General features: G+C 41.8%; 1 protein-coding gene across 1 annotated transcript; it reads right to left on the reverse strand.

Annotated features, from left to right (window-relative positions):
- Window positions 1-13653: 13653 nt before the first annotated feature.
- ipmkb (inositol polyphosphate multikinase b) lies at window positions 13654-118936 on the reverse strand. Its single transcript, XM_087999067.1, has 6 exons — window positions 118711-118936; window positions 97639-97724; window positions 61122-61218; window positions 55372-55544; window positions 39179-39260; window positions 13654-19456 (listed from the first exon to the last, which is right to left on the reverse strand). Exons 1-6 carry the CDS (start codon window positions 118859-118861, stop codon window positions 18825-18827), a joined length of 1221 nt encoding a protein of 406 aa, XP_087855193.1. The 5' UTR covers window positions 118862-118936; the 3' UTR covers window positions 13654-18824.
- Between the last annotated feature and the right edge of the window lie 2960 nt (window positions 118937-121896).

Genomic DNA, 121896 nt, shown 5'->3' on the forward strand with positions numbered 1-121896 from the left:
AGGGCCAATCAAGCATAATAACGGGAAGTTGTGCATGGAGTCAGAGGATATAGAAGAAGTGCTAAATGAATAATTTTTGTCAGTATTCACACTAGAAAAAGACAATGTTGTCGTGGAGAGTATGGAGATACAGGCTACCAGACAAGACGGGATTGACATTCGCAAGGAGGAGATGTTAGCAATTCTGGAAAATGTAAAAACAGATAAGTCCCCTGGGCCAGATGGGATTTATCCAAGGATTCTCTTGGAAGCCAGGGAGGCAATTGCAGAGCCTTTGGCTTTTATCTTAATGTCATCATAGTCTACAGGAATAGTGCCAGAAGACTGGAGGATAGCAAATACTGTTCTATTGTTCAAGAAGGGGAGTAGAGACAACCCTGGAAATTATAGACCTGTGAGTCTTACTTCGGTTGTGGCTAAACTGTTGGAAAAGTTATAAGAGATAGAATTTATAATCATCTAGAGGAGGACAAGTTGATTACAGATAGTCAACATGGTTTTGTGAAGGGTAGGTCATGCCTCACAAACCTTATTGAGTTCTTCGAGAAGGTGACCAGGCAGGTGGATGAGGGTAAAGCGGTTGATGTGGTGTATATGGCATTTGATTGAGGGTGTTTTAGCAGTTTGGATCAGAAATTGGCGAGCTGAAAGAAGACAGAGAAGGTGGTGGTTGATGGGAAATATTCATCCTGGAGTTCAGTGACTACTGGTGTACCGCAAGGATCTGTTTTGAGTCCGCTGTTGCTTGTCATTTATATAAATGACCTGGTTGAGGGCATAGAAAGATGAGTTAGTAAATTTGCAGATGACACTAAGGTCGGTAGAGTTGTAGATAGTCACAAAGGTTACAGAGAGACATAGACAGCTGCAGAGCTGGGCTGAGAGGTCGCAAATGGAGTTTAATGCGGAAAGGTGTGAGGTGAATCACTTTGGAAGGAGTAACAGGAATGCAGAATACTGGGCTAATAGTAAAATTCTTGGTAGTGTAGATGAGCAGAGAGATCTCGATGTCCATGTGCATAGATCCCTGAAAGTTGCCACACAGGTTGATAGGGTTGTTAAGAAGGCACACGGTGTGTTAGCTTTTATTAGTAGAGGGATTGAGTTTCAGAACCATGAGGTTATGCTGCAGCTGTACAAAACTCTGATGCAGCCACACTTGGAGTATTGCATACAGTTCTGGTCAATGCATTATAAGAAGGATGTGGAAGCTTTGGAAAGGGTGCAGAGGAGATTTACTCAGACGTTGCCTGGTATGGAGGAAAGGTCTTATGAGGAAAGACTGAGGGACTTAAGGCTGTTTTTGTTAGAGAGAAGAAGGTTGAGAGGCGAATTAATTGAGACACATAAGATAATCAGAGGGTTAAATAGGGTGGACAGTGAGAGCCTTTTTCCCCAGATGATGATGACTATCATGAGGAGACATAGCTTTAAATTGAGGGGTGATAGTTAAAGGACACATATCAGAGGTAGCTTCTTTACTCAGAGAGTAGTAGGGTCATGGAACGTACTGCCTGCAACTTGTAGACTCACCAACTTTAAGGGCATTTAAATGGTCATTGGATAAACATATGGAGGAGAATGGAATAATATAGGTTAGATGGACTTCAGATTGGTTCCACAGGACAGCGCAACATCGAGGACTGAAGGGCCTGTACGCGCTGTAATGTTCTATGTTCTATTTATTCAAATGTCTTCTGAATGTTATAACTGTACGCGTACCCACCATCTCCTCTGGAAGGTCAATCCACACACGAATCATTCTCATTGTAAAAAAAAATCCTCTCATGACATTTAAAAATCCTTCTCTTCTCACCTTAAACGTATGCCCCCCAGTCTTGAAATCTTCCACTCAAGGGAAAAGACACCTACCATTGACCTTATCTACGCACCTCATTATTTTATAAACGTCTATAAGATCACCTCATGTCTGAGATGCTTTTCAGAAATCAGAGTTCTACACAGTTCAAACTGAAACTCAACTCCCACTCCTGATACTAAATTCTGCCTTCACAGGACAACAATCTTATGTGTAAGGTGTCTTTATTGAAGTGCTAATAAGATTGTTGTCTGTCGAGTGTGTGGACCTCATGCTACAAGTTACATAGGCGCGTAGGAGCATGAGTGGACCATTCACCTTCTCTGCTCTTCAATATGATCATGACTGATCATCAACTTCAAACTCTTTTGTCCAACGCTCTCCCCATTTCTTTTATGTCGGACTACAGAAGACCAAGAAAGATATTTATACACGATTGCATCTCGACCCAAATAAAAGCAAGCTTTGCTCATTTATCCCATTGCTATTGCCACTGCCTGAAACAATAATCAATTTTCAAAAGTATTTCAGTGGCTATTTGGCCATGAAATACATCATATCGACATATTTGCTTTGTTCATTCCTACTTGTATCAAACAAGTGAAAGGAGATTGGCCAAGTACAGGTTGGAAATTGTGTCCCAAAGACTCACAAAAGCATCATTGCAGTAAAACTAAGAAAAGAATCTTATGAAGCAATGGAAATGAATATATTCCATCTTTGAAATGAATTTAAATATAAGGAAAAATGGCACAGCCAGATGTGTGCACTGTTTCTCTGCTACACACTATTCAAAGACAATGGCATTGATTATATTATCCTCTAGGAGATTCCAAGTAAGTAGACCCTAGGTTATGTCTCAAGATTTGGATGCAAACAGAACTATGTTAACATATTAGAAGTCACTTTAATTTAGCTGAGGCACATTAATACAAATTGGTTGTCTGTCATTTCACCCTCCTGAAGTATGACGGTAATTTTAATAACTCAGCAATATCTCAGTTTGGTTAAAAACTGCACATAATAAAATAAATAAAATTAGATTTGCCTTGGGAAAAAAATGTTTTTTCAATTTGATAACAATATGCAGGTCTTTAAATTTGCAGTATTGATCTATCATTGGTACTGCATGTCCAACTACAATGATTGGGATATTTATCCGATATCTCAACATATTTAGTGTTTTGCAGGGTAAGGGAGGCTCTATGGTCCATTTGTGCAGCTGATTTTTGCACAGTTCCAGGGTTTTTACCTTCACTACACAATCTGGAAGTGCATTTTGTTTATTGGTCAGACCATGCGGAAAACAATTCCTAACATAATTCCTAATGGACACACAATTTTTCTTGAAATAATTTTCTCAATGAACCTTTTCATTCCCCTATCATTTATAAGTTCATCTCTCTTTGTCATTCCTTCAATATTTTATTGGAACAAGTGAATATTGTGACGATGCTGTCACTTTAAGAGGTTATTTTGTCCTTTTTTTTAAAGTGAGATTGTAAGGCAGAGGTGTATTGCTGCCTCTAAAGTTGGAACAATGGAAGCAGCCTGGGTGTGGTCACCTCTCACAGACTGGGCTTTCTAGGTTTTTTTTTCAGGTTTAGTTTCAAGCAGAAATCTTTTGGGGTCTCAAAAGAGTTGGAAGCTTCAGTGAATGTCTCTTAGCTGCTACTTTGTCTGAATTTTCTCTTCATGTTTCTTCCTCCTGGATGGGAGAACTGCATGTGTCTGAATTTGCCATTTTAACCAAAGGGTGTGGTTATGGGATGTTTCTACATTGGAATACCTAATTAATAACAGTTACTATATCTATTCATAGAATCTCAACATTGTGAAAACAGGTTATTTGGCCCAACTGGTCCACACTAACCCTTCAAAGGGCATCACACCCAGACCCAACCCCCTACCTTACATTTCCACCTAACCCACACATTCCTGAACACTACGAGCAATTTAGCATGGCCAATCCTCCCAACCTGTACATTTTTGGATTATGGGAGGAAACCGGAGCACCCGGTGAAAATAGGGAGAATGTATAAACTCCACACAGAAAGTTGCCCGAGGCTGGAATTGAACCAGAGTCCCTGGTCTCGTGAGACAGCAGTACTAACCTCTGAGCCACTGTGCCACTCTGTTATTTGGTTAAGTTTTCGACAGTTAAACTATTCTAAATTCCTCTTTCTTTCGCTTGTATTTTAACTATAGGGTTTAAGTAAATTCTGTTTTGCTTAACATAGAGTAGTTTGACCAGTCACATTGCACCTGGAATATGACAATTCACATCTACTTTTAAAATAAGAAAAGTTAGGGTTTAAGCTATCTTCGTAAAATAGTTTGCAGGGGGTCTGGTCTGGTCTGATCTGGTCCATAATAACAAATAGCCCCATGGTGCTACTTGAAAACAATGGAAAAGTTAACCCAGTAAACATACCTCTCTCATCCAACATTGACTAAAATATATTGGCTATTCATTGATTCATTAACTGGGCTCTTTTCAAATCCTTGCTTGCTGAAAGCAAGTTGGTTCCACATTTCACTGCAATCCTTAAGTGCAAATCTTTGGTGACAAGTAGTTATAAATTCTTTGCAATATTCATTCATTCTTACAGTAAAATGAAGGAACATGCCCTTTACCTAGCATCTTTCACAATCTCTGCACATTTCAAAATATTTTACAGCCAAATAAATACTTTTGTAGTTGAGGTAGTATTGTAATGTAGAAAATGGGGGAGCCAATTTGCATATGACTAGCAACTCCATCCCCCACCCCAACACCAAATATCAAAATGATAATGACCGGATAACCTGTTTCAATGGTATTGGTTGACAGATAAATATTGGATATGATATGCAGGAAAATGATCCTGCATTTCATGATTTTCTTTGATATCCATCCAAGAAAGGTTGGACAACAATCTTGTTTGAGAAGTATCTTTATTGAAGTATTTATAAGATGGTTTTGTTTTTATTCATTTATTGGATGTGGGTGTTGCTGGCTAGCCAGCATTTATTGCCCATCCCTAGTTGTCCCTTAAGAAGGTGCTGATGAGATACCTTCATGAACCTCCGCAGTCTGCTTGCCATGAAATGATCCCCAATACCATAAGGGAGGAAATACCAAGATTTTGACCCAGTGACAGTGAAGAAACAGCAATATATTTCCAAGTCAGGATGGTGAGGAGGGGAACTTGAAGGTAACAGTGCTCCCATAGATCTGCTGCCCTTGTCTTTCTAGATGGAAGTCATCGTGGGTTTGGCAGGTGCTGTCTGAGGATCTTTGGTGAATTTCCGCAGTGCATGATGTGGGTGGTACACACAGCAACTACTGAGCATCGGTGGTAGAGGGAATGAATGTTTCTGAATGCAGTGCCAACCAAGTGAGCTGCTTTAACCTGGATGGTATCAAGCTTCTTGAGTGTTGCTGGAGTTGCACTCATCCAGGTAAAGTGGGGAGTATTCCATCACATTCCTGATTTATGCCTTGTAAATGGTGGACAGGCTTTGGGGAGTCAGGTGATGTTACTTGCCACAGTATCCCTAGTCTGTGACCTGCTGTTATGGTCACTGCGTTTATATAGAACGCCCTTTGGCCCACAATGTTGTGCAGAGATTTAATCCTAATGTAAAATATAGTAACTTAACCTATGCACCCCTCAATTCACTGCTATCCATGTGCATGTCCAGCAGTCGCTTAAATGTCCCAAAGACTCTGCTTCCACTACCACAACTGGCAATGCATTCCATGTATTCACAACTCTCTGCGTAAAGAACCTACCTCTGACATCTCCTTTATACCTTCCTCCTAATATCTTCAAACTATGACTTCTCGTACCAGTCAATCCTGTCCTGGGGAAAAGTCTCTGGCTATTGACTCTATCTATTCCTCTCATTATTTTGTACACCTCAATCAGGTCTCCTCTCTTCCTCCTTCTCTCCAGAGAGAAAAGTCTAAGCTTATTCAACCTTTCTTCACAAGGCAAGCCCACCATTCCAGGCAGCATCCTGCTAAACCTTCTTTGCACCCTCTCCAAAGCCCCTGTATCTTTCCTATAGTAGGGCGACCAGAACTGGACACAATATTCCGAGTGTGGTCTCACCAGGGACTTGCAGAGTGGCAGCAAAACCTCGTGGCTCTTAAACTCGATGCCCTGTTAATGAAAGCCAAAACACCATATACTTTCTGAACAACGCTATCCACTTGGGTGGCAACTTTGAGGAATCTATGTACTTGTCCAGCCAGATCCCTCTGTTCCTCCACACTGCCAAGAATCCTGTCTTTAATCCTATATTCAGCATTCGAGTTCGACCTTCCAAAATGCATCACTTCGCATTTATCCAGGTTGAACTCCATCTGCCGTTTCTCAGCCCAGCTCTGCATTCTGTCTATGTCGTGCTGCAGCCTGCAGTAGCCCTCTATACTATCAACGGCACCTCCAACCTTTGTGTCATCTGCAAATTTACTAACCCACCCATCAACCTCCTCATCCAAGTCATTTATAAAAACTATAAAGAGCAGAGGCCCAAGAACAGAGCCCGGCAGGACACCACTCAACACTGACCTCCAGGCAGAATACTTTCCATCTACAACCACTCTCTGCCTTCTGTCAGCCAACCAATTCTGAATCCAGATAGCCAAATCTCCTTGTATCCCATACTTCCTGACTTTATGAATAAGCCTACCATGGGGAACCCTATCAAATGTGTTGCTGAAGTCCATATACACCACAACCACTGCTCGACTGTCGTCAACCTGTCTCGTCACCTCCTCAAAGAACTCAATAAGATTTGTGAGGCATGACCTGCCCCTCACAAAGCCATGCTGACTGCCTTTAATCACTCTATGCTTTGCCAAATAGTCATAAATCCTATCCCTCAGAATTCTTTCCAAAACTTTGCTGACCACAGACGTAAGACTGACTGGTCTGTAATTGCCAGGGATTTCCCTATTACCTTTTTTGAAAAGTGGAACAACATTTGCCTCCTTTCAACCCTCCGGTATGACTCCTGTGGAGAGTGAGGAGGTAAATATCCTCGCCAGCGGCTTAACAACTTCCTTTCTTGTTTCCCAGGGCAGCCTAGGATAAATCTGGTCTGATCCTGGGGACTTATCAATCTTAATGTTTTCCAAAATTTCTAGCACATCAACTTCATTAATCTTGACCTGGTCAAGAGTGTATCCCAGCTCCTCTAAGTTTTCATTTCCAAGAAGTTCCCTTTCGTTGGTGAAAACTGAAGCAAAAAACTCATTTAGGGCTTCCCCTATCTGCTCAGACTCCACGCACAAGTTCCCTACGCTATCCCTGATCGGCCCTATCTTCTCCCTGATCATTCTCTCATTTCTCACATATGAGTAAAATGCCTTTGGGTTCCCCCTAATCCTTCTTGCCAAGCCTTTTTCATGCCCCCTCCTGGTTCTCCTCAGTCCAATTCTGAGCTCCTTTCTAGCAAGCCTGTAATCCTCTAAAGCTGTGCTAGATCCTTGCTTCCTCCACCTTATGTAAGCTGCCTTCTTCCTTTTGACGAGAAGTTCCTCTGTTCTCATCATCCAAGGTTCCTCAATCTGACTCTTCTTACCTGTCTCAGAGGAACAAATTTATGCATCACTCGCAACAACTGCTCCTTGAATAGTCTCCACATGTCTGCTGTGCCCTTTCTGTGGAAGGGCATATAGTGAGTCCAGTTGAGTTTCTGGTCAATGATAACCCCCAGAATGTTGATGGTGGGGGAATTCATGATGATAACACTGTTGAATATCAAGGGATGGTGTTTAGATTGTCTCTTATTGGTGACAGTCATAGTCTGGCATTTGAGTGGGACTAATGTTACTTGCCATTTATCAGCACAAGCCTGGATATTGTCCAGGTCTTGCTGCATTTGTACATGGACTGCTTCAGTATCTGAGGATTCGTGACTTGGTGGCTGTAGAGTGTGTTGACCTCATGATACAAGATGGTATGGGTTTAAAGCTTCATTCAAAAGATGGTGGCTCTGAGGGTGCAGCACTCCCTCCGTCCCACACTGGAGTATCAGCCCAGATTTCACGCTTAACTTTCTGAGCCAGACTCTCCTGCTCAAACATCATTATCATTTAAATGTCAGCAAAAGAGAAATATATTGGGAAAATTTTGCTTAATTTGCTGGGTGGGATCAGATGGGATTTCTATTTTGTTAAATAAATCATCCTTCGGTGTTGCCTCATCAAAAAATTCAAACTAGTTAGATGCAATTTGCCGATCATAAATACATGTCTTTCTAAATTAACTTTTATTTTGCTCCCTGATTGTTTGTAGCTCTCTGTAGGTCAAAAAAACTCCTGGCATAATACAATTTTCATTCCCCCATCTGCTTTCTTCACTGTGAACTAGACAGCTTGGCTCTGCTTCTTGAACAAATAGCACTGCATCGAGTTCCAACTAAATTTAAATTTAAAGCATTTTACCTCTTGCAGCTTTTCAATTGCAGCGTTAAAATTCTAAGCATAAATACACCATTTACTAATAATGTTGCTTTGAAAAATTGTGAAACATTTAATCAATGAAGCACTCAAAAATTGCTAGTGCGTGACAGAACAATGAAGTATAATTGGACTGATCAGGGCAGCTTTTGGGCAATTTCTCCTCAGTCAGTTTCATTTACTATTATTAACTAAATAAATCAAACACTGCAAACAAACTGAAGCCAGCAAACAGACTGGGCAATCATTGATTTGTCTTCAGTATAAAACTGAACAGGCATGTTATGCCCATTTGCTACAATGAGTCTTGAATTTACTGGGTGCTCTTTCGTGAAGAAAGTTACCTAGATCTGGACAAATAACATTCTTTATCAGAAGACTGACCTTTACCTGTGTGAATGAAGCCACATTTGTACCTACATTTTTACATGGTTAATCCCAATGAACGTTTAAACCTTTTACGTGTTATATAATAGACATGTACACTTTGCAACTAGTGGCAAGTGGCATATTCTAGCTTTTCATTAACACCTTCCTGAACAACTTTGAATACCTTTATAGACTGAGGAACCATTCATCAGAAGCTAATTCTCAATCTGAAATGTTAACTCTCTTTCTCTCCACAGATGCTGTCTGGTCAACTGAGATTTTCCAACATGTTTGCTTTTTATTATTTCAGATTTCCAGCATCCAAAGTATTTTACTTTTATGTAGTTGGTGTAGCAGAGTTGATATCGTGTATATAGATTTTTTTGAAGGCATTCAACCAAGTGCCATTAACAAACCTGATTTAGAAGGAAGATCATGCAATTAAGGGGGAGCTAATGAATAAGGTTACAAAATTAATGCTTTTCCACTTGTGGGAGATAGTTTCCACTGGTGCCCCCAAAGATTGATTTTTTTGGTCTTAAACTCAATTCACGGACAAAGCCTGGCAGAATACTCTATTGTGATGAGGATAGCTATCAGCTTCAAGATGACATTGACCGGATGGTGAAATGGGCAGAACCACAGCAGAGAGATTTCACTGCAGAGAAGCTTGAAGTGGGGGACAGACTGTTTTCTGGAGATGGCACAAAGCTGAAACATGAAGATGGATAGAGTCCTCAATAACAAATGCCAGAGGACTAGAAAAATTGAGGCCCTGGTCAAGAAAAAGGAGGCATACGTCAGGTTTAGACAGCTAGGATCATAGAATCCCTACAGCGTGAAAGCAGGCCATTCAGTCCATCAAGTTGATACTGACCCTCCAAAGAGAATCCCACCCAGACGCACTCCCCTACCCTATTCCCTGCAACTCCGCAATTACCCTGACTAATCCACTTGGCCAGTACATCCATGAACATAATGGGCAATGTTAGCATGGCCAATCCACCTAACCTGCACAATTTAGCATGGCCAATCCACCCTACCCTGCACATCTTTCGACTGCAGGAGGAAACTGGAGCACCTGGAGGAAACCCATGCAGACACGGAGATGTGCAAACTCCACACAGACATTTGCCGGAGGGTGGAATTGAAGGGTGAGATACTAAACCAATAGTTTGCGTCAGTATTTACTGTAGAGGACAACGACATGGAAGCTAGGGAAGTTGAGAAAATAAATTATGACATCTTGAAAAGTGTTTGCACTACTGAACAGGAGGTGCTGGAGGTCTTAAAGGTAGATAAATCTCCAGGACACAACCAGGTGTATCCCAGAACTCTGTGGGAAGCTAGGGAAGAGATTGCTGGTTCCCTTGCAAGATATTTGCATCATTGAAAGCCACAGTGAGGTCCAGAAGACTGAAGGGTGAACTTAAGTGGGACTGGAGGGCGGAAAGAAGAGGCTGGATAACCTGGGACTGTTACCACTGGAGCATCAGAGGTTGAGGAGTGACCTTCTCAAGGTTTATAAAATTATGAGGGACATCGATACACTGAATAACAAAGGTCTTTTCCCCAGGGGGAGTGTGTTCAAATCCAGAGGACAGAATTTTCAGGTTAGAGGAAGATTTAAGAGGGACCTGGGGGACAACTTTTTCACAGAGGGTGGTTCATATGTGGAATGAACTGCCAGAGGAAGTGGTAGATGCAGGCACAGTTACAACATTTAAAAGACATTTAGATGGGTACATGAATAGGTTTAGAGGTATATAGAGTTTAGATCAGAGTGGTGCTGGTCAAAGCACAGCAGGTCAGGCAGCATCCGAGGAGCAGGAAAATCGACATTCCTGAAGGGCTTTAGCCCGAAACGTTGATTTTCCTGCTCCTCGGATGCTACCTGACCTGCTGTGCTTTTCCAGCACCACTCTAATCTAAACTCTGGTTTCCAGCATCTGCAGTCCTCACTTATGCCTTAGAGGGATATAGGCCTGATGGGATTAGTTTAATTTGGGATACTTGGTCTGCATGGATGAGTTGGGCTGAAGGGTCTGTTTCCCTACTCTATGATTGACAAAATATACTCCTGGGAAAAGGTACAGCACAGGCATTCTCCTTTGTTTGGGAAGTAGTATAGGTCTGTTGAATGGTCAAGGAAAGGAGAATGTGACTGCAAGGCAGGAGACCCCAGCTAGAGTGCTGCAGGTGTCTCAGCTTCTGTCCTTGTCTGGGATTCTTAGTGCCCATGTGGAAGGGAAGGCCTGCTGTTGATAAGCAAGCTGACCATAGCAGCAATGTATGGGAGGCCATTCATACAGAGGCTAGAGAAGAAAAGCTGTAGTGCTAGGAAACAGTATATTTGAGGGGATAGATACTGCAGCCATGACCCGGAGACTGAATGCTGGATTGCCAGCCTGGTCCCAGAGCTACAGACATCCCATTGTGGCCGGAAGGAACTTGGAAGTGGCAGGAGCAGCATCGTGTTGTCATGCTCTACCTAGAAACTAACAACATTGGCAGAATTTCTGAAAGATCATGAGCAGCTAGAGATCAAAATTTGTAAGCAGCAGCTCACACCTAATAATCTCTGGATTACTATCTGAGCCATATGCAAACTGGTACAGTGCCAAACAAGTTGCAGAGTTGAATGTGTAGCTCAAAAATGGAGGCAGGACCTTCTATTCAAAGGACACTGGCACCAATCCAGGTGTAAAAGGAACCGGTTTCTTTGAGACAAGCTCCAATAAACTGTATTGGCACCAGGATTATGTCAAGTCATTCAGATGGAGATTTAGATGGGGGATTATGACTAAAAGGGTTGGGGAAAGTTCAAGTGAAGGAAAATGTTTTAAGTGTAAAAAGAGGAAGATGGCAGCTTAGGGGTAATGTTACTGGACCCACAACCCTAAGGCCCACATTACTATCCAAACAAAGTAGCTGGTGGAATTCAAACTCAAGTATTAGTAATGGTGACCAAGACACCGTTGATTGTTGTTAAAAAACATTAATCAAGAGATTTAGGGACAAGACAGGAAAGGTCACAGATTAGCTTTAAATGGTGGAGCAAGCTCAAAGGGACTTCTGTTTCTGCTTTTAGTTCCTACATTCTTTCCAAGTGTTATTCTGAGACAAGTTGAGCTTTAACTAATTAGAACATTCCCACAGTCTTTCTTTGCTCAAAATAGGGAGACAGTGAATTGCCTTAGTCCCCACACCATCCCAATTCCGATTTCTGTGCATTGCTGATGTTCACCAGATAATCTCTGACAGCCATAACTAGCAAAAGGGGTGCAACCACTTCAAATTTCCCTCTCCTCTTTTGGGGTATCTTTAAAGAGCACTTTATTCAATGAGCTTTTGATTGCCTCATCCACGGATATTATGGGCAATTCAGTTTGGTCAATCCACCTAACCAGCACATCTATGGACTGTGGGAGGAAACCAGAGCATCTGGAGGAAACCCAGGCAGACACAAGGAGAATGTATAAACTCCACACAGACACTCAAGGGTGGAATTGAACCAGAGTTCCTGGTGCTGAGAGGTAGCAGTGCTGATCACGGGGCTACCGTGCTGCAGTGCACCTTCGGAGGCTTGATGTCAATTCTTGCTCATAGCAATCCTGAGCACACCTTGACAAACTTTACAACCAGGAGATAATGAGGACTGGTGAAAAGGATGTGCATCAATCATGGGTGACTTTAATCTTTACATAGTGTGGCCAAGTCAAATTGGCAGATGTAACCATGAGGAACAACTCAAAGCATATTCAGGCCAGCTTCCAAGAACAATATGTTGTGGGTCTAACCAGGGATCAGACCATTTTAGGCTGGGACATTTTTTGCTGGAGTGCAGTAGGTTGAGGGGTGACCTTACACAGGTTTATAAAATCATACCAGGTATAGATAAAGTGAATGGTCTTTTCCCAAGGGTGGTGGATTTCAAGACTAGGGGGCATACTAGGGAGAAGAGAGTGATTTAAAAAAGACACAGGGCAATTTTTTTTTGCACTGAGAATGGTATGGAATGAACTTCCAGAGGAAGTGATGGATGCAGATACAGTTACAATGTTTAAAAGACATTCAGTTAAGTACATGATTAAGAAACGCTTGGAGGGATATGGGCCAAGCGCAGGCAGATGGGACTAGCTTAGTTTATGATTATAGTCTGCATGGACTAGTTGGACTGAAGGGTCTGTTTCTGTGCTTGTATGACTCTAATAAAGGGGCAAGTGTTGCTGTTGAGAGCTGATGAGTTAAAATGTGTGTGTAATGTACAATTCCTCATGGATTTTCACCCTTCTTGGTAGTGCTGGTTCTGTTACAGAACTTCACACTTATTTTACCTTATGCTAAGCTTTCTTGGCACTCAGTCCACTGACAATGTGAAAGCATAACCTGCAATCCAAAGCATTTGAGTGATCTGAACAGAACCTTTTGATACCTTTGCAGACTTATTTTTAAATTCAGACTTAACAATGGGATCGATGAACTGCAGTTTTCACAACATTACAACGGTCTTTTAAGCCAGAATCTGATTGACACCCACTTTCTAATACGTTACAAAGTCACAAAATCCAAATGGCAGAACTGGTACTGTGACAGGAAAAGGTCAGTGGCAAATCAATATAAAGTTGGAAGTCTTGCCTCACTTGTTTGAGAAACAACTCGAGTCGGTTATGGTTGACTGATTGGGCAAAATAAATTAAAATGCAGTTAGGAACATCAATGCTGTTTGATCTCCTGGTACAGTTTCAAAAGATTCTGTCTTTGCTCAAGAAAATATTGAAGACTCACTTAGGAACTTGGGCAGTACATTAACCAACAGTTGTGCACATCAGGGGGTGAATAAAATCTCAGCCATTTGTCTTTTGATATCCAGACACATTGCCCAATGTAGCACAAAACCCAAAAAATTGAAATCAGGTCTGCACCAAGCATGACAATTCTCTTAAATTAACTCCCTCATTCTAGTTCCACTCAATAATTCTCTGGTGCAAGAGATGACAAACTCAAGTTGTTTAGCATTATTTACAGAAAATTTATTACGAATTCCATTTTTGCCAAATATACAGCCTTGTGATATATCTAAATATTTTTTCATATTAAATTACAAAAGTAAGCAATCTTCAGTTAGTACTTTTGATTCCTCTGTAAAACAAGTAGCACCCATTACATATCAGCAGTTACCCCTGCATTCCACCTACAGCAAAACAAATTATGCATATAATTCATCACAATCAAAATAAGGATAACAACTCATTATATTTTTTGAAGATAGTTAAGTCAGACTATAATGAGATACATTATGGATGATTGATTATAAATAATCATAGTATATGAATGTGCACTTACAGCTTTTCTGATATTTTCATACCAGTTCCAGCGTAATTTCCCATAATACTAAAGTGTCCGTGTGCTAGCTCAGCAACAAAAGGGGCATTAATTCTCACTTGTTTCCTTCAAGCTGCAACTAAAATTGTATTTTTATCTAAAATTAAGAGAACACGCTTTCAAAATGCTCTTGTTAAAAGCAAGTCATGATTCATCCAAGAATGCTGCTGGAATATGAACATTTTATAAATTAACTGTATATTAAGGTGACTGATGAACTTTGAATTAACTTGGACCAAACTGTGCAATGTTAGATTACGCAGGAACTGGTCCACCTACCAGGAATGACAAGTAGATTGTGTTCAAACTTAATGCCTAATCTAAATAGGCAAACCATTATAAAAGGATGCTGACTCACTAAATAAAAGGTAAATTATAAAATTTATTTCATATGACAATAAATTTCCCACTTTGTTGGAACTGTAGGAAGAACAACTGACAACTTAGCTCTCAATTCCACAGATCCCACCAAGGTTGCACACTGAATGCTGGACTCAACATTGATTTGAATCAAAGCAATTTAAATTAACAATCACATTTCACAGTTTGCTCTCAGGTACATGACAGCAAACTTCCATTTGGAAGAAGTCAAGCTGAAATTAGATTGAGGTCTGGTGCATGCACTGTTCTCTATTTGATGCCACGCTTCACTATAAACGACAAGTGTGTGCTGATGCAAGAAGAGGCAACCCATCTTCACCTCACTCCACTCTCATAGCATAATGAAAAGTGAGCAGTTTCAATCAGTGTAAAACCCACCACTGTTAAAATGTCAAGTTTGTACTCTGTATCGATTTGAAAAAACAAAAGACAAAACATACCACGCAGTTTACATGAAGCAGTGCAAACCTCATTGAGCAGTGACTAATCAAAATTAAGACTGAATGTAGGGCCCATTGATAATTTTTGGTTACTTTTAAGGTAAAACGGAAGAAATTTTAAGGTACTTTTAATATGAAATGCACGTATCGAGTAGATCAGTTATTTAAAATAAGCTCTTGAAGCTGTATTTTATTTATACACACTGCATTACGATAATTTCCACCTCTCTATACAGAATATTTTATAAGGGCAAATTTACAAAACAGCATATATTATCAATTTTACAAAAGTTTTTTTTTCATAATATTAATTTCTCAACAGCTGTACAGCCTGAATACCGAATAATCCCATTTTGTTCACTAGATTTTATTTCAAAAAGGGAAATGTAACTGCAAGATATTGGAGAGCAAAACTGCTGTTGTTCAATCAACTGAAGGTTCTTTATCTGAAAAAGTGTTGCTGGAAAAGCGCAGCAGGTCAGGCAGCATCCAGGAAACAGGATCCAAGGAAGGGCTTGTGCCCGAAACGTCGATTCTCCTGTTCCCTGGATGCTGCCTGACCTGCTGCGCTGTTCCAGCAACACATTTTCAGCTCTGATCTCCAGCATCTGCAGACCTCACTTTCTCCTTGAAGGTTCTTTATGTCAAATGCAGAATTTCCGGTTCAGTAGAAGCCACCGATCGGTAGGTTGCAACCACAATTGCTCAAATATAACTTATTCCTAATGCAGAAGGAAAATAAGCTGATAAATAGATGATTTACCCATGACAGAAAAGCTTTGCATCATGAGGATTCTACCGCATTGATCCAATGTTTTTATTATTTTAACAAAATGGCAGTTCAAAGGATGTTTAAACGCTACCAAGTTTTATTGAGTAAAAGAATACCTAAATGATTTTCGGTATGCTTACTAGCAAATATAGAACTGTAATGAAATCTTAACCATGAGTCACAAAATACTAATGGACTTAACAATCTTCACACAGGTTTTGAAACAATTTCAAATTTAATTTGAGTTACGCAACCTGTACTCATGTAAAATAAATGCACTTTCAGCAATGAAGCAAATTCCAGCAATTGTTTGAAGGAATGACTTGTGATGGATTATAATAAAATATAGACGTTCCACTGTAGAGATGGTCACAACAAAACTTACAGCACAAACTGCCACTGAAAACAAGCAAATCAAATCCAAATTAGTGACAGTTGTGACTACTTGCTGGCATTTGATTTCCTATATTAATGTAACTTACATTAAACAGTGTGAATCTGAACAGCACACCACAAATAAATACAGTGACATTACTCGCATAACAGACCTATTGTGAGATGATAAAAAACAAGATTTGAAATCTTCAGATGAACAGGAATATATTCCAAAAGGTGAACCAGTATAACAGAATGCCCAATTCTAACAGCTGACACAGGCAAAGTCAACCATCTATTCAACCAGTCATTTCAGGAATGTTACACAAAGAGCTGCACATTCATTGGGAAATGAATTTTGCATGATTGTGATTGGAAGTGTTAAATAAATGTTGTGCCCAGCACACTTAGCAAACTTAAAAATCTTGAGGCAACTAAAATTAGTAAATTTTATCTCTTTCTAGATTAAAAGAGAAAGATATTTTCATGTTTCCTTTAAATTGCCTATTATAGATGCCCAGAGAGTTCAATCAAAGAGATCACATATTCGTGACTCACCAAGCTCTGGTCAAACTCGTGATCAGCAAAAGATCTGATGCTCAACTCCATCACCATGGGCAAACTTGTTAGAACTTACAAGTAGAGCTCAGTCTTGGGGAAAGAAATTAATATAAGATTGGTAGAACAGATGAAATTAAACAAAAGGAATAGGTAACAAAAAAATAAACACACAAACTAAAGCCTGCTGAAACCCCAAATATCAATTGTTATTCAGCAGCATCTTTTTCCTTAGAATCTATTTGATTAGGCGAAAGGGAATCTTGCTCTGTTTAAAAATGAAGCCAGTTCCATTTGCCCCTCATAATGCACATGGATGCTCAGAGGACAGACAACTCTGATATGCCACCAAGTAGAAAACAACCAAGCCCAAATCATCCTCAACGTTTAAGGATTAAAATAGGTAAATTGTTTTTTTTTCTCCCCAAAGTCTTCACAAATATTCAGTAGTACTGAGGAACAGAAGATTGAGCAGGATCTATGAGGAATATACAGCTACATAATGTAAACTTCTCATTAACAAACATACAAAAAAGCATAGTTTACAATTAAAAAATATTTCAGAATTAACTTTTGTTTTTAGAAAAAGCATACATTATTTGGTCAATACATTTAAAATGACAAACAATCTTCACATGCAGTCTTCACTTGTACTACTAATTACTACTGTGCCACATTTCCCGTCACAACATTCGCCTGCTGAACCCTGACAAAATAAGTGATAGCAATGTGGAAATAATTTAAAACGCTATCAAAATATCAAAGTACACTGATTTGTGCAAATGTAAACTGTAATGAAAGGAACCCAATATTCTGAAGTCTAGTGCATTTTTAAGAACTGCAAAAAGTATTTTAGGTTTAGTGCTTGCATGGATTTTTTTTCTCAAATACACAACTTCACTGGTTTCAAGCATTTGGCCTTTTTTTTCCAAACAGGAACAGCAAAAAACTTGTCATCGAGTTCCAACAAAGTTAAGTCATGAAAATGAAATCAGTTACACAACTAATAAAAACAGGGGTCATCTCACAGGAGTCAAGTCAATTCTGGGTGACATTAGCATACTGTGCAACTGCAGTTGCTGGTTCACTCAGCATTCTAATAGTGAAGGCTACAATACCAGTGGTCATTGATCAGAGAAGTTAGTGTTCAAGTACTGAATATTCTTGGACTTATGGTTGTGTCCAACACAGCAACAATTCTTGGTGTGCTGTCTTATAAAGGCAAACCCAAACATCAGCCTACAGGAAAGTGAAAGAAAATCAAATCATAACTTGTGAAATTGGGTGTTCAAAAACTAATTTTGGTAATAACAACACAATAGGTCACTAGTAATGAATGACCAAATGAACAAGTCAAAGTGTGTGCATTTTAAAAGTAGCCTAATATTAGGAGAGATGACGAGAATCCCGTTGAATATTTCATTCAGAGATACAAGTTGAACTACAAAGGCAGGAAGATGGTTGTACTTTGCCAAAACATACTTTGTCGTCTCCTTTCTCAGCTCAACTTCTGCAGATGTCAGCATACTTAAAAATTGAAGGAAAGAAATTGCAAAAAGATAATATGCATATTTTACTCCATCCCGTGTAAAGTCTTAACCTGCAGAAGTCCAGGTGACTTGATGTTTGTGCATTAACTTACTGATAACGAAAGAAGCTATTGCGAGACTGAAATTCTCCAGGAATACTAGCCGAATGCATCAAAACAAAGAGACAATTGACAATTTCTATTTTACATAAGTGGGACCAAATTTTTCATATGAATTGCTGCAACACAACTGTTTAAAAAAGCTAATAAAAACACATCTCCAGAAAAGTGGCAGCAACATCCCCAAAACAATCTTAAGTCTGACTAACCTGGTCTTCATTGAAGATAGCATTAGTCCATAGGCACAAGTTCCATGCCTAGGATTGGCAGGCAGTTGGTTACATACCTTAAAAACCAATTACCATCATTGAAGTCGGTGGGTTTGTTGCAAACAGTGGGAGCTCATAAATTTCCTTGTCAGCAGTTGCTAAGGGTCAGCTGCCCTCTGTAGGTTTTTGGAACCGTTTCAGTGGCTGTCAATGATGAGTTGGTAAGTTTTCCTGAGCTATTATAAATATTAGATCAATCACCAGAAGTACCATACAATGAAAAGCACATACAATACACCTGGAATCACATTAGAAACACAAAATTATGCATCAGAGCTTGTGCAGAAATCAATAAAATTGCTCCTCATTTATTTCCTTGCTCCCAAATACCCCCATCAAAAAATAAAAAAATTAATCATCCAGCATATTTCGTAATACACTGATTAAATGTTTCAGCCCATAAATGTACTCCTCGTCTTTTGTGTTGCTAGGGAACACATGTGCAAAGTCTATCATTCTTACATCAACCTCTGGAAGCTCCTGAAGCATGCTGGAGGTATGCATCAAATCCTTCTCCAATTGTTTTATTTCATTGCCATTTGGCTGTCCAGGTGAAATGAGAGTTAAGCATTTGCATATGCTGCGGTCTTGCTCTGCATTCTTCAGATGTAGTGGGACCATGCTTTGATGCGCTTTGAAACACCCCTTCCTGTGAAGTGCGTACATGTTGGAAAGGCTCTGACCAACTGAAGCTTCCACCATTCTGCTCTCGCTAGAGTTCATGACATGGACGTTATTGTTGTGTTCCACTACTTCACCAGTTCGCTTTGTTCCCTTTGGTGCTGCTAGTTTGCGGGGTGCATCTCCAACCCCCATCGCTGTCAGCTGAGGCGATCCCTCATAAACAAACAGTAAAGAACTTGCATAGAAACAGAGCTTATTTTGATTCTCAAACCACTGCAGTATCCTTTCAACCTCACGAATACTTGCGGCAACAGCGTCCTTCCTCAAACAGCTTCCATCGTGGAAGAATCTCGATAAACCTGAAAAAGATTGGCAAAACAAAATTCAAATGAGAAGCTCACTTCAGTTCCTATTCCTACTATTAAAACTAAAGGGGGAAAACAATGTTTCTCTCCAGAACAGCCTTGATGGCACTGCTGCCGCCGGCAAGCAGAACTATAGATCAGTTACATATACAAGGGATAAATATTTGACAGAACATTAGGCAGAAAACTTCTATTCTTCTTCAAATAATGCCATGCAATCTTTCTGTCCAGTTGAGGGGGACAGGAGTGTCCTTGGTCTAATATCTCATCTGAAGAATGCTACCTCTAAAGGTGCAGCACTCCCTTACTATAGCATTGCAGTGTTGGCCTCCACTACTTCCTCAAGTCTCTGGCTGAGATTCAACCGCAACCTTCTCACTCACATGAGAATGACTGGACCACAGTTGACACTGCCTAGACTCCCAAGAATAGACAATTGGTAAGCATAACCAGGTAGTGTAATTACATAATGCATGCACATTGATTTGCTCCACTTTGAAAAGTGTCTGGACACAACAGATCTCTTTGAAAGCATAAGCGTAGAAAAAGTGAGATAAAATTTGCTGTTTAGAACTGCCCCATCAATCCTAAAATTACAACTCCAGGTTGCCACTGAATGTACAACACATTAATAAATCTTTGCTCACATTACAGATCATACTCAATATTTCATAATCTAAACAATTACCTCTTATGATAATCTACCATGATTTTAAGTTGGAAACAGCATTTGCTGATTACAGTTGCATGCAAAGATTTATCACCAGAAAAAGATATTAAATTCACTGTCTATATATGTAATTAATTGCTCCATTTCATCAGAGAAGCTAACTAATTCTTTTTGCATTTATAGATTGTGCGCTAAACACTTGAATTCTCGAATAATGTCTCAATTTCTGCAATTAGAAAGTTACCAAATGCAACTGAAAATTTCCTATAACAGTAAAATCACTTGAACTCACTACAAAAGCTAATATAAGCACAGGGTTGAACATCTTCCCCTCAGGAAATGTACACCACATTATACCAAGATAAAGGCACTTTTGCATATGCAGGATTTCACTTCAATTCAATAAAAGGGAAATGGTGTTTTTATGGTTTAGTTTCTCTGCATCAGTGTATGGCCATTAGCTTCCGTGAAGCTGTTGCGAGACTCATTGAGTGCCATTTTGTTTTTTAGACTGCAACATCACAAGACACCATTTGGTCCATCCTGCCTGTATCAGTTTTGTGGTCGTGCTTGCTTTTTGTCCATACCTGTGTGTTTTTTTTAAAATCAAGTATTTGTCAAATTCCTTTTATAAAGTTACTACTGAATTGGTTTCAATCACTCTTCAATCACTGCACATGTACATTTCATCTTGGTACTTTGGTCAAAAAACTTAATTTTGTGTCTGGTTACTGGCCTTACTTGAAATAAATTCAACAGGAAGAAACTGTCAAAATTGATCCCTTATATTGAACATTTCCATCAAATTCCTCTCTTAAACATGACAATCTGAAGAACTTTCCCTGTGCTGTAGATCTCCAAGAGTCTATGTGCTGTGGGCACAGCAAGTGCCATCAGATATAAAATTCTACAATTGTAATCCAACAATACTCGAAGAGTGATGATATTTTTCAAATTACGATGTTATGAATGTTGAAGGGGAGCTTGTCTTTGTCCTCTAGGAGTTAGAGTCAACACAATTAGAAGGTACTGTTAGAGAAGCTTGACACCTGACATTAATGTTTCTTGCCACTCATCAGCTCGAGCATGTGTGTTGTCCAAATCTTGCTACATGAAGGAAGTGACTGTTTAATAATCTAAGGAGCTGCGAATGGAACTGAACACTGCACAAATCATGAGCAAACATCCCTAATTCACACCTTATGGAGGCAAGGGATCACTAATGCAGCAGAAGATTGGCCTGGGACAGTACTGTGAGGAATCATGCAGTGCTTATCTCCACATTCCCACAAGGGGGAAAAGGGCACTAAAGTTACAGTGGCTGTATGGTTAAAGATATTGAGCTGAAATCACAATACAAATAAGACATTTTCAAAATAGAAATGTTCAGTGACAAATCTCTGAAGGAGTGAGAACAATCACTGTACAACTGAAATTATATTGGGACTGAAGCCATACAAGGAAACGTAACACTGGCATTCATTCATAAAACTGTAAAGTTATCCTCTACAACTACATGATATGTTTGATAGTACAACTGGATTTAATACCTTTGTCTGTTTTTCATTCTCAGGATGCAAGTGGGTGCAGCAAGGCTACACTTTATTGTTCATTCCTTGATGTGCTGTCAGGTTGCTGGAGGGATGTTTGGGTTAACCACAGTGTGGGATCAGTGTTACCCGAGGTTAGATGAGGCAGGGTGCAACGTTTCCTGCTTGATGTTACTGATTGCTGCATTTTTACTAATAGCCAGCAGTGTTCCAGGACTACATCATAAATGTCCAAATGTGGGCGTTCAGTTTCACAACTTAACATGGTAGGGTTTGGACTGGAGGCTGTTACACAAGTGACATGCACATGAGAAAACTATTCCTAAACCAAACCCGTTAAGGAAATATCCAGGGCACTATAATTAGTTACAGTGCTCCTTGGCTAAGAAGAAAACAGGAAACCAGCTATGGTCAGTAGCTCTGACTAAAAGTAGAACGATGTAACCAGGTAGGTCAGGGCAAGATTCCTCTAATTTCTTTAGATGATCAAATTTCTTGGACAGGCTAAAAAAATGCCTAGAAATTTGCATCCTAGGATGAAATGTATTAAGGGTCAAAAATTGATGGGGTGAAGAAAAACCTAAATTCGAAATCTCAAAATTATAAAAACTTTGACAGCATCAGAAAATAGTGACATTAATTAAAAAGCAATCAATTGAGATTTCTTTTCAGTACAAACTTTAAAAGCAATTCTAAGGGAGAGAAATAAATTAGTCCTTCAGAGAAACTGAAGTGCCAGTATGCAAGAATGGGACCACAGAACTATAAAATACCAAATCAATTCCATAGCTTCTTGAAGGCAAGGATGACTTCATTGTTTCATCTGAAAGTACAGCCGCTGCTGCCTCCACTGAAACACTTCCAGGATGTTCCATGCCTGTGATAATTTTTTTTTAAAAATTCATTCACGGGGTGAGGGCATCACTGGATTGGCCAGTATTTATTCCCAATTGCCCAAACAGCAGTTAAGAGTCAACTGCATTGCTATGGGTTTGGAGTCACAAGTAGGCCAGAACAGGTACTTCCCACATTAGTGAACTGTGTTTTTTTTATGACAATCAGTACAATGGTTTTGTGGTCATCATTAAACTCTTAATTCCAGGTTTACCTCCTTGAGAGTGGAGTCGCAGGTAGATAGGATAGTGAAGGCGGCATTTGGAATGCTTTCCTTTATTGGTCAGAGTATTGAGTACAAGGGTGGGGAAGTCATGATGCGGCTGCACAGGACATTGGTTAGGCCACTGCTGGAATATTGCGAGCAATTCTGGTCTCCTTCCTATCAGAAAGATGTTGTGAAACTTGAAAGGATTCAGAAAAGATTTACGAGGATGTTGCCAGGGTTGGAGGATTTGAGCTATAGGGAGAGGCTGAACAGGCTGGGGCTGTTTTCCCTGGAGCATCGGAGGCTGAGGGGTGACCTTATAGAGGTTTACAAAATTATGAATGGCATGGATAGGATAAATAGGCAAAGTCTTTTTCCTGGGGTCGAGGAGTCCAGAACTAGAGGACATAGGTTTAGGTGAGAGGGGAAAGATATAAAAGAGACATAAGGGGCAACTTTTTCACACAGAGAGTGGTACGTATATGGAATGAACTCCTAGAGGAAGTGGTCGTGGCTGGTACAATTGTAACATTTTAGAGGCATTTGGATGGGTATATAAATAGAAAGAGTTTGGAGGGATATGGGCCAGGTGCTGCCAAGTGGGACTAGATTGGATTGGGATATCTGGTCGGCATGGACGGGTTGGACCAAAAGGGTCAGTTTCCATGCTGTACATCTCTATGACTATGACTAATATCTCCAGTGTGGAAACAGGTCAGTCGGCCCAAAAAGTCCATACCGACCCTCTGAAGAGCATCCCATCCAGACTCATTCCCCTAACTAATGCACCTAACCTCCACTTCCCTGGACAGCATGGGCAATTTAGCAGGCCAATTCCCCCTAAGCTGCACATCTTTGGACTGTGGAAGGAAACCACAGCACCGAGAGGAAACCCTCACAGATACAGGGAGAATGTGCAAACTCCACACAGTCACCCGAGGCTGGAATTGAACTTGGGTCCCTGGTGCTGTGAGGCAGCAGTGTTAACCACTGAGCCACTTGAATTAAACTTAACTTCAACTTCCACCATCTGCCATAGCAGGATTTGAATTGATGTCCTGAGAACTTTACTTGGGTCCCCTGATTAATAGTCCAGCAATAATACCACGAGGCCATGGGTCATATGATGCAGGGAATGTCAGCCAAAGATGGTTGGACCCATGGCTATAACCTGAAGACCTCCTATAGTTGATGATCTGATACTAATATAATAGACTTCAAACAGTTACAACCATCTTCCTTTGTGCTAGATATCATTCCATCATACCCAGACACTTCTCCCTGATTCTCACTGACTTGAGTTTTGCTCTGTGGGATCACTTGGTCCTGTCTATTGCATGCTGCTTCTGGTGTATTGCATGCAAATACTCCCATGCTGCAGTTTCACCAAGTGGGCACCTCATTTTTGGGTATGCCTGATGTTGCTCCAGTACACCCACCTCAGGCTGGTCTCATGACATGATGACAATATTTCATCTGACCAAATAAGCCTGTTGGACTATAACCAGGTGTCATGTGGCTTTTGACTTTGATGATAACGTTACAGGGATATACAAGTTTACAGACTGCGCTCAAATACAGTTGTGCTGCTACTGATGGTTCATAGGACCTCATGCTTCCCCAGTTTTGAGTCGCTAGATCTGTTCAAAATCTGCCCCATTTAGCACAGTGGTGCTATCACAAGATCATACATGGTATCAAAGTGAAGGTGCAACGTTGCACAGTTAGCATGCACTGGATACTCCTAAACAATACTTTCATGGACAGGTAGTTTGATGAATACATAGTCAAGTAAGTTGACCTCTGCTCAATTCCCTTACCATCTGACACAGATCCAGTCCAGTACTCAAGCCCTTTAAGATTAAGATAGCCCCCTATCAAAAGTATGCTCTGTGCTCTTGTCACTCTCAGTGCTTCCTCAAGTGGTCCTCAACAAGGAGGAGTACTGATTCATTAACCATAGTGTCAGTAGGTTATAATCAGCAGAAGGTTTCCTTGCCCATGTATGATGCACTGAGACTCCATGGGGTCCAGAGTAAACGTTGAGAAGCCCTAGATTCCAACTGTACACCTCAGTACCCCGACCACTGGTGCAGCTGTCCTACCAACAGCAGTTTGATACAATTGAGTAGTCAGATAGTCTCCAATAATCAACCACATTACTGTGCATCTGGAGTCACATGTAGGCCAGACCAAGTAATGACAGTAGATTTCTTTTGCTATGTTCTATCCCTAGAAGGCTCTGCGGAAGGGAAATCTAATCAAAGATACTGCAATAGGAATTAAAATTGGAGGCTGCAATGCCTTGGTCAGTTAAAATAGGTGTGCAGCTCTGTGTAATAATGTTAACTGTGGTTGAAGGCAGGTATCCAACTCAGCAGAGTTGAAAACCCAATTGAAAATAGCCAACATAAGACATACAAGCACGGATCTTCTGATTTTGTCTCAAATGGCGTAGTAGTAACATTAAACAACAGCATCTGCTTACACACCTTGAACGTTTTTACATTGCACTTACAACACTAAAAAACCCAAAGTTGTATCTTGCAGGCTGCCCATGACAACAGATGTAGGGCAGTTTGGTGCATTGCACTAGTAGGCTCCATACTTAACCCCAATTTGTCCAAATTCTGAAGATTTTATTTAAATACAAAGCAGAATATCGGCCCTGTGCAAAGCCTAAAGCCCAACCCCTCTCTCCCGGTGAGTGTACCTTAAAATAACTCAAACATTTTGACAGCAGCGTTGTACAAAAGCACCAGGAGACTGAGCATTAATATGTTACATTATAAAACTACATGTCCTACTGAAAGCCTGGGATCCTAAATCTCCCAGCAACTCCATACAACACAGAGTCCTACTGAGTTGATGTCAGAACCCATAAGTCAAATATTGCCATAGGACATGGAATGCTTCCTTAATTAACTTGACGTGCCCAAACCTATTTCCATCTTAGAGAAGGTCAAAGGGAGACTTAACAGATGTGTACAAATTGAGGGGTTTTAATCAGAATAGATAGGAAGAAACTGTTTCCACTGACAGTAAGTCACCAGAGGACATAGATTGAAGATCATTAGGAAGTAAACCAAAGACATCGAATAAATGGTTTTGTTTTCCACAGATGACCTGGAATATGCCATCTGAAAGGAGATTTAAAAGTAACTTCCAAAAGATTGTTAAATAAATAAATGAAAATGTTTTTAAAAAACTGCTTGGGGGAAATAGCACAGGAATTAAATAATTGGATGTTTTTTGCAAAAGCCAGTACAAATATGATAGACCAAATGTAGTGTAATTCATTTGTGTGAGAGTATTGTCAACGGATGTTAATTAAAAAGTGCTTTGATTTCACCTGACTAAGGAGCACTGCTCCGAAGGCTATCATTTCAAATAAACCTGTTAGACTATAGCGTAGAGTCGTGTGACTTCTGACCTATATTGATAATGTAGTAAAATATTCAAAGTAATTTCACAGGAGCATTGTTACATAAAATGTCACCAATTCACAGGTATTAAGGCACATGACCAAAAGCTTGGTCAAACAGTTGAGTTTTAAGGTCTTTCTTAAAGTTAGAAAGTGAAATGAAGAGGTTATTATTTTGGGTGGGGGGGGGGGGGGGGGGGCATGGTAGGGGTGCTCCAAAATTTAGTGTCCAAATGTGCAGTTGCGAATATTGCATTTAAACTCAAGGTGCACAAGAGACCAGAATCAGATTGGTGCAAATATCTTGGAGTGGTGTGGGGCAGTGGCAGATTATAGAAATGGCAAGAGACATGGTCATGGAGGAATTCAAAACAAAAATTAGTACCAATACAGGTCAAAGTGTTGCAAGACAGGAGAACATGACTTGGTGTGAATTAAACTGGATGGCTTTAGGTTTACGGAGGGTAAAATGTTGGGTGTCAACCAGAAATGCATTGGTCCTATCACTCACAGGGTGGACAGTGGCACTTGTAACAGAAATGTTTCATCATTAGACAAGATCCGAGGATGCATGCCAACATGTCTACTTTTTCTACCTTTAAATGTTTTCAATCTGGCTTAAACCATAGTTACCATGATCAGTAAATCAGAGAAAAAAAAACTGTAGTGGCATAATTCTCAATCCAAATTATGGCAATTGGTCTCAATCCGTTTCTCTTTGATTCGCTTTATTCTACCAGCTAACCCACTTGATGCAGATTCTACTAGTTTTTTTTTAAAAAGTGTAAATCACTTAGCTGATATAATCTCCATGTGTCTCTCGATAGAAAAACTACATGCATAGGTTAGGTGTCCAAAAGAAGTAAAGTACTGGGTATTGAAATAATGCACATGAATGGAGACTGAACAACTGGATTCAAAACATCAGATAGTGGCTCTAATATACTAATTTACTTCTAAATTCATTCATGGCATGCAGCTGTCACTGGTTGGGCCAACATGTATTGCCAACTCCCTTATACCTTCTTTAACTGCTGCAAACCATCTGGTGTAGATACGTCTACGATTCTGTTAAGGATAGAGTTCCAGGATTTTGACCCAGCGACACTGAAGGAATGGCAATATGTTTCTTTGACAGGATGGTGAATTGTTTGGAGAACTTGCAGGTAATGCCGTTCCGATGTATTTGCTCCATTTGTCCTTGTTCTTCGAAATCGTGAAGGTATTGGCTTTGGAAGATGCTTGGTTAGCTCGCCGAGATGTTGGGATACCATGCAGATGTTACATTACCATACTGAGTAACATCATCAGTGCGAACTGATGATGTTGCCCAGTATGGTAATGAAACGCTTGCACAATAAGCCAACAGCTTGGCGAGCTAACCAACTTCCTCATCCACAACCCGAGCTACAGACCTTCGCGAGAATCTTAAATTTGGAAGCTGCAGCCTAAGGAGCCTCCGAGGATTTCCATATCGCATCATGCAGATAATATACATTACTGCTTGTGGTGGAGGGAGTGAATGCTTTTCAATGTTTCTCAATCAAATGATCTGTTTTGTCTTGCATGATGACAAACTTCTTGAGTGTTGTTGGAGCTGAACACCAGACAAGTGAGGTGTATTCCATCACTCTTGACTTGTGCATTCCAGATAGCAAACAGGCAAGTCAACCATTGTAGGATTCACTGCCTCTGACATGTTCTTGTTATACTGTAGTTATATGGCTGATCAACTTCAGTTTCCAGTGAATACCAATGCCCAAGGTGGGACATTCAGCAACTGCAATGCTATTAAATGTCAAGAGATGACAGCCAGATTCTCTCCTTGGAGAAAGTCATTGCCTGGCATTTGAATGATGGTGAATGTTACTTGCCACATCTAGCCCAAACCTGGATCCTCTCTGCGTTTTACCGTTATTTGCACAGTAACTGCTTCAGATATATGTGGAATCGTGAATGGTGCTGGTCACTATGCAAACATCAATGAATAACCCCACTTCTGACCTTCTGATGAAGGGAACGTTTTTGATGAAATGATTTCACATGGTTGGGACACTGGGACACTACTCAAAGGAATTCCTGGAGCGAAGATGACTGACTGCCAACCACTACGACAATCTTCTTTGGTGTCAAGTAATGACAACTGCAAAGGGGAAAACAGCTTAGGCAAAGAAAACCAACAACAAAACAAGGGGAGAGAAATTTGATGGTGGGTACTAAACTTCAATGGCCATAAAACTGGAGGACAAGTGGCCATGAATGGATTATGACAAAGATGGTGACATTCCATTTCCTTGTGACTAAGGCAGCTCAGGAGAAGTTAGGTGGCCATGACAGGACGGGTAGGTAATAGAGCAACTTCCACATTGTTTATAAAAACAAGTGCTCCTTTCTATTGTTTTGAGTACTAAATACTTTAAGGGACCTTTAATAGAAATAAGGAAACTCTTTATTTGAAAGGGCATCATACTGACTGGGCAGCCACCCGCCGAATTTGGAAAGGCAAGTTATTCATTGAAATCTCATCGGGAACGATCTCAGAGATAATTCTGAGATATACTTAAAACTGCAACTCTGCAGCTAACAGGAAGCGTGTGTGTGTGTGTGATTAAGACTTACTAATTGACTGTCATCAATCAATGCAAAGGGAAAAACAAATAGAAGCAAATGTCAGAACACATTTCTGTAGTTGAAGAAATGCAATTAATGTTCTCACACTGCATGGCAGCACCTTCCAAACCTGTGACTTCTACCAAAGAGAAGGACAAGGGGACCTGATGCATGGGAACACCACAAACTGCAAGTTCCCCTCCAAAACAAACACCATCCTGACCTGCAACCATTTTGGTTTTGTCAACCTGCTTGGTAGATATGATGGGGAGAAAGTGAGGTCTGCAGACGCTGGAGATCAAAGCTGAAACTTTATTGCTGGAACAGCACAGCAGGTCAGGCAGCATCTAGGGAACAGAAGATTCGACGTTTCGGGCACATCCTGAAGAAGGGCATGTGCCCGAAACGTCGAATCTTCTGTTCCCTAGATGCTGCCTGACCTGCTGTGCTGTTCCAGCAATAAAGTTTCAGCAGTGGTAGATATGATGGCAAAGATAAAGTTCAGTTTGCCAAGAAAGGAAGTGGTACTTCAAAGGGAGTTAATTAATTAGCCCCTCAGTTACATGGTTCAAATCTCAAGATGCTGTAGAGAAGCTTTATTAAACAATAGAGGCACTTGGGGATTCTTGTGTATGAATCACAAAACGTTAGCATCCAAATGTTTTTAAAAGTTTATTCACAGATGTGGGCATAGCTGGCTAGGCCAACATTTATTGCGTATCCCCAAATGTCCAGACACAAGTTAAGGGTCAACCACATTGTGGGTCTAGAATCACTTGTAGGCCAGACCAGGTAAGAATGGCAGTTTCCTTCCCTAAAGGGCATTAGTGACCCAGACAGGTTTTTCCCAACAATTGACAATGGATTCATGTACATCATTTGACTCCTGTGACCAGTGGAGTGCCACAAGGATCAGTGCTGGGTCCTCTACTTTTTGCCATTTACATAAATGATTTGGTTGCAAGCATGAGAGGTGCAGTTAGTAAGTTTGCAGATGACACCAAAATTGGAGGTGTAGTGGACAGCGAAGGAGGTTACCACAGATTACAACGCCTGCTCTTCTCTGCATACCTTCTGCTGTGGCAGGATTCAAACCCAGGTCCCCAGAACATTAACCGGTTACAATACAAACTATCTCTCAATTTAGTACAGGTAGAGATAACCTTTTTCCTTTTTTCCCAATTTTAGAGAATGCAACAAGATTGAAATAATAAATGCTACATACGCAGGCATTAGGATTGAACAGGGTGTCTACAGGTTTCTCAAACATATTGGTGGAATGAACAGGACAAAACAAAGGCAAAGAGAAACCCATCTTCATGTTTAAAAAACAAAAAGATTGTGCACCTGCAGAATTCACAGAGTGCGTATATCAATGTGTCCATCTCATACACATAGCTAAGAAACTCCAAACATCCACAGGAGTACAGGTGAAGTTACATCAACAAAAAGCACAGAGCTCATAGCAAACAGCATTGATAATGGTTCTGTTGTTTTTCCAACTGCGCCATAGTGTTGGAGCATTTGTTTACAGAATTATCAGGAACTGATCAAATGATAGGTTCCATTTGCGCTAGACAAACCAGTCAATCATTGACCACTTCTCATTCTATAACCAGGTCTGCTCTTACTGATTACAATGCTCTCTCTAAGTCTCTCAACTGGGTAGATTATTCTTTTTTTAAAAAAGAACTACTTCTACATGGTAGTGCCCACCCCTTGGTAATTTAGTTTAAACCCTCTCTAACACAATAGTCAACTGCCCGGTGTCGCCATCAGCCCTCCTCCTCCTGTTAAAGTGAAACCTGGGCCTTTTGAATAAGGGAGCCTCCTGCCCAGAACTGGTTTCAATGCCGTCCTTCTTCTTACACTGTCTCTAACTATTCAATGATCTTCTCTAGTAGCCTATTTCTGGTTGGCATTTGATATTGGCAAGTGTACCTTCTAGGTCTTATCTTTTAAATCTTGCTCCCTCGCTCCTAAAAATCTTACTTTAGGACTTCAATGTCGGTGCTCTCTCACTCCATCATTGGAACCAATATGCACCAGGATTTGTAGCTTATTTCCTGCCCCTTGTAGAGTATTCTGTATCCTCTTTGTGATATCCTTTATCATGGTCCCTTCTTGGAGGTGACGTTGACATTGCACTAGCAATCTAAAGGCTTCGAGGTCATGGGTTAGAATCCCACCATGCAGATAGCGAAATTTGAATCCAATTAATGAAATCAGGAATTAAGAGCTAGTCTAATGGCAACCATAAAATCAACATCATTTTGCAACAAAATCATCTGGTAATAAAGATAAAAGTAAAATCCCCATAGTCTTACCAGACCACAGGACTGCTGCCTCATTACAGAGAGACATGATTGGTGGTGGATTAACCCTAGAGCCAGCGCACCACAGATAAGGGGCAAAGTTGAGAATAAGAAACATCAGCTGGCAGGAACTGAACCCATGGCTATTGGTGGCATTCTACATCACAAACCAGCCATCTAGCCAACTTAACTAAACTGACCCCTCCTGGTTCTTTTAATTATTAACTCTAGACTATGTACGTGCTTCTATTCTCATTAAGTCATTCACTGCTGTCCTGACCCGAACACCTAGTTTGAAACAAAAGTAATGGCTCATGGAAAGGGGAGAAAATGTACTGCCTAATCAATCACTTACCTTCTTTCCTGTGAAGTCAGTTTTCTTTAGAATACAGTTGGTCAAGCCATCTCACTGTCTTGCCCAGTTTCCCTTCCTTCATCACTCTCTTTGGGCTCAATGTCTCTCCCAGACCTACACACTCCCTCCCCTCCTCACTCTCTCTGGGCTCTGTCTCTCCGAGACCCCCCTGCTTTATAGCTGTCTCTGGTCTCACTGTCCTTTTCCGTACCACCTCATTTATCTCTGTCTCTCTCTCTCTCTCTGGTCTCAGTGGTCCCTCCCAGTCCCTAGTCCTTTATAGCTGTCGCTGGTCTGTCTCTCTGATTTTTTTTTTTCATTACAGCTCTCTCTGGTCTCTCACACACTCCCCCGCCCCCTAACCCCATTCTTAGAGCTTTCTCTAGTCTCCAATACCTTACTCCACTCTCTCTGTAATGCAGAAAACTAGAATGCAACAGCTTGATTTTGCAAACTATCCTCATAGAAATGTTAAATATGAAAAAATAATGAGTCACTGCTCCATTTATTTCTCAGCTCCATCTTTTTCACCCTGCTTTGAAGCTTGTAGTATCCGTTAACTCAGGCAGCAAACTACCAAGACACAAATTTAAAAACTCAGAAGCAGTGCGAAAGCCAGCTAAGTAACATGGTCGAAGTCTCATCACTTATGTATAAAATAAACATTCGCTTCACACTGGGGAAAGGGGAGACTGGCAATCTAGTTGAACATCAACTAGAATTATGTCAACATGTAGTCAAGTCTCAAACTCTAGGCTACAGACAGCCCAAAATTAGTTACTGAGACAATCAAGTTTATCCCTTCCTGCGCAAACGTCAATCTTTTTTCTTAATTTGATCCTTTATCTTCAAGCTGTGGGCATAAACATTCATTTTGAGAAATCATATAAAAAAAATACAGCACAACTTGTGAGTAAATAAACTTTGAACCATTTGGCTGCCAATTTATAGACACTACTGGTTTTAAACAAAAGATATTGTCATAGGTCAACAGATTTATTTTTCACATTGTTTAGAAGTAGGTGACAAGAAACATATCAAATATTAAGCTTTGGAGCTTGCAAGAAATCTTTCAGTTTGCATATTTACAAAGCTAGGCCACAGCACCACCTGATGGCCAACGCAACCAAAGGCATCCCTGTAAAACAGGAACACTGCTGCAAACTTGTGAGATCACCACCACAAGGAACGCCTCAATTTAACTAACACCCTTGTATTAGCATCATAGATTACAGTTTATTTGTCTCAATCCTTCCAAGTCTGCAAACAAAGATTTTTGCATCCCCAGTTTTTTCAGGAACAGACTTCTAATGGTGTATTGGTATTAACATAATAAAATGGGAAGAAAATATCTGACTCAGATGCTAAAGTGAAATATTCTACTGCACAAGAACTCCCAGGAGGTCCTCAGTAAACATCCGCAGGGTTGCGATTAGCACCGCACTGAGAAAGCAAGAACGGATGTGTACTGTCTTTTCATCACTTTGGAAGCTTGTGTGTTCATCATGACACAAAGCAGGCAAATACTGAAAACTCAATATAAGTTAGCAGTCTTGGTTGGAGAGGCCAATGAGTGAGCCTAGTTGGAAAGATTCATGAAAGTTTGGAGAGTTCAGGCTCAGGTTGTGAGAAAATGAGCTGGTTTGCTTGGAAGATAAATTCGTTGCGTTGGGATGGGGTGTGAGACAAGTCTCTCAAAATACAAGGTGCATATTTAATTGAGTTTTGAACTCGCACATTGTTGTTGCTTTAGTTTGAGTATCACAAGTGGTGTGTTGTAGTGGTATCCACAGTCAGCTCCCCATAATCACATAATTAAATTTGGCTTCTTTAATAGTATCTGGCTGATTGACCCATCAACATCTGGATTTCCAGGTCTGCCACCAAGATAAAGACAACAGAAGCCAGATTTCACAGCATGTGACCACTGGGAGGCCCCGATTCAATTTGAACTCATGGCTTTGCATGATGATAAACAAGTTGCAGAATTTAAAACAAATCTTGTGGAAGACTTTGGGTTAGGAAGAATGCTCCCTATCATCACAGTCCCAAGCACGGAATGCATGGAAAGCGCACCCAGCGAAAACAACGTATAAAAAGGTCAGGTACTTCTTAGGGACCCAAGATCCACTTGCCGTGTGTTACTAGAATGTTTTGGGGGTGGGGGAGGGATTTAAGGAGGTGGAGAAGCTATTTCAATTAATTCCCAAGCTATGAGACAGGCAAGAACGGAACCAAATGAAGGTAGTTGTCAACCTGTCAAATGTTGCACACAGGTCAAAATGGAAGAGGGAAGTTTGCCTTTGTGATAATCACACAGCATGCCATTTTTGACGTCGATAGGAGCAGGTTCAATACTGTAGCAGTGATGCAAACTTGACTGGAAACAAACAGAAAATGCTAGAAAAGGAAAACAGACAGATCAAGAAAAATAAGGGAATTTGAAGAATGTGTACTCGCGCCAACTTTTAATTGTGCCGAGACTTGAGACTTTGGATGCAGGGATATGTGCATTGTTGACAAAATTAGCATTTGTTGCCTATTGCTAATTATCTCAAGAAGCTGGTAGAGAGCTGCCTTCTTGTACCACTGCAATCCTATCAGTAGATATCAGTAGTTTCACCCTTAGTGCTGTTCGGGGAAAGACTTAAAACAGATGTGTTAGATTGAGGCCAGGTATACCTCAACAAGTACTGGAGTGACGAGTGATTTCGAGCAAAAGACAGATAAGATCTTCCGATAAGATGGCAGCAGATTGCACTTCTGAGCCTGGAGTTTGGCTGTTCCATCTGCTTTTTTACCCCTCTAATTTTCCTTACTTTTTATTGAAGAGCACAATGGTGGTGAGCAAGCCGAACACAGACTCTCGTGAGCCCAGCAGCGTGGACGTGTGGCAGCAGCGAAGGCGGGTTTGAGTTCTTGGTGGCTTCTATATTGTCAAGACAATCCTAGCGCCAACTCATGGCTGCTGCAACAAAGGCAAGTTTGGGTTCCCAGCAGCACATAAACCCAGCACAGATTAATGGAGGCCGCAATGAGCTTGGGCCCAGACCAAGACCCAGCCGCATCAGCAGGTCAGCCCAAAGTGGACTCAAGGCGTCAAGAGTCGAGTTCGTGCTGCTGGCAGCATCTGCATTGGCGAGATCTATCGAGGACGTTGGTGGAGGCAAGATGGTGCTGATGGGTGACAACTTTCATTCCAGTCGCAAGAGGGACTCGTACCTGGCCACTAGGCCCATGGCCTATGACGGAACACTTAACAAGAAGGACTGTAAAGTTGACCACTATCTTTATTTCATTATTATTCTGCCTTTATATTCTGTGTTTTGGTTTATTTTTCTGTGTTTTAAGATGGTACCAGAGAGTGGTGTCAGTACATAAAACTTTTCACTGTATTTTGTAACAAGATACACATGGCAATAAATAAATAATCCAATAATGTCAGGGTGGACAAAAAATACAAATAAATAGAACTGCCATAGCAAACAATGTTGCAACAGGCTCGAAAGACTGAGTGGCCTATTCCCATTATTTAACAGAAGCACAAGTTTTGGCAGGGTAGGGATAATGATTAAAAATAAAACAGATGACAATAAAGTTAAATCACCCATTCATTCTTCAAAAAAAAAAAGGCCTTTTACCGATATTTTGTTTTTCTTCAATCAGATTCTATTCCAGGGTTTCTGTACCATTTTGTGTGCCCTGTTGATGCTGGAACAAAACCAGCATTTAGGAGGAGCAATTAAAATTAACCGTTCCTCTTTTTAAAAGTTATCAACTGAAAAGTAATTAATTTGTCCTTTCCATAGATACCACCAGGTCTGAGTATTTCAAGCCGTTTGTGTTTTGACTTCCACCATCCATAGCATTTTGCTTTGGTAAGTACATACACCATCAGTTAGTGTCATATTCACAAGTTGCACCAGAGTCGGAGGATTTAACTGGAAACATTTTAAACTGAACACTAATGAGTAGCCACTAGTTAATTCAGGCATGTATAATAGGTTATTTCCTTTCCAAGGCTTTGTGTAACTTAAAATTAATCTCAAAAAGACGTTATTTTTAATGAACCACTCTAGTAAACATTAGAGTTTATATAATTCAGTAAGAATTTAAGGCTAAGCAATCTCTTCCTCTTCTATAAATACAAGGACAGACTTCTGTAACTAATTTTACATTGTTCCCACGGGCAAAATTCTTACTCGACAACACCTAAAAGCAGCAGTAAAATTCCTTCTTCAGACTAGCATGTATACAATAATCAGATCAATTTAATACAAGGAGAAAGTGAGGACTGCAGATGCTGGAGACCAGAGTTGAAAAATGTGGTGCTGGAAAAACACAGCAGGCCAGGCAGCATCCGAGGAGCATTCCTGAAGAAGGGCCCGAAACATCCTGCTCCTTGGATGCTGTCTGGCTCAATTTAATACAAAACCATACAACACGTTCAACTAATTAAGATTAAACCAAAATAACCATTAAGCATTTTGTGACAACATTAGGCCTATTGTTGAGCTTTTGTTTGGAAGACATTCATCATTGAGGAACAATATCTAAAGGCATTTTGAGTTTATTAAGGGCATAAGAGAATAACTAGAGAAAGAATAAGGCCCATTAGGGACCAAAGTAACAATTTGTGTGGGAAGCTAGAAGATATAGCTGAAATTTTAAATAAGTACGCTGCATCTGTATTCACTATAGAGAAGGGTGAGAAGGTAGAGACATCAAGGAGGGCGAACATGATGTACTTGAATGAATTAAAATTAGAGTGAGGTAGCATTAGCCATAATAGCAGGCATGAAAGCAGATAAACGCTCACTTCTACTTCTGCACTTCAACATTATCGTGTACTTCACATCATCCACTCCTGATTAAATCAGGAATGTAAAATTCTGTGCTGCGACAACATGATACAAGCTTAGCTGGTAGTGGAACACAAAACGAACATTCAATTGTGCCTATTTCAAGAACACTACATTTTCAAATCATTAGAAATCTGCAGCTGAACTTTCACAATTTGTTTCATAATAATGTAAAGTTCACTATGTCTTGTTCTAAACAATTAGGCTATTCACCAGACACTTAATTCTCAATTTTTGGAAAGCTGTTTCTTAAGATTTATTATTTCATCTTCCAGTCAAGGTGATTCCAGTCATAGGCTAATAAAATTCTAATAACAGAACAACTTCTTTGTTGATGTTACAATGAATTGAGTGAGGATAATGAAGCACATAGACTTATTACAGATTACATACCTTTTCAGTGAATAAAAACATGAACTGCTGAAAATATTCAGCATGATTTTCAGAAATAATGAACATTCACAGTTTGAAAAGCTCACTTTTTCTCTCCACAGATGCTACTTAAGTGCTGCGTATTTCCAGCATTTTCCATCTTTATTGAAGATTTCCACATTTTGATTTTGTGTTAGCTGTTCAGCCAATAGTTTTTGTTTGCAAACCCTGCCTATGGACAGCAAAATGAAGGACGAATCCTCAGAATGAACTGACACTGGGAGCCCATCTAGCTCACAATCCACTTTGGAAAGCATGGTTTACGTAACAGGCTAGCATAAGACAGTACAAAACACCAAGGTTTTCTTTAAGGGAAGGAGTTTTAAGAAAAAAGATTCGATAGAACAAACAAAATAAGTGAAAAAGGCCTCTTGGAGAAACATATACAATTTCAAGCACCAGTCTGCTTCGCAGCAAGTTTTAGATTAGATTTAGATTTTGTTGTCACGTAACAGAAAAGAATCTTGAATGAAATAACACCCCCCAGCTCGTGTGTGTGTGTGTGTGTGTGTGTGTGTGTGCGCGTGCGCGCGCGTGTGTGTGTGGAGAGAGAGAGAGTCTGTGTCCATGCCTTGTGTTCCGTACCCATGAGGGTGATCTCAACCATGATCTTGGGTTCACGTCACACTACAGGTAACCCCATCACACTATATACTCCCATAACTGGCTCTCATTTATTTTCAACTACTCTCTCACCCCCACTTACGCGCACACGCATGCACTCTCTCTCACACACAACACATATTTTATATATATATATATATATACACATATACGCTGGGAGGAATTATTTCATTCAAGTTCTTTTCTGTCAAAAAATTGAAACTGGACCTCAGCTTAAAACATAGGTAGATTCGAAGCAGGACTCCATACCTAAAGTGTATTGTCTAACCTGAGATAACAACTCTGGTACATTGATAAATTCTTTAATTATCTTGGGAAAAAGACTTGAAAGGAATCTGGACTTTGCAATTTAATCAGCAGTCTACCTCCTAACTGATGAAAGGATTCAATGAGGGCAAGTAGTTTCAAAGATGTTAACTTTTTGCTTATAAGTAATGTGTCTTATACCTCACTAATATACCATACCTAAGGAAGGAGCAGAACTCTGAGAACTTGCGATTTCAAATAAACCTGTTGGACTATAACCTGGTGTAGTTTGATTTTTGATCTTGTCCACCCCAGTCCAAGTCCAGCGTCTCCATATCAGAAATAAAAAAAACAGCCAAAAGAAAAGGAAATGTCCAGATCGCTTCTCCCACCTCCACGACAAGTCCTCACCACCAGAAAAACAAAGCCATAACGGCCATCCCTCAGTCTGCAAATTCAGGTGCACCGGGTTGCCATAGACCGCCCCAGCCAGGCTCTGCCATGGTCTGGAACTGCGTCACCATCTTGCCTCCATAGACATCATCACTGCCAAGAGCCCTCTGAACTTGCCACGTCCCAAACTGGGCTCAAACCTGATGCTGGGCCCACCACACCAAAGCAGCCGGAACCTCGTTCTGGCTTACCTTGCTGCTGCCTCCTCCTGGGACCACCATTTCAACAAAGGAGCCTGCTGCTGCCAACATTCCAGGAAGGGCACCTTCAACACATCCATCAATTCAACTCTATACTGATGAAATATTTATAATGTAGAACAACACAATAATAGCACTCTAACAGGGAAAGAGGTGGTTAAATAAATTAGCCTAATTATTTGCAATGACTCTCCAAGAAATCCAATGTTGCTTGAAGGCAAAACTGGGCTCAACCATCCTAATCCCCCATGGATTAACCCATCTGGTTTCTGAATGGATTTACAGTTAAAAAGTGATCAACTGAATTTTTCCTATGGGTTACCATTGTGTGGGCATGAACTGCTGTTGATGAAGAGGAGGAAAGTGAACTGAGGGGATGGGTGGACAGTAAAAGCACTTGCAAATTCAAACTGCGGGCCACTACTAATCATAACACCCAGGCTTATTTTTCCTTGATGTCTATGACATTCCTTGACTTTAACAGTGAACTGAGTAACACCATTTTGTGGGGGTTCAATGACAATTGTATCTTGATAACTTGTACTGCTCTAAGTTAATCTGTTACACAAATCTTACATTCCAAATTGAATTGTAATGTGTTTGCAATGTAATTTCATGTTACAATACACCAACAGAAAAATCCAAAAGATCCCTTCTGCTTGACATTACAGAAGCAGACAGCCAATGTTTTACTTTTGCTTTTGTGTTACATGCCCATTGCTAGAGTATTGTTGACATTTGGAGCATGTTGAATAATGAATGTTATTGTATGCAGATGGGAGGCAAAAGCAACACAGTTAAACATAGTTTCAAGTAGAAGACAGAATCTCAGAATGACGCACAAACTTCCAAGAATTGAAGATTACGTCTTACCATCTTTCAAAGTTTCTTTTGTTAAACCTCTTCCATATCGCTGGTCATACGTCATGTAGCTGTCAGATGAGAACTGGTAGACCTGGAGAGAAAACATTTAATAAGCAACTATCACCATTCACTTCATTCAAAAGATCTTCTGGGTCCTAATGTTTATTGAAAAAAGTTCAATACAAACCATTAAAAGTTAAGTGAAATGAGCACAAAGTACCTTCAGAACCTTTTACAACATTCAAATGCCAATCAAAAAGATTGAAGGGGTGTGTACATGTGCACGTACGCTCTGGTGTGGAGGGTGGACAAGAATCTGTTTATGAATATTTTATTTTAAGAGTGAACATGGAAAGATATTAGTAAGATTGGAACTTTACTATAACTTTCTTGTATAGCCAAGCAACACAGTGTAGGCATAAACATCCACGACGCATTGTTATGGCCTCCTTCAACTAAACTGTTGTCAGAAGGCATTCTAATGTTATGCACTGGATATCCTTTAAACCAGAGTTCCCTTGCCTGAGAAACACACTTCACTGTAATGAGAATGGCCACTTTGCTCTAGACTGGAGATATCATAATTTGCAAACAATTCTGCAAAGTGGTCATAAAATATGTTAAAAAGCTATCAAAGGGAGGAAACACGAGCGCTGAAGGCATGGAGCAAACAGACATTTGGGGACATAACATCACCTGTCCTCTTGATCAGGGTGGGGTTGAAATTTACATGGGCAAAAAAAAAACAAATGGGAAATAATGATGAACAAGCAAAACAATTCACACATCCAAACCAAAAATAAGACCGGTTTTGACCAGCAACCCACTGTGCCAAAAGCAGAGAATTTCACCTTTTGCATCTGTAAAGATTGTGAAACATCCAATTTTTAAAAATTTAGCAAACCATCAGTATATCACAACGACCTGATCTTCAAATATACTGCAGGTTATCTGTGAAGCTTACCAGCAATTGAAACCTTTGCCAGCCATCAGCATTGTCAGTAATAGTGCTTCAATTATCTATGTTACAATAGATTTCAGAAATATTGAAGAGTAAACAGATTCCTGAACTGGGGCAGTGAACTGAAAGTTTGAGGTTGAAGCAATGGCTATATAAGGTTTTGATGCTGTTTGTGACTTTTGCTGTGTAGGGGATGAGTGACACACTCCTCTACATTTTAACAGCAACTGCACATGCAATATTGTGAAATATAGAAATCTTTCTTCTTCTGCCTGCAAGCAATTTTGGAAGTTAGTGCATCTATCAGAGACACATTAAGGTTGAGAACTCTACCCTCTAATGCCCACAGCTCTTCCCCAGTTGATGAATCAGGACTCCTATCATTTATATGAAGCATGGAATAGCAAGGGTATAGAATGTTCTCTTTGGGGAGACTTCAATGTCCATTACAATGTGCAGCTGAGTAGGCATCACAACTAACTGAGCAGGCAGAGTCCTAAAAACAGCTTACATGCTGAGCCCATGGAAGGTGATGAGAACACCAAGTGATGACACAAACCCAATTAACCTCCTGCTCACAAAGCTAACTGCCACAGACGCATCTGAAAGTCTTCACACTGAGGATACTATCATGTCATGTGGCAAATGTGATGGATTCAGACGAAATCTAGCAGCTCAAATCTGGATGTTACAAAGAACAAAGAAAATTACACCACAGGAACAGGCTCTTCCGCTCTCCAAGCCTGTGCTGATTCAGATCCTCTATCTAAACGCGCTGCCTATTTTCTAAGGGTCTGCATCCCTCTGCTCCCTGCCCATTCATGTGTCTGTCAGGATACATCTGAAATGACGCTATCGCACCCGCCTCTACCTCCTCCGCTGGCAACATGTTCCAGGGAGAAAGTGAGGTCTGCAAATGCTGGAGATCAGAGCTGAAAATGTGTTGCTGGTAAAGCACAGCAGGTCAGGCAGCATCCAAGGAACAGGAGAATCGACGTTTCGGGCATAAGCCCTTCATCCGGATGAAGGGCTTATGCCCGAAACGTCGATTCTCCTGTTCCTTGGATGCTGCCTGACCTGCTGTGCTTTACCAGCAACACATTTTCAACATGACCCAACACCCTCTGCATAAAGAACTTTCCATGCATATCTCCCTTAAGCATATCCCCTCTCACCTTGGACTCTCAGCTTCTAGTAATTGAGTCCCCCACTTTGGGAAAAAGCTTCTTGCTATCCATCCTGTCTATGCCTCTCATGATTTTGTAGGCCACAACCAGATTTCCCGCAACACCAGTCTTCCTAATGAAAACAATCCTAATCTATTCACCCTCTCTTCATAGATAGCCCCCTCCATACCAGACAACATCTTGGGGAAACTCCTCTGCACCCTCTCCAAAGCATCCACATCCTTTTGGGAATGTGGCGACCAGAACTGTACACAGTATTCCAAATGTGGCTGAACCAAAGTCCTATACAACCGCAACACGACCTACCAACTCTTGTACTCAATACCCCATGCAATGAAGGAAGGCATGCCATATATCGACTTGTGTTGTCACCTTCAGGGCACAATAGACTTGAACACACAGATCTCTCTGTACATCAATTTTTCCCAGGACGTTTCCATTTACCATATAGATCGCTCTAGAATTGGATCTTCCAAATGCATCACCTTGCATTTGTCCAGATTGAACTCCATCTGCCACTTTTCTGCCCAACTCTCCAATCTATCTCTCTTCTGTTGCATTCTATGACAGTCCCCTTCATTATCTGCTTCTCCACCAACCTTAGTTTTAACTGCAAACTTGCCAATCATACCACCTATACCTTTCTCCAGATCATTTATGTATATCACAAACAACTGTGGCCCCAACACAGATCCGGTGAAAAACCACCGGTTACAGTTCTCCATTTTGAGAAACTCCTTTCCATTACTATTCTGTCTCCTGCTGCCCAGCCAATTCTCTATCCATCTAGCTAGTACACTCTGGACCCCATGCAACTTCACTTTCTCCATCAGCCTACCATGGGGAACCTTATCAAATGCCTTACTGAAGTCCATGTATATGACATCGACAGCCCCTCCCTCATCAATCAACTTTATCAATTCCTCAAAGAGTTCTATTAAGTTGTTATGACATGACTTTGCCTGCACAAAACCATATTGCCTATTCCAAATGGGAATAGATCCTAACCCTCAGTATCTTCTCCAGCAGTTTCCCTACCACTAACATCAGGCTCAGTAGTCTTTAATTACCTGGATTACCCCTACTACCCTTCTTAAACAAGGGGACAGCATTAGCAATTCTCCGGTCTTCCAGGACCTCACCCATGTTCAAGGATGCTGCAAAGATATCTGTTAAAGACCCAGCTATTTCCTCTCTCACTTTCCTCGATAACCTGGGATAGATCCCATCTGGATCTGGGGACCTGTCCACTTTAATGCCTTTAGAATACCCAACACTTCCTCCCTCCTTATACCGACTTGACCCAGAGTAGAGTAATCAAACATCTATCCCTAACCTCAACATCCATCATGTCCTTCTCCTCGGTGAATACTAACGCAAAGTACTCATCACGAATCTAACCCATTTTCTCTGACGCCACGCATAAGTTTCCTCCTTTGTCCTGGAGTAGGCCAACCCTTTCCCTAGTTACCCACTTGCTCCTTATATATGAATAAAAGGCTTTGGGATTTTCCTTAACCCTGTTTGCTAAAGATTCCTCTCTTAGCCCTTTTAATTCCTCGTTTCTGAGTGGTCCTACTTTCCCAACATTCTTCCAAAGTTTTGTCTATTTTCAGTCGCCTAGATCTTATGTATGCTTCCTGAGATATGTGCCAAAAGCAGCAGCAGCAAGACTGTACAGTATTCCACCACTATATACAAACACCATGGCTTGGGGGATCTCTGATGCCATTTTTCACATCAAGCTGGATGATTAACCCTGATTCAATGGCTATAGGTGAGCATGTCAGGAACATCACCAGGCATACCTGGGACCGAAGAGCAAATCTCCTACAAAGGACTACCTGCATAAAAACAGCAGAAGCTGTACAGTGGACAGAACATAACAATCCAATGGATCAGATCAAAGCTCTGTAAGCCTGTCAGATTCACCCCTGAATGACAGAAGGCAATAAAACAACTGGTCAAGGGTGTTTGACAAACCACCCCACCCGCAAATATAGAGGAGCCTGGCACATCAGTGCAAAGGGCAAGGTTCTAACTTTTGCAACCATCTTCAGATAGAAGAGCAAAGTGGAAGGCCACCTCAGCTGCTGGTCCCTGGTTTCTACTCATTCTTAATTATGTTCGGGAATGGTTCAGCACACTGGGTGTGGCCAGGAGTATGGGCACTGACAACAACAAGTTTTAGTGACAAAGACTTGTGCTTTAGAACTGGCCATCCCTCAAGTCTAACATGGTCAGTCATTCTCACAGAATCATATCTTAATGTTTTAAACACCACAGGTCTTGCATCTGTCACATCAGTATGGGACCAATCAGAGGCAGTGGTACAGCGCAGCACAGTTGGAAAGTAGCTGCCCTGTCATTCCTCAGCATTGATTCCAGACCCCATGAAATCTCATGGCATCAGATGAAAAATGGGAAGGAAACTTTCTTCCCTTTACCTAGCACCACTCCATTTCCTCCCCCAACCTCCCACCCTGGCAAGTTGATGAATTCACACTTGCCACTTGTCATACACCGCTTGAAAGAATCGCTAATGGTGACTAAGACATAAAATGAGGAACTTTAATATCAATAATCAAGACTGCCTCAGTAGCACCATGACTGACCAAGCTGGCTGAGACTTAAACAACATAGACAGGACCTTCGGCAGGTGGTGAGAACCTGAGAGAAAACAAGAGAGAAAGAATTCCATGACCCGTCTTTATCAATCTGCCTTAGCTGATGCATCTTTCCATGACAGTATAAGTAGGAAAGAACACCACACAGTCCTTGTGGAGAAGCTGTCCCACCTTCACATTGAGGATACCCTTCACTGTGCTGAATGTACCAATTTGCTAAATGGGATAGATTTCAAACATCTGTCCACAAAGCTTGTCCACCGTCTGGAAAGTACAAGTAAGGAGTATGAAGGAACACTATCTACCGCTCCAACAACACTTAAAAACCTCAACACCATTCAGGATAAAACAAGCTGCTTGACTGGCATCAACAATCATCAATATTCACTCCTTTCATCACCTATGAACAATGGCAGCAGTGTGCACCATCTACAAAATGCACAGCAGTAACTCACCAAAACTCCTTGGACAGCACTGCCCAAATACACAACCTCCACCATGTAAAAGAAAGATAGCAGATGCATAGAATCACCACCACCTGCAAAGCCCCCTCCAAGACAATCACCATTCTGACTTGAGACTGTACTGTTGTTCTTTGATGGCCCTAAAGTAAAATCCTAGAATTTCCTTCCTACTAACACTGTGGGCATATCTCAACCACATGGATTCCAGCAGGTCAAAGTGCAGCTCCCCCTATTACCTTCTCAAGGGCAATCATGATGAATAATAAATGCTGGCCTACCCAGCAACGGCTCATATAAACAAAATGTTGTACTGGCCAGCGAGATCCACATTCCATAACTGAGTAAACAAAAACTCACTTCAAAATCTGCAGTAGCCTGCATGCTAATTATTGATGCACTGATTAAATATTCCAACAACTTCAAAAACAACTTTTCCCTTGAGAAGCAAGTCATTGGTTCAAACTGATCATTCTATGCACAAAAATGTTTCACAAAAGTCAGCAAAACCAAAGGCAGCTGAAGGGAATTACATTAGATTGGAAGTGGACAGAATAGCATAAAACAATAATTCATTGCAGTGTGCCACATAGAATTCAATGGTCACAGGTTCCAAATCTCAAAGGGAGGTTTAGCTTATCGACCATAACAGGAATGAGCAAAATGTAAATTTTTAAGATTCCTTTACAAGTTGAGTCAGCAAAATTTACACTTTATAAATTGGTTGGAATTATTATTGATATAATGCTTTATCTGTCAGTTTTGGTCTGCAAAAACGTCTACTGCCTGAAGTGATGTGTGAATTCAAAGGCAATATTTGCTGTGCATACAAATCGCTACACAGCATTTCTGAAACTCAGGGTTCTGCTCTTGGACAAAATCATTGACAGAAGTTTGGAGACAATTCAAAATGGAAGTAGTTTCCAAAATTTTCATGCATGTCAACATCTTGCAAATGGATCAATCTTGATAAGCTATCAATTCTGAAAGGATCTTGTCTACATAGAGCAGAAATAGTGCAAAAATAGCTCTTCCTTCGACTGGCAGTCTATTTAGGAAAGTAATCTAATTTACATAAATGAATTTCATATCAGTCTTTGTGTGAACAGACCTTAGGAGTTGCAAGCTTGTTGTTGACCTTTACTAAGAGGCGGATTCACAATGGTCATTTTTCAAAAGCTTACGAAGGTTTTTTTTATTAAAGTAATCATGGGATGCGCCTAAAGCTTTATGAATCATTACAAAAATAAACAGATTATTGTGACATTACACGAAAGTCAGATCATGGCTTCAGCAAACAGAGATCAGGTCAATAAAATAATAATTTAACAGAATTACTTCAAAACTTAGCTAAAAATATGCTCTGAACATTTTATACAATTGACTTATTAGAATAAACATTGATTAAAATGTCTTCAGACAGGTTACAAATAACCTTTTGAGAAAATTACAAGTCAGGTATTGCATTTTATAAGCACTAGATATTCAGTAATTCCAAACTATAATTTGCACATTGGCAGCCTCAATACACTGAAGCAAGCAGAAATCACTAATATTCTGTAAGACCTACCTCCATATATATTTAACCTTTAATGTCGATACAAATATATCAGCACAAACTAAAAAAAAAGTTTGCAAGAGGTCTTTTCCATTAAAAGTCTAAAAACATAGCCAGAGCAAAGTCGTGACATCTTACTTTGTGTGAAAGGCATTACATAAAGGGTGGTATAGCTGTGAGATAGGTATTGTGGTCAGGCGCATTTGAAGCCTTGTGAGAGCACAGACTGAACCTTATATAACATTCATTGCTAAACACAAACTATACATGCCAAGTGACGCATCTTCTGGTGTTCATGTGAAGTGGCATTTTGGATTTGCATAATTGGATATATGGCAATCTTAACCTACCTGACATTTATTGGTCTGAAATGCATTTTAGCGTTTATTACAATACTTTCCTTTACTGCCTTTATCGACAGGAAGATGCAACCTAGAGAAGGATGAAGCAGACTAACTGTCAATATGTTACCTATAATAGCCTTTCATATTTTACCCAGGAATCTGCCAGTAAGCTTCAGTACACAACCTAAACAAGCAACTGTTGAAAGTCTGATGTAACAAAGTTTATATGCTCTAAGCTTCAGAAGTTTAATTGCTTTAAAAATATTTATTTGTTAAGCAATTAAGCAAGTTTTTTTTAAAAAGGATGAAGTTTTAACCAACAGGACTAAGGAAGAAAGCCTTGCACACAGTCCTGGCTCCTTTTTCTTTCTTAACTCATCAGCTGAGTTCTCAAATGGAGTTTATATTCAAGCCAATAAGCCACAGAGGCCAGACTGTCCCAGATTGTATCTTCATACAATTAGATTAGAGGCTGGGTAAAAATGTTGGAATTAGCTTAAATATCCAAATTTAAGAAGGGGAATATTAGCCAGGGTCACAGCATCTGATTGCTTTCCAAAATGATACCAATGTGGACCCTTCCAGTGGAATAAGTCTGCCAACTCCATCAAGGCAGATGCAGGAACACTGCTCACCTGCGTGAGGTATTGGAGAACAACTGGCACTAAGTAAATCACACTAGCCTTCGAGGTAGGTTCAGGGTTGAACCAGCAGGGAATAAAGTAAATTCCAAATTATTCAAATTAAATACTGAAAAGCAAAGAGTCTTGTCACATGTAAAACTTCACTTCACCATTAACCTTTCAGAATACCTTAGTTGATTAACAAATTGTTAAGAACCACAGAAAATTGAAGAGGTTCTGAAAAAACGTGTCAGAGAAACTCGGCAGTTCTGACAGCATCTGTCGAGAGAAATAGATTTAACATTTCAAGTCCAGAAAGCTTTGATTTCCAAAGAAGATTGATATTGGACTCAAAATATTAGCTTGGTTTCTCTCTCCACAGAGAGACCTGAATTTCTCCAACACGTTGTTTTTAATTCAGATCTCCAGTATCTGCAATACTTTACTTATTCTTAGAAAATAGGCTTTGAAACCAAGGTTGTTCAGCATGGTTTTAAAAATATTTTGCCTAGGAAATATAAGATATGCATTAGCCGTGCAAACCAAATAAATACATTAGCCAAATTCACCTGTCTGCTATCCGAATGGGAGATTTTCAATAAACCATTGAAGTAGCAATATCTTTCCTGTTTGCAGATGTCCAACACACCAGGCAGTGCACCATTCTAAAGGTAATACCTACCTGCAATGTTAGTTTAGGCCTAAAAAGAGGCAACTAGGGCCTCTGCACCTCTTTGTATCTAATGGTCAGACATCTACTCTCCCTACACAAACCCTCCAGTTTCCTCCCACAGTCCAAAAATGTGCAAGTTAGGTGAATTGGCCATGCTAAATTGTCCGTAGTGTTCAGTGAAGGGGTAAATGTAGGGGAATGGGTCTGGGTAGTTGTTCTTCGGAGGGTCGATGTGGGCTTGTTGGGCCGAAGGGCCTGTTTCCACACTGTAAGCAATCTAATCTAAAACCTTGATTCCAATTTTCCAACCTGCAGTTTCATGCTTTTATTGTATATTAATGCTAAAGAATTCTAATCTCAAGTGCCCATAATTCTGGGCTGATACAGCAAATCGTAAATAGGATTTAAAGAAAGGGACTGCAAATGAGTATACCTCTATTTGAACTGGCTCTTAAAAACAGTCACCTATTAATCACTAAGTCATCAGTTTACAATGACCAATAAATGTTCAAATCTTGGCAGTGACATCACTCATCTTGGCTGTCAACAGCTATCGATGAGAACAAGGTACTGCCAGGGAAATTATTGATTTTTTCAGAGCTGATTATTCCAAAGGCCAAAAGGAATGTAATTTTCACATGCAATATACTGAGATTTAAACTCACTTTGTATCGTAGATGATATGCAGTATGCAGCAGAATCTTAGTGGTCCGTGATAATACCATCCAACTTGGCAAACAAAGGCTGCTCAAACATTTATTGCGAAACTATTTGTTGAGCTATTCGAAAGTAATTGATTTATTGATTAGATGGAACTTTGTACTTAATTTCAACAACTCAATTGCCATCCTTTGCATTTCGCAACTGGAAGTCAAGTCAGAAGTAAAACTGTTACCATTTTACTCAACAAGTAAGCATTTTCTTCCAGATTCCAGAAATGGTCTAATGCATTATGCTCTCCCATCAGCACCAAAAGCCAGCTGCACTCCAGGTTCAGTTCGTCTGTCTGCGTTTGACAGCTCTTCTTAGTCAGGCCAGAATAAGGGACACAGTACTTGGCTCATTGCCTGACCTAGTAACTGGTTTATTGTCGATGTCAGGAATCGAGTGGAAAGGCTGTGATTCCCACTCATTATTCTGATGCAACTCCTGCTGGGGTTGACAGACTGGGCATTGGGCAAGAGCAAGGCTGACTCAGCCATGGTGCTCCTCATGACATGCTAATCAAACACATCATCTCAAAAAGTTAACACAATTGAAAAGTATTTCTGTTCAAGGAACAATATATGCCCCATGAAGTCTGAAGCAGAGGTAAGAATATGAGCAAGAGAAAAATGAACTCTTCAATAAAGCGCTAAAATTCCTTTAAGTGAAAACAGCATACATTTATAGATAAATACACTCAAATGGATCAAGAATGAGAAGGCATGAATTTGAAGTAATTTCCAAAAGAAGCAAATGTAATGTGAAAAAAAATCACACAGCCAATTTGGACTTAGCACGCACTGTCATGAAGTGTGAAGGCAGGGTCAACTGAAGCTTTTAACAGGGGCATGAGATAATTATTTGAATAGAAACCACATGCAGGGTTACAGTGGAAAGGTAGGAGAATGGCACCAAGTCATGATTGCTCACTCGAGGTGGCAGAACAGACATAATGGACCGAGTGGCCTCTACATCACAACAGCCGTGTGATACTGTAAACAGCAAACCGGATTTGTAACTCTGAACACCTTATTATCTCAGATTTCTGTTCCCCTACCAATGAATAAACCATGATGGTCACAGGCAGCTCGAAAGCAGACTTTAACATGGGTGTTGTCTTCAGTGACTAGAATGGAAATTCTGAACAGAGTGCCTGCTTCTCATCCAATTATCAATGGCAGCATTGAACATAAGGAAGCAAAGGCTCAAGTGGCCACAGTAGTTCCCTGACAACATGCAAGATAATGTCAGTTCAAAAAAATAGTCATGCCCTCTAATGGTGGTGTTGTGGATTGCAGCACAGACAACAGCCAAGTCTGGTAAGCATGACCAGCTGTTACTTATGCTATTAGCAAGGCCTACAATACAAGAACGTCCATTACATACTTCCTCAAAGAAATGAAAACAAAGATTTTGTGGGAAATTACAAACAAGTTCATTATTACTTACAATCTGAGCATTCTAGTTTTAGTGTTTTTTAATAAAAGGAAAATACAATCATCATTCTTCACATCACATCTTCCCTCACTCCTCTGTTAACCATCAGCAAACTCCAACCCACTCTATCAAAGCCATGGTGGGAAGAATTTATATTTCCTTAACTACAGTTGGTGCTTGCAGCTCCTTTCATTCAAAGAAAGATGAGCACTTTCAATGCCAGCATTATTGATGAATTGTTACTTTGCATGAGAGATTTGCAGAAATAGAGAAAAAGAAATCTTTGGATTTCTACTGATCCAACAGACCTTAAAATATGAAGAGCTGTGAATATCTAATAGAATTACTCCACAGGTTAGTCCTTTCCCAACTCTGGGTGAGAAGGTCCAGGTTCAAGACCTATCTGCTCTAGACGTATGTCATAGTAGGAGTGAACTGGGTGATTAAAAATATCTATACTGAATATTTTAAATTATTTCGTTTACAAGTGATTGGAATTTCTGGTTTGCTGCTTAATGGAATAAGGCAAATCAGGAAGCACCTTTTGACACAAAGTATTAATCAATCCCTTACTGTTAAAAGGAATATTGTGACTTGATACCAGTTAGACGGTGTCCCAACTTCAATACTGTAGGACATTTAATTTCATAGTAACAAGGTGATTTCCAGTGCTCAGGTGGAGCCTATGCCATGGTGCTTCAATTTGGAACAGCCTGTAAAGAATCCAGGTGCACCTTGAAGACCACATGGTGCATCCCCTTCCATAATAAAATCAGATCCACAACAGTGAAGTGTAACAATGCTATCATACACAACTCAAGTCAGGATCACCCCTAACCATGACTGGATTGTTTGCAGAAAACAAGGAAATAGGGTGGTGACAGTACTTTGGATACCGAGTATTCGACCCCAAGTTTTCCTTAGGTAAGAAGTCCTGACGGACTGCTGGATTGATGATCTCTTTCAAAGATTGCTTGGCTCTCCTTCCTCTATTCTCCTCCTCCCATACTCAAACTGAAAATTAATAAAAGCAGCAGGAAAAGATCTTTGGTGCAACTGCAGCCTTCTGTGCAAGACATTACAAAACATGTGTTCAAAGCTGTAGCATTTAAACAGTCAGCTATTTATTGGTGCCAACAGCAGATACTTTATGATCTTTGCAACTAACATTGTTTATGATTAGGGCTTTGCCTCAATTGCCACTATCAGAACTTGTGCTCCAAAGCCAACTTTCGTTATATATGAGATAGCCACAGCAAATTACAACAGCGACTCAGCCTTTTCAAAGGGAGTCAATTTCCAAACTAGTAAAAGACACAGAAACCTCGGAGCAGCTGCTTGTCGAATTGAACAATTATGAAATGAAACTATCAGCTTTTCCACATATTAAATCCATTGGGGAAAAAAAAAAATCAGGAGGGCCAGCCAGCCTTGCAATTCATAGAGTAGAATTCCTACAAGACAGAGAGAGGCCTTTCAGCCCACTAAGTCTGCACTGACGCTGCTGTGGAGCCACAGGAGATGGGGGAGATACTAAACGAGTACTTTGTATCAGTATTTACTGTGGAAAAAGACATGAAAGATATAGAATGTCAGGAAATCGATGGTGACAATCTTGAAAAATGTCCATATTACAGAGAAACGCATAAAAGTTGATAAATCCCCAGGACCAGATCAGGTGTACCAGGAACTCTGTGGGAAGCTAGGGAAGTGATTGCTGGGCCTCTTGCGGAGATATTTCTATCATCGATGGTCACAGGTGAGGTGCCGGAAGACTGAAGGTTGGGTAACGTGGTGCCACTGTTTAAGAAGGGTGGTAAGGACAGGCCAGGGAACTATAGACCAGTGAGCCTGACGTCGGTGGTAGGCAAATTTTGGAGTGAATCCTGAGGGACAGGACGTTCATGTATTTGGAAAGGCACGGACTGATTAGGGATAGTCAACATGGCTTCATGCATAGGAAATCATGTCTTACAAATTTGATTGAGTATTTTGAAGAAGTAACAAAGAGAATTGATAAGGGCAGAGCAGTAGATGTGATCTATATGGACTTCAGTAAGGCGTTCAATAATGTTCCCCATGGGAGACTGATTAGCAAGGTTAGATGTCATGGAATACAGAGAGAACTAGCCATTTGGATACAGAACTGGCTCAAAGGTGGTGGTGGAGGGTTGCTTTTCAGACTGGAGGCCTGTGACCAGTGGAGTGCCACAAGATCCAATATGTTTCATCATTTATATAAATGATTTGAATGCGAACATAGGACATATAGTTTCTAAGTTTGCAGATGACACCAAAATTGGAGGTATAGTGAACAGTGAAGAAGGTTACCTCAGATTACAACAGGATCTTGATCAGATGGGCCAAGGGGTTGAGAAGTGGCAGATGGAGTTTAATTTAGATAAATGTGAGGTGCTGTATTTTAGGAAAGCAAATCTGAGGAGGACTCATACACTTAATGGTAAGGTCCTACGGAGTGTTGCTGAACAAAGAGATCTTGGAGCGCAGGTTCATAGTTCCTTAAAAGTGGAGTCGCAGGTAGATAGGATAGTGAAGAAGGCATTTGGTATGCTTTCCTTTATTGGGTACAGGAGTTGGGAGGTTATATTGCAGCTGTACAGGACATTGGTTAGGCCACTGTTGGATTACTGCATGCAAATCTGGTCTCTTTCCTATCGGAAAGATATTGTGAAACTTGAAAGGTTTCAGAAAAGATTTATAAGGATGTTACCAGGGTTGAAGGATTTGAGCTATAGGGAGTAGCTGAATAGGTTGTGTCTGTTTTCCCTGGAGTGTCGGAGGCTGTGGGGTGACCTTATAGAGGTTTATGAACTCATGAAGGGCATGGAGAGGATAAATAGACAAAGTCTATTCCCCATGGTAAGGGGAGTCCAAAACTAGAGGGCTGAGGTTGAAGGTGAGAGGGGAAAGATATAAAAGAGACGTAAGGGACAACCTTTTCACGTAAAGGGTGGTATGTGTATGGAACGAGCTGCCAGAGGAAGTAGTGGAGGCTAGTACAATTGCAACATTTAAAAGGCATCTGGATGGGTATATGAATAGGAAGGGTTTGGAGGGATATGGGCCAAATGCTGGCAAGTGGGACTAGATTGGGTTGGGATATCTGGTCAGCATGGACAAGTTGGATCAAAGGATTTGCTTCCGTGCTGTACATCTCTATGACTCTGAACAGCATTCCATCCAGACCAATGTTGCTCGGGCTGGAACTGTAACAGTTGGGATTTCACAAGTCAAATGCGCCAGTGTGTAACATTATGGGTAATAGACCCATTAAAAATAAAACATGGAAAATCCCAGGAATTCAACATTTTCCACTAGAAATCCTTCATTTTTCCTTAAAACCTGGAGAACAAAGAGTCAGTCAATCCATTCCATTTTACCAGAACAATGGCAGACCGGCCCAACGGTGACAGAAGTTGTAGTTCTTACCAGGTTACCAAAGTTTTACCAAAGCTGTTTTGCAGCAACTCTTGAGGTAGATAAAAACTTTGTAAATATCTTCAAATACAAACCAGCAAGCTATACTCCTGCCCAGATGGAAAACAATCATTCCAGAACACTAAATGAAACGTACTGTATATGACAAGATAGAGGACGAAGCATATTAGTTACATCGCTACTTTGATTGTATCTTCTGAATCCCTGATTATGACAAACTAAAAACTCCAATAAAAATGGATACAATGCAATTATTAGTGTGCAGACATATTTCACAAAACTGTATATTCCAAGTATTAAAATCAGCACTTCATTCCATCTGCCAAAGGCATTGGATATTAATCATATACAAATCAGAATATTTCCTGAATGTAAGGGAACAGGAACTATTGGGGAGTAAAGAAATTTGGGTGCTCATCTTCACAAATTGCTAAAAGCTAGTGCACATTTCCAAAACGTAAACTGAACAGCTAATGGAAAGGGAGCCTTTACTTCAAGAGAGTTGGAATACAAAAGTGAAAAATAAATGTGTAAATTATAAACAGGCTTGGACAGACCCCTATTTGGTGTACTATTTGGTTAGAGGAGGTACAGTGTAAATTTACTTGAATTATACATCAATAAAAAGCCAAGATGGATTGACGTGGTTTGTGTTCCATTAAATATACAAGATTGAGGAACAATAGTGAATACGTTTGTTAGTTAACAAATACAAATCCCTGAAACTCCTCACTTGCTTACTTTAAGGTAATTAAAGTATTCCTCAGTAAAGTGCAGCACTTCTCATGTCTCTTCACAAGTGCATTAGGGATTTCTACCAAGGCTGTAGCAGTGGAGGTTGACTTTACAGAGGCCCTGATTTGTTCTGAATATCTTTACAAAGGACTACTCTCACCGCTGCAGCCACCCTGACATTAACCACGTCCTGCGACAAAATTCAAGTCGGTGACTTCCATATTGAAAAGTGTTCAACACAACAGATTCCACTGATACACACAGAGAAATCATTTCCTCTGGTGAAGTAAACAATTAAAACTAGAGCCAAGCCACATAGGATTGAAATCTAGAAACATTTTATCACAAAGGGCAATAGAAATCTAGGACCCACTCTCCAAAGGGTTTACAAATTTTCAGCACTGAATCTACCAGATTTCTGTGAACTATCAAGGAATATTAATTTAAGGCAGAATTATGTTTCACTATTCTTTTGAAGGGTGGCTAATTGCAACATGTACAAGGGCTAAATAGCCTGTTCCTATTTTAATGTTGCAAGGAAATAGCAATAACAACCTATCAAGGAGTGGGCTAACGAACACAAGAAAACAAGCAGGAAATTGCCTGGATTTAAGTGGTGACATGGGGACATCCCAGGCGAGTGAAATCAAAGGCATGAACACATTTAACAAATCATTATCTACCAAAAATGCACATACTTTTTAGGGAGCGGTTAATAGACCTGAAAGAATGAGTAATGACTTCCATTCCAGTTTTTAAAATTGTAAAATCTTCTGTGCAACATTAACATTAATAATGTAGATCATATCTTTTCATGATTTATTTCAAAGCATAATTAATTCTTGTTTTTAATAAAGAAGCTATTGCTGGGCAATTAACTTGAGAATTAAAACAAAGCAGACAATCTTCGCCACCGACTGGCAGCTTTATTTATCCAGTTTCCAGCTAGGAAAGTCAGCTGCATGCTGTCAGGGGTGAATGATTGGGCAGACAGCACTCAAATTTATGAATATCAGCAAGGATATCAGCTATTGGTGCTGCAAAGTTCTTACGCTCAGGCTGCTTTCAACATCAAATTACTGCAGCATCTTTAAATTGTGAGTGGTCAAAAAATCGATTAAAGTATATGGGCAAATTCTATTGGATCTTCTGCCTAACTGCTGCAAGTTAATCACAAAGACCACACAATTGACAATTTGGGAATCTTACGCATTTCCTTAATTTAGTTACACAACTGGACACACAAGATGCCCTTTAAAGCTCACATCTGCTGTTTATAACTGAAAATTACATGCATCGTCTGAAAAGTAATGACTTCATTGGGAACCCAACCAGCTTTTGAAACCTGACATTTTACCCTGACGGAACAACTGTTAAAACCCAAGCACAGTCAAACGTACACCTCTTGGACTTGTGATAAAATTTCTCTTACCCGCATGCCAAGTACTAAGAAACCAATTTCTTCCATCAGCGGATATTTGCTTATCTGTTGCTGGATCTTCTCAGCTGATGCATCAGGGTCATAGCTTTTCTTCCCTATTTTGACATCCATGATGCATGGCTTCTTGAACTTCCGTGTCACATCTTCCAGTTTAAGGTAGAGCTCTGAACTCTTGAGGTTAAAGAGCAAATCCTCAGCAGTAATCCCCTGAAAAAAGTTTCTCGGCCTCATTTTGATTACTTACTTTAAAGGTAAACACATTAACAAATGCCTCATTGACTTATCACAATTTCATGCTAGTTAGCAGCCCCTTTGAGTTCCATTCTAAACTAATCCCATCTGCCTGTGCATGGTCTGTATTCCTCTATTGCCTGCCTGCTCACGTGTCTGTCTAAATGCCTCCTAAACATTGCTAACACATCTGCTTCTACCACCTCCCCCTATCTAGAGCTTACTAGGCACCTACCACCCATTTAAAACTTGCCTCACATATGCCCTTTAAATCCCCCCTCCCCATGTTTTACCTATGATCTCTCGTATGTTCATGAAAACGATCCTGCTACTCCACAACATTAAACAGCTAATAATGAAATTCCCCTCCCAATCTTTGTTAAGTGCTGCTTACTGGGTCCCACGCTTAGCTATTTTTTCACATCACTTACAAAGGTTTCTTTTCCTATGCCTGTGCTGATTTGAAGAATTTATCCTTGCGCCCCTCCTATTGATCAGGTACATACTGTCCCTTTGCAACATCATCTCAAAGTTTTGTTTAACAAACTCATCTCACCAGCATCTCCTTGAACTCCTGAGCTTTTGTTAAATTATATTGTTAAAGAAGAGAAACTTCCTCCAGTTAACTGTTGGAAAGACTGAAAGTTGTTGACTTTTCACCTCTCTGCTCAGAAGTGTTTGTGACTAAAACCAATTTGTAGCAATCTTGGCGGTATGCCTGTCTCGAAGATGGGCTCGTAATCATTGTGTCATCACCAAGGTCACCTGATTCCACCTGTAGCACCTGACTTCATCCTTGATTCAATTTCCCGATGGCTCAAACCCTCAATCATGTCTGTTAGCCCGAGATTTAATTATTCTAATACATTCTCACATTCCACATTCTATCCTCTATAAGCTTCAAGGCAACCTGAACTTCAAAGCATCCAAAACTCTGCTGCCCTATCCTTTTGTTTTTAAAAGTTAATTCCTGCAATGTAGGAGTTGCTTAGCCAATATTTATTGCTCAGCCTTAATTGCCATGGAATGAGGTGGTGGTGAGCTATCTTCTTAAATCAGTTGACTTTCAATCTTCAGTCCAGTGATGGAGGAGTCATCAATAGTGCTGACAAGAACTGTTCTGGTTGCCCTGCTGCATGAAGGATATTATTGAATTGGAGAGGGTTCAGAAAAGATTTACCATGATGTTGTCGGGACTGACTAGGGTGTAACTTTTTAAAAGTGTGTGGAGAAAGATTTAGAAGGGACCTGAGGGGCAACCTTTTCACATGAAAGGTGGTTCACATGTGGAGTAACTGCCACACGAAGTGGTAGATGTGAGTACAATTACAACATTTAAAACACAGGTGGATACATGCATGACTAGAAAAGGTTTAGAAGGAAATGGGCAGGTGGGACTAGCTTAATTTGGAAACCTTGGTCGGCATAGACGACTTAGACCAGAGGGTCTGTTTCCGTGCTGTATGACTCTATGACAACTTAGGTCCATGTGGTGTAAGAACATTCACAGGAATGGAATGCCAGGATTTTGACACAGTACCTGAAGGAATGACAACATAGTTCCAAGTCAGGATGGTATGTGGCCTGGAAATTGCATGTGGTGGTGTCCCAATGCATCAGTTACCATTAAGTTTAAAAGTTGCTGTCAAAGCAGCCTTGGTGAGTTGCAGTGTATCTTGCAGTTAAAACACACTTCTGCCACAATGTCAGTGAAGGAAGTGAATGTTGATGGTGGTGAATGGGGAGCCAAACCATCAATTTGTTGTGTCCTGGATGGCATCAAACTTTGCTGCTCGAGTTGCACCCATCTAGGCAAGTGAACAGTACTGCATTTTACTCCTGACTCCACCTTAGAAATGATGTTTTGGGGAGACAGGAGATGGAGTTACTCATGAGAATTCCCAGCCTCTGAATTGCTATTGTAACCAAAGTAATTATATGGCTAGTTCATATTCTGGTCCACATTAATCCATAGTGATCACAGTGGGGGATTCACCAATGGTAACTCCATTGAACATCAGAGAGCAATACTTAGATTTTCTGTTGAACGGACAGTCATTGCCTGGCAACTAAATGGTGTGAATGTTACTTGTCAATAATCATCCCAAGCTTGAATGATGCCCAGGTCTTGTTACATTTAGACAGAGAGCTTCAGTATCTGAGGAGCTGTGAATAATGTTGAATATTGTGCAATTATCAGTGAAGATCCTCACTTGTGAATTGATGATGGAGAGAAGATTATTGAAGCAGCTGAAGATGGCTGAGTCTAGGCTCTACCTTGAGAAACATGAAGGTATTTGTGATGCAGTGGTGACGTCCTTACCTCTGAGCCAGAAGATAAAGGCTCAAGCCCCAGTTTTCCATAGTTGCGCAATAACTTCTTGGAACAGGATGGTTAGAAAATACCTACCCTGAGTAACCTCAGCTGCAGGATACTGTGGCAGAGACAATTAACCTCCAACGACCACAGCCATTTTTTTTTGTGCTAGGTATGAATCCAACCAGCAGAAAGCCCTACATCCATCTCATCAATTCCCACAGACTTCAGTCTTGCCAGGGCTTCTTGGTGCTATACTCAAATACTGTGGTGACAGCAAAGGCAGTCACTCTCATTTCACCTGGTCTAACTCACATAATATTCACCCATCAGCTCACCTAGTCTGGCTCCAGGTCAGGTAATGTTTTGATTTTAAAATTCTCATTCTTGTTCTCAAGTTCCTCCATGGCTTAACTTCTCTCTACTTGTGTCATCTCCTCCAGCCCCACATCCCCAAGATATCTACACTAACCTAAATCTAGCTCTTGGCCATCACTGGCCATCCTTTTAGTTGCTTAGGCCCTACATTCTAGATTCACTGCTTCCACTTCTCAATCTCACTTTTGCTTCCTCTAAGTATTCCTGCAAACAAAGCTCATTGACCAAACTTCCAGGTATTCTTACATAGTTTGCTGTCAATAACCATTAAAAAAATTAACGAGATGTCTTTGAATGCAGCTTTTCAACTAAGATTTGTTGAAATATCAACGAAACAGTAAAGAAAAGGCAGCAACATATTTAGATAGAAAGTGATCAAAACAAAGTAAAATGATTTCAAAGTATCAGGTATGGCGATAGAATATACAGGAACACAATTAATCTGAAAGGTTATTAAAACAAGGGCAAGGACACACACACACAGATAGACAGACACAAACACACACACAAAGAGCTGAGATTTTTGTTTGTCTGTGAAAGATTAGCTAATACTAGGGCAGCGGCAGAGGGAAAAAATACATTCTTTCCTTACATCTGGTTACTCAGAACTGATCAACAGTCAGTGGATATTTTGTCTCTGTTGCTCACAGATGGCACTAGCTGCTGTAGCATTAGGAAGAAGGGGTCTGGAATGTGTTCGCAGAAGGATTAAATCTGTGCAAGTATGTGTTTATACCAACACAATGAAAAGTGTGATTAATATTTTGTTAGCATTGGTATCAGAATCATCACAGTCACTCAGTTCAACATCATGCCTACTGGGCTTAGTTTTAGAGGGACATGCATTTCCAACATAAACAAAAGGGCCATGTTAAAAATTAAACCAACTGGTCACTCTCTAAGCAAGTTTTAATGCTATAATTTGTCTAAACAATTGCCTGTGCAACAGATGGAGGGAAACAAAATCAGTTTACAAAGGAAGTAGAGAGTGTCTCAACTCACTTAGTATGTTATAATGAATGAAAACCACAAGTACAGTCAGCACAAACAATGAAATAGTTTGCTAAAGGAATGGGAATACATGGAGATTAGTGGCATTCCTTTTCTCAGGACAATACAATTTCCTAATGCTTCACAGAAGCATTGCAACACTAAGAATGGCACTAACGAACACGACCATGCTAAATTGCCCATACTGTTAGGGGCAGGTGTAAATGTAGGAGAATGGGTCTGGATGGGTTGCGCTTCGGCGGGTCGGTGTGGACTTGTTGGGCCGAAGCGCCTGTTTCCACACTGTAAGTAATCTAATCTAATCTAACAATAGGTTGGTAAATCTTAAGCAAAGCAAGTAAAATGAGGGAGAATCAAGAAGCCAGAATTAGAACAGCACACATAACTCAGGGGATTGTAGGAATGGAGGAAATTACAGGAGCTGGGAAGGGGAAAGGTCATGGAGGAGTCTGAAATCAAGGATGAGTATTTTAAAATCAAGATGTTGCCTGACTGGGAGCCAATGTCGGCGAGCACAAGGGCAATAGTGGAACTCAACTCCATGCAAGAAACGGCAAGGTCATGAGAGTTTGATTACCTGAGGTTTGGAGTATAGAATAGCCAGAAGTGCAATACTCAAGGCTGGAGGGAACAAAGGGATGAATACTGTTTTAGTCACACATGAGCTGTTGAGAACAGTGTTTATTGGATGAGAATGGGATATTTAAGTAGATGGTTTTGGTGATGAAGTAGGTGGTCAGAAGTTAACCTCAAGTTCAAACGTGACACCAAGACTGTGAACAAACTGACTTACTCAGACTGTTGCCAAGGAGAGGGACAGTTTCAGTAGCTAGGGGGCAGAGTCTGAGGGGAGATCAAAAAAGTGGCTTCAACATTCCAATATTGAGTTAAACAAAATTTCTATTCACCTATTATTGGATGGCAGATAAGCTAGCTGATAAATTAACAACAGTGGAGGAGTATAGAGAGGCGGTGGTGAAGTAGTAGAGATGAGGGTTGTCACAGTATATGTAAAAACCAACATCATATCTTTGAATAAAGTTGTCAAAGGGTAGCATGTAAATAAGAAATAGAAGTGAGTCAAAGGTAGGTCCTTAAGGAAGCAGTGGAATGGTTAGAGGAAACATGGCAAGTAATTCCCTGGTTACATTTAGATAGATCAGCAGTCTCACTCAGGTGTCCAACTGGAACACGATGGTGTCGAAGGCTGCAGAGAGTTCAAGTAAGATGAGGAAGGAAAGCTTACCTTTTCACAGTCACAAAAGATGCCGATTGTGATTTTGATAAAAGTTATTTCAGTACTGAGGCAGGCCAGAAACCTGTTAATAGAAATTCACACAAGGAGTTCTGGGATGGTGGGAACAGATGTGGGAGGTGCACCGAAGGACTTGAGAGAGAGAGAGTGTGGGAGGTGCACCGAAGGACTTGAGAGAGAGAGAGAGAGAGAGAGAGAGAGAGAGAGAGAGATGTTTATTTGCAAAAGTAGTGTGGTCAAGGAGTGTTTTTTATTTGAGAGAGGGATGGCAATTGTGGACTTAAAGGAGAGGGGACATCATCAAAATAGGAAGAGCCCTTCACGATGTCAGCTAACATTGGGATGAGGAAGCTGTGTTGCATAACCAGCAGCTTAACAGCAATAAGTCAGGCACAGGATCTCATGGGCAAGGTATGTTCAGAGAAGGAATAAATGGAGACAGGAGACAGACTGGAGAAAATTTTAGATCTGAAGGTCAGTATCAAGATAAGAATTGTTAGGTTACCAGTTCATACTGTACACAATATCACAGTTCAGTGCAAAGGATACCATTGGGTGCAGTAGTTGGTGTCCAGGTGCCAAGGAATTTAGGCAGGAATTTTCGCAGTTCTAAGAACACGTGATCATGACAAGATGAACCAAACACCTGAAAACAAAAGGAAAAGTCTGTTGAAAATTGATATCTGAACATTAGGACTACAAACAAAGCTAGTTTTGCCCATTGAAGGGCTCATCAAACTCTCTAGTAGTACTGAAGGGGGTGACACAAGGAAACGAGTTTTGTCAGTAAGAGGAAAATATCTTTCTGTCTCAAGAATTAAATGTATTTCAAACTAAATGTACATATCTTCTTGTATTTCACAGCCAGTTGCCCCATCGCTGATTGTTCACCATTTAAAAGTTCAGAATTGGCTTCAATTTCACCATACTTCTAAATCTGTTTATTCAACTGCATTAAGCCTTCACCAGAGAGATGATGTAGATAGGACAAACCATTCGATATAATCATGAATCAGTGACTTCAGAAAGGTGCATAAACAACTTAAAGGTTCAACTATGTGTCAACTGGAAAATATTACGTCAACATAAGGGGAAAATTAAAACGTCATCATGAGATAATTTGTATATAAAACAGAGGTCCTTCATCCATCAGATTGGACTGTACTCCAATTTTTATAAGGATTAGTGGTGCTGGAAGAGCACAGCAGTTCGGGCAGCATCCAAGGAGCAGCGAAATCGACGTTTCGGGCAAAAGCCCTTCATCAGGAATAAAAGCTTTTTATTCCTGATGAAGGGCTTTTGCCCGAAACATCGATTTCGCTGCTCCTCGGATGCTGCCTGAACTGCTGTGCTCTTCCAGCACCACTAATCCAGAATTTGGTTTCCAGCATCTGCAGTCATTGTTTTTACCTCCAATTTTTATCAGCACATGTACTCCTTGTGGAGTGGACTGTGACGAGTTAGTCATCTCACAGCATTAACAGTATTCTGTGTATCCTGGAATGTATTTTGTGTTTTCATTTCAGATTTCCAGCATCTGCAGTATTTTGAGTGATGTCACAGGCAGGAATCCAAATTTACTACCTTCATGTCCCAGAAAATGAACCTGTAATTAGCTCATTTGGCTGGACAGCTGGTTTGTGACAGAGTGATGCCATCAGTACAGATTCAATTCCCACACCGGCCGAGATCACCACAAAGGTCCTATCTTCTCAACACTGCCCCATTCCCCCTCTGTCATCTACTTCTAATGAGAGAGCAACACTGTGGTTTTGGATGTTGCTTTGCTCACTGAGATGCAAGGTTCATTTCCAGATGTTTCGTTACCCTACTCGGTAACATCTTCAGTGGGCCTCAGGCGAAGCAATGCTGAAATTTCCTGCTTTCTATTTATATGCTTGGGTTTCTTTGGGTTGGTGATATCATTTCCTGTGAAGTCACTTCCTGTTCCTTTTCTCAGAGGGTGGTAAATGGGGTCTAACTCGATCTGTTTGTGGATAGGGTTCCGGTTGGAATGCCATGCTTCTAGGAATTCTCATGCATGTCTTTGTTTAGCTTGTCCTAGGATGGATGTGTTGTCCCAGTCAAAGTGGTGTCCTTCCTCATCCCATGTGAGAATACTAGTGAGAGAGGGTCATGCCTTTTTGTGGCTAGTTGGTGTTCATGTATCCTGGTGGCTAGTTTTCTGTCTGTTTGTCCAAAGTAGTGTTTGTTACAGTCCTTGCACGATATTTTGTAAATGACATTAGTTTTGCTTGTCTGTATAGGGTCTTTCAAGTTCATTAGCTGCTGTTTTAGTGTGTTGGTGGATTTGTGGGTTACTATGATGCCAAGGGGTCTGAGTAGTCTGGCAGTCATTTCAGGGAGAGTGGCTAAGGTTTCTGAACATGTTATGTCTGCTTGTTTGGGTTTGTTGCAGAGAAATCGACGGACTGTGTTCATTGAGTACCCATTCTTTTTGAATACACGGCATAGGTGAATTTCCTCTGCACTGCAGTGTGTGTTGACTCGTCGGAATAGTGTACTGATGCAGCTTCATTTGTGGATGTTGGGATGATTGCTTCTGTAGTTCAGTATTTGGTCTGTATGTGTTGTTTTCCTGTTGCCGCTGGTTTGAAGTCCCCCATTGGCTGTTCACTCTACTGTGACATCTAGGAATGGCAGTTTGTTGTTGTTTTCCTCCTCTTTAGTGAATTTTATGCCACTAAGGGCATTATTGATGGTCTTGAAGGTTTCCTCTAACTGGTTTCGTTTAGTGATGACAAAGGTGTCATCCACGTAGTGGACCCAGAGAGTTTGGGTTGGATGGTTGGCAGAGCTGTTTGCTCAAGTCTCTGCATTACAGGAAATAACATCACCACAGGAAATGACATCACCAACCCAAAGAAACCCAAACACAAGTAGAAAGCAGGAATTTTCAGCAGTGCTTTGCCTGAGGCCCACTGAAGATGTTACCTAGTAGGGTAACGAAATGTCTGGAAATGAACCTTCCAGCTCAGCGAGCAAACCTACATCCAAAACCTCAGCCTGAGCCACAAATCTTCTCAAAACTCACTAAGACGCTATGATTCTCTGAGTATGACAACCATGACGTCTATGACGTCTATGACCAAACACCAGAAAAGGGCTCAAGTGTGGTCATGAAAAGAAATTTCAAGGCCAAGAGATGCGAGTTTCAACTGCCTGTTAACAGCAATAAGTGGGCGGAACGGTGGCACAGTGGTTAGCACTGCTGCCTCACAGCGTCTGAGACCCGGGTTCAGTTCCCGCCTCAGGCGAGTGACTATGTGGAGTTTGCACGTTCTCCCCGTGTCTGCGTGGGTTTCCTCCAGGTGCTCCGGTTTCCTCCCACTGTCCAAAGATGTGCAGGGTCAGGTGAATTGGCCATGCTAAATTCCCGTAGTGTTCGGTAAGGGGTAAATGCAGGGGTATGGGTGGGTAGCGCTTCGGCGGGTCGGTGTGGACTTGTTGGGCCGAAGGGCCTGTTTCCACACTGTAATGTAATCTAATCTAATCCAATATAATATAATCTTAGCAGCTGCAAAGGCCCCACCTGTGTGTTGTTTATTGTGGATATCGCCTAACAGATTTTTGGACCTGATGTCTGCTCCAAAAATGCAAAGAATCAAAAAGTGAAAGAGTCAATCTTTTTTCCAAAAAATACCTGCAGTTTAAATACTTCCCAGCACATGCTACCTCACAGATCTGCCATCCCCACTCTCACACAGCTTTGAGTACAGGAGTTTGAGGGTCATGTTGCAGCTGTATACGACATTGGTTGGGCCACTTTTAGAATACTGCATTCAGTTCTGGTTTCCCTGTTACAGGAATGATTTAGTTAAGCTTGAAAAGATGCTTAACTACATCAGAAAAGATTTCTAAGGATGTTGCCTGAGTTGAAGGTTTTGAGTTATAGGGAGAGGCTGAAGTGGCTAGGGCTATTTTCCCTCAAGCAAAGGTTTATAAAATCATGAGGGACATGGAAAGGGTGAATAGTTAAGGTCATTCTCACAGGACAGGGAAGTACAAAACTAGAGGACATAGGTTTAAGGTGAGGGGGAAAATATAGAAAAGGTACCGGAGGGGCACAGGGTAGTGCATGTGTGGATTGAGCTGCCAGACCAAGTGGTGGAGCCTGGTACAATTACAATATTTCAAAAAACATCTAGATGGGTATATGAATAGGAAGGGTTTAGAGGGACATGGCCAAATGCTGGCAAATGGGACTAGATTAATGTACAAAATCTGGCCGGCATGAACAGGTTCGACCAAAGGCAGTTTCCATGCTGTACAACTGTTTAACTATGACACATTCTCCTCCATTCCACTCCCATTGACATCAGAGCAATTTTTAAAATGGAAAAGGGTGTTTTAGAAAACAGTGCACTAGCGTATACAGGGGAAAGAAAATTAAGCTAAATGTCCTCCTTCGGTGTTCAATGATTCTATGCTGAGAAAGGGCTTATGCAATGCCAGCACAACAGGACATATTTGGCTTGGAAAATTGGTCAGTTGATTCTTAGTCAAGACGGCACGAAGGGCAGGGTCAGATGGCATGGACAACATAGCAAATTTCTAAACAAGGATTTTGGTGGTTTCAATAGCATTGTAAGGACATTCATATCACTGGGTGTTATTCCAATTGAACTTTAACCTGAAATAATGCTGTAAAGCAGATAGAACACTATCTGGTACAGACTCAACACAGCTCATCCACCCTTTCTCTCCTCTCCCAAGTTGTCGACTTCAGAATGTCCTGTGCAAACTAAAGTGATCAACAGTTCCAAAAAGCTGTAGAAATCACTTTCCTTCAGCCAAGGATAATATGTCTGTCTCTTCTAGAATTTAATCCAGCTCATCCTTTTCTGAACTCAAAAGAATCACAGAATCCCTACAGTGTGGAAACAGGCCCTTCGGCCTAACAGGTCCACACTGACCCTCCAACAAGTATCCCACCCAAACCCATTACTCTACATTCACCCCTGACTAATGCACCTAACCTACACATCCCTAACCTGCATATCTTTGGATTTTGGGAGGAAGCCGGAGCACCCTGAGGAAACTCTCAGAGACATGAGGAGAATGTGCAAACTCCACACAGACAGTTGCCTGATGCTGGAATCAAACCCGGATGCCTGGTGCTGTGAGGCAGCAGTGCTAACCACTGAGCCACTGTGCCACCCTCTTCTGATTGCAGTGCAATTATAGAATGCCTACAGTGTGAAAGCAAGCCACTTAGCCCTTCAATTCCACACTGACCCTTCGAACAACATTCCACCCAGACTCACCCCCCCCCCCTTACCTTATTCCTGTAACCCTGCATTTCCCATGGCTAATGCACCTAGCCTGCACATCCCAGGACAGCATGGGCAATTTAGCTTTGCCAATCCACCCTAACCTGCATATCTTTTGGATTGTGGGAGGAAACTGGAGCACCCGGAGAAAACCCATGCAGACACTGGGAGAATATGTAAACTCCACACGGACAGCTGTCCAAGGCTGGAATCGAACCTGGGTCCCTGGCGCTATGAGGCAACAACACTAACCACTGAGTCACTGTGCCACCCCTGTAAATAAAACATATGAATATGTATGGAATAAAGTATAAAATACAAAAAGAAATTAATAGAATTTTAAAACTTTAAGTAAGGAATAAGCTCAGTCAACCATCTGTTTGCAGCATTTAGAACCACACAATGACAGACTCTGTAATTCTACTGGTTAAATGCTGAAAATCCCTTCCAGGGACCGCATCTACTCCAATCTCTAAGTTTAATTTTAAAGTACAGCTCCCGAATCTTCTATGCACTTACAACAAGAATAAATCAACTGGATTAAATTATTAAGGCAGAATTTGATTTCTGCTCATCAGCCATTATTTAAGTTCAAACTAAGAATTCAAACCTGATTGTTGGAGGTTAAGAGAAGCAACCTAATAAAGATCATCTTTCACAACTCTTTATGCTATTATCCTTTATTTAAGGTCAAACAGGAATGTAATAAACTTGACTTTTCTGGGCAACTTGGATGATTCAGTTTGTGGATTTATATTATGGTTCTGCCATCATGTACCAGCAGCTAAACAAATTGGGATGTGCCTAGCCTTGCCTCCAACCTAGATTAACCTTAGCCAAGCTGACAGAAAACATACTATAGTCTGAAAATATAACATATGCCATAACTATTCCCAGCCTGGAAGAGATAGAAAGAGACAAAGCATTGGTGGCAGAACATAATCACTGACCAATGTCCAACATTTCCCACTGAAAATGCACACATCTGGACATCATACATCAATGCTGGGTAAGCGAGCCTACACTGGGGTCTGCCATGAAGAGAGAACTGAACCTAAGGAACCAAATCCAGTTCAGTGGAGAAGAAAAACAACAGATACAGGGATTAGCCGTGGCAGAGCTTTACATGCTTCACATTTGATTTGGTTCGGTTTATTACTGTCCAATGTACCGAGGTATAATGAAAATATTGTCTTACATGCAGGTCATTCTGCTCTAATGCACGTTTCGTCAAGGCAAATTGGCTATGATGTGATTGACAAATAGGGGGTACTGTTTTGAAAGCGCAAACTTTTAAAACTTGTTGGCTATAACGCGATTTATGTGCTTTTTATTAGTGCATGATTTTTATATAGCGCAGGGTCACACAAGATCACAACCATCACATTATAAAAGAACTGCCTACAGTACAATCTGCCTGTAAAGCACATAAGTGCATCAGGAAAACAGGGTGCAGGATACACTGTTATATTGCAAGACAAGTACTTTAAAAACAGGTCTCAAAACTCTATTTAGCACCAGAAGGGAATAATGAAATATTACAAACAGCACAACATTTTTAACTTCAACAAACTCAATGCAGGTGCCTCAACAATCAGAAACATTGCTAAAAGACATGCTGGAGATGCGGCTTAAGATGCCTATTTATTCTTCTTTTATTTCCAAACATCTGTAGGCTATATATCACAAGGTGTGGTCTCTTGTAACACTGTGGATAGTGTCCCTACCTCTGAAGCAAGAGACCATGGTTCAAGTCCCATCTGCTTCAGTGGTGTACCATAAAGTGTCTGAACCGGTTGATTAAAAATGCACATCACATGGTTCCCTATCCCTGGGCCAGGAGACCAGAGTTCAATTCCCACCTGCATAACAACATCTCTGAACAGGTTGACTAAAACATACACATATAATTCAGTTGTCACCAAGAAATCTGCAAAAATCTGATTCAAGGTTACATACACTTGAGCTGGTAAAGGTTACTTTCTGTAAAATCACAAAATTTAATATTTGATCTGCTAGGTGATTATTGTCAGAGAAAGATGTACTAAAAATACAGAGTCAAGTGCATTGCAATAAACTAGCTAAACCAAACTCACAGCAAGACCATGGAGGAATGAAAAAAATGGCAATTCAAGGCCACAGCAAGACTAGGAGGGTAAAAGAATGGAAGCAATATCAGGGCCAAGCACAAGATTAAAAAATCAAAAAGAGAGCAGCAGGTATAAAAATTAGGTGATGGGAAGATTCAGAGTCAACTGAATGCATTGAGAAATAAACAAGTGGGCCAACGAAGGAAAGCAGATGATTTACTGATTATTACCAATCTTTTTTCTGAGCTCGAACAATCATTTAAATGAAAAGCTGAGAAATAAAAACTTCACTCAGGGCAAGAATAACGATGAGTGAATTAATAAGAGTGAGAGAGGACAGAGCAGGTCTAATGTTTCCAATTAACATTCATAAAGTAGCTGAAATCAGGTATTAACTATGGTGTAAGAGGGGCAAAGTTTTTGCTTTATATCACACATGACATCTGAAATCTGTTGCTTCCAATTCACGCACCATAATGGAACTTCAGGACAGGACACGTGTGATGTGTACAGAAAATGACTCCAGAAGGTGACCAGCTTTCTGCCAGTGCATGATCAGGATAGAAGATGGATAGGTGGTGGGATACAAGATCAATAACAGCAGGAAAAAACAGGCAACAGGAGAGACCTAATGTTGTCTGCCACTCCTAAACACATACTCCGTATCAAAGGTTGCTGGGAGGAAGACCACCTCAAAGCAATGTTCAGACAATGGTATGCATGGACAAGGGACTTCACAAAGAGAAATTAAGAACAGAGTGCAACAGTTATACAAGGTTCCATAATCAGGGGTACTGACAAGCAGTTCGATAGCCACCATTGTGATTCCTGCATGCTACATACAGTAGTTACCTCCCTGGTGCCAGGGTAAGGAAAGCAGGATATCCCAAGGAGAAAGCAAGTGAGGCAAAATGTTGAGACAGTGACACAGTGCAGGTATGAAGATCAGATTTTCAGCAGCTAAGTAGTAAAAAAGCAGAACCTCCATAGTAAATCTCTGGATTACTCCAGTCGTATGTCCGACTGATACAAAGAAATAGGAAAACAGGGATCATGTTCAGGCATGGTGTAGGAGGGAGGACTTCAGATACCAAAGGTCACTGGGACCAGTTTTGGTTAGCAAGCCCCTATTCAAAACTCATGGGTTGCACCTTGATAGGACTGCACACAGAGTCTTCACAGGGAGATTGACAGGGTTTAAACTAAACCAGCAGAGGGATGGGCACCAGCACAAAATAAAGAGAAAACAGGCGTACAAAGTGACAGAATTAGAAAGCATCACATAATACCATATTAGATAGGAGTGGATTAAGGTGGTCAGTGAGAAATAAAAAGACAGGATTTGAAGACAAATATGTAAACACAAAGTGTATTAAATAAGATTTGTAAACTGCATGCACAAATTGCCATGTGGAAACAGGATGTGACAATAAAAAAAAGGAGGGCTGCGCACTTAATAATCAGCAATATAACATGAACACAAAAGATGAGAAAGGAAGAAGGGAGATAGAGTAGAAGAACTGATTAGGAAAGATATTGAAGTGTTAGAAAGAAAGATGCTCTTGAGGGGATAAGAACAGAGTCCAATGGTTCATATTGAGAACTAAGACTACGATCATGTTATTTAGGACAGTCTATCATGACCTACAGGGATGTGCAAGAACTATACAGTGGTGATATGGGAGAATATTTATTACCCAAATATCAACTACATTCATGTTAAAGTAAAAACTAAGGAAGGAGAGAAACTTATGAAATACATTCAGAAAAACTTCCCTGATCAATATGTTCTTGGTTCTAATTAGAGAGAAGGAACATTTGGATCAGATGTGGAATAAGGTGGGCCAGGTGGACAGAAGTGTCACTGGGGAAACACTAAACTAAGAACAGACATAAGGTTTGCAAAACAACAGGTTACAGTATAAAAATAGAACTTCACATTTATAAAGGAATGAAAAGGAGAATGTGGCCGGAGTAAAATGGATCCAGTGACTACCTGAATAATCTTTGCGGAAGAGATGTTACAGGCACACACTAAGTGCATTCTAACAAGTGAGAAAGATAACACAACCAAAGCTAGAGTTCCTCAGCAATAGACAACATAATGAAACAAAAAAAGGAGGGTGTACCATTAATAAATGTAAATTCTTCAGTGAAGAGCCAGGTCAAATTTAATATTTTGAGAGGGGAAATGAAGAAATAATAAGCCTGGAAAAGAGAGAAGACCACGCTTTAGGAGGCATGCAAAGGCCCTTGTGAGAGTGCAAAGTTCATGCAAAAGACAAAATCTGCAGGGTTACAAGTAAAAGGAGTTGGAGAATAGGACTGACTCATTTGTTCTACAGAGAGCTAGCATGGACGGAACGGTCTCCTCTGTATTACAGTAAATGACAATGACTGGGATTTCAACTTGTGATTTATGCAGCAAGTATTTGAAAGGATCATGTCCTCAGTCAGTTTTAAATTGCATTGCAACATTTCCTTTAGCAGACTGCATATTTTTAAAACATAATGGGAACACCAATGCCTGAACAATGCACACCAACGCATCATTTTTTCCCCATTGAAGTGAGAAATATCTGAATGAAATCAGTATCTGGACATAATTCAAAATGTCTAATGGAAATCTTGGGATCACAAGGACTCTACATGTTGTTCAAGAGCATATGAAAAATTGCATGGTATTTAAATTTGAAAAGTAGGGTCCGGGATCATATTGTGACATATGAAAGACACAGCCACAGACAAACAAATAATCAGAAGAAGGGCAAACTGATGGAACAGCGTTCAATTTTTGTGATACCTTTTCATCAGAACTCATTTACTTTGGATTGTTGTGCAGTGCATAAATGCAAACTCATTGACATTGTTAAAACCAGCAATCCTTAAACAGATGGCAAAATAGTGATCATACAATAAAAGCTATTGGAATAAGCTACAGTTGAGTATACTTTTGATAACTGCATTATTAGAATCTACATTTGCAAAGATATAGGTCAATGTACCTCCAAACTCGATAAGGTTGTTACCAGAATTACAACAGCTGACAGCGACACAATAGCAAATCAAGAATTTATAACATTTACTGTAGCTGCTTTGAGAGTTTGCGCATGAAGCATGGAAACAGTCACAAAACTCTAGCATGAATCCTGGCCAGGACTGACTTGAGGAGTTATGACGACTGTAAAGCCATCTTGGGCAGATATACAAACAGGAATTGGTGACATGGGAAACTACTGAACACCAAGAAAGCATGGATGGAAAGTAAAGTGGGTTGCTATTTCACCATCACCTTTCGCATGAAAGAACAATTTCATCTTACAGTGCTCTACTAATTTCTTGCATTATCACAACATAACACAAACGACGTATATGGATTCAGTTTAGTTGAAAAGTAAAGTCTAGTAGGTTTATTTACAACTAAATTAATGCATACAGCACAGAATAATCTCCAAATTAAATCATGTAAGGTGCGTTAGTGCAGAGAGACTGTGACCTACACTGTGATAGCATCCAAATATTTCAAAACCACATGCAGAAATATTAGTATCTTTCCCATAGTTTCAAGCTTCTAAAGGCTATCAATGGTTTTTGCAGGGTTATGTGCAAACTTCTCTTCTTTGCCTATTTACCTACATTGTTTTACTTAAAACATGCTTGCAAACTTCTTAGGTACTGTGATGAAGTTGAAAGTGCATACTGTATCTTTGAGAGCGTGAAGGCTGGTTTGGCAGTGAGAGTTTGCAGGCAACTGTCATGTAACTGACCAGCAGTCTCAGCGTACTGGAAAATTGAAAATGTGTAACATTTGGCGGTAAACTAGATACCTCAGTTATTTTGACGACCATGAATTTAACCAATCAGTTTAAATTATACCCCAGAATACTAAAGCCCAATTGAATTTGAATTTTATGGTTTTGCCAACATTGAACTAATGAGACAATCCAATGTTTGAGGTATAAATGAGCTGACATTTTCACAACTAGCCAGAAAGCGCGACAACCTGCTACTGAGAGAGAGAGAGAGAGAGAGAGAGAGAGAGAGAAAAAACATTCTCTATCAAATATACCTTTTTCACATGTAACATCTTTGCAGCACAAGACCAGAGAAAGACAGAACGCTGACAACAACAGCCGCTGTCTGGTTTTAAAAATTAAGTTGCTGTAATTTTAATAGGGGCTTTCGTTGGATCAATATATTGTTATAGAGTTGGAGGTAGATAACAGAAAGGAGGGAAAGGAGGCTTAGAGTTGTAAATAGTTGTTCTTTAATGTTCACTTTGAGAGTTAAAGATTAAAATTGATATTTTTCTTTAAAGAGTGGAAGTTGGAGAGTTCTCAGTCACTTATACTTTAAGAGATTACAAGACAAGGTGAGCTTTTCTGTGTGTTTGGTTTAATTAGCTTGGCGGCACGGTGGCACAGTGGTTAGCACTGCTGCCTCACAGCGCCAGAGACCCGTATTAAATTCCCGCCTCAGGCAACTGTCTGTGTGGAGTTTGCACATTCTCCCCATGTCTGCGTGGGTTTCCTCCGGGTGCTCCACTTTCCTCCCACAGTCCAAAAATGTGCAGGTTAGGTGAATTGGCCGTGCTAAACTGCCCGTAGTGTTAGGTGAAGGGGTAAATGTAGGGGAATGGGTCTGGGTGGGTTGCTCTTCGGAAGGTCAGTGTGGACTTGTTGGGCCGAAGGGTCTGTTTCCACACTGTAAGTAATCTGATAAAATATGAAAGGTCTACCGCCGTGTCACAACAATAATCACGCTTCAATTAATTCAGGGGCTCTTTTCTCTTATCCTCATTCAAAATGAAATTAATTGGAGCTCTGCATCAAAAAAATGCATTATCTCTAGAAATTTAATAACAACTTTCTTCACCAAAATTGAAAATTCATTACAATATGGCAGTTACAATAAATTAATGTTCGAGATTGACTGTCCAGATTAAAAATTAAAAAGCTTCACATTCTTGCTGAAGTTCAGTGTTCTGGGAGAGGTGGGGAAGGAGGGAGGGCAAGGCATGTGAGAGTGAGAAAGAAGGGTGGAGGGGTAAAAGATGTGCGCGTGTGAGCACCCACACATGTAAACACACACAGCCATGAATGCATGTACAGTGCTCACCCATCAAACAGGAGAGGATTTCCCTGTTCCCTCCACCTTCCATTAGTTAGACCCAGACTCATTGAGATGTACAGCCCTTCGATCCAACTGGTCTATGCTGACCAGATATCATAAATTAATCAAGTCCCATTTGGCCCATATCCCTCTAAACCTTTCATATTCATATATCCATCCAGATGCGCTTTCAATGTTGTAATTGTACCAGCCTCCACCACTTCCTCTGGCAGCTCATTCCATACACGCACCATCTGCATGAAGAAGTCACTCCTTAGGTCTCTTTTAAATTTTTCCCTCTCACCCTAAACCTAGTACTGGACTCACCCACTCCAGGGAAAGGACCTTGTCTATTTACCCAATCCATGCCCCTCACGATTTTATAAACCTCTATATGGTCACCCCTCAGCCTCCGACGCTTCAGAGAAAGCAGCCCCAGCCTATTCAGCCTCTCTCTATAGCTCAAACCTTTCAACCCTGGCAACATCCTTGTAAATCATTTCTGAACCCTTTCAATGTTTACAACATCCTTCCTATAGCAGGGAGACCAGAATTGCACACAATCTTCCAAAAGTGGCCTAACCAATACCCTTGCACTGCCACAACATGACCTCCCAACTCCTGATCTCAATACCCTGACCAATAAAGGAAAGCATACCAAACGCCACCTTCACTATCCTATCTACCTGAGACTTCACTTTCAAGGAACTATGAATCTGCACTCCAAGGTTTCTGTTCAGCAACACTCCTCGGGACCCTATCATTAAGCGTACAAGTCCTGCCCTGATTTGTTTTTCCAAAATGTAGCACCACACATTTATCTAAGTTAAACTCCATTTGCCACTCCTCAGCCCATTGACCCATCTGAACAAGATCCCATTGGACTCTGGGATAACCTTCTTCACTGTCCACTGGACCTCCAATTTTGATACCATCTGCAAATTTACTAACTGTACCTGCTATATTCACATCCAAATAATTTAGATAAATGATGAAAAGTAGTGGACCCAACACTGATATTTGTCGCACACCACTAGTCAGGGGCCTCCATTCTGAAAAGTAACCCTCCACCACCACCCTCTGTCTTCTACCTTCTAGCCAGTTCAGTATCAAATGGCTAGTTCCCCCTGTATTCCATGAGATCTAAGCTTGCTAACTAGTCTCCCATGGGGAACCTTGTTGACTGCCTTACTGAAGTCCATATAGAGATCATGTCTACCACTCTGACCCCAACAATCCTCTTTGTTACTTCTTCAGAAAACTCAGTTTGTGAGACATGATTTCCCACGCACAAAGCTGTGCTTACTATCCTTAATCAGTCTTTGTCTTTCCAAATACATGTACATCCTGTCGCTCAGGATTCCCTCCAACAACTTGCCCACCATCAGTCAGGCTCACCGGTCTATTGTTCCCTGGCTTTTCCTTACCACCTTTCTTAAATATTGGCACCATGTTAGCCAACCTCCAGTCTTCCGACACCTCACCCATGATTATCGACGATGTAAATATCTCAGCAAGGGACCCAGCAATCACTTCCCTAGCTTCCCACACAGCTCTAGGGTGCACCTGATCAGGTCCTGGGGATTTCCAACCTTTATGCATTTTAAGACATCCAGCACCTCCTCCACTGTAATATGAACATTTTTTAAGATGTCACCATCTATTTACCTATATTATATATCTTCCATATCCTTTTCCACAGTAAACAATGATGCAAAATACTCGTTTAGTATCTCCCCATCTCCTGCGGTTCCTCACATAAGCTGCCTTGGTGATCTTTGAGCGGCCCTATTCTCAAGACCCCTTTTTGCCCTCCGGATTTCCCTCTTAAGTATACTCCTTCTGCCTTTATAATCTAAGGATTAAACTTGATCTATCCTGTCTATCCCTGACATACGCTTCCTTCTTTTTCTTAACCAAAACCTCAATATCTCTCGTCATCCAGCATTTCCTACAACTACCAGCCATTCTTTTCAGGAGAAAGTGAGGTCTGCAGATGCTGGAGATCAGAGCTGAAAATGTGTTGTTGGAAAAGCGCAGCAGGTCAGGCAGCATCCAGGGAACAAGAGAATCGACGTTTCGGGCATAAGCCCTTTTTCAGCCCTGATTCCTGAAGAAGGGCTTATGCGCAAAACGTCGATTCTCCTGTTCCCTGGATGCTGCCTGACCTGCTGCGCTTTTCCAGCAACACATTTTCAGCCTTTCTTTTCACCCAAACAAGAACATACTGTCTCTGGACTCTCGTTATCACATTCCTGAAGGCTTCCCATTTTCCAGCCGTTCTTTTACCTTGGACATCTGCCTCCAATCGGCTTTTGAAACTTCTTGCCTAATACCATCAAAATTGGCCTTTCTTCAATTTAGAACATTAACCTTTAGATCCAGTCTATCCTTTTCCATCACTATTTTAAATGTAATAGAATTATGGTTGCTGGCCCCAAAGTGCTTCCCCACTGACACCTCAGTCACCTGCCCTGCCTTATTTCCCAAGAGTAGGTCAAGATCTGCACTCTCCAGTCAGTATATTTTTCTTGTACACATTTAACATATTCCTCTCCATCTAAACCCTTAACAGTCCCAGTCTATGTTTGGAAAGTTACAATCCCCTACCATAACCACCCTATTATTTTTACAGATAGCTGAGATCTCCTTACAAGTTTGTTTCTCAATTTCCCTCTGACTATTGGGAGGCCAATAATACAATTCCAATAAGGTGATCATCCCTTTCTTGTTTCTCAGTTCCATCCAAATAACGTCCCTGGATGTATTCTCAGGAATATCCTGCCCGAGTACAGTCGGAATGCCATTCCTTGTCAAAAATGCCACTCCCGTCCTCTCTTGCCTCTCTTTCTACCCCTCCTACAGCATTTGTATCCTGAAACAGTGAACTGTCAGTCCTATCCATCCCTGCGCCACATCCCTGTGATTGCTATGATATTCCAGTCCAATTTCCCAAGCATGCCCTGAATTCAACTGCTTGCCTTGTTAAGCTTCTTGCATTGAAATAAATGCAGTCTAATTTGTCAGTCCCACCTTGTTCTTGCTTTATCCCTGTGTGCCCTGACTGTTTGACTTGCTCCTCTTCCCAACTGTACCAGTCTCAGATTGATTTCTTTCCTCACTAGCGCCCTGGGTCCTTTCCCCCACCTTACTAGTTTAAATTCTTCCAAGCAGTTCTAGCAAATCTCCCTACTAGTATATTAGTCCCCTTCCAATTCAGGTACAAACTGTCCTTCTTATACAGTTCACTTTTACCCCAGAAGAGATTCCAATTATCCAAAATGTGAACCCTTCACCCCTGCACCAGCTCCTCAGCCCCTTATTCATATGTTCTCTCCTTATTCCTAGCTTGTAGCACCAGGGCTAATCTAGACATTACCACACTTGAGGATCACCTTTTTAAATTCCTGCCTAATTTCCTATATTCTCTCTTCAGCATCTCATTGATTTCCTTCCTATGTTGTTTGCTCCAATGTGTACAATGACCTCCTGCTGGTCTCTCTCCCCTTTGAGAATATTCTGTATTCTCTCCGAAATATCCTTGATCCTGACATCAGGGAGGCAACACACCATTCTGCTTTCTCCCAGTTGGCCGCAGAAATATCTGCCTGTGCCTCTGACCAGAAAGTTCCTGACCACAATTGATCGCTTGCAACCTCTCGAGACATTAGAGCTAGCCGTGGTAACAGAAACCTGGCTGTTTGTGCTACATTCCCCTGTGCGTCCATCACCCCCTACATTTTCCAAAACAGCATTCCTGTTTAAGATGGGGATAGCCACAGGAGACTCTTGCACTACCTGCCTACCTCTCCTACCTTTCCTGGCAGTAACTCATCTACCTGATTGTATCGGAAGCTTTTCTCCCTTCCTGTAACTGCCATCCATCACACCCCCACAGCTCCTGTAAATTCTTCATTACCTCTAACTGCCTTGTTTAATTGTGCATCATCATTCACAACCTGAAGCTGTCGGGTTGCAAAGATTCGACTTGGGCCATTGGTTGTACAGACTACTTCAAAGGTCAAGTGTGCATTTCGTTGAAATAAAATTAGGGCTACATTCACTGGAGTTCGGAAGAATAGAAAGGGATCTCATAGAAACCTATAAAATTCTAATGGGACGAGGACGACACAGGATAAATGTAGGCAAGTTGTTCCCAATGACCAGAGAGTCTAAAATCAGGTGTCACAGTCTAAGAATACAGAGTCGGCCATTTAGGGCTGAAATGAACAGAAATTCCTTCAACTCGAGAGTGATGAACTTGTTGAACTCTGCCACAGAAAGCAGTTGAGGCCGAAACAGTGAATGTTGTCGAGGAGGAGATAGGTATGGTTCTTGGGGCTGAAGAAATCAAAGGTATGGGATAGAAGCAGGAATAAGGTACTAAATTGGATGATCAGCCATGATCAAATTGAATGGTTGAGCAGGCTCCAAGGGGCCGAGTGGATTACTCCTGCTCCCATTTTCCATATTTCTACGTTATGTACTATAGATTCACTGAGTTGGCATCTGACTTTTCAGTTTCCCCTGGCAGCTTCACTGAGGTGGAATTATTGCCCTAGTTTCAACAGTAATTGAGGGCTATGTCATGCCATGAAGATTGTGGTGGAATACAATTGTGATGGACAGCCAAAACGTTGGAGGAATTAAGGTTCTGGTACACAAGAGATTTATCAGGATGTGGTTGGGAATGGAGGGTTTGAGTTATGGGGATGGGCTAGATAGGCTGGGACCTTTTTCACTCGAGTGCAGGAGGTTGACAGGTGACCCGATAGATGTTTATATCATAATGAGAAATACAGATAAAGTGAATGGCAAGTATCTTTTCACTAGGGTGGGGCATTTCAAGACTTGAGGGCATATTTTCAAGGTGAGAGGAAAAAGATTTTAAAAAGACACGAGGGGCTTTTTTTTATTTAAACAGAGTGCTTAGGATCGAGAATGTGGTGCAGGAAAAGCACAGCAGGTCTTCTCCTCTCTCTACAAGGAGTCGATGATGCCTTCCAGCACATCTCCTCCACTTCCCCCTCTTACACCCTTGGACCCCACTATCCCTATCACAACAAGAACAGAACCCACCCCAGTCCTCACCTTCTACCACATCAACCTCCTGACAAATCGCATCATCCTCCGCCACTTCCACCACTAACTGCATTTTGAGAGACCATGCCCACAATGACTCCCATGTCAGATCCATACCCCCACCAGCCCACAACCCACTTCCGGGACCTTCCCCAGCCGATGCAAGAAGTGCAAAACCCACACCCACACCTCCCCTTCGTCCAAGGCCCCAAAAGAAATTTACCTGTACTTCCACACGTCATCTACTGTATCCGTTGCACTCAATGTGGTCTCCTCTACATCGGGGAGACAGGACACCAACTTGCGTTTCAGAGAAAATCTCTAGGACACCCGCACCAACCAACCCCACCACCCTGTTGGCTGAACATTCAACTCCCTCTCCCACTCCACCAATGACATGCAGGTCCTGGGCTTCCTCCATCGCCAAACCCTTACCACCCGATGCCTGGAGGAAAAATGCCTTATCTTACACCTTGGGACCCTGCAATCACACGGAATCAATGTGGATTTCATCGGTTTCCTCATTCCACCTCCCCCCAGCTTATCCCAGTCCCAAGCATCCAACTCTGCACCACCCTCTTGACCTGCCCATCTTTCTTCCCACCCATGCGTTCCACCCTCCTCTCTGACCTATCACCTTCTCCCCCACCTTCATCTACCTATCATATTCCCAGCTACCTTCCCCACCCCCCCCAGCCCCACCCCCCTCCCATTTATCTCTCAGCCCCCCTGCCCACAAGCCTCATTCCTGATGAAGGGCATATGCCCAAAACATCGATTCTCCTGCTCCTCGGATGCTGCCTGACCTGATGTGCTTTTCTAGCACCACATTCTCAACTCTGATCGCCAGCACCTGCAGTCCTCACTTTCTCACAGTGGTGAGGAAGTGGTGGTTTTGGGTATAGTTACAAGGTTTAAAAGATATTTTTAAAAGTTCATAAAAAAAGGTTTGGAGGGATATGGGCCAAGTGCAGGCAAGTGGGATTAGTTTAGTTTGGGATCATATTCAGCATGGACTGGTTTGACTGAAGGTTCAGTTGTTATGCTGCATGGCCCATGCTCTTCAAACTTAAACACCACGAATGTTAGTGAGGAGTAATTTGCAGTTACAAAGAGTTAAGTGCACCTTCTTCATTTCCTCATTCGATACCTACGTTCACAGACCAACAGTTTTTGATTTCTTATTATTTGGAGTATTGTACAACTGAATGGCTTCGATCATAGAAGATCATAAAATCCCTAGTGTGGAAACAGGCCCTTCGGCCCAACAAGTCCACACCGACCCTCCGAAGAGCAACCCGCCCTACTATCCGATATTTACCCCTTGGTGGGCTTTTGCCCAAAACGTCAATTTTCCTGCTCCTTGGAGCTGTCTGAACTGCTGTGCTTTTCCAGCACCACTCTAATCTAGAATCTGGTTTCCAGCATCTGCAGTCATTGTTTTTACCTATATTTACCCCTGACTAACGCACCTTACACGTCCCTCAACACGATGGACAATTCAGCACAGCCAATTCACCTAACCTGAACATCTTTGGATTGTGGGAGGAAACCGCAGCACCCGGAGGAAACCCACGCAGACACGGGGAGAATGTGCAAACTCCACACAGACAGTCACCCGAGGTTGGAATTGAACCTGGGTCCCTGGTGCTGTGAGGCAGCAGTGCTAACCACTGTGCCACCATACCGCACCACGCTTACTGGGTTATTTCAAAGAAACATGTATTTATCTAGCACCTTTCACCATTTCAGGATTTCCCAAAGTGCTTTGTAGTCAGTTAATAATTTTTGAAGTCAGTCATCGAGGTTTATAGCATTGAAAAAGGCCATTCAGCCCATCAAGTCTGCAGCAGTCAAAAACAAGCACCAAACTATTTTAATCACATTTTCCACCACTTGGTCCATAGGTTATATGCCTTGGATGGCAGATATTGACTTTATTGAAACATGTGAAACACAGCAACCCATTGACACCCAACAATGTCTCAGAAACAGCAACGTTGATCAATGGATGAATTTTGGCAAAGGGTGGGAAAACCACTACTTCTCTTCAAAATAATGCCTTGAATATTGCTTGTCAGTAAATGGAAACCACATTTAATAAACTACCTCAAAGGATCTATGTTAACGCAGCCTCTGTCAGTATTGCATTGGAGGCTGAAGCTTTATTTTACGATGAAGTTTCTGAAGTAGGTCATGTATGCACAAACTTCTCAGACACGAGGGTACAATGCACTGATTCACAGCTAACAATTCATACCTCACAGCAGCTAACAGACAACCACACTGGTGTGGGACTTGCCTGCCATTTACACAAACTAGGTAAGAACAGCAGTATAGTTTCAGGTCAATACAAACTGGGCTTTGTTAACACAGGATTTGAAGACTGTGTGGCATCATTGCATCAGCTCATGGTTTATCCAGAACCTATTACAACAGATTTCACCACAACAGACGTGGGAGAGGCACACCACATAAACCTTACTTATATTTTCCTTCCTTCAACTTTTTGTTATGATGCGACTCAGCACAATGGTGTCAGTAAATGTACAATGCAAGAAAACTTCTTTTTTAAACAAGTCCAAAACTTGCCTGGTGAACTAGAAATAATGGAGTGTATTGGCCACAAATCAAAACAATGAAATGAGCACTGCACAGATAGGAAAGCATAATTGAGGCCATCAGTAAGTGCAGTGGTCTGCTGAAAGTTTTAAATGAATTAGACATGCAATAATTTTCTTGTTTAATAGGTAACTGATGTGGAATTAAACTCTTGCACAACTTTTTATTCCAGAATCATTCATTACCATAAAATGTCTGTTAAGGATTTATTATAATGATGTGACAGTGTTCTCACAAAACTGCACCTTTTTGCACTGTAACCATTGAAACTTTTAAGTACAGTGTTCAGATCTGTCATTGAAACTAGAATGAAGAAGAATTCGAGATTTAACTGAATGACAAAACTATTTCACCATGCAAGCATCAGGCAATCCTCAAAGCTTGCACTGAAAGAGTGAAAGATAGAAAGTGCAGTATGCCCAGTTTAACCAAGCAGTCACAAACAAGTGTGCAAAAGCACAAACCAATACCCTTCCTCCACCTTTCTCATTACTTCATGGCATGAGGGCATTATTGCCAAGGGTAGTGTTTATTGGCCAATCAAAACTGCCTTTGAGCAGAGTGGCGTGAAAGGCCTTTTCAGACAGCAGTAAACAGCTAACCACATTGCCTACACTTGTGGATTCATGTGTAAAAGGTAAAGGCACCATAGTCCTGCTGCTCTTGTATGAGACAGAGAGACAGAGAGAAAGAGAAAAAGAGAGAGGGAGGGAGAGCGCGAGCAACACAACTGGCACTGATTTAACCTGAGGATTACTGAGAGAGAGGTTCAGACTGAGTCCTTCATGGAAACTTCCACCGTGGGGAGAAATGAACCCACGTTCTAGCACTACCCAGCATCGCAAACCAGCCATCCAGCCAACTGAGTTGGGTGGCACAGTGGCTAGCACTGCTGCCTCACAGCGCCAGAGACCTGGGTTCAATTCCCACCTGTGTGGAGTTTGCACATTCTCCCTTTGTCGGCGTGGGTTTTCTCCGGGTGCTCCGGTTTCCTCCCACAGTCCAAAAATGTGCAGGTTAGGTGAATTGGCCATGCTAAATTGTCCATACTGTTAGGTGAAGGGGTAAATGTAGGGGAATGGGTCTGGGTGGGTTGCTCTTCGGAGGGTCGGTGTGGACCTGTTGGGCTGAAGGACCTGTTTCCACACTGTTGGGAATCTAATCTAATCAAATGCGTACCAAACCTAAAGGACACTAGTAAACCAGATGGATTTTTATAAGAAATCAAAGATAGTTTTATACTCACCATTTCAATTTAAGGGTTTACTAATTGAATTTAAATTTCAACAGCTGTGATGGAATCTGAATACATCTTCCCAGAAGTAGCTTGGGTCTCTGGATTGCTAGTCCAAGTGACATAACCATTATACAACTGTCCTCAGCCCCAACCACTCTATCCCCTGATCCAAGGCAAGCTTGCATAATGAACACTCACTGCTTTTCATGCTTTTTAAACAATAAAGTTGAGAATATGTACAGGCCACATGGTGAAATATTTATTGAAAAAGACAATCCTGTCGCCTCGATTACAGTGATTGACGCACTGCTTATTCTGTAAAAGACATAACATATCAGGAAGTCATAAGCTGAACCACTTTCAAGCTTTACAAACCTGCTGTTTAAAGCAATTACAACAAATTATTTAGGTTCCCCATCGACTTGCAAGGTCTCTAATTAGAAGATGTAGCAGTTCATCCATAAAAGTAGACTTTAAATGCTCAAACATAACAAATGTTTGTGGGTGAATGGCCATTTATATTGACGGTTAACTAATGAACTATGGCACACCAACGTTTCAGAAAGATTCCCTCACTCTTAGCTGTTAAGCAATCACACTATGATCCAAATCCTAACAATTCAGCAATTTGATCCACTCTATTCGACCTGACTCCCAATAATCAGGACTGGTTTGAACCAACACCCAAAAGCCCACGCTTAAACTCCCAATAGCTACCTGCAAAAGTTCACAAATGGTCTTTCAGAAAGTCATTTGCAATCTAGAGTGTTTCCAATTAATTTCCTACTGTAGAGACAGAATCAACAGTCCGCAGTGGTTCCCACCACAAAACTAAGTGTATTCCAGATCCAAAAACAACATAAAATAGGTTTTTCTTCAATTCTTTATTTGGTAGGTATCACAGGCTAGGCCAGTATATCCTGCGCCCATCTATTTGCCCTGCAAATGATGGTGGCAAACCACTTTCTTGGAAGAGTGGTTTTTCCATGCACGTGTTGCCCTTGTCTTTCTTGATGACAAAGGTCATAAATTTGCAAGATTCCATTATAGAAGCCTTGATTAGTTGCTGGAATATATTTTGTCGATGGCACACGTTATCTCTCTCAATGATGGACGGTGACCACAATGAATATTTAAGGGGATGGTTTGCGTGCCAATGAAGCAGTGACTTTGTCCTGAATGGAGTCAACACTCAATGAGTGTTGTTGCAATTACACTCATCTAGGCAAGTGGAGAGTATTCATCACACGCCTGACATGTCCTTGTAATGGTGGCTGAACATTGGGTGCAGAAAGGGAGTTACTCACATTTTTCCAGCCTCCAGCAATTATTTGTTATGTTTCTGGTCAATGAAACCCAAGCATGTTGACAGTGAGGGTTCAACATTGGGTAATACTGTTGAATGTCAAAGGGAGGAGATAAGATCCTCATTGGTTGATGACCATTGCTTGAAATTGGTGTGTTACCATAGATCATACAGATGTTACAGCATGGAAACAGACCCTTCGGTCCAACTCATCCATGCCGATCAGATATCCCAACCTAATCTAGCCCCACTTGCCAGCACCCTGCCCATATCTCTCCAAACCCTTCTTATTCATATACCTATTCAGATGCCTTTTAAATGTTGCAATTGTACAAGCCTCCACCACTTCCTCTGGCAGCTCATTACACACACACACACACACACACACCACCCTCTTTCCCCTCTCACCCTACACTTACGCCCTCTAGTTCTAGACTTCCCCCCCCCCCCCCCCCCCGAGGGAAAATACCTTGTCTATTTACTCTATCCGTGCCCCTCGTGATTTTATAAACCTCTACAAGTCACCCCTCAGTTTCCGAAGCTCCAGGGAAAACAGCCCCAGCCTATTCAACCTCTCCCTAAAGCTCAAATCCTCCAACCCTGGCAACACTCGTGTAAATCTTTTCTGAACCCTTTCAAGTTTCACAACATCCTTCCGATAGGAAGGAGAGCAGTTGTGAATGTTCTCTCCCTTTTGCATGTTACTTGCCACTCATCAGCCCAAACCAGATATTGCTGAATATAGGCGTAGCCCGCTTCATAATCAGAGCTGTTGTAAATGGCGTTGAACGTTGTGAAATCATTAGCGACCGTTCCAGTTTCTGACCTTATGATGCACAGAAGGTCATTGATGAAGCTGACTGATTGATTGACTGATTTATTCATTATCACTTTTCCCGAACTGTTGGACCGAAGATACTACTCTGAGGAATTTGTGCAGTCATGCCCTGGGGCTGAAAGAAAAACACAGGCAACCTTAGGTCAGTTGTCCTAACACCTGTTGTTGGGAGAATTAGAGTCTAGTCTAATATAAAGGATATAAGAACAGAGCATTTAGAAATATATATGATTAAACAGCATCAGCATAGTTTCATGAGGGCAAGTCATGCTTGACAAATTTACAAGAATTCTTTGGGACATAGCTATAAATTGAGGGGTGATAGATATAGGACAAATGTCACAGGTAGTTTCTTTACTCAGAGTAGCAAGGGTATGGGACGCACTGCCTGCAACAGTACTAGATTCGCCAAATTTAAGGGCATTTAAATGGTCATTGGATAAACATATGGATGAAAGTAGAATAGTGTAGATTAGATGGGCTTCAGATTGGTTCCACAGGTCGGCGCAACATCAAGGACCAAAGGGCCTGTACTGCGCTGTAATGTTCTATGCTCTAGGTAACAGGATCAATAAAGGGATGTAATATATTTGGATTTTCCGAAGGTGCTTCATAGAGTTCCAACATTAGGCTACTAATTAAGACTAAATCTCGTGATGTTGAAGATAACATATTAGCATGGATAGAAAATTGCTAACTAATGGAAAACAGCATTTGGACAAGGGGCATTCCAGGATGGCAATGTTTAACTAGTGGTATTCTGCATACAACAGTGATGGAACCACAGTTATTTACAATACAGTAGAACCTCTTTTATCCGAACGAGATGGGTGGGGAGTATTTTGTTCGGATAATTGATCTAATCGTCAATAAGTGGTAATTTCTGAGCACCGATTATCCGAACATTTCTCTGTTATTCGGCAATGCACATTTAACTAACAGCTAATCTACTGTAAACAAACAGTAATTTGAGTGCCAGTTATCAAACATTTCTTGATTATCTGGCAATGCACGCCATAATGCCGTTGTTAATGGGACCTAGAGTTCTTGTTCGGATAATCCGAAATTCAGATAATCGATGTTCAGATAATCAAGGTTGTACTGAATATATTAATGACTTGTGTAAGGAAAGTGAATGAACTATAGCCAAGATTGCCAAAGTCGCAATAATTGGTAGGAAGGCAAATGGTGAAGATGCCACAGAGCCTGCAGATGGATACAGACAGGTTAAGAGAGTGGGCAAAATCAAGGCAGATGGAATACAATGCAGAAAAATGTGAAGTTATCCACTTTAGCATGAAAACCGAGCGCTAAATATTATTTAAATGAAAGAAGACTGTAGAAAGCAGTGATTTGAGAGTCTTTCTCCATGTTCAGCAGGTAATAGGAAGACCAATGGAATGTTGGCCTTTATTTCAAAAGGAAAGATGCATAAAGTAGGAAATCTTTGCTGAAACTATACAAGGCACTAGTCAGACCACAGCTAGAATACTGTACATAGTTTTTAACCCTTTATATAAGGGGAAGATACTGGCATTGGAAGCAGTGCAGAGAAGCTTCACCAGATATGGAGGGACCATCTTGGAAGGACAGGTCAAGTGGATTGTGCCTGTACTCACTGGAATATAGAAAATTGAGAAATGACCTTATTGAAGCATACAAGATTCTTCAAGGTTGTGGTAGAGTAGGATCGTACTAGTTACCTTCCCCTTAAGGAGAGTTTCAGACCAGAGGACATAATCCCAGAATAAGGGCTCACATATTTAAAACAGAGGTTAGAGGAATTTCTTCTCTCACAGGGTAGTGAATCTGTGGAATTCTGTATCACAGAGAGATGTTGACACTGGGGCATAAAGTACATTCAAGGCTGAGATGGACAGATATTTAATCATTAATGCAATCAAGGGTTTCAGGGAAAAGGCAGGAAAGTGGAGTTGAGGATTCTCAGATTAGCCTGTGATCACAGTGGATGGTAGATCAATGGGCTGAATGGCCTACTCCTGTTCCTACATCTGAAATGAGTGTCTTCCAAAGACACAAACATATTTCTTTGTGCTAGGGACAATTCCAATCAGTAGAGATACATCCCCCTCAACTTTCACAACATCATTTTTGCTAGAGATCCTTGATGCCTCCCTTACCCAAATGCTGCCTTGATATCAGAGCAGTCGTGCTCACCTCACCTCGAGTTCAGCTTTTTCATCCCTGTTTAGACCATGGCTGTAACAAGGTCTGGAGCTGCTGGCCCTGACAGAACCAACACCAAGCATCAGCAAGTACACTACTGAGGGCAAACTGCTGACATATCTCATCACTTCGCTGATCATTGAGAGTACATTAATGGGGCAGAATCAGATGAGTTTTTCTATGACTTACATAACCGGAATAATGCACAGAAATATACATCACGGGTTAAACAACCAAATGATATTTTTGTTGAGTGCTCATCTCCATTCCAGCATCCTGAAAGAGCTACCGGAGATTCACTGGGGGATAACTGTCCTTTATGTCAATCAAATATATTGGCAGTATATTTAGCGTACACAGTGATAATATTTTTATGTAAATTTTCGATCTTTCATGCATATTCACGGCCACACTTTGCACGTGCTTTTGAAAAGTATTTTACACAGACACACATCGTATTCCTGCTGGTTTTCTAGAGGAATACTCATTGGTCATCTCAAAGCAGTAAGCACTACTCAAATTCTAGTTCTGCAAAACTGCAGTTTGGAGCAATGCACATATATAAGGTGATTGAAAATTACTCCTTTTCTTCCACGTATAATAGAAGCAAGGGTCTGAATCTACAGACCTTTGCTTCAATTGTACCCTGTTTTGGTGATCTGAATCTACAGACATGGGAAACAAATTTAATCAACATTTGTTGAGCAAAACTACATCTAAACACAAAAATAAATCTTGCACACAGCAGTTTATGATTGGGAAGGTTAAATGCTCAATAACTAATTAAAGCATGGCTTCCCAAAGTGTGGGACACGAGCTAATATATTGCTCCCTGGATGCAATGGTGAATGGCCCAACTGGCTACCCTCTGAGAACCTGATTCCTGTTCTGAAAAATTCAGAAAAAGTACAGGCCTTTTTTTATGAAAAGTCCACAAGATCTTTCTAAACAGCCTCCCACTCCAACAGCTCTCCAAATCCCACCATTCTTACAGCTCCCCACACTCTGGGAAACATAGCAATTTTCAAGCTGCAAAATAAAGATACAATAGGAAATAGTTTGGGAAATGTTTAAATATGGAATCTAACTTGTTTGCTTGTATTTACATAATGTAGTTCATACATTGTGATACATTCCAATGAAAAAAACTGGAACATATATTGTCCAGATACTGCAGACTGGAAGGAACTTGCACGGAAGGATACCATAATCTTGTGATGTTCTTCTTAAGGCTAGAGATTACTGGACCCAGCAGAGCTGTTAGCAATTTAGTGAGTTGCTGCAGTGAGCCCTATAGATAGTATATCCTGCAGTCAGTAGAGTCATTTTGATGAAGGGCTTTTGCCTGAAACGTCTATTTTCCTGCTCCTCGGATGCTGCCTAACCTGCTGTGCTTTTCCAGCACCACACTCTTAACTCTAATCTTCAGCATCTGCAGTACTCACTTCCACCTCAATCTACGGATACAATGGTGAATGGTCTAACTGGCTATCCTTTGAGGACCTGACTCCTGTTCTGGTAGGTCTGTTGATCATGCACACTCCTCCAGTTAGATTCATTGTGCACTGTTCAATCCAGCAAATTATACAGCATTCAATCACATTCCTGACTTGACCCTTATAGAAGACCAGAAACAACTTCATGAATTATCCAGCCTCTGAACGGCTCTTGCACCTGTACTTGGATCTGGATGGTCATTGGTGACCCCCTGAATGGGAAATCAGGCAGCTACATAGCTGACGTTTATAGGGAGGTGAGCAGGGATTTTTTTTTGTTTCGGGTGGTCATTGCTCAGCAGTTTCATACAGATGCAGTAGTAAAATCAGGAAACTACACCTTTTTTTTTTAAGAAAAACCAAAATCAGTCCCCAAAAGATTGCAAGTACAAGGTTAATGTAATTTTTAACACCATGATATTTTTATCAGACATAAGGTATCAAGGCATTTGGCACATAGACATAACTCAAGGGCAACTTTTAAACATCCAAATCCCCTATGACACATGAAGTAAGAGACTTTTTATTCCAATTAGAAGACAAAGATTTAAGCACAGGGAAAGAGAGAGAGAGAGAGAGAGACAGAGAGACGGAGAGAAAGAAAATATGGTTTTCCCCTTTTCAGAAAACCATAAGATTGCAGTTTCTGCAGGCGAGATACCAAGACATGAGCAAAAAAACTATATAAAAGCACTGTAATTCATTCCCTATTCATGCAAATTTCACATTATTCTAGTTCTCAACTGCCAATATAATTTAAAGTTCACTTACTACAGTCTAATGATCACCTAAATTAACCAAAATAATTCAATATTTTATTGTACTATAAGAATCGTGAACAATTATTGTGGACTTTGTTCAAAGCAATTAAACATTAATCAAGAAATAAGCATAACATCAATAATTAATCTCAATCAGAAGGATTGAGTGAGTCACCTCACCTCACTTTACTGAAGTGGGAGTGAGGGACAGAAATCCAGAGACGAAACCAGCCCAAGGGTCGATGGTACACCTCTAAGCAACAAGCTCGGAATGCTATTTTAATGACGTTAGTCATTGCTGGAATCAAAATGGCACGTTATGTATCTGGTCAGTAAGTAACAGGTGTAAACAGCATCCTTATTGCAAACAAACACAACTGATGTTTAGTAAAAACATCAGATACTGAAATACAGCAACTAAGACTCAATGAACATTCATGTTTATCCATCATCTATTGTATGACATGCTTAGGCAAACAGTCCAAACAGTGACAAATACCCAAACACAGGTCATCAATCTGACATGACAGGTCTGGAACAAGTGTGCAGTATGGTACAGAATTAGGGATTAGAAATGCTGTTTGTTCAGTAGATAAGTACATATCAGAAGAATGATTACAAGAAGCTTCATACACTCTCAGAAAAAAGGGTTGGAACAAGCAGCAAACTATCTGGGAGTAAAAAATCTTTGATAATACGTGGTTCCACACTACTGACAGAGACATTACTACCAAAAAACAGGAAGTGTGTAGCAAAAAACTAACTTTCAAAGTTACCTTATTAAATTAATTTGTTTTACTTGGTTGTGGTGAATTGGTGTAACGGGAGGTCAGAGTTCAAGTCCCACCCTTCTCCTGAGGTGTGAACAGTCTAATTAGAAAAAAATAGGTTAAATTTTTAAAATTAAATAACCTGGTGGGGTGTAGCCTTTTGTGTTGGTATCCCTCCCTTTGAGACAGGAGGCTCAAGTTCAAGTGTCACCTGTTCTAGAGCTGTGTAATAACATCTCTGAACTGGTTGATTAAAAAAATGAATAGCCTGATAATGCTAAGAATACAGCACAGATGAGACACCCAAAGAATTTTATCCCATCATAGAAAGTATGGTAAATGGATGAAGGCACATTGCAAATTAGTGTCAAATTAGATTGGAGGAAAGATGATTGGACAACTTATAGAGTACAAAAGGTCATCCTTTTAATGCCTCCACATTCAGCGCATGGGACAAGCAAGAATATCATTCAATACTTCAGAAATTGTAATTGCTATATTTACAAAAAGAGCTGCATCACAATTTAATGCTAAGGCCCTGGGCAGGGTTCCATTATTTGTTACAGTTCCAGACAGGAGATCCCAAATCATTAAACTCCCAGGTAAGGAGGGATGAACGGGCTCCTTGGTTATTCACTGCCCCTCCGCTGGATGCAACAAGGTTCATTAAAAAAGATCCCTTCCTTTCAAGATAGAATTATCTTGGATCAAACCGCACTGATATTTTACAAGGAAATACCTTAACCATGCTCCCTTGAACTAACAAAAATAGTAAGTTTATTCATTCTTCAAGTTGAGAAGCAATAGTAGCAAAACACTCCGACAGTGCAAGGCCTTTTTAAAAATGGCAGTCCTCAAAGTTGTGGTTCACATCTTTGATGGGACATCTGGCCAATAACACATACAGTCGTATTGTATTGTATTTTTAATCCATTCTTCTGTATTTCTGAAGGACAAAGCAGACATGTCTGTAGGAGGTGGTGTTGTGACGAAGGATGGGACAGTCAGCCTTCCCTGGTATCTCTTCTTAGATCCAACCCAATTTGAAACTTCCTTGCTATTCAGCAGGTATACTACTTCAGGGGCTTTAGGTGGGCTTTGCCAGACAATGAATTTAGAGCCCCAGTTCTTCTTTTCCCCTTCAGCTGTCCTCTTCTCAAAAACTGGAATTTAAAGTAAAACGGTCTAAATAAACTTTTATACTTGAACTAAATAAGTTCAAGACGTGACTTCTGTAATCACATTCACCTTTCCAGCAGAGTGAGTGATTTTTAAATGGTAAGGTTGAAATAACCTGGCATTCTTCATCTTAATTTTTTCCACAAAAGTTAGCAGTTGTAATCAGTGTAAACTGTGGCTTTTCTGTACCCATTTCAGAAATATATCCCAAAATATTTTACAGCCAGGAATAAATTGAGGATTTCTTTCTTTACATTGGACTGACTGTGATGTTTGTCTAGGTTTTTTTTATAAAGAGAAGTACCTGATTGGTGTCTCTATTCTGGATTTGCCTTCCGAAAGATGATGTCTGAAAGAGAGCCTTTTTCCTCGGATGGTGATGGCTAGCACAAGGGGACATAACTTTATATTGAGGGGTGATAGATATAGGACAGATGTCAGAAGTAGTTTCTTTACTCAGAGAGTAGAAGGAGCGTGGAATGCACTGCCTGCAACAGTAGTAGACTCGCCAACTTTCAGGGCATTTAAATGTTCATTGGATAAACATTTGGATGAAACTGGAATAATATAGGATAGATAGGCTTCAGATTGGTTCCACAGGTTGGCACAACAGAGGGCCAAAGGGTCTGTACTGTGTTGTAATGTTCTAGGTCTCCTAGCCCAATGTCATTCACGTTGATGTCCACTTTGAATGCAGCTACTGTTACTGCTGCAATGTAGGGGGTGTTTAAAATTGCTGTTCTCAAAACTGTGGCCCACACAGCCCTCTGATCCACACACTAGGACGCTCAGCCAATAACAAAAATACGGCTTTTTTTAAATGCTTCGGGAGGGTAAGACAGACATGTCTGCACAAAATGGCTTTCTGTCCAGAGCAGAATAAATGCCCTTAAAGTTTGGAGCTGCAAGCATATGGTTATTTATTAAAACAGCCTTCAACTTCTCAAATGCTGCTCGGCATTTCTCAATCCACAATATCTTGAGCCTGGGCAGTTGTCATTCCTGACCTATTACATATTCTAGATAGGTCACTGCACTGGGAGATTAACCACAAGGCCAGCTGATTGCATTTTCCAGAAGAGGGCTTTCAGTTGATCAACATGCATTTCCCTGGAATGATCAATGTAGGTTTTATTACAGTTGGAATTTTCCCCACAACCTTGCAGGTGTGGCAGGTTCTTCAGATCCTTACATAACTCTGTGGTCAGTAAGAACACAAATTGACGCGGGCTTCAGTTTTGCATTGAACGACAGACCCAGCCATTACTGAATAACACCGGGAGTTGATGCTGGCAGTTGACAAGTTGGTTTAGAGATTCTTGGTTTTGTAAATTGGCAGAAATTCTCTTGTTCTGATCCCTTTCAAGGGTGACTGAATTCCAGCAGAATGAGATGGGACCCAGCTACTGTTACTGCTGCAATGTAGGGGGTGTTTAAAATTGCTGTTCTCAAAACTGTGGCCCACACAGCCCTCTGATCCACACACTAGGACGCTCAGCCAATAACAAAAATACGGCTTTTTTTAAATGCTTCGGGAGGGTAAGACAGACATGTCTGCACAAAATGGCTTTCTGTCCAGAGCAGAATAATCAGTCCCATCGTTATCACTTCTTCAAACTCCTCTCAGTTGAAACTTCTCTGACACAGGACAGTACATCGTCCCACGGACTTCACATATCAATTTACCAGAGAGACAATGAATTTACATTCACAGTTTCTTTTTTCTCACGTTTTTAAGAAACTACATATTGGAATTAAAAGTTAAAAAAGTCTGTAAATAACTCAGAATTCTGAACAATTACCATCTCATGCACCAACAGGATTGTGCAAGTCTGTGCTATAGTAATTCAATAGTTGTATGAAATTAAGTTGCCTAGTAGAAATGCTGTAAAGTTATCAATAAAAATATTCAGCTTCATTCTCATAAATCTGGAATATGGAAGTTGTACAGGGTAAACAAACTGCTGCTGATAAAGATGATTTTAATTAGTAATATACGTCATTGATTTCCAAATAGTGAGGACTGCGTAAGAGAAATTACTCAACCTAAATATCAGATCAGATTTTGAGTGTTTAGGGTACTGTTTGAATAGTTTGAACTTCATCAGCAGAGCCTATGCTTTTTAAATACTTCACTTGCACAGATGGTGATTCATCACTTCCATTATTTCTTCAAAACTCCCACACAAGAGTTCCCACTGTAATATTAAATTACTATTTCACATCTGAGAAAAAGGAAATATTCTGGTAAGACGATTAGAAACCATGGTTGCTCTAAAACACTTGCATTGCAGACCTTATCGTAAACTCCCAAGCAGTGGCTGAAGTTGGCAAATAACTATATACATTTTCAAACCAGAACTTTTCCTGCTGATGTCACAAGGTATCAAGAGTGCATTCCTTTCCAATTGTTCAGATGAAGCAAGACACAAGGACATTAGCTGGTACTTGTGGTTTACTGGAACCATCCAGTAAAATACATGCAGTAGAAATATGCTTTAAAGAGAAATAACTTTCATGTTGCAGACAGGCTTTATTTCTTACCTCATCAAGCAATCATATTTTAAAATAATTATACTGTACAAATCACGAGTTTCACAGAGGCAAACTCGCTATTTCTTGTACTAAGCCATTCAATGTTTAATTGCATGGAATAATATTTTCAGCAGATTTAGCACTTTCAGAATTTGCATACGGATTGTCTGCCAGTACGCATCCGATCAAGGTCAACATACTAACATATTAAGCAATAATGATATCAGTTATAGAATGATAGAAAAGTGGCCATTTGGCCCACTGTGCCTGGCTAAGATATTTCTAAGCACACTCTCCAACCCCTCCACACTCTCCGACCCCTGTTTGTATTTCCTCTTTTACATTCAGGACCATCAGTGTGTACTATCTACAAGATACACTGCAGAAATTTACCAAAGATCCTAGGACAGCACCTTCCAAACCCATGACCACTCCCATCTAAAGAAACAAGGGCAGCCGAACACTATTACCTGCAAGTTCCTCTCCAAGCCATTCACCATCCTGACTTGGAAATCTATCAGCAACTCTTCAGTGTTGCTGAACAAAAATCCTGGAATTCCCTCCCTGAGGTCAAACTACAGTACGAAGACCACAGTGGTTCAAGGAGGCAGCTCACCACCACCTTCTCAAGGAAAAGTCAGGATGGACAATTAATTCTGACCAGCAGCAATGCTAATGTCCCACAAGCGAATTATAAAAAAACAAATGATCAAATTTTTTATTGCAAGTCAGAATTGAATTTGTTTGGACCTTCCTTTCAGGCCGTCTATTCCAGGTAATAACACAATGGTTATAGAATGCAGGAGACCATATCAGTCCTCTCAAAGAGCTGCTCAGCTCGTCCTATTTGCTTGCTTTTCCCTGTAGCCTTGCAACTTTCATGTCTTCAAACAATAATCCAATATCTTTTAAAAGCTATAATTGCCACTGCCTTCTCAACATACCTAGGCAGGACATTCCAAATCCTGAAACAGTCACTTTGGCTGACTATATTAAGTTGATGCAAGATATGTCCATTATGACTCTTCTTTTGGTACTTATCAGATTCGAAACATAAATTCTCTCTCTCTCTCTGGATTTTGCCAGATATGAAGGTCTCCACCACTTTGTTATTATTGAAGAAAAAAAAAGCAAGACAGGGAGTTAATTCCAAAGCTTGTGGCTAAGACAACAGAAGACATAAACACCAGCGATATAGCGAGGAAATGGAGGATGCACAAGAGATCAGAATTAAAGGATTTCATATATCTTGCAAGGCTGGAGATTACAGAAATAGGGAAAATCCAGCCATGGCAGGAGTTGAGGACAAGGATAAGCATTTTAGATTTCAGATGGTTTGTACACCTATACCCCAGCTCATACTGGTCCTGATACATTGTTATAATTATACTGCTTTCTCTTTCCAATTCCTCTAACGTCCCTGCATTAAATTTTAGCAGCCCACTTCACAAGCCTATGTCCTCGCAGGTCTATCAATATCTTTGTTCTTTTCACAAAAGGTCCCAAATTTAAGGCATTAATAGATATGAAGAAAAGCAGAGGATCCACTACCAACTCCTAGGGAACTCTACTAAACATCTTCCTCAAGTTCAAACAAAAAGCCATTTGCCATTGTTTTCTGCCATGCAGCTGACTATGCATCCACAGTGGTAACGTCCTTTTCATTCAATGGGTTTCAAATTTGCTGACAGGTTGATCACATGGCACTTTATAATACCACCTTCTGGAAGTCAACGCACACCACATCAACCACACTACCTTCAACAAATTGTGCTGACTTTCTTTTATTACTCCACATTTGCTATTTTTTCCAGGATAATACTTTTAAATGTTTCCTGACCGAGACCAAATTGACTGGTTCTTAGCTGATGGACTTATCTTTTTTGAACAAGCGCTGAACGTTTGCAATACTTCAGTCTTCTGATACTGTACTAAGGATTTGAAGATTATGGCCAGTGTGTCGGCAACTTCCACCTTAATTTTCTTTTCATTTTCAAGTATCTCATTGTTCCTGTTAGCAAATGTTGCCCCTAAGATCTGGGTGTCAGTACATTATGATGCATGTCTGGGGCAGGTCAGACTTGAACCAGAATTTCTGGCCCAGAGATAGGAACATTACTGCTGCACCACAGGATTACTATCTTCCAAGCAGAGATATTTTCTAATCAACCTGTTCAGAGATGTTGCTCCATGCCTCTGGAGCAGGTGATATTTGTATCTGGGTCTTCTGGCTCAGAGGTGCAAACTGAAGTGCAAGATCCTCTTATCCTCTACCATATACTCTTCCACTATGATTTGAGGCAGCTGTTTCAATCCTATTGACTTGTTAACTTTATTGCCAATCTATAAATTCATCCCCTTTATTAATCCTTCGTCAATGCAGTGTCCCAACCTCCGCTTCTCCTTGATAAATACAGAGCCAAATATTCAATACCTCAGCCACACCCTCTGCCTCCACATGTAAACCCTTTCTGCGATCGTTTACAGTCCCCAGCCCTTCTTTTGCCACCTTTTTCACTGTTCTGAGAGCAACAGAAGACTTTAATTAGTTTGAGGTTGACTCATCTCATGCTCAAGTGTTGCATGGTTAATTATTTTCTCACTTCCTCTGAGTGGATCAAATTAAAGCTCTACAGTCTGACCACATTCAGTCAGGAAGAATATTAAACTATTAATGAACTAGCCAAATGAGGCAGCTCTACAAAGATTTCCAGCCTGAATGGTGAAAGAGGCCAGACTTTAGTCCAAAAGACAAGGTTGAAATAATTGCAAACATCTTCTTTCAGAAGTGCCAAGTGCCTTATTTTTGTTTTTAATTCATGTGTCCCAACAAAATTAAGTGAAGATGACTAGGGGAAAACCACAGATAATGAAGCATTACATGCGCCAATGCAGGACGCCCAAGGCAATATTCAGGGCTGAGCTGATAAGGGACGAGCAACACTTGAGCATACAGATGTTAGAAAATGACCAGCTCTATCAAGAGAAAACGTCTAACCATCAGCCCTTGACATTCCATGGCACTACCACCACTGAATGGCCGAACATCGACATTCTGCAGAATTCCACTGACCAAAAACTGAACTACACCAGTGATAATAGGTCATAGACTTGGAATTCTGCAGTGAGTAACTTCTCTCCAGTCTCTCCAAACCATGTAGATTAAAACTCTGCTGTAAGTAAACTCACATCAAATCCCATGATTCACCTATCACATGGCCTACATTTGCTCCCTGAAAAGTAACGACTTGACTTTAAAATTTTTCTCCAAATTTGAAAATCTACCCTTGCCTTCTCTGTTCTCCAATCTCTATTCTTCTCCATATCTGGCATATTGAGTAACACCAATGTTTTCTGCTTTGCCCTTGGTGGCTATCCCTTCAGTTGTCCTTGACACTAAGCTCTGGAATTTCTTCCCTACATCTTTTCACCGCCCGACCTCACTTTCCATCTTCAAGGCAATCCTTAAAATCTAGCTTGCTGATCAAGCTTTAGGTCATCTAATTAAGTAATTGTCATATTTTCTTTCATAATGTCCCTGCTAAAAATCTTGGGATTTTTATGTTGTGAGTGCTATATAATTAAAGGTTATTGCTCATAGGTAGATACATCCTCTTACGAAAAGGAAATGGATAATTGCTCGAAGAAAATCACTGCAGGAATATGGGACAAAAACAGCCGAGGACGACAAAATGGATTGCTTTTCAAGAGGCACTCACTTAATGGGGCAAATAGCCTCTTTACATGCTGTACTATTCCATAAATCTGGTGGTTAAATACTCTCAAAGTTGCAAAATTACCTTCACAACATAACAAGTACAGATCTAGGTATCAGAAGCCATGTGAGTAAGTTGTGTACTAACTGAAATTGCTTAGAACTATTATTCTTCTGTGCTCATCATAATCAAGACAAGATTAACCATCAGCACTAAAAGAATTAACATTTCTGTTCAGCCAAAGCAATCTAACCAATGTGGGTTGTAAACAAGTAGAACATTTCCAAGAAATGCACATGATATTACAGTATTAGGAACACAACAAGTACATTGCGGAGTTAATAAGCCACGTAAACTGTTTTTTGATTTCCAACTAATTACCTTCAGCTGATCACAACTGTAAATCCCTTCAGAATAATGTCTAATTTAAGACAAACTTCATTGGATTACAATTGTTTACATGTGTTTCCCCTTTTTTTACCCTACGCAACCAACATTTGTTAGCCCGTCCAATGCGCAAACTGAAAAACATAGTTTTGGTTAATCTCGGCACACCAAAGAAAATTCCCATTTCACAAGCAAGTTGATTAGTGATTTCCCCTTATGTGTTTGTAAAAGCAATTCTGGGTTTGGTAGACTTATTCTCCAATATGATCTGTATCCTCTCAATATTCACCAGCACAGCTGAGTTATTTTAGTCACACAGAAAACCATGGGTAAGTCTCATCTGCGAGACAGCAACTTGGTAGCACAGCATCTCTATTCAGAGTTTTGAACTCCATGTTAGACTCAGTGCACGGCCATTTCCACACTAACACAGTTCTAACAAAACAGGAATTACCATATTGTAGAAATTCAACTCCCTGGGTCCACGCGGTGGAGGTTGCAACTGCTTCAAAACGGTGCCATCTGGGTGCTGCAACATACCTAGAAATAAGATTTTTTAAAAACTTAGGAAATTATCATTTCAGAGTTCCAGCAGTACTAACTACACAGACACATTCAAGGTCAACTTCTTCCTCTGATCATCATTGTGATGAGTAATTGTAATACTAGCATAATACAATAATGTAAAAGTTTAATATCTTTATGAATGCTAGGCCATTTTGATAGTTAAAAAACTGAGAAATTGAAAGTTTAAACCATTTCTTTTTAAGTACACGTACAACACCACATCCTGTTTCATTGTTGCATTAATGTCTAACCTTTTACATTTGAGAAATGCATACGGTAGTTAATCATACAATTATAGACAGGACTCCAAGTCTGGTCATTTTAACAGGGAACATTTATTGGAGGGTAACCCTCTGAAGTGAAAACATCAGTTAATGACCAGCATCAGATGGCTCCCTTACGTTAAAGTAGCTGAAAAGAACTTGCAAAAGTACAGGGAAAAACCAGTTGTTAATAGACAACAATATACTAAATGTTAAATGGTTCTGGAACTGACAGAGCACGAGTTGGAGCATTTTTCTTTAGAAAAGCAAATGATGAATGAACTTAACAGGGACGACATGGAGAAGTCATTTCAACTTGAGAGAAATCAAGAGTTCACAACCATAAAGACAAAATAATTACTAATACATTGAATGGGAAAATAGAAGATAACTTTACTTGGAGACTGGGTAAAATATTAAGTGCCCTACTCACAGAAAGTAATCAGTGTAAATAACTCAAAGGCTTTCAAAAGGAAACTCTAAATATACAAGTAACAATGGAATAAAATGACATGTTGATGGTAGATAAGGAGACTCATGAACACAAGACTACTATCAATGCCAGGAGCATCCAGAATAAGGTGGGAGAACTTGCAGTATGAGTTGGTACCTGGGACTTCAATGCTGTGGCCATTTTGGAGACATGGATAGAGCAGGGACAGGAATGGTTGTTGCAGGTTCCAGGATTTTGATGTTTCAGTAAGAATAGTTAACATGGTAAAAGAGGATGAGGTGTGGTATTGTTAGTCAAGGACAGTATTACGGTAGCAGAAAAGATGTTTGAAGACTTGTCTAGTGAGATAGTATGGGCTGAGGTTAGAAACAGGAAAGAAGTCACCCTGTTGGGAGTTCCTATCGACCTCCGAATAGTTCCACTGATGTAGAGGAAAAGGTAGCAAAGATAATACTGGATACTTTAGATGGGTCAGTTTTTGTCCAATATGTGCAGGATAGCTTCCTGACACAATATGTAGACAAGTCAACAAGGGGTGAGGCCACATTGGATTTGATACTGGGTAACGAACCTGGCCAGATGTTAGACTTGGAGGTAGATGAACACTTTGGCGATAGTGAGCTACTGCATGTCCTTGATACGTATGCACCGGTCAGGCAAGATGTAAGTGGTCAAGTAAGGGAGCCGCTGTTTACTAAAGAAGTTGAATCTCTTGTTGAGAATGTGTATAGGGTATAAGCAGGAAGGAAAAGAGTTAAGTTCTGAGTTTTGTTAAAGCACAAGCAGGGAAAGAATTAAGTTCCGAGTGTTCTTTAACAAGAGGTTCAGCTGAGCATGACTCAGATCAGATAAGAACTTACAATTAACAATGGGATGCTGCAGGCAAGGGTAATGGGTTGACAGGTGGAGGAGCATTAATTGTGTGAGTCATTTGACCAGGTGAGGTAGCATTCAGTATGTAGCATCAGTTAACAAGGTGAGGAATGTTCATTATGTGAAGCCAGTTATTCATTGTATAACAGCAGATGGCTTAATCTTTACTGTTGACACTCACTGATTGTAACAGTCACCAATCAATATGCATGTTGCCTTCTCTGGATGCTCCTCCATGTAAAATGACAATTATAATTCATTGAGAAACTGCTGCTCCAGAGAAGACCGTGAACTCATGTCTCTGTGCACATGGGTAATCATTCTCTCTCCCTCCAAAGTCCAGAAAAAAGATGATGGAGGTAAAACTACACTGTGTCTCTTGAGTGTTTTGCTTCGAATGCGGAGTGTGGGGGGACTGGACGACATTGTCAAGAAGAATATATCAGCTTATGTTAGGATGAAGTGTGAAGGCTCAGTTAGAGCGCTTTAGAGTTAGAAGTTAGCCAGGAAATGTCTGGAGAGAGCGAGCTAAGAAGAGCCAGGAGGGGATGAGAAAAGTCGTTGGCAGGTAGAATCAAGGAAAACACGAAAGCTTTCATTAGTTATATCAAGAATAAAGGAATGACTAGAGGAAGATTCGGGCCAATCAAGGATAGCAGTGGGAAGTTGTGCGTGGAGTCCAAGGAGATAGGGGAAACATGAAATGAATATTTTTCATCAGTATTCACACTGGAAAAAGATAATGCTGTCGAGGAGAATACTGAGATACAAGCCACCAGACTAGATGGGATTGAGGTTCACAAGGAGGAGGTGTTAGCAATTCTGGAAAGTGCGAAAATAGATAAGTCCCCTAGGCTAGATGGGATTTATCCTAGGATTCTCTTGGAAGCCGGGAGGAGATTGCAGAGCCTTTGGCTTTGATCTTTATGTAGTCATTGTCTACAGGGACAGTGCCAGAAGACTGGAGGATAACAAAATGGTGTTCCTTTGTTCAAGAAGGGGAGTAAAGACAACCCTGGTAATTATAGACAGTGAGCCATACTTCAGTTGTGGGTAAAGTGTTAGAAATGTTATAAATAGGATAGTGAAGGCGGCATTTGGTATGCTTTCTTTTATTGGTCAGAGTATTGAGTACATGAATTGGGAGGTCATGTTGCAGCTGTATAGGACATTGGTTAGACCACTATTGGAATATTGCGTGCAATTCTGGTCTCCTTCCTATCAGAAAGATGTTGTGGAACTTGAAAGGGGTCAGAAAAGATTTACAAACATGTTGCCAGGGTTGGAGGATTTGAACTATAGGGAGAGGTTAAACAGGCTGGTACTGTTTTCCCTGGATCGTCGAAGGCTGAGGGGTGACCAAATAGAGGTTTACAAAATTATGAGGGGCATGAATAGGGTAAATAAGCAACATCTTTTCCCTGTGGTCAGGGAGTCCAGAACGACTCGGCATAGGTTTAGAGTGAGTGGGAAAAAATATAAAAGAGACCCAAGGGGCAACTTTTTAACACAAAAGGTGGTACGTGTATGGAATGAGCTGCCAGAGGAAGTGGTGGAGGCTGGTACAATTGCAACATTTAAGAGGCATTTGGATGGGTATATGAATAGGAAGGGCTTGGAGGGATATGGGCCAGGTGCTGGCAGGTGGGACTAGATTGGGTTGGATATCTGGTTGGCATGGACGGGTTGAACCGAAGGGTCTGTTTCCGTGCTGTACATCTCTATGAATCTAAGAGATAGGATTTATATTCATCTAGAGAAGAATAAGTTGATTAGGGATAGTCAACACGGTTTTGTGAAGGGTAGAACATGCCTCACAAACCTTATTGAGTTCTTTGAGATGGTGACCAAACATGTCGATGAGGGTAAAGCAATTGATGTGGTTTATGCGGATTTCAGTAAGGCATTTGATAAGGTATACAGAGGCATGGGATTGAGGGCGATTTAGCTGGTTGGATGCTAGCTGAAAGAAGACAGAGGGTGGTGGTTGATGGGAAATGTTCATCCTGGAGTTATTAGTGGTGTACTGCAAGGATCTGTTTTGGGGCCACTGTTGTTTCTCATTTTATAAATGACCTGGAGGAGTGCGTAGAAAGATGGGTTAGTGAATTTGCAGACGATACTAAGGTTGGTGGAGTTGTGGATTGTGCCGAAGGATGTTGCAGGTTACAGACGGACATAGATAAGCTGCACAGCTGGGCTGAGAGGTGGCAAATGGAGTTTATGTGGAAAAGTGTGAGGAGATTCACTTTGGAAGGAGCAACAGGAATAAAGAGTACTGGGCTAATGGTAATATTCTTGGCGTAGATGAGCAGAGAAATCTTGGTATCCATGTATAGAGATCCTTAAAGGTTGCCACCCAGATTGATAAGAAGGCATACGGTGTGTCAGCTTTTATTAGTTTTATCAATTTCAGAGCCACAAGGTCATGCTGCAGCTGTAAAAAACTCTGGTGCAGCCGCACTTTGGATATTGCGTTCAGCTCTGGTCACCACATGACAGGAAGGATGTGGAAGTTTTGGATAGGGTTCAGAGTAGATTTACTAGGGTGTCGCCTGATATGGAGGGAATGTCTTATGAAGAAAGGCTGAGGGACTTGAGATTGTTTTCATTAGAGAGATGAAGGTTGAGAGATGATTTCATTAAGACATAAGATAATCAGCAAGTTAGATAAGGTGGACAGTGAGAGCCTATTTCTTCAGATGGTGATGGTTAACATTAAATTAACGGGTGATAGATACAAGACAGATATCAGAGGTAGTTTGTTTACTCAGTAGCAGGGGCATGGAACACACTGCCTGCAACAGTAGTAGACTTGCCAACTTTAAGGGCATTTAAATGATCATTGGATAAACATATGGATGAAAATGGAATAGTGTAGGTTAGATGGGCTTCAGATTAGTTCCACAGGTCAGCGCAACATCGAGGGCGCTGTAATGTTCTATTTTCTTTGTCCCTGGACAGAATGAAGGTTTGTCTGCCTCAAAAAAACCCATCAATCAGAAGGGTACATACTTTTGAAATTAGATTAGATTAGATTACATTACAGTGTGGAAACAGGCCCTTCGGCCCAACAAGTCCATACCGACCCGCCGAAGCGCAACCCACCCATACCCCTACATTTACCCCTTACCTAACACTACGGGCAATTTAGCATGGCCAATTCACCTGATCTGCACATCTTTGGACTGTGGGAGGAAACCGGAGCACACGGAGGAAACCCATGCAGACACTGGGAGAACGTGCAAGCTCCACACAGTCAGTCTCCTGAGGCGAGAATTGAACCCGGGTCTCTGGCGCTGTGAGGCAGCAGTACTAACCAGTGTGCCACCGTGCCGCCCATAAATATTTAGTCATAAAGATATACAGCACAGAAAAAGATGCCCTTTAAACGTTGTTACAGCCACCACCACATCCTCTGGCAGCTCATTCCATACACGTACCACCCTCTGCATGAAAAGGTTGCCCCTTAGGTCCTTTTATATCTTTTCCCTCTCACCCTAAACCAATGCCTGGTAGTTCTGGACTCCCCCACACCATGGAAAAAACCTTGTTTATTTACCCTATCCCCGTCCCTCATGATTTTATAAACCTCTATGAGGTCACTCCTCAGCCTCTGACTCTTCAGGGAAAACAGCGCCAGCCTATTCCACCTCTCCTGATAGCTCAAACCCTCCAGCCCTGGCAACATTCTTGTAAATTTTTATGTGAAACTTGAGACGGTTCACATATCTTTCCAACAGGAGGGAGATCAGAATTGCACACAAAATTCCAAAAGTGGCCTAACTAATGACCTGTCCAGCCGCAACATGACCTCCCAACTCCTATGTTCAATACTCTGACCAATAAAGGAAAGCATACCAAACATCTTCTTCGTTATCCTATCTACCTGAGACTCCACTTTCAAGAAATCATCATTAAGTGTATAAGTCCTGCCCTGATTTACTTTTCCAAAATGCAACACCTCGCATTTATCTAAATTAAACTCATCTGCCACTCTCAGCCCATTGGACCATTTGAACAAGATCCCACTATACTTGGAGGTAACCATTTTTGCTGTCTACTACACCTCCAATTTTGGTGTCATCTGCATACTTACTAACTATACATCTTATGCTCACATCCAGATCATTTATGTAAATGACAAAAAGCAACGGACCCAGTACCGATTCTTGTGGCACACTATGGGTCACAGGCCTCCAGCCTGAAAGGCAACCCTCTACCACCACCCTGTCTTCTACCTTCGAGCCAGTTCTGCATCCAATTGGCTAGTTCTCCCTGTATTCCATGAGATCTAACCTTGTTAACTAGTCTACCATGAGGAACCTTGTTGAATGCCTTACTGAAGTCCATGTCGATCATGACTGCCATTCTGTCCTCATCAATCCTCTTCGTTACTAGTTCAAAAGTTCGTGAGACATGATTTCTCATGCATGCTGACTATCCCTAATCAGTCCTTGCCTTTCCAAATATATGGAAATCCTGTTCCTCAGGATTCCCTCCAACAACATGCCCACCACCAATGTCAGGCTCACCGGTGTTTGGTTCCCTGGCTTTTCCTGACCACCTTTCTTAAATAGTGGCACCACATTAGCTAACTTCACCTGTGACTATCGATGATACAAATATCTCAGCAAGGGACCCAGCAATCACTTCCCCAGAGTTCGAGGGGAGTACACCTGATTAGGTCCTGGGGATTTATCCACCTTTATGTGGTTTAAGACATTGAACACCTCCTCCACTGCAAAAGAACATTTTTGAAGATGTCCCCATCTATTTCCCCACATTGTATATTTTCCATATCTTTCTCCACAGTAAACACTGATGCAAAATACTAGTTTAGTATTTCCCCCATCTCCTGCAGCTCCACACGTAGGCTGCCTTGTTGATATTTGAGTGGCCCTATTCTGTCCCTAGTTACCCTTTTGTCATTAAAGTATTTATAAAATCCCACTGGATTCTCCATAACCCTTTTTGCCAAAGTTAAATCATGTCCACTTTGTGCCCTCCTGATTTCCCTCTTCAGTATACTCCTTGGAAGGTGTGAAAGGCATGATTATAAACACAAGCTCAGTTTGTGACAGATATAAAGTTAATTGAAAAAGGATCAAACACAAAACAAGGAAAGATTTTAAAAAATAAAGTACCAAGTGCTCAGAATCTGGAAGACACCGCCCACGATTAAGGCAGTAGCAATTTCAACTCAGGTTTTCAAAAAAGATTTGGGTAATTATCTAAGGAGAAAAACTGTGCAGGGCTAAGGGGAAAGCCTTTGCTCTTCCAGAAAAATGAAATATAATTTAGTGAAACACTAACACTGAACAGCTTCTCAAAATTAAAAAAAAATACACTTTTTGATTCTTCCAATAACATTTTTCCCCACCTAACTTTGTATCGACAGCACACTTGGATAGACGATTCTCAATTCCCTCATCTAAATCATAGAAGTAGATGGCAAATTACTTACCCCAGGCTAGATCACTGACATCATTTAAACAAGTAGTGGACAGAACTCTGAAATATCAGGGAGTTGAGGACGATACTGAATGGCATAAAATAAAGTTGATGACAGATCATCCACAACCTTCTAAAATGGTACAACAGGCTTAAGGGTTCTTCCATATTCCTACCAGGTTAATAACCAAGAGCCAAGCACTGATCCTTGCAGCAAATTAAGTAACAGCCTGCCAAGGTGATCCATTCACTTGAAGTGACCCATTTGCTCCTACTGTTTCCTGTTCTTTAATCAATCTTCGATCCCTGCTAACACAATTACTACTTCCAACCTGCATAAACCACTCTTCTTACAGAACAATCTTTCCTAAAGCATTTCATCAAATGCCTCTGAAAACCTAAATATAGTAGTCAGTCGGTCATTGTTTCCCCTTTATCGACCCTACAATTTCAACCTTGAAAAACTGCAATAGATTTAACAAACACAACTCTGACTTTATTAAACAATGCAGACTCTGACATTCCCAGGTGTTATCTGGGGATTGAGGTGTCAGTTCCTTGAATCAGCTGGTCGCAAGAGAAATATTCATTCAGAAACCCAATGCAGTACATTCTAGTAACCTTTAAATGAAAAATCTTCAACTTCAAAAGGGCAGTAAGACCACAAATTCAACTCACCATGATTGTAATGACACCTATGTGAGAGAGGACAATGGAGAGAGCTGCAGGTGGTGGCTGGGAGAACTACTGCGTGGCAGGTGAGCCTATCCACACTAGAACTTGGTGCAATAAGTTCAAATAGATTTTTTTTAAGTAACTTGATAAAAATGACACATTTTGAGACTTTTGCTAGGTACATGAGAAATCCAGGTCAGAGTGTTTTAAGTGCCTATTTGTTCAGTAATATTTGCAGAATTTCCCTTGCAACTGATATCAAGTCAAGTCTTTCCATTCTTTCTTTAAGAATGATTGGAGATTTGCTACCTTCTAATTCATGGGGACCATTCCATTATGTAGGGAATTTTGAGTGGCTGCAGCAACTATGTTTACAGTCACCTCTTTTACAGCAATACGATGTAGGCTATAAGATCCAAAGAATTTGGTAGATTTTAGTCCCATTAATTTCTCCACAGTCCTTTGGAACTAATATTAATTACTTTATATGCCTTGCTTAATTACTTAAATTCCGAATAACTTTGATCAGGCCCTTGGTTCCTCTATTTGGTTTGGTTTAGTGTAACAAGAGATACAAAATATTTGTTTCATGTTTTTGCCATTTCCTTACTCTCTACTGGAATTTGTCATGCCTTTATTTGCTGGACTCTCACTAAGTTTCTGTTTCACTCACCAGTAGAAATCCTTACACCTTACATACTTCAAGGAAGGTCATTACTTAATTTTCCTCCTCTACTGATTTTTTCATTCATCCAAGCTGGTTTCTCAAAAAAATCTCCTAGTTCTGAGGCCTCTGATTCTTCTTGGAAATATTAAAAATCTCTTTTAATCTAATACCATCTTCAATTCCATTAGTCAGCCCGAGATGGATCACTTTTACCATGGAGATTTTTATTTCTCAATGGATTTGCTGAGATTTATGACATAGTTCTTGAAAGTATTCACTTTTTTTTTTAAACCTACCATCATACTTAATCAATCTTTCCAAATTAACTCAGCCTAGCTTGACCTTCATACTTACGTAATTGATTTTGTTTGAGTTTCGGACTGTGGTTTCAACTTAATTACATCACTCATGAACACAATGTAAAATCCTATTGCCTCATCATCTCCCTTCTGCAGACAATAATTTTTTAAAAATTCACATCCCTAAAAAAAGGAAGCACTGTAGTAGGCTAATTCTCATTAAGTTTCAAAAGGGTAAAGAGGTAAAGATCAGTTCTTGTGATTAGGAAGTCAGTGATGTGAAGATATGAATTAAAAACTGTCACCAGGTAAATGAATGGTGGGGTTCACAGGAAATGACTTTACACAGAGAGCTATGGAGCATGGAATTCTTGTCAAAAGGAGCACCTGTGATAGTGGAAAGATTATTAAAAACATGTGAAAGACAGCAAGGTAAGTGCAATGAGCCACCTTCTGCACTGTAAAGTTCCACAGTTCGATATGTATTTCAGCAGAATTAAGGCTACCTGAAAGTATACACTTCTACTTCATAAAAGTGGATTTCCTATGGGAGGGGCAGAGGAGTGGAGAGAGAGAGAAAATACAGGCAAGAGATATTACATACCTATATGGGGACGGGATCAGATTACAGAAGTAGTGTGATATTGTTATGGACAAGCTAAATAATTGCTCAGAACCAGCATTTTCACAGCTTCTGGATATTTTAAAAGACTGACAGATTTGTCTTAAGCAGACAGAATTAAAACTGCTTTAAATCACAAAGGGTGAGAGATAGTTTAAGGAACCCTCTATAGATGCAAACTATACTTAGGATTCACAACTTAAGTATCAATAGTCATCTCTTATCATTCTGGACTTTTTCAACTGTTCCATGCTAGCCTATTTTTTTTTTAACTCTGTAACTACACTTAAAAGTACTCTGTACCTTATGGGCGGCACGGTGGCACAGCGCCAGAGACCCGGGTTCAATCCTGCCTCAGGCGATTCTCTCTGTGTGGAGTTTGCACATTCTACCCGTGACGGTGTGGGTGCTCCGGTTTCCTCCCACAATCCAAAAATGTGCAGGTTAGGTGGATTGGCCATGCTAAATTGCCCATTGTGTTAGGGACATTAGTTAGTGGATCTGGGAGGGTTACTCTTCGGAAGGGGTAAATGTAGGGGAATGGGTCTGGGAGGGTTGCGCTTCGGCGGGTCAGTGTGGACTTGTTGGGCCGAAGGGCCTGTTTCCACACTATAAGTAATCTAATTTACCTAAGATAAAGTTAAAAATCACACAACACCAGGTTATAGTGCAACAGGTTTAATTGGAAGCACACTAGCTTTCGGAGCGACGCTCCTTCATCGGGTGATTGTCACTTGATGAAGGAGCGTCGCTCCGAAAGCTAACGTGCTTCCAATTAAACCTGTTGCACTATAGCCTGGTGTTGTGAGATTTTTAACTTTGTACACCCCAGTCCAACACCTGCATCTCCGAATCATGACTACCTAAGATAGTGCCAGATGCAACATTACAAACTTTTCACTGCACTCATTTTGAGTTCATGTGACAAGAACTATTCCATTCTACAATTATATTTCTTCTTTATATTTTGAATGTTAATGATCACCGCCTTTTATTTAAAAACTAACTTGTAAAATAGCCACCCTATATGGTTCATTTTTGAAAGCAAAGAACTCCTATGGTTTATTGTACCCTGTCTTCCACTCTCTTCTAAAGTAGAAGAGGAAATTAGGAAACACTGTGGTTAGAATATTAAACTTTGAGCATTCAAATTAAGTTCAAATGCAGTGAGGGGAGACTTTGTTTGAACTACACCGATCAATCCAACAGGCACATGCTATCCAGTTCCAGGTAGGTGAGTGGATTCTTGGCTTGAAACAGAGATTGAAAGATTTTTATTAAACAGGGACATAAGAAATATGGCAACAAGACAGGGAAATGAGTTATGATCCAGACCAGTCATGATCTAATTCAGCTTAGTAAATTATTCTCATTCCTATTTAGTCAAGTTTCACAGGCGAGTGATGTACTCAGTGACTGATGTTATGATAGATGAGCAGTTGTGCTCTATAGCTACACTAGTGCTCACAAATCCTCATTCCTGAATCTTTTGCATCTAAAAGAAGTCCTAAATGACAGCAGCAGAACAGACTTTTTTTTTTAAAAAGAGGGTCTACATAGCTTTTAAAACTTTTATTTATTCTTTCCAGGGAATGTGGATGTCACGAACAAGGTCAGCAGTTATTGTCCATCCTGAACTGCCAAGAACTGAGTGACTTGCAAGAACATTTCAGAGGGCACTTTGCAGTCTATCCCAATGCTATGGATCTGGACTCATGTTGAGCAGAGGAAGTGAAGAGAGCAGGTTTCCTTCCTTCAAGCACATTAGTGAGAACCAGGTTTTGACAATGATGATAACTAACATGCTTATTATTGCCAAGAATACCTTTTAATTCCAGATATTTCTACTGTACTCACTGTATAACCATACCTGATTAATGCCATTTACAAGTTCCCTGTGAACACCATCATAGTAGATCAAAACTCGGATGGCGATGAAACGGACTACAGATGGGAGGTGGAAGACCTGGAAAAATGGTGCACTGAGAACAACCTAGCTCTCAATGCCGGCAAAAACAAGGAACTCATTATTGACTTTTGGCGGGATGTTACTCATGCCCCCCTACACATTAACATCACAGAAGTGGAACAAGTAGAGTGTGTCAAACTCCTGGGAGTGGTCATCCACAACAAGCTTTCTTGGACTCTTCATGTGGATGCACTGGTTAAAAAGGCCCAACAACGTCTCTTCTTCCTCAGGCAGCTGAGGAAATTTGGCATGACGGTGAATACGCTTGCCAACTTTTATGGGTGCACCATGGAGAGCATTTTATCTGGATGTATCTCTACCTGGTATGGCAATTGTACCATTCAAGATCGGAGACAGTTAGAGAGAGTGGTGACCTCGGCCTGGACAATCACAAAGACCAACTTCCCATCTATAGAATCCATCAACAGGCCCGCCAGCATTCTCAAAGATCTATCCCACTCTGGCAATGTTTTTCTTCAACTTCTACCACCAGGGAGAAGGTACAGAAGCCTGAACACACACTGGCTGGTTTTGAACAGTTTCTACCCTACTGTTGTTAGAATACTGAATGGACTCTCAAACTCTTAACATTCGCCTGTGCCTGTGTTTTTTGGTTTTTGCTGCTGTTTACCTATTATTTACTTATCTATGCTACTTAACTCTGTGATCTGCCTGAATTGCTTGCAAGACAAAGCTTTTCACTGTGCCTTGGGACATGAGATAATAAATTCTGTCAGCAGCCATGATGGGATTTAAACCAGGTCAACATGTCAATTTGGACCACTAAACTAAAAGCAAAATACTGTGGATTCTGGGAAATTGAAATAAAAATTACAGATGAAGAAACTCAATGCTGGCAGCAGTTGTGGAGAGAGAAAGAGTTAACATTTCAATCTGCCAGGACTTTTCCTCAGTTCTGTTCTAAAGAGTCAGAGTGGACTCAAAGCATTAACCTTCAGCATACCTTGCTATAATCAGTTCTGAAGAAGTCACTGGACCAGAAATGTTAACTCTGCTTTCTCTCCACATTTGCTGCCAGACCTGCTGAGTTTCAGCAGCACTTATTTTTGTTTCATCCGCCTGTATCTCTGGGCTATTAGTCCAGTGACATTACCATTACACTATTATTTATCCCCTAGAAAGTTAACTCTCTGGCTGGTGCCAGCAGTAAAATATCATTGTGCCAGAAACCACCTGCACTAATATGGTACCTAAATATTAAACAAAGGCAGCCCTGTGCTGTACCTGACCTCAAAACTGACAAAGAAAGCAAAAATCATTACATGTGTGTCAATTCCCTTCTGCATACATGCCTTATCTTGTTCAATATTCACCAATGCAGAAAATAAGTCATTTATCACCGCACATATTCTGTGGTTTATCCGTTTATACAGTGTACTTTGGAATATATTTGACCAATTTCAAACTTTGCTTTTTAGATAAAGTATTTTAAAAAGTTAGGAAAGTAAATTCAACTGAAATCCAGCTAATATCGAAAGGGACATAAAACTGGCAAAATTAAACGAAGACTGCATTTTATGGCAAGCTGAATACTGTTTCTAAATTACAAAAGACACTAGAGAGACTTAACACGACAAATTTCATGACATAAGAATATCCCAAATTCTCAGGTGATGTAGGAAATGCTAATTTGTACACAGCATGATCCCATGAACAGCGATGTGATAGCAACCAATGAATTTTTTTAAAATGCTATAAAAGACAAATACTGGACAGGCCGACCTGAAAACCTTCCCTGCATTTCTTCAAGATAACCATATAATCTTTCTCATCCAAAGGCAAAAGAGCACTGCCTCAAAACTGAACAGGAGTCTTAACATAGAGACCTAAACGGGAGCTCTAAATCTAATTTAATGCCAAGAACGCAATATGCTGAGCCACAACCAATAATGAAGTTGTTAAAATTACTGAATCTTAAAACATCTTCACAAGTACAGTGCAGAGCTCAAAGTTCAGATAAGAGGTTCAAGATATTGTGGGAGAGGCTACAGGAGGATTTGAACATGAAGCTGGGAATTCTAAGCTTGAAGTATTTCCAAACCAAGACCCAATGTGCATCAGAAAGTGCATCGTCATAATTGGTGGTCCCTCGCAGGTGAGGATGACTCTCTTCCACTCTCGGGGAGTCCGTAGGTGACTGCACAGTCTGACGTGGTTTCAGCAGACTCGGCCACACTTGGGGCAAGAAGTGGTTGCAGGGAGAGGTGGATGCATTGGTGTGGCAGTGCGCTCCCTATTTTCCCAAGTCTCAATGTGCTCAGCGCCTTCCTGTATGCTCCTCCTTCACTCTGGACAGTCTTGGGCCAGTGACTCCTACATTTCCCTGGAACTGAAAAACTACGCCATGTTCTTCGTGACCTGCAACACATTATCAATGAGGATGAGCATCTCACCAAGACCTCCCCCACACCTCCACTGCTTGCCTTTAAACTACCGCCAAACCTCAAACAGATCATTGTTCATAGCAAGCTGCCCGGCTTTCAGGACAACTCCATATAACCCTGTCACGGTAGGCGCTGCAAGACGTGTCAGAGTGTGGACATGGATACCACCATTACACATGGGGACACATCCCACCATGTACTCGCAGGTACTCATGTGACTTAACCAATATTGTCTATCTTATACATTGCAGGCAAGGATGCCCTGAGGCATGTTACACTGATTAAACCGAGCAAAGGCTACGGCAACGGATGAATGGGCACCGCATAACAATCAACAAACAGGACTGTTTCCTCCCAGTTGGGGGACACTTCAGCAGTCCAGGACATTCGACCTCGGACCTTCGGGTGACAATCCTCTAAGGCGGACTTCAGGACAGGCAGCAGCGAAAGGTGGCTGAGCAGAGGCTGTAGCTAAGTTCTGTACCCATAGGGAGGGGCCTCAACTGGGACCTTGGGTTCATGTCACACTACAGGTGACCACCATTGCACTATACACATACACACACTCCTATACACACATATACACATGAACACTGAAACGCACGCAAACACTCACACACACCCTTACAGACACACACACTCCCACATGTATCCTCTCAGATACTTATACCACTCTACACTCATGGACACACATATACACTCTCTCTCACAGACACTCACAACCCCCCACCCCGGACACACACACACTCACATGCACCCCCTTACAGACTCAAGACATTTTACACACATATACACTCACTCTCTCACTCACAACCCCCAACCCAGACAGACAGACACACACACACACACACACACACACACACAAAGACCCACATGCACACATATACATATACGTTTGTAGGGTGAATTTTGACTTGCAGAGTTGCATTGTATTTCGCTCAAAAACTGCATGAATTAATGTAAAACTCTGTTTTCTCACTTTTTAGTTTACAATCAGTCGAAACATTATGGCAAAGACAGAACACGGGGGGCTAACACCTTCAACATATTGTCTAGCTATCACCATTGTTAACAGCTAACCTGAGAATGCAACTTTTTAAAAAAAAGGTTTTGTGATTTACACATGAAAGAAGTGAAACTATCATAGAATTGTAACAGATGAAAGCCTCAATGAACAATTAAGGTATTATTCAATGTATAATTTCAGTTACATCACACTGTAAACTTTTGCTATAAATTCTGTGTCTGACAATTGTGCCCTCCACAACCACCTGATGAAGGAGTGGCGCTCCGAAAGCTAATTGCTTCCAATTAAACCTGTTGGACTATAACCTGGTGTTGTGTGATTTTTAACTTTGTACATTTCAGTAGGAATGCTGCATTTTGTCAGTGAGGCTTGAGGGTATCACTGAAATGTTTCCTCTGTCCACCAGAGGCTCTTCGGCCATTTTGAAGCTGGAAGTAGAGCACCTCGTCGTGTCGGTCATGCAGACAATGTGCCCAGCCCACCATAGCCAATCAAGGTGGTCAGTGCCTCGATGCTGGGGAAGTTGGTCTGGTCAGGGACACTAGTGTTATAATGTCTTTCTTCCCAATGGATTCGCAGGATCTTATGCAAGCAGCATTGGTGGTACGTACTGCTCCAATGCCTTGAAGTGTCTGCTGTAGACAGTCCACGTGTCAGAACCATGTAGGTGGGCAGGAACTACCACAGCCCTGTATACCACGAACTTGATGTCAGATCTGATGCTGTTGTCCTCGGACACCATTTTCCACAGGCTGTTGAAGGCTGCACCAGGATACCGGAGGCAATCTCTTAGTCAATAACTGACTGGACAGTGAGATACTAGAAACGTGCTCTACGGTCTCCCATGGACCTTGACGATCAGGGGTTTGGTCTGCAATGCCAGGCCACATTGGAGGAGGACCTTCATCTTGCTGATGTTCAGGATGTGACCCATTCTCTCATATGGCTCCATTAAGATGATAATGGTCCGTAATTCAAGCTCTAAGTTTGCACATATGCAAGCATCATCCACCTACCGCAGCTCGATGACACTGGCTGCGGTGACTTTGGTCTTGGCTTGAAGACAGCAGTGGTTGAGTAATTTCCCACCGGTTTTGTAGGCTAGCTCCACTCCAGTGGGGAGTTTGTCAGCGGTGAGGTGAAGCATTACAGTGAGGCAATGACACAGCCCTGCTTGACACTGGTCCAAACAGGTAATGGGTCAGTGGTGGAGTCATTTGTCATCACCATGATTTCCATGTCATTATGGAGCAGGAGAAGATGGTGACAAACTTCGTGATACAGTCAAGAACGCTCTGTAATGCTTCTCAGTTGACAGTGTCAAAGGAGGTCATGTACAGGGTTCTTTTCTCTGCATTTCTCTTCCAACTATCTCACAGTGAAAATCATGTCACTTGTGCCCCCACATGGTTCTGCACTGTGATTCTGAGAGGGGTTCCTCAGCTACAGGGAGGTGGTATTCGCCAAAAACAGATACCCGCGCAATTTCATCAACAGATGCCTAAGAGAAAGACAACGGAACGAGGACATGCCGCAACCCAAAGGACTAGCCACACTACCATACATCAGGAGCATTTCAGAACTGACAGCTAGACTACTGTGACCACTAGGACTTATAACAGCACACAAACCAACAGCCACCCTCAGACAACAACTCACCAGAACGAAGGACCCGATACCCAGCATGAGCAAAACTAATATAGTGTACAAAATACCATGCAAGGACTGCACAAAACACTACATAGGACAAACAGGAAGACAGCTAACGATCCACATCCATGAACATCAACTAGCCACGAAACGCACGACCAGCTATCCTTAGTAGCCACACACACAGACAACAAGCAACATGAATTCGACTGGGACAACACTACCATTATAGGGCAGCCAAACAAAGAACAGCCAGGGAATTCCTAGAAGCATGGCACTCATCCACAAACTCCATCAACAAACACATCGACCTGGACCCAATATACCGGCCACTACAGCGGACAGCTGAAACTGACAACCGGAAGCGGCAGGGACAGGCCACTATAAATGCCGGAGGAAACACCACAGAAGCGCTTCACAGGAGGCTCCCAAGCACTGAAGATGTCACCTAGACAGGGGACGAAACGTTTTCAACAAAAATTTCCAGCTCGGCGAACAGAACTACAACAATGAGCACCCGAGCTACAAATCTTCACCCAAACTTTGAGATGGTTGAGGAAGACTTTGGTGATAACTTTCCCAACAATCGACAGCAGGGAGGTTCCCCTGTACTTACTTTTTTGAAAATGCTCATGATTGTGCTATCTCAGAGCTCTCCGCCTTCTGGATAAGGCAGACAAAGGCGTGTCGCTGCAGGAGGAGCTTTTTGCTTCAGCAAGCAGAGGGATGAAGGGGATGTCATCCAAAGAGCTCAGCTCAGGATCAAATACAACAGCCTGGGTTCAGCTGATACTGCAGTAAGTTTTGTCTTACTTTAATCTCCAGCTCCCTTTAGTTTGATCATTCTTCCACTTGGAGAGGAACCAGCAGAGAGAAAGGATTTTAACAAAGGCCCTGTGTTTCCCTCTCCAGTGCAGAGTGACATAGATTCATCCAGGGCACAGAAGGTGGCCATTTGGGCCATCAAGTCCATACCAGCTCTCCGTGAAGCAGTTAGTCCCATTCCCCTCTTCTACCCTCAGAGTTCTGCAAGTTTATTCCCTTTAACTGTCCATTCAGATTTCTTTTTGAAATCAGTGACCACCTCCATTTCCACTATCCTCGAGTTCCAAGTTATTACTGTGTAAAAGACTTCTTCCTCGTCCCTGTGCAGCTCTTGCCCAAATTTTTGTTGTAAACGTAGCAATTTTTCCTTGTTTACGTCCAAACCTGTCATAGCCTTACACAACTTCTTTAAACTTCCCCTATGCCAAGGAGAACAACCCCAGCTTTTCCAATGGGAGTCCCCGGGTTGCAAACAGATTTTATTCCCAAATCAATTAGTACGCAAGTTGGAACACAATGCAGGAAATATTAAATAGCCATTCCTAAGTACAGGAAATGTTCATATACTGAGTCTTTAAAATTACATGGTTGTATGGGACTGCGTTCATAAGTAACAGAGCTTGCAAGTCCAATATTTCTCATTTGGGAAACAACTGTGTAGCTAATATTCCACATCTATGGAACCACTCTGGTAGATCTCCTCTGCACCCTTATAAAGACCCTCTTATCCTTCCCTAAACGAAAGTGCCCAGATCTGAATGCATATAAACACATCATCAAATAGAATCCCTACTGTGTGGAAACACACCCTTCAGCCCAAGTCCACACCAATCGTCTGAAGAGCAACCCACCCTGTACCCCTGACTAATGCACCCAAGCTACACATCCCTCAACAATATGGGCAATTTAGCATGGCCAATTCACCTAACTTTCACATCTTTGGACTGTGGGAAGAAACCAGAGCACCCAGAGGAAACCCACGCAGACATGAGGAGAATGTGCAAATTCCACACAAACAATTGCCCAAGGTTGGAATTGAACCTGGGTCCCTGGTGCTGTGAGGCAACAGTGCTAACCACTGAGCCACAGTGCTGCCACATATGAAACAGGTAACTGGACAATTTTATCCCTCAAGATTGCTACAACATTCAATACGATTATGGCTGATCTGCTTTTATTTTGAATTTGCATTTACTCCTCATAACTTTTGATCCTTGGTTTAACAAAATCTTGTTAAACCTTTTCCCTAAAAATGATCTAGCAACCACAGCCTTCTGAAACAGAGTTCTGAAGTCTCACAATCCTCAGAAAACATTTCTCATCTTTGTCTTGAAAAAAAAACCCAACCCTTAATTTTAAAACAGTGCCCCGAGCACTGGACTGCCTCATAGGATGACACATTCTTTCTACATCCATCTTGTCAGGACTGTTCACGATCTAACACAGGAGAAAGTGAGGACTGCGGATGCTGGAGATCAGAGTCGAGAGTGTGGTGCTGGAAAAGCACAGCAGGTCTGGCAGCATCCGAGGAGCAGGAGAGTCAACGTTTCGGGCATAAGCCCTTCATCAGGAATCCTGAAGAAGGGCTTATGCCCGAAACGTCCATTTTCAGCTTTTCCAGCACCATATTCTCAACCAAGATCAAACACAGTACAATCAAGGCACCCCTCCCCTAAGCAACAGAGAAAGCCAGTCCAATCTGTTCGATGTCGACTTATAAAAGACATATATTTGTTGCAGGTAACAATGCAGTACCGCTCGTCTGAACCACCTCCAATGACTTAACATCCTTCCCTAAATGAGGAGACCAAAACTGCACACAGTTCTCTAGTTCTGCAGTTGAGGCCTAACCAGAGTTTGATAGCCTCTGCTGGAAACATATACATGTATGAATATACATGTGAACATATGGAAGGCCACAGTGTCAAATAATCTTTTTGGCAACATATGGGAAAGATGTAGCCCGAGAATACGAATCCAAAAACACGACATTAGCAACTACCTGCATTTGTATATATTCAGCAGCCTCTTGAGTAAATTGCTGGGTTCACCAAGTGACCATGCAATCAGAACCTAGGACTCAGCTACCAGCTTTAGAAATAAACAGGTGACAAGTAAGAGCTCCTCTGCACTGCCACCAAACAAAGGTGAATGAACCCAGCATGGCAGATACAGGTCTGAGCAACCAAGAACACTTATTGAAGGGGAGAAACTGTCCCTTTTTGTGAGAAAAACAAAGAGGGAGTGATATTTTATTGGGTTGACTGAGGCAGCATTTTCAAACACAGGTCACCCGTCCTTTCATTTCTTCATTTAACCCACTACCACTCCCTTTGCCTTTTGTACCATGAAACCTTTTTGTCATTTATTCTCTCTTGCCCTCTACTCTCAGTCCTCTCTTGTTCCTTCCACCTTGCTTAAAACCAATCACATTTCTCCATCCTCAGTTCCAAAGGTTCATCCACCTGAACTGTTAACCTAATTTATCTCACCAGAGACTGCCAGATCTGCTGAGTATTTCCAGCGTTTGCTGTTTTTACTTAAGAGTAATAGACATGTACAGCACGGAAACAGACCCTTCAGTCCAACTCGTCCACATCAACCAGATATCCGAAATTAATCTAGTCTCCACTTGCCAGCACTTGATCCATATCTCTCCAAACCCTTCCTGTTCATATACCCATTCAGATGCCTTTTAAATGTTGTAATTGTACCAGCCTCCACCACTTCCTCTGACAGCTCATTCCAAACATACATCACCCAGTGTTTGAAAAAGTTGCCCCTTAAGTCCCTTTTAAATCTTTTCCCTCTCACACTTAACTTATGCCCTCTAGTTTTGGACTCCCCTACCCCAATTTATGATCCTGTCTAATCACCCTTTCTATGCCCATGATTTTATAAATCTCAATAAGGTTACTTTTCAGCCTCCAACGCTCGGGGGGGGTGGGAGGGGGGGTGGGGGTGAGGGGGGGGGGTGGGGGTGAGGGGGGGGTGGGGGTGGTGGGGAGGGTGGGGGTGGGGAGGGGGGTGGGGGTGGTGGGGAGGGTGGGGGTGGTGAGGGGGGTGGGGGTGGTGGGGAGGGGGGTGGGGGTGGTGGGGTGGGGGCGGGGGGGTGAGGGGTGGTGGGGTGGGGGCGGGGGGGTGAGGGGTGGTGGGGTGGGGGCGGGGGGGTGAGGGGTGGTGGGGTGGGGGCGGGGGGGTGAGGGGGGGTGGGGTGGGGAGGGGGGTGGGGGTGGTGGGGAGGGTGGGGGTGGTGAGGGGGGTGGGGGTGGGGGGGTGGGGGTGGGGAGGGGGGTGGGGGTGGGGGGGTAGGGGTGGGGAGGGTGGGGAGGGGGGTGGTGGTGGTGGGGGGGGCGGGGGGGGGTGAGGGGGGTGGGGGTGGTGGGGAGGGGGGTGGGGGTGGTGGGGAGGGGGGTGGGGGTGGTGGGGTGGGGGGGTGGTGGGGAGGGTGGGGTGGGGGGGGTGGTGGGGAGGGTGGGGTTTGGGGGGGTGTGGGGAGGGTGGGGTTTGGGGGGGGGGGTGGGGGGGGTGGGGTTGGTGGGGAGGGGGGGTGGGGGGGTGGGGGTGGTGGGGAGGGGGGGTGGGGGTGGTGGGGGTGGTGGGGTGGGGGGGTGGGGGGTGGGGGTGGTGGGGGGGGGGTGGGGGGGTGGGGGTGGTGGGGGGGTGGGGGTGGTGGAGAGGGGGGTGGGGGTGGTGGGGGGGGTGGGTGGTGGGGGTGGGGGTGGTGGGGTTGGAGGGGGGTGTGGGTGGTGATCAGAGTCCCCTCCCTCACTTACCCAGCTCGGATTTGCCGTACTTGTGGCCGGCCACCTGGTGGCTGAGGGGGGTGCAGCCGTTCGGGAAGCGGTGTAGCCCGAGGCCGAGGCCGAGGCCGAGCCCAAGGCCCAGGCTGGAGGCCGGCCCGGCTGAGCTCAGGCCGCTCTCCATTGCCCCGAGTGGCCGTGCTCCTAGCCGCCCACAGGCCCCCCGCCGCCGCCTCTCCCTGTCCCGGTGCCGCTCTCGCTCCAGGTCCCGCTCCGCCGCCGCCGCCGCTTCAAATCCATCGAGAGGCTTCGGGAGCGCGAGCTTCCCCCCGCCCCCTGACTCCCGCCTCTCTCCCCCCCCACCCCCAACACACACAGACAGAGAGCAGCCGGTCCGCCCCGACACTCCGCTTCCGTGTCTCAGACAACCCGGAACTGACGGCACCGCGCACGGAGCAGCTCCGGGAACAGGGGGATAGAGCAATGCAACAGGGTCCGGGGGGGATAGAGCAATGCAGCAGGGTCCGGGGAGGGGAGGGGAGGGATAGAGCAATGCAGCAGGGTCCGGGGTGGGAGGGGAGGGGAGGGGAGGGATAGAGCAATGCAGCAGGGTCCGGGGTGGGAGGGGAGGGGAGGGATAGAGCAATGCAGCAGGGTCCGGGGTGGGAGGGATAGAGCAATGCAGCAGGGTCCGGGGTGGGAGGGGAGGGGAGGGATAGAGCAATGCAGCAGGGTCCGGGGTGGGAGGGGAGGGATAGAGCAATGCAGCAGGGTCCGGGGTGGGAGGGGAGGGATAGAGCAATGCAGCAGGGTCCGGGGTGGGGTGGGAGGGGAGGGATAGAGCAATGCAGCAGGGTCCGGGGTGGGGTGGGAGGGGAGGGATAGAGCAATGCAGCAGGGTCCGGGGTGGGGTGGGAGGGGAGGGATAGAGCAATGCAGCAGGGTCCGGGGTGGGGTGGGAGGGGAGGGATAGAGCAATGCAGCAGGGTCCGGGGTGGGGTGGGGTGGGAGGGGAGGGATAGAGCAATGCAGCAGGGTCCGGGGTGGGGTGGGAGGGGAGGGATAGAGCAATGCAGCAGGGTCCGGGGTGGGGTGGGAGGGGAGGGATAGAGCAATGCAGCAGGGTCCGGGGTGGGGTGGGAGGGGAGGGATAGAGCAATGCAGCAGGGTCCGGGGTGGGGTGGGAGGGGAGGGATAGAGCAATGCAGCAGGGTCCGGGGTGGGAGGGGAGGGGAGGGATAGAGCAATGCAGCAGGGTCCGGGGTGGGAGGGGAGGAGAGGGGAGGGATAGAGCAATGCAGCAGGGTCCGGGGTGGGGTGGGAGGGGAGGGATAGAGCAATGCAGCAGGGTCCGGGGTGGGAGGGGAGGGATAGAGCAATGCAGCAGGGTCCGGGGTGGGAGGGGAGGGGAGGGATAGAGCAATGCAGCAGGGTCCGGGGTGGGAGGGGAGGGATAGAGCAATGCAGCAGGGTCCGGGGTGGGAGGGGAGGGGAGGGATAGAGCAATGCAGCAGGGTCCGGGGTGGGAGGGGAGGGGAGGGATAGAGCAATGCAGCAGGGTCCGGGGTGGGAGGGGAGGGATAGAGCAATGCAGCAGGGTCCGGGGTGGGAGGGGAGGGATAGAGCAATGCAGCAGGGTCCGGGGTGGGAGGGGAGGGGAGGGGAGGGATAGAGCAATGCAGCAGGGTCCGGGGTGGGATAGAGCAATGCAGCAGGGTCCGGGGTGGGAGGGGAGGGATAGAGCAATGCAGCAGGGTCCGGGGTGGGAGGGGAGGGATAGAGCAATGCAGCAGGGTCCGGGGTGGGAGGGGAGGGATAGAGCAATGCAGCAGGGTCCGGGGTGGGAGGGGAGGGATAGAGCAATGCAGCAGGGTCCGGGGTGGGGTGGGAGGGAAGGGATAGAGCAATGCTGCACAGTCCGGAATAGAGTACCAGCTCTGGGGGGATAGAGCAATGCAGCAGGGCCGAGGGGAGATGGTGATATGACAATGCAGCAGGTCTGGAAGATTACGCAGGTGATAGAGCAATGCAGCAGGTCCGGGGAGGAGAGGATTGAGTTATCCAGCAAGTCCCCCCCGGGGGGGGGGTGGCTGGGGAATACAGTAATATAGGGGGTTGGGGGGAGAAAGTGAGGACTGCAGATGCTGGAGATCAGAGCTGAAAATGTGTTGCTGGAAAAGCGCAGCAGGTCAGGCAGCATCCGAGGAGCAGGAGAATCGACGTTTCGGGCATAAAAGATTCCTGAAGAAGGGCTCATGCCCGAAACGTCGATTCTCCTGCTCCTTGGATGCTGCCTTGACCTGCTGTGCTTTTTCAGCAACACATTTTTCAGCTCGGAATACGATAATGCAGCAAGTTCAGAGGATACGCTGGGGTTCAGCGATAAAAGAAATGGGGAGAAATAGATCAATGCAGAATGTCCGGGGATAGAGTCATAAGAGTCCACAGGCGATAGTGCAATTCAGGATGTGCATGGAGTGTAGACATATCAGTGGACTGAGCACAGAAGTCACCTTGGTCAGGAGCATTTGCAATTTGTTGAGTGAGGAAGTTAAGAATTTCACCCTCAGACAATTGGTTCCTTCTCCACGATGTGGGAAGCTGGTGAGTATCTGGTAAGTGGTTAAGCTCTACTCTATTCTTAAAGTTTAAAATAGTACAGGAACTGGTTGCAGGCTAATTAAAATATGTGTCACAAATTGAATAAAGTATTTAAATAGTTAATTTAAGGCAGCATACTAAGGATGGTAGGGCAGGTGATGGAGCATCTTACTGCTCCTGAATACCAATACGACCCAGGGGAAAGACATCTTCAGACGTTATAACTCAAACAATTTAACTTGAGCAGTTTTGGCTCAGAATTTAGGAACCAGAGGACAAACTACAGAGAGTGCAACACATCGGGGCGGGGTGGGGGAGGGGTGGGATAAACACTATTCTATACAGTCAACAGCATAAGTCAGAGCAGTATAGATTGTCAGCTGAGGAAATCTAAACCGAAACTGGGAAGGGAAGAATCCAGTTGGTGTGGCCAACATATGATATTGGTACGATAAGGAAAGAGATTCCGCTTGGACAGTACAGAAGACAAGGCACCAAATTTAAAAACAGCACCTGCCTATGATCTGAACCAAATATTGTAGCTTGTGAGGCTGTGGGGAATCTAGGGGCTGCACGTATTGGTTCAGTCTGCACTCAAAAAAGGATCAAAAACTTTTG

This window comes from Chiloscyllium plagiosum, unplaced genomic scaffold (genome assembly GCF_037043375.1).
Source record: "Chiloscyllium plagiosum isolate Xiang-an unplaced genomic scaffold, Cpla_swu_hap1 HiC_scaffold_22, whole genome shotgun sequence".
Classification (NCBI taxonomy): Eukaryota; Metazoa; Chordata; class Chondrichthyes; order Orectolobiformes; family Hemiscylliidae; genus Chiloscyllium; species Chiloscyllium plagiosum.

Coding starts and splice junctions, on each gene's coding strand:
- ipmkb (XM_087999067.1), bottom strand. CDS start 118,861: ATGGAGAGCGGCCTGAGCTCAGCCGGGCCGGCCTCCAGCCTGGGCCTT. Junction 97,725..118,710: donor GTACGGCAAATCCGAGCTGG/GTAAGTGAGGGA, acceptor TCTTATTTCTAG/GTATGTTGCAGCACCCAGAT. Junction 19,457..39,178: donor AAAAGAAACTTTGAAAGATG/GTAAGACGTAAT, acceptor AATCTTTTTCAG/GTTTATCGAGATTCTTCCAC.